Source organism: Symsagittifera roscoffensis, chromosome 9, assembly GCF_963678635.1.
Source record: "Symsagittifera roscoffensis chromosome 9, txSymRosc1.1, whole genome shotgun sequence".
Lineage (NCBI taxonomy): Eukaryota > Metazoa > Xenacoelomorpha > Acoela > Convolutidae > Symsagittifera > Symsagittifera roscoffensis.
In genome coordinates this window covers 35,147,800-35,274,977 of record NC_087070.1, presented here as the reverse complement: position 1 = coordinate 35,274,977, position 127,178 = coordinate 35,147,800, and the positions used below count along the sequence as shown (strand labels likewise).

Genomic DNA, 127,178 nt, shown 5'->3' with positions numbered 1-127,178 from the left:
GTCCATATTAATATCAGGTGATTTAAAAATTTGGCGCTCTAATAATATAACTGTTAATTATTCCCTCGCTTTGCTGCAACTCTGCAACCGACCATCACTGCAGTTCGTCAGGATCCAATAACGAAAACTTGGCCGCATCAAAGCGAGTAGCCGTCAAAAGATGACTAAAGGCCTGAATGAATAAAACATTAATCAATGCATATAATTTGGAAAGTTCTGGAAGCAGATTGAAAGTTTTGGATCTTTCATTTTTGCCTGCTTATTAACGCAAAATTTTTAATTGCTGAACTACTAGAAAAAAAGTTTTGTTACAGACGCTTGTGATAGATCAATTCCGATCAGCCAAGTCCTCAGATCTCGCATCACAAACCAACTGGCATCTCTGACAAAATTCGTTTTCAAGAATGGAGCAGACGCAATTATTGTTTACACAACTCATTAATTTTTTTAAAATCCGATCTTGGAAGAACACCGGAATAAGAACGCCAATAACGGGCAAAGGAATATTTGAAACATAGCCGATGTTTTGATAATAAGTAATATTTTGTGTCTCAAAATATATCTTTAACAACCGTCAAAGCTTATGCGCTATCTGCCAGTGTTTGCCAACCAATGCTCTTTCAATCTCTTTTTCTCGTACAAAATTTCACAGGCAAACCTAATCGTTTCTGATATCCATTGAACAAGCGATTTCAATTCGAGATTCCGATTTTCCTATAAAATTTTTTTTCATATATTGCTCCAAATTGAACCTGAGCAGCAAAATGTTCAAATGGTACCACAAATAGATGATCACAAGTCAAAAACTACTTGTTTATTACCTTCGAGTACTCCAATGAGAAATGATTTTGAAAACTAGACTCATTTCGTCTCTGAAGGTATAATTGAATAATCGAAGAGAATATTCGATATGTCATGACATTGAACAATTATAAGCTCGGCTTAAATCTTTCATGAGTCAATGGAGAGTGAAAAATGTGCAAACATTTTTGAGATATTTTTCTCTTTAACTAACTTGTTTCTAAAAATAAAATAGTGGTCTTTGCTAATCATTTTTGGAAAAAAATGTTGTTGAATATAGGAGGTTAAGAAATTATTGGTTTTTTTCCCTTGTAGTTCTGGTTATCATTGCCGACAGACCCTGTAAGTATAGGTCAATATAGCAAAAAATATATACAACTGACAACCCGAATTGTCTGATAACGGAACCGCATAATTAAACTGCACCTCCTCATTTGGCTGTATTAAAACCGTCAAAGAGCTGTTAGAATGAAAAATTTAACGAGCTTTCAAGTTCTTACCAAATTTAGTACAGTGCGAACAACCTTAGCACAATTGTACTTGGTTGTGGTGCATTCTGGGCCAACAAATATACTGGGCCTCATGAACCATGGTAAGTTGATCTGCATGAGACCGGTGCAAATGGGTGAGAGTGGTCTTCTGCAGGACAATGAGTATTGCTATTTCGTTGTCGATTATGATACAGCCATCCACCACGGCAGCACTGCTCCAGAAAGTCTTCAAATTGGGATCGATCTTACGAAAACTCTTGTAGACTTTGTTGAATACAGCTCGTTTCGTCAGATGTAGTGATAGATCTTCGTCTGCAAGCTCGACTCGTTAGAATTTCGACATTTCCGGAGAGCACTTTCTTGTCGTCAGCCACAAGGGTCTTCATAAGAGTTCCCAGACTGAACATTTCGGCTGTTTGAGAAATGGATTATGCTGCGTTCAAGGCACGTCTTTTGACTCGTTGTAAGCGAAAGTTGGCGAGGAGACGGGAGTATGTGCGCTGCTAGGTCTTCTGGCGGTCCAGAGATTTCAGGCGTTTCGGTCTGACCCCTCCTGCCACGATTTGTCTTCGGGAACGTATACGCTCATGGAACAAAAAGTGGTTGGGAGTACGAGTTGGTACAATAGTTTTTCGAAGCTTTCATCCCTGGTCGAAGATTCCATGATACTCCAAAATTTAAGTCACCTCTAGTCGTACATACCTATAAAAACACTGAATCGGGCATGACAACCAAAAAGCCCAACAAAATTTGTAGCAGCTAAAGCGGAAAGTTTCTTGACAAAACTGGCATCGAAATAGGGAAATATCCTGAGAGAGTGCAAACTTTGCATAATTGTCTCAATTTCGAATCTGATTGGTCAAGCGCATGTACATGAAATTTGTCGCTCTCTGGTGGTGGGGTACCCACTGTAAACTTGCAAAAATTCAGCTCATTCGACGCTGACTGAACCAGAGTGCGTGAAGCTGATTCGACTCCCTCTAGTGGCAGACCGTTTTTGGATTTGCATACTTTATGCATACTCAACTCTGATTAGTCCAAAGAATGAGCTTAGAATTTGCCGCCCTCCAGCGACGGACTGGCAGCTCAACCAAATATGATTAGCTGATCCTGTCAAGCAAGCTTTCGCCGCCCCCAGCAGATTGTTGACAAAACTGATCGACTCTGATTGGATGATTGGGATATCCCGATGCTTTTTCGCCCTCTAGCAATAATTGGACAGCAATTGGAGAACAAAATTCCGTATTGATATTACTAAGCTACGAAAAACAACCCATTTCCGAAATAAATCGACTCAATAAAGAGTTTTGTTGATTGACCGGAATGACTAGGGTAACGGGAAAGATAATCGACAATACCAAGCGTACTTCCAGGGATTTCCTTCAATACTGAAGTCAAAGGGTAGTAAGCGGTCAGCCCAGCTGGTCAAACGTGACTGATGAGTTATACTTCCTCTCCTAGATTTAAGCGCCAAAAAATTATTTTCCTGTCGGTTCGGACCTCGAAAGAGTTCCCAAGAAATTAATTTTGAAAGTTCTCGCATGACCAAACCATTGAGAGAAACTCAAGCTCGTTAGTGCTGTACTTCTACTCTTGTAAACTAAGAAATCGGGACGCAAAAGCTATCGGAAGCCACGCTTCCGGTTCGAAGTCCTGCTCTAGAGTTCCACTAGCAGCACATTTGATCATAGAGGCCCGCGATTGCTCGTAGTGGTACATTTTAGTAATGTCTCCAATTAGAGTGGTAATTGAGGATGCTAATTGATGCACCTCCTCCAATTCAAATTTTTGCTTGTTACTTAATTTCAGCGAAGGGTGGAATGTTTCAGAAAACCCATAAAGGACCGGAGTTGCTCACAGAAGTGGGTGGCTGGAGAGCTAAGACTGTCTCAATTTTTGACCATTTTGGGCGATACCCATTTGCGTCAGTGTCGATAACTTATTTAGCAATAAATCACTTTTGGAGAGTTTTGGAGCAAAGCTTTCGGTAAATAGTCTCTTCAATACTGATTCTACAATTTGATTGCTTTCTTCGACTGATCCTTTCGAAACAATTAATAGGTCAACCAGAAAACATAAGACCACGGATAGTCTTTGAAGAGCGTTGTCCATCGCCTTCTGTAAATTTTTAGGCGTATCAGTGAAGCCGCAAAACTCAGATTTAAATCTATACGTACCAATATATTCTCCACACACGATGGTCAAGTTCAGTGGCTGCTCACATGCTCACTATGTTTGAGTTGGCTGAACGCGTATTTGATGTCGAGAGAGAAAAAAACTTTTACAACAGGGTTCGATTTGATTATTTGGGCGGCCGTATCGAACAATTCCAACAAGTTGAGCATCTGATTTTTAATCCTTGGCTGCGCGTCCATGGCTGATTTTACTGAGCAGTGTTTTTGGCGGTAATAACGATATGAGCAATAAAGTGATCAATAGTACATTTGTTCAGCTTTTTTATGCGACCTGCTCGAATTAGTTTCTCACTTTCTTCTCCCACTTCAAACTGGATATGGATCGGCACTCTTCTGCCCTTCTCTTGTCTTGAATCGGGATCAAAGGGGTCTTAAAAGAGGAATACACTTGCTGATATTCTGAGCTTCCTAATCTCGTGAATATACCTCCGAGAAGATCAATTTTCCTCCTGTTGTACTCCACGTGAATAGTGTAAACCGAACATTTCCTGACGAAAAAAAATTTTCATCAAAAGACTGACTTGACAATGAGATCCGCGGTTCTTCGATTAACAAGGAAAACTGGGCTACCCGTATCAACTTGGTTTTGAAGAAAGTATTCGCACAAAAAGTCGTGATCTGAATACATTTCACCTTTACGATGGCGTCAATATCTACTTCCAACTTTCCCACCACGCTGTCTATCTTGAAAACAACTGCCCGACATCTATGGCGTTTTACGCTGAAAGCACTGCAAACTCTGATTTACTGTCTGACGCGATAAAGTGACAGCTTTTTCTACTGGAGAGTCCGACACTCTGTTTTACATTTTCCAACCCCGTTGAGTTGCAACATTTGTCGAAATGACCGTTCTTGTTACATTAACGGCACACTCCAGGCCGCACAAGACTGTGTGGGTTGGGGCAATTTTGTTGCTGCAGAAATAGCCAGGTTTAATCTCCTTTTTTAAGACTGGTTTTTTGGTTTACGACTCAAATTATGACTTGTATGGGCTCGATTAATGCGTTTTTTCAATTTTTTATTCTGCTCCAAAAACGTCGGTCCTCGCTTGATTCTGAAGTTTGCAGACGATGACTGGGGTTGCAAACCCGATTGGCCTGAAATAGCAGAGCCGATTGGAGTGTATCCTCTGGGATGCTCCCGGCGGAATACACAGCTCCCGCTGATTTTCCTTGAATCTCATCTTTGCAATGAAGATGTCCCTGACCACTTGTTTTTCGATATCCAGAGTCCACCACCGTACAAATGCTTGGCCCTTCAGGCGCAAGAAAACTGATCAAAGGTTTTCTCGGTCGGAAGGGACCGCATTGTTAACTTGTAGTCGTTCGATTATCAAGTTTTTTTTCTTGAAGAGGAGTTCCCAATTATCGTGGGAAATTGATTGAAATTGCACTTAAGTTCGCAAGGGAAAATATTGCAAGAAATTTTTTCTTCACTCAGTACCAAGGAAAAAAACAACCGAGCCATGATGCTGCATCACCAGCCACTCAGTTCGCTGCCTTCGTGGCGTCTTTGCCGGAGCCTATCGCTTCTGGTCGTGGTGTGGTGGGTCTTCATGGACCGTTGTGTGTGCTTTGAGTAACATTTGCGGGTCACAGCGTTCCCGAAGAGTAATTGCCAGACTAAATTGACCAGTTCAATTTTCCCACAAATCTGAACTAAGCATGGGCCAAAAAGGCAAACTCCCAGTAAACCCGTCCGCTCATCAGAAGCCGGAAATGCTGACTGAGCCATGTGGAACCTCCAAATACTCCAATAAGAACAGATTTTATAAACAAGACTCAGTTTGTCTATGAGGTTATAATTGAATGAAGAAAAAATAATAGATATGTCATGACATGGAACAATTATAAACTCGGCTTAAACCTTCCAAAAATCGAGAGAGTGGTGAATAATGGTTTTAGACCAATATGCATGTGCGAAACAGGTCTTCGAGGACGTTGAGTGAAAGTGACACCAGAGTTGGTTTTTGTAGAAGATATATATAAATTATGAGCACTGCCAGACATCTTGATAAAAACAAGGAGCTCACAGATATGGAAAAGTGATCCTTGCGTAATTATCCCAGAAAACTTCGAAATTAGTTTTTGAAGCCTTTTCAGGTAAGTTTTAAATAAAATCTTGATTTCCGCCGTCCTTTAAAAGAGTGTATAATGGCGGCAAAACAATGATAACATGTGATGAAGACCTAATTGGGCAAATCTACGTGGGAAGAGAAGAGTTGAAAGTGAGATCGATCGGACACTGCGCCATGCTTGAAGAAGATGCGATGCACATCGGGACAGAGGCAGATGTGACAGGACACGTGTTAGACCTAAGTGGCAAAAAGACTCAGTTACGTGGGTTACTCGATACGGGAGCAGTCTTGAGTGTCATACCAATCGAAACTTGGGAAAGAATGGGCTTCAACAAAGATGATTTGATAGATTCGAGAATACGGTTGTCAGCTGCGAACAAAGGGGCCCTGCGGGTGTTGGGCAGAACGCCGATAATAGCCCTCAATCTGGGGGAACGTAACCTGTGGATGAGCTTTCTTGTGGTAGAAAACCTAGATGAGTCTGACCAATTTATTTTAGGCAGAGACTTTATCAGGAACTTTGATGTAGCGATTGATCTAAGCAACGCAATGTTCAGGATACGGAACCCAGATAGGAGGTACGCAATCAAACCGGTAAATTTAATAATGGCAAATGAAACCAAAGCACCGGTATTCTTGAGTAGGAGGGTGAGGCTAAAGGCGAACGAGGCGGCGATTGTAAGCTTACGAATGAAAAATTACAATGAACTAAGTGACAACAAGCAGGTATGCGTAGTCCCAAATCCAAATAGTCAAAGTGCTGCTGTTTTAGGAAGATCCTTCTCGATTACGAAGAGCGGCCTCTGCGTGAGTGTCTTGTTGAATACCCTTGACATGCCAATCACGATACAGAGGGGGAGGAAACTGGGATATGCTTTACCTGTTAAAACTCGATATGAAATGGTGGAAAACCATAAACAAAATGAAGTCGTTGATTGTCCCGATCATAGGGACAAAATTTGTATCTTGAGACGATTAAATAAAATAAAAGATTCAACAGGTCTTGTGAAGTCACTTAAGTCAGAGACGGACGATGGACTATCGAGCTGTTCGAATTTCCCGGAACGGCCCACATTAGACGAAATACAGGGTGATAAACCGGTTCTACCGGATATTGAACACTTAAGAGGCAAGTTCACGGACGAACAGCTCGAAGCCATCAAGGACGTACTAGAGCGGAACGAAGAAGTTTTTTCAAGACATAAAGCAGACATCGGGTGTTGTAATTTCGTTGAACATGAAATAGAACTTGAGGAAAACGCAATACCGCACAGGGAGGGGTCGAGGCGCATGACCCCACACAAATCGGATGCGTGTAGGAAGGAGATTGAAACGCTACTAGAGTATGACATGATAGAACCATCCTCCAAATCACCGTGGGCGTGTGGAGTAGTGATGGCCAAAAAGAAAGGCGACCAGTTAAGGTTTTGTTGTGACTTTCGATACCTGAACTCCGTCACGCTGAAGGATGCCTATCCCATACCTAGGATTGATGAGAGCCTCTCGAAGTTAGGTGATGCAAAATTTTTTTACGACTCTTGATTTAGGCTCGGCTTTTTAGCAGGTACCGCTGAGGAAGCAGGACAAGGACAAGACAGGGTTTGCCTGCGAGTTGGGTCTGTTTCAATGGAAACGGATGCCGTTTGGACTTTGCAATGCCACAGCCACGTTTCAGCGGTTGATGGCACACGCGCTGATAGGCGTGACGAAGAAGTACGCCAATCTGGTAATGTGCTATGTGGATGACGTGGTAATAGCGACACCCACACTAGAGGACCACATTGAGAGACTCGACGAAGTATTTGCGTGTATGAGGAGGTCGGGGCTGAAGTGCAAACCATCAAAGTGTGAGATACTCAGGGACTCGATAAAATACTTGGGCAGGATGGTGGACAAACACGGCATCAGACCAGATCCAGACGCGGTAGAGGCAGTCCTAACTTGGAAATCGCCGAAAACGGAACACCAATTGATGAGCTTTCTGGGTTTTGCAAACTACTATAGGGAATTTGTCAAAGGCTACGCAGACAAGGTTTATCCGATGCAACAGTTAATGAGGCACAAGGGCAAGAAGTTCACGTGGAATAACGCAGCAGAAGAGTCATTCCAGAGAATAAAAAAAGAGTTGTGCGAGGCACCAGTACTAGGGATGCCAACAGAGAAGGGGATGTACGTACTGGATACGGACGCGTCGGTAGTAGCGATATCTGGAATTCTCCACCAAGAACAAGAGTGGAACGGGAAGACAGTCTTGAGACCGATAGCGTACGGGAGCAAAGTCCTAAGTGACACGGAAATGAAGTACGGAGCACCGAAAGCAGAGATGTTCGCGGTGGTTACCTTTGTCGAGAAATATAGGGCTTACCTAGGCAGCGAGCCATTCAAGTTGCGAGGCGACAACCGGGCACTAAGCTGGCTGAAAACGTACTCAATGGACCAAAGTTACATTGGGAGGTGGATAGTTCGCCTGGACGGATACAATAGGATAATTGAGCACAGAACACGAGACAAACATCAAAATGCTGACAGCTTGAGCAAGAAGACGGAGTTCTACGAGAGACAAGAACAGAGGGAGGTAGATAGACTTGAAATTAAAGATGGCTTCTCCTTCATGGACAAGGAAACGTATGACAGTCTTCCTCTCACGAGATGGTTGGACAAATCAGGCAAACCGATAGAAGATCACCCCGAGTTACCAAAGGAAACCACAAAAAAAAACAATCTTAAGAAAGAACCGAGGGATGCCTATAGGAATAATGCTTAAGTCAAAGATCGTGAGGGAGACGCTCAAAGCAAAAGGCTACGATCTCAACCAAGTAGAAACGGGGGAAGCACAAATAGACGAGGACTTAAAGGGGATACTCGAGAGACTAACAGATGATAAGCCCGTGATTCAAGAAAACTGTAGAGAGGAACCTGAGGTCACAATACTGCGGAAGAACGGGACAGCTAGTGATAGAAACACCTCGAAGGTAACTAATCTAGATGGGAAGGAAGTGGTGCAGTCACTGGTTGAAAAGATCTCAGCTGAATTACTTGAACAGACTAGAGTCAGGAGAAAGAGAGTGGAATTCAACGAAGAAGCTGAATACCTGGGACCAGGTCAAGAGTCCGGGGAGCGGTCCACGTCCACAGAAGAAGAAAACACTGAAGGAGAAAATTTGTCCGGGGAGTGTGAAATGTGGGATGTGGATTCGGAAGCGAGCAGTGACAATCAAGATAGTCTCTGCATGATATTGGCAGAAGAAAAGATTAGACACCATGACAGGGAACTACAAACAGATCCGTCCTCAGGAACCTTCAACTTGGACATGCAGGAGATACGAGGTGGTGAAGAACTTGAAAGGATTGCAGTTTCGAGGAAGCCATTCAGGGAGATATCATGCAATTCGAATGTGAGAAAAAATCTGGTGCCGGAAGACGACATGAAGGTGGTGAGGAGGATAGTATGCGTGAAGCTGAATGACGACGTCCACAACCCTGGGGAGATGAATGGGCAGATCATGGCGCTGAAGGAACATGTCAGAGCGAGATACAGGGTGTCGGACCTGGTAAGAGCCCAGAAGAATGACAAGATGACAAGCAATCTCTCCAAATGGATCCGAACGGGGTCTAAGGAGAAAGGGGAACTTGAGGAAGACAGCTACAAGATCCTGAGCCAGTTCTACAAAGAGAGGAAAGAGTTACTCTATCACACGGCTGATGGGGTTGTAGCATGCAAGAGAAAAGAAGAAGACAAGATATTACACAAGCACAACCTCATCATACTACCACAATTATATCAGACAGAGGTGCTGTTCAGATCACATGATCAAATGGGGCACCAGGGGATAGACAAAGTGCAACAAAGAATACTTCACAGGTTCGATTGGAAAGGATTGAGGAAAGCCTGTGAGAGGTGGGTGAATGCATGCCTGGCATGTTTGCAAGTGAAAGACCCTAGGAAGATGAAATTCCCACTCAGGTCGGTGGAAAGCTCGGAATTTAATGAAGTGGTGCAAATAGACCATCAGAAGATCTGTATGACGGACTCAGGGTATAACCAGATACTGGTTATAATTGATCACTTCACAAAGCTGGCAGAGGCGGTGCCGTGTCAAACAGCTTCAGCAGAGGAGACTTGTGACCACTTGATAACCCATTGGATATCAAGGTATGGTTGTCCAATGACTTTTCAGTCAGACAACGGCAAAGCCTTTGTGGGGGACTTGACTAAGGAATTAATGAAGAGGTCACACATAGCTCAAGCACACTCAACTACCTACCACCCTCAGACCAACGGACTGGTAGAGAGACAGAATAGAACGTTGGTGAACATGCTGAGGGTATACTGCTCTAGATACATGACGGACTGGGATAAGTATCTGCCTCAAGTCGTAGGGGCATACAACAGTACTCAACACTCAACGACGGGAATCAGCCCATTCTTGATGTTGACAGGCAAAGAGAGAGCGGTGCCCCTGACGTTCTTTTACCCGGAGTATGAAGGAAAGAGGATGTCGCCTCAAGCTTACGTGAAAGAGGCGATCAGGAGACAGCAGGAAATTAACGAGCTGTGCAGGAGGAACACTGCGCAGGCACAAATGAGACAGCGCAAGAAATATGATTAAAAAAATATTACAGGCGAAGCTATATGAAGTGGGCCAGTATGTGTGGGTTTTCCAGAATGTGACACCGCCCAAAGGGACGAAGAAGCTACTCAAGAAATGGAGAGGACCATTCATGATAACTGAAGTACATCAACAAGGACGGTTCTACCGCTTGAGTACTGGGCGAGCAGCACATTATGAGAACCTGAAGCCTCATATCCCATCCCCAGAGGACTGGTGTGTACCAAAAGACATGGAGGGACTAGAGTACCTACTGGTGGAACCAGCATGTGAAGTGAACGAGAAGGGCACCAGAGATAAAAATGATGGCAATGAAAACTTGAGTTTGGATGACAATGAAAAAATAGACGCGGACTCTGAAGCGGAATCTTTTGTGGAAGAAGATTGGAACGATCCGGATCAAGGTGAGGTGCCGAAGTGGACAGAACCAGACTTGTCAATACCAGCGGGGACAAGGAGTGGCAATCGCAAACGCACAGGCATGAGGTACAACAGATACGGGGACGATTTCCTGATCGACAAGATAAAGCCCGATGACCTATGCAGAGAACTAACAAGTGTGGGCGAGCTGGCGGCAGATGGTGAATGGCAGATCATCAATGATAATGAACACTATCCACAGCAAGACTACTCGACGCCGGAGCGGGAGACGGATTTAGAACAGAGCGAGATAGAGAGGAGGGAAAATACGAACTTGAGGATATTAGAATGGATGCGCGATGTCAAGAACGAAAGCGAGGAAGGACAGAGCATACAGCAAGTTGACATATCAGCGGGGAAGTACATGAAAACGGAGGATCCTCTTTTCGGCTGGACGGCAACAGACAGTCGGCTCGACATTCCGCCAGATAATTCAGACCCAGCATCATCGACGGGGACGTCGATAAATATTTTTGTCCGGGGAGTGGGGATAGGACTTACCCACACCGAAAATTTGATGATAAAGAAACTCAGAGAAGTGAGAGAAAAGTGCGGACTGGAGCAGGAAGGGGAGGAGGCCGAGCCTACCATAGGACGGAATTTCAAAACGAAGTTTGAAATACCAAACGAATACTCAGAAAATATCCTGATAACGGATAGTGACTTCATTCTGTCAGACAGGACTAGCGCAATCTGTATCACGGCGGACATGAGTTTCAAATCAAGACTGGAAGCAGACTTCAAGAGAGAATACCAGAACGTGGAGTTTCTGTTTAGACAGAGACCGGGACTGGGAGGAATGGCCGCGCTTCCACCATCAGTAGCACAAGTCCCGGGCAAATATCTGTGCTTCCTAGTGACGAGGGTCAATGACAGAAACACTATCGATCCTGAACACGTGATGTTGGCACTAACGAGACTACGAGACTTCATGATTGAAAGAGGGATAACGGAGGTCTCAATGCCGGTGTATGACCCAAACAGGGGGAAATTGAGCCCAAGGGAATTGTACGCTATCCTACACGTGGTCTTCGCAGAAACTGAGATATTGGTGCATCTTCACAAGAAATACTACTTGAGCATCGCCTGAGTCGGGTACGCGGGGGTCTTGAGTTGGGCATGAGGGAAGAATCTCGAGCTAGGTGTGGGGGTACAAAACAGGTAGAGAATTTTAGAGGTGATTGGCATGACAATTAACATTTTAAATGATTGATGGTGCTAAAACATAAAATGAATCTGCATGTTTTTAGAAAATTTCCAATTGAACTATTTTAAATAGGACGGAAAGGAAAGGGTTTTAACTATAATAGTAAAGGGGGTTTTTAGGTTAGGAACACCACCTGCTAGTCTAAAAATGGAGCGTTATTTTCAGATTGATTTGGTAAAGTCAATTTGACTACTAAACTGTATTCAATTGAAGAAAGAGAACACAAGTTGAACGACACCTCAAGAAGTAATACTCAAGTTGCTCAGGTAATACTCAAGTTGCTCAGGTAGAACTCAATACTCAAGATCATTTGGAAATTACGGAAATGGCAGATCGATTCTGGAAGTCCATGCCAACGGCTTTGAAAAAACCCACACTTGACGAATTATACAGACGTCTGAGGGACCTGGATTATACTCAAGTGGATGAGAGAATGGCAGTGATGTTGAACGCCATCCTCCAGTTGGAGGATGAGGGCGAGTGTCGGGAGTCTGCGACAGAAACAGTTTTGATGGTGGGCTACACCACCGATGGGATATCTAATCAAGAGCAAACCAGGTGGTTGCCTTGGAACGTGGATGGAGCAATAAGGGGGTTCGATTTGGCAAGGAACCCTGGCTTGAGTAATAACACTGAGTATGGAGCAGGGGAATTCCCACTACCGGCCAGACCATCAGCCAGATACACGGGCCAGAGCACGAGCAAGACACCATTGATGTCTCGAGCACAGCAGACGGGGGAAGCATATCCGGACGTCAGCATCATGAAGAGAGAGCTTGAGAGGACTCAGCGGGTGAGAAACAAGGCGAACCTCGACCGGGATCAAGCGGTGCTCGAGAGAGACCCGGCAAAAGTTGAGAGGGATCAAGCGCGGAGGGAACTGGACATGATGAGAGCTGAACAGCTACAGGCAGAAAGGGTGCGGGAGAATGCCGCCAATTGCGAGCAGCTGAAGTCAGAGCTTGAAAGGATCCAACAACGACAGCGCGAGCTCGACATGCAGAAGGGAGCTAGGCCCAAAGAGCGGGTGGTGACCGGCTCAAGGCCAGAGTCACGCATGGAGGTGGATGAGGCTCATAGGTCGAAGGGACGATTCAACCTCGATCGTGCTGCTCAAGAACATATGAACGAAGGGCTGGAGGTGTGGATACCGTCTGAATCAGCGTCCTCCCTGCGTGGTCTAGAGACACAAGCAATACGCCCGTTGATGGACGTCGCGCTGCCTGGATATACGCCAAGTTCGACCCCGGGTAGTAGTCAGGTGAGTGGTAGCTCGTCACGACTGAAAGAATTGCACGAGCGGCTACAACTAAGGAATCGCGAGAGTCCAGCAAGAGTGGACCTGCCATCGACGTGGGGGGAACAACCTGTCAGGAGTGTGGTAATCTCGAGTTACAAAAAGAATACGGAAGGTAGATACCACAGGCACAATCGGATGGACTGGAGCACGGCGCAGATGGACAGGAGGGATTGCTTCCATAACGCGGCTTGGGTGGAATACTTCACGCAGCCACGTGTGCCCGAAGGAGCGGTCCACTTGATCATAGGGGACAGCTTGCTGCGGGTGTTGACCCGGATCCAGTCCCATTGGAAAACGGGAATCTTGAGCTTCGCTGGAGCCGCGACGCCGCAGATGTTAGCGACACTTGAGATGCTAGGTATGGCAAGAGTATATACGGTTACACTGATGATCGGGACGAATGACGTGTCTAGGGGGGAAGCAAGGAAGGTGATGAGGCTGCACGACAAGATGAGCTGCATTCTCGAGGAATTGCGAATTCAAATGGATCCGGCCATTCTTACGGTGTGCACCGTCCCTTACAACATGAAAGCAGATCAACATGCAATGGAGATGAACACAAAGGTGCGAAACCTGAATGAAATAATCAGGCTGATACACAAAAAAAGCGTCCTCCCCGTTGGGCTGTTGGACGTGGCCGAGCAAATGGAGCTATCTGCTTTCCCTGACGACGCATCTGCGGATGGGATTCATTTTGATAGGCCCAGAGGGGTGGAGTGGTTGAATGATGTCTTCCAAAGGCACATAAACTCGTTGGAGACAGAGTTACTAGAGACGGCACAGGTCACGTTCGGACCACCCCCAAATCCACCTTTCTTCAACTCGAGAGCTTTGTCCAGCCGCTTGGGGGCGATGGCTGATTCTAGAGACAGTTCGAGGGATAGCCGAACCAAGTTGCCGGGCGCTGCGCCCATGGAGGCTGATGAGGCAACGTCATCAACGCCCCAGGGATCGATAATATGCTCGGTGGTGGTGGCGGAGAAGAAGAAGCCGGAGAAACCATTGGAGACCAACAGGTTGAAATATGAAGAGAAGGTCAAGGAGCTGGACCTGGAGGACCTCGAGTGCAGGCTAGAGTTAGCGAAAGCTTTGGGTCTTGAGCAGGTGTCGCACGAAGACTTGGGCAGACTCCAGTGTGTGGACTGGCTGAAGGCTCACGAGACACCTTTCTCGAGAGCAAAAATAGCAGAGACGGCGGATCTGACTGGGATTCCCACAAAATCGGTGATGGGACCCATTAACTATAGACCTCTCAAGTCATTAGGGAGTCCGGGATTCGTAGTGGAGCCTCCCAAACACCGAACTAGCATTGCCAGGATTAGGGTGGCCACTCCAGCACAGTTGAGGGTGGTGGACAAGCTGATGGATCCGAGGGAGATGGAATTACCAGACGCCGCGTATGAAGGCACGAAACTGGCCAACGATCCTAGATACCGTATGTGACCGAAGTTGGCGACTGTTACAGCATGCCAGGCTCAATTCGAAATTTTGAAAAATTACTTTTCTCACCAAAATCAGGATTAAACGTTCAGCTCAAGGTCAAACTTCCAAATATGACCGACACGCACGTAAACCTTCCCAATTCGTTCATTTTGGTAAATAAGACCGATAATTATCAAAATTAACTTATCGTACACTAAAACTGTTTGAACTGAAGTTCGTTGGTGTCATGCGTTTTCAGGTCATTCTGGTCGAATGCCAACTTAATTTTCCAAAATTTTTTTGAACTTCCTTTTTTTAATGTCTCTATCTTGTTGCGCAATGCGTTTTTTACATCGCAACTTTTCTTCCTAATCAAGTAATTGTTTCATTAAAATTTTGTAGATTATTTTTTTCATAATTGCCTTTTTTCGTTTCACTCACTCGTAACAAAATGCGTTTTCTGCATTGCTAGTTTTGCGAAGCTCCACATCGCCGCTCTGTAATTAATGTGATAATATTTTTTCTTTAATTTTTACACAATACTGTATTGAGACTCCGGCTACTATGTACAGCAGTTCAAGTGTTATTTTATCTTCTTATAGTCGCAATTGTATAGCAATCTGATGCCCTATCCAATCTGTGCACTGGCCGTCTTAAGCATGGGGCGATCTTTTACTTGATTTTTTTTCAGAAAGCTTAATGTAATCAAAACTGCACTTTGTTTTCAAATTGCACCTAAATTTCAATGCCAAAGCAACCCGTAAGCTACTGTTTAATTTAAAACTAATTTCGTTGTTCTAATTGACTCAAGTTGCCTTGATGGGGTGCGAGGGCCATTGTTAGTGAAACTTATGTTTATAGAGCACACCCTACGACACCTGGCATGCGGCAAAGAAGCACGAGAAGTCTCGGACATATCCTTTTCATAATTCCAAAGATGACATCAGAAGTAATACGTTAATAACTGATTATCAACCTGAAGATGTAGCGAGACAGATCACATTGCGTGATGCCGAAGCTTTTCGTCAGATTACGGAATCGGTAACTCATATTAAAGCTCTACATAATTAGGGGCTAATTTGTAATCATGTAATTTGTTTGTTCAAGGAACTTCGGGATTATGGCAAAAGCAAGAAGAACTCAGTGGGAATCAAAGCGTGTTCGAGCAGATTTAATCAGGTCAGTTGATGACGAGTTATTTTTGCAAAAAATAAGAAATTTCAGCGTATAAGAAAGTTTATTTGTCTTACGATCAGCGAGCATAATGCAGCTGGGTGCAAGGCGTTTGTGTCCGATCAAGTTATCTCGCTGCTTCTTAAGAAAAACGTATTCCAGTTTTCGGGTAAGCTAGCGTGGTATCCCATTTTTAGCAACCTTTTTAATCAATTCCGGAGTCAGAGATATAGAGTTTCTTTTCCCCAACCCGTGTAGAACCAAACGAGGTTAAGTCTGAAAACAAAATCAAAATGTTGATCAATTCGATGCCGACGGAATCTCTTTTCTAATTTGTTTTTATTGAACGACAAGGACGATAGAAAATGACCCTCATAATGTAAAGAAAATCTTAGAACACATGCAAAATGTTCCCGATGGGTCGACGCCATAAAGGTAGAAATATGGTAGAAACGGTTGCTTTCATCATCTGCTTCATAGACCGAAGCCACGCTGGGAAAAGAAGGCGAGAAATTATATAGGAAGGCACCAATAAACAAAATATACTTACAAGTGACCGGAAACTTTTCAGAAAATTACAAATAGATAAGCAACATTTAAATTGATAATTTGGACACGATGGCTCTAAGTGACTAGAATTTTTCCCCTGCATAATATTTCGCAACGCCAGAAGCATACTTGATTACAATCGATGATCAAAATTTGCTAATGCAATACACATGAGCAACCATTATCCAATGACTTAATTAATAAGTCCTGCCTTGATCCGATCAGAAGGCTGACTGCAAACAGTCTTTTCAAACGTTTTCTATGTATTAGTTTGCATTTTTGTGTGCATTTTTGTTTTTTTTCCACACTAAATCAGGAACCGCAAATAATTATGGGAATGCATTGAGTGATATAACATTTAGAAGCCCTTCATTCGTGATTCGAATGACATTAAAAACTTTTGAAAAAATTTGTCCCATTGTCAAGAAAAACCGAGGTTTAGTCTATTTTCGAGCTAGTAAAGCGATCGAGTAGCCTTCTTTATATGCAAATTGCTCGTTTAGGTGAAAAAAAAACTTTCAGTAAGAATACTAGTTTGTAAAAAAAGGCATTCAAAAAACCAAAAAAAAAATCAAAAAAGTTTTTGCACTATATTTTTTGCGAAGGAAAGGCTAAGTAAGTTCCTAAAACTAGTATTCCTTTTATTTAAAGATTTCTTCGCCGAAACGAGCAATTTTCATATTTTTTTAAAAAATTTTTCAAGTTTGCTTTATAAAGTTTTGTTTGCTATTAGCTTTTTGAACACTATTGTTGTCAATTATGCCTAAATTTTTAAACTTTCTACGCGTGTCTATAGTTCTCTCTTCATATCACGCTCAAAAAAGACACTAATTTTAGAGAACTTTTTTTAAAAATCACGTGGTCGGAACATTCTGTGCTACTGGTCCAGCAACCGGCTATCCTTTTTAATAAGAAGACTTGTTTGTCATTCCCAATTATCATTTACTGTAAATACTGCGCCCCTACAAACAAACACAATCGTCGGTCGCTAGATCAACTGAACTCATTACTAAACCTACTAAAATCCATACTACGTCAGTAATACACATAAAACACAACATTACAGATATAACCCATAACTTTACAGTGGGGTGCATCATTTTCACATCAAAAAACTGAAACTCACTGGAAGAATATTTCTGATAATTTCCACGAGCAAAATTTGAACAGTTCATGACTCTTTTTCCTTTTCTCCCACCTCACACGACCATCATTTTTATGGCGTATCGAGTGGTTTTACAAGGTTGATAATGAAGACCAAATATGTCAGGCACAGCCTAATTAGTCCGCATGTCAATTTTCATATTGATCGGCCTATGTGAGCAGTAACTTAGTAGTAAAAATTGCAGGTGGGGGTATGGAAAAAGAGCCCAGTTCATCAAGATCACCGGAAAATCTCTAGATAGTGTTTGCGAAGCGAAGCTTCGGCTCTGTATTAAACAAGCAAACGCGTCTGTTATACTAGAAAAAGTTTTTTCTAATCCAAATCGCATAAATTAGTGCCACTTTCCTAAAGGGGCTAAATTAGTGTGTAGATGGTATATGGCCTACCCACGGTCACCTGACCCAAGGTTTATGTTTGCAGACAATGTTTTGGACGAGAGCTGAAGTGTTGTCGAGCAACGACTGTAAGCGTAGAGGATATCTGCTGTCGTTTTTCATCAAAGTTTCCAAGGTGTGCCTCTTTTTTTCATTTCCGAATCATTAGGGTTTTTCACATTTGATTAGTATTTATTTATTTTAGTATCTTTACGCACATGCTAACTTCCAAGGCTTCTCAGCAGTCGTCACAGCTCTCAGCAGCTCACCTATCAGTAGGCTGAAACGATCTTGGGAGGTTTGTGTATAATAAGTAGCAAAAAGTTGGAACAGACAAAAATAAGAACAGACAAAATTTGACAATCTGCCCTTTTTTAAGCAATTTTCGCATGCAAATTTGATTTTTAGGTGACCTTGAGTCATACTTTCTGTCTGAAAAGTTAGCTGTTGCATGCAAAAGTTTTCTTCAATAGGTCCTTTGCTCTTTTTGATCAAGTCTGTCTGTTCCAACTTTTCGCAACTTTCTTTAGTAATTTAGAAATTATGAGGAAACGGAGTAAGTACAGTTGTAGCTTCATTTAAGTTTAATTTTTAGCATGTAGACAAAAAAGATCGAGTCAAATTTGAAAAGTTCGCACAATGTGTCAACCCTGAATCGAACTACTCCAATTTACGGAATCTACTCCCCCCTGCAGCTCATGGAAACAACACTTCGCAGCCTGTCGTACCTTTTCTAGGTAAAATCAATCATGTTCTGTTATCAAATTAGCAAATTAGTAGCTAAAAATTCGGAGACAAAGTTCATAAACAATTGATGAGCAATTGACCCAGTTTGGAAAAATTTTGCTTGCAAAGCCTAATTTATTAGAACAAAGTTGTCAAAAAACGAAATTGCATGCAGAAATCTGTCAAAATGGAATGATTGCTCTGATCAAATTGTTGACCCGACTTATACATTCTTTTGGTACCATTAACACAGTTTGCTACCATTCGAAAGTTTCATCCTATTTAAACGTTTTCAGCGTAATTATGACATTCTTTTTAGAATGTCCAGTCCGAAAAATTTAGGTTAAATTGGGTTAAGACAAAGTTCTAAACCAAGTTCGACCGTATAATATTAAAAGTCGATGAACCTAGTGAAGACTCTTATATGTCGCGATGATTTTTTTTAATCTGGAAAAGTCTCAAAATTTGATCAGGCTCAAATGTAATTTTTCACGGTTTGACTTTTGATTTCTTTTTCAGTTCAGTTATGATCATCATTTTATTTTCAAGCCAAAATTTATCACCATACATTCTATGAAAATGTACGTTTACAATTAAGTTCGGCGTGGAAGAATACCAAAAAGGCATCAGCCTGTCGGGTGGCACTCCATGAGCAAAAAAATACTAGTTCTTTTTTTTGTTAAGAGGAAGGCAAACTGCGCCTATCGAACAGCAAAAGTGTAAAGGTCACAAAAAGTCTGATAGACTAGTTTCGAATTTAATTTTCAGGTTTCCCAGCGAAGTAAAAAATTCCTTTATTGATGCAGTTTTCTCAAATTGGGTTCATTTTATCAATAAAGTGCCGATAATAAATTGTTCTAAAGAACTTAAAAGCCATCTATTTTCTTTTAGTTTCGCAACTTGAGCTTTTTCAAAAGACGAGTCAGTATTCTAATCTGTTTAATTGCGGTCACTGACTGTTTTCCAACTGTATGTTGGCTATGTTTGCTTTACAAATGGATAGTAGCTTTGTTTTTTTCGTTGAGGCTTTTGTCTTTTGCAGGCATGTTTCTTCTGGAGTTGGACTATCTGCAGTCTGTCGACCAGATGAAATCAAGAGACCATCGCAATGGAAGGACTCCATCTTCTGGAACAAAATCTGATGGAAGAGTTCCAAATTCAGACAATCAGTCTTCGTCTACTCCGAATGGAGATGAAAAATTGTGCAATATTGTCAATATCCTCATGAATTATCACCGCCACGCACTCTATGGTATGTTGCGACATGCAAAATTTCAAAAATTTTTTAAAAATAAGATCCATGTATAAGATAAGATACCTTGACGGTGATGTTACGCCCCCATTTTTCTTTTAAAAAAATTATACCACGACCAAATTTGGCCAATAGTAGCACAAAAGAAACTTTCTTGACGCAATGAAAACGTCATTGAAATGAGCAAAAGAGGCTCGCTCAGCAAAATAACTGTCTAAAGAGTGGGAAAAAGTCCTAAACGGGACTAATAGCCTTTGGCTGATCCTCAGCGATTGGCAAAACAAAACTTTATGTAATTTGCCCAATGTTTCATTTCAATTTATTAAGACTCATTGAGTTTGTTCACGCTCAAATATGATTTTTCGCGGTTTGACTTTCGGTTTCTTTTTAAGTTTAGTTGATTTCCTTTGTTAAATGAAGGCAGACTAGACTCTACACTCTAAGAGCTAAAGTGAAAAGGTCACGAAAAACTTGAATGAATTCTTATATCAGTACTGTGTTTGCAAACTAAAAAATATGCGAGTTGAAAAAATTGCCGGACTATTGTTAGTTTGCTCAATTATATTCGCTTAGTTGCCGCAGCACGGATTATACATATTACACCTGCAACTAGACTTTCCCCCGTAAACAATTTTTTTTACAACTCTGTAAGAAATTGAACTTGCTTTATTAAGAGTAATGAACGTAGTGAGTACTCTTATGTAGGTCTTGCTGATTTTCATTTTGGTTTTTTTTTCAGGAAAGTCTCGAAAGGCCATCTATTGTTTTCTTCGAAATTCAAAAGTTGAAAAATTTTGACAGAACAAGTCGTTTTTTTTTCAGTTTCCTTGCGTTCATTACTCTTTTTCAACTGTCAGCTGGCTATGTTTTCGAAAATTACCCTTGCCATAAACAAGGGTGTTGCATACAGGTAGTAGCCTTTTCCGACCATAAATAACTTTCTTCACAGCATTGTCAAATTAATAGGAATGGTAAATAAATGTCACTTCTAACATGCTCGATTCCTTGCTCAAAATTCAAAAAAAAACTACCCTTATTTAAATAGTGTTCGTAAGTGATGACATCATTGGTTGGTAAAAGATTTCAGTTAAGTTGATAGAAAGAGATAAATATCTTTTAAAATTATTTCAGAGTTCTAAGAAAGGACATATGGAGGTATCAGAGTACCTTTTATGTAAAGATCAATGAGATGAGAGAACTATCGGATCTGAAATCGACAATAAATTTATGGAATTGAATCGAATTTCGAGCAAACATTCCGAAGTGATGATATCATTGGCTGGGTACAGGCTCAAATAAAACGATGAAATGAGATCTGAATCTATGAAATATTTCAGAGTTTAGGAAGGAGATCATTCAAGCTATTTTCAAATGAGGTTATTTAGAGCCATCAAAACACCTTCTATATAAGTTTCATTGTGTTGAGAAAACTATCGGATCTGAAATCAATAATAGTTTGAATGAATTGAATCGATTTTTGCCAACTCCAGCTCTGTCTTCAAGTGATGTGGTCGAAGTATCCTGTTGAGCATCTGGATTCACTGTCACTGCCTCTGGGTCTCTAACTTCTCTCTAACTTCAAGTGGTGCGCTCGAAGAAGCGTGTTGTGCCAACATCTTTGAGAAACACAAAAACAATTCTATGAAAACACTAAGTTGAATTAAATTACAAAAATTTTAGACAACTTGATTATCTTCACGTAATTTAAATAAACAAAGATTAACGACTCAATGATTAATGACTAATCTGATATTTGTCCCTCCTCTATCATCTTTCATGGACTTTTTGGATTTCTTGGACTTAGATCTTGTTGATATGGTGACCGTGTGCTTTTTGGCCCTTTCTTGTTAAAAAATTGACACTTCGACGACTGATGGTTTTGTCTCTGCGTCCATCCCTCTGTCTTGAAGGGGTGTGCTCAAAACGCCTTTTGTGCCTCTGGATTCTTATTCACTGCCTTTTGTTCTGCCTCCAGCTCTGTATCTTTAAGTGGTGCGCTCGAAGAAGCGTGTTGTGCCAACATCTTTGAGAAACAAAAACAGTTCTATGAAAACACTAAGTTGAATTGAATTACAAAAATTTTAGACAACTTGATTATCTTCACTTAGATTGAATAAACAGAAAGATTAACTACTCAATGATTAATGACTAATCTGATATTTGTCCCTCCTCTCTATCATCTTTCGTGGACTTTTTGGCCTTTTTGGATTTCTTGGACTTAGATCTTGTTGATATGGTGACCTTGTGCTTTTTAGCTCTTTCTTGTTGAAAAATGGACACTTCGACGACTGATGGTTTCGTCTCTGCGTCCATCCCTCTATCTTGAAGGGGTGTGCTCAAAAATGCCTTTTGTGCCTCTGGATTCATATTCACTGCCTTTTGGTCTGCCTCCAGCTCTGTCTTCAAGTAGTGTGCTCGAAGTGTCCTGTTGTAGATCTGGATTCACTGCCTCTGGGTCTGAGTCTAGCTCTTTGTCTTCAAGTGGTGCGCTCGAAGAAGAATGTTATGCCTCTGGATTTACAGACACTGCCTCTGGGTCTGCTTACAGCTCTCTGTCTTCAATTGGTGCGCTCGAAGAAGCGTGTTGTGCCAACGTCTTTGAGAAACACAAAAACAATTCTATGAAAACACTAAGTTGAATTAAATTGCGAACATTTTAGACAACTTGATTATCTTCACTTAAATTAAATAAACAGAGAGATTAACGACTCAATGATTAATGACTAATCTGATATTTGTCCCTCCTCTCAATCATCTTTCGTGGACTTTTTGGCCGTTTTGGATTTCTTGGACTTAGATTTTGTTGATATGGTGACCTTGTGCTTTTTAGCTCTTTCTTGCTGAAAAATGGTCACTTCGACGACTGATGGTTTCGTCTCTGCGTCCATCCCTCTATCTTGAAGGGGTGTGCTCAAAAACGCCTTTTGTGCCTCTGGATTCATATTCACTGCCTTTTGGTCTGCCTCCAGCTCTGTCTTCAAGTGGTGTGCTCGAAGTATCCTGTTGTAGATCTGGATTCACTGTCACTGCCTTTGGGTCTGAGTCTAGCTCTTTGTCTTCAAGTGGTGCGCTTGAAGAAGAATGTTATGCCTCTGGATTTACAGACACTGCCTCTGGGTCTGCTTACAGTTCTCTGTCTTCAATTGGTGCGCTCGAAGAAGCGTGTTGTGCCAACGTCTTTGAGAAACACAAAAACAGTTCTATGAAAACACTAAGTTGAATTAAATTGCAAACATTTTAGACAACTTGATTATCTTCACTTAAATTAAATAAACAGAGAGATTAACGACTCAATGATTAATGACTAATCTGATATTTGTCCCTCCTCTCAATCATCTTTCGTGGACTTCTTGGCCGTTTTGGATTTCTTGGACTTAGATCTTGTTGATATGGTGACCTTGTGCTTTTTAGCTCTTTCTTGCTGAAAAATGGACACTTCGACGACTGATGGTTTCGTCTCTGCGTCCATCCCTCTATATTGAAGGGGTGTGCTCAAAAACGCCTTTTGTGCCTCTGGATTCATATTCACTGCCTTTTGGTCTGCCTCCAGCTCTGTCTTCAAGTGGTGTGCTCGAAGTATCCTGTTGTAAATCTGGATTCACTGTCACTGGGTCTGAGTCTAGCTCTTTGTCTTCAAGTGGTGCGCTCGAAGGAGAATGTTATGCCTCTGGATTTACAGACACTGCCTCTGGGTCTGCTTACAGCTCTCTGTCTTCAATTGGTGCGCTCGAAGAAGCGTGTTGTGCCAACGTCTTTGAGAAACACAAAAACAATTCTATGAAAACACTAAGTTGAATTAAATTACAAACATTTGAGACAACTTGATTATCTTCACTTAATTTTAAAAAACAGAAAGATTAACGACTCAATGATTAATGACTAATTTGATATTTGTCCCTCCTCTCTATCATCTTTCGTGGACTATTTGGATTTCTTGGACTTAGATCTTGTTGATATGGTGACCTTGTGCTTTTTAGCCCTTGTGTTGAAAAATGGACACTTCGACGACTGATGGTTTCGTCTCTGCGTCCATCCCTCTGTCTTGATGGGGTGCGCTCAAAAACGCCTTTTGTGCCTCTGGATTCATATTCACGGCCTTTTGGTCTACCTCCAGCTCTCTATCTTCAAGTGGTGCGCTCGAAGAAGCGTGTTGTGCCAACATCTCTAAGAAACAATAAAACAATTCTATGAAAACACTAATCTGAATTAAATTACAAAAATTTTAGACAACTTGATTATCTCCACTTAAATTAAATAAACAGAAAGATTAACGACTCAATGATTAATGACTAATCTGATATTTGTCCCTCCTGTCTATCATCTTTTGTGGACTGTTTGGTCTTTTTGGATTTCTTGGACTTAGATCTTGTTGATATGGTGACCTTGTGCTTTTTAGCCATTTCTTGTTGAAAAATGGACACTTCGACGACTGATGGTTTCGTCTCTGCGTCCATCCCTCTATCTTGAAGGGGTGTGCTCAAAAACGCCTTTTGTGCCTCTGGATTCATTTCACTGCCTTTTGATCTGCCTCCAGTTCTCTGTCTTCAAGTGGTGTGCTCGAAGTATCTTGTTGTAGATCTGTATTCACTGCCTCTGGGTCTGAGTCGAGCTCTTTGTCTTCAAGTGGTGCGCTCGAAGAAGAATGTTATGCCTATGGATTTACAGACACTGCCTCTGGGCCTGCTTACAGCTCTCTGTCTTCAAGTGGTGCGCTCGAAGAAGCGTGTTGTGCCAACATAAATGAGAAAGACAAAAACAATTCTCTCAAAACACCAAGTTGAATTTAAATACAAAAATTTTAGACAGCTTGATTATCTTAACTTAAATTAAATAAACAGAAGGATTAATGAATCAATGAATAATGACTAATCTGATATCTGTCGGTCCTCTCTATCCTCTTTCGTGTACTTTTTGGCCTTCTTGGACTTAGATCTTGTTGATATGGTGACCTTGTGCTTTTTAGCTCTTTCTTGCTGAAAAATGGACACTTCGACGACTGATGGTTTCGTCTCTGCGTCCATCCCTCTATATTGAAGGGGTGTGCTCAAAAACGCCTCTTGTGCCTCTGGATTCATATTCACTGCCTTTTGGTCTGCCTCCAGCTCTGTCTTCAAGTGGTGGGCTCGAATTATCCTGTTGTAAATCTGGATTCACTGTCACTGCCTCTGGGTCTGAGTCTAGCTCTTTGTCTTCAAGTGGTGCGCTCGAAGGAGAATGTTATGCCTCTGGATTTACAGACACTGCCTCTGGGTCTGCTTACAGCTCTCTGTCTTCAATTGGTGCGCTCGAAGAAGCGTGTTGTGCCAACGTCTTTGAGAAACACAAAAACAATTCTATGAAAACACTAAGTTGAATTAAATTACAAACATTGTGGACAACTTGATTATCTTCACTTAAATTAAAAAAACAGAAAGATTAACGACTCAATGATTAATGACTAATCTGATATTTGTCCCTCCTCTCTATCATCTTTCGTGGACTATTTGGATTTCTTGGACTTAGATCTTGTTGATATGGTGACCTTGTGCTTTTTAGCCCTTGTGTTGAAAAATGGACACTTCGACTACTGATGGTTTCGTCTCTGCGTCCATCCCTCTGTCTTGATGGGGTGCGCTCAAAAACGCCTTTTGTGCCTCTGGATTCATATTCACTGCCTTTTGGTCTACCTCCAGCTCTCTATCTTCAAGTATTGCGCTCAAAGAAGCGTGTTGTGCCAACATCTCTAAGAAACAATAAAACAATTCTATGAAAACACTAAGTTGAATTAAATTACAAAAATTTGAGACAACTTGATTATCTCCACTTAAATTAAATAAACAGAAAGATTAACGACTCAATGATTAATGACTAATCTGATATTTGTCCCTCCTGTCTATCATCTTTCGTGGACTGTTTGGTCTTTTTGGATTTCTTGGACTTAGATCTTGTTGATATGGTGACCTTGTGCTTTTTAGCCTTTTCTTGTTGAAAAATGGACACTTCGACGACTGATGGTTTCGTCTCTGCGTCCATCCCTCTATCTTGAAGGGGTGTGCTCAAAAACGCCTTTTGTGCCTCTGGATTCATTTCACTGCCTTTTGATCTGCCTCCAGTTCTCTGTCTTCAAGTGGTGTGCTCGAAGTATCTTGTTGTAGATCTGTATTCACTGCCTCTGGGTCTGAGTCGAGCTCTTTGTCTTCAAGTGGTGCGCTCGAAGAAGAATGTTATGCCTATGGATTTACAGACACTGCCTCTGGGTCTGCTTACAGCTCTCTGTCTTCAAGTGGTGCGCTCGAAGAAGCGTGTTGTGCCAACATATTTGAGAAAAACAAAAACAATTCTCTGAAAACACCAAGTTGAATTTAAATACAAAAATTTTAGACAACTTGATTATCTTCACATAAATTAAATAAACAGAAGGCTTAATGAATCAATGAATAATGACTAATCTGATATCTGTCGGTCCTCTCTATCCTCTTTCGTGTACTTTTTGGCCTTCTTGGACTTAGATCTTGTTGATATGGTGAACTTGTGCTTTTTAGCCCTTTCTTGTTGAAAAATGGACGCTTCGAAGGTTGATGGTTTCGTCTCTGCGTCCATCCCTCTGTCTTGAAGGGGTGTGCTCTAAAAAGCAGTTTTGTGCCTCTGGATTCATATTCACTGCCTTTTGGTCTGCCTCCAGCTCTGTCTTCAAGTGGTGTGCTCGAAGTATCTTGTTGTAGATCTGGATTCACTGTCACTGCCTCTGGGTCTGAGTCTAGCTCTTTGTCTTCAAGTGGTGCGCTCGAAGAAGATTGTTATGCCTCTGGATTTACAGACACTGCCTCTGGGTCGGCTGACAGCTCTCTGTCTTCAAGTGGTGCGCTCGAAGAAGCGTGTTGTGCCAACATCTTTGAGAAACACAAAAACAATTCTCTGAAAACACTAAGTTGAATTAAAATACAAAAATTTCAGAGAACTTGATTATCTTCACATAAATTAAATAAACAGAAGGATTAACGACTCAATGATTAATGACTAATCTGATATTTGTCCCTCCTCTCTATCATCTTTCGTGGACTATTTGGATTTCTTGGACTTAGATCTTGTTGATATGGTGACCTTGTGCTTTTTAGCCCTTTCTGGTTGAAAAATGGACACTTCGACGACTGATGGTTTCGTCTCTGCGTCCATCCCTCTGTCTTGAAGGGGTGTGCTCAAAAACGCCTTTTGTGCCTCTGGATTCATATTCACTGCCTTTTGGTCTACCTCCAGCTCTCTATCTTCAAGTGGTGCACTCGAAGAAGCGTGTTGTGCCAACATCTTTAAGAGACAATAAAACAATTCTATGAAAACACTAAGTTGAATTAAATTACAAAAATTTTAGACAGCTTGATTATCTCCACTTAAATTAAATAAACAGAAAGATTAACGACTCAATGATTAATGACTAATCTGAGATTTGTCCCTCCTGTCTATCATCTTTCGTGGACTTTTTGGTCTTTTTGAATTTCTTGGACTTAGATCTTGTTGATATGGTGACCTTGTGCTTTTTAGCCCTTTCTGGTTGAAAAATGGACACTTCGACGACTGATGGTTTCGTCTCTCCGTCCATCCCTCTGTCTTGAAGGGGTGTGCTCAAAAACGCCTTTTGTGCCTCTGGATTCATTTCACTGCCTTTTGATCTGCCTCCAGTTCTCTGTCTTCAAGTAGTGTGCTCGAAGTATCTTGTTGTAGATCTGTATTCACTGCCTCTGGGTCTGAGTCGAGCTCTTTGTCTTCAAGTGGTGCGCTCGAAGAAGAATGTTATGCCTATGGATTTACAGACACTGCCTCTGGGCCTGCTTACAGCAGTCTGTCTTCAAGTGGTGCGCTCGAAGAAGCGTGTTGTGCCAACATAAATGAGAAAGACAAAAACAATTCTCTCAAAACACCAAGTTGAATTTAAATACAAAAATTTTAGACAGCTTGATTATCTTAACTTAAATTAAATAAACAGAAGGATTAATGAATAATGACTAATCTGATATCTGTCGGTCCTCTCTATCCTCTTTCGTGTACTTTTTGGCCTTCTTGGACTTAGATCTTGTTGATATGGTGACCTTGTGCTTTTTAGCTCTTTCTTGCTGAAAAATGGACACTTCGACGACTGATGGTTTCGTCTCTGCGTCCATCCCTCTATATTGAAGGGGTGTGCTCAAAAACGCCTCTTGTGCCTCTGGATTCATATTCACTGCCTTTTGGTCTGCCTCCAGCTCTGTCTTCAAGTGGTGGGCTCGAAGTATCCTGTTGTAAATCTGGATTCACTGTCACTGCCTCTGGGTCTGAGTCTAGCTCTTTGTCTTCAAGTGGTGCGCTCGAAGGAGAATGTTATGCCTCTGGATTTACAGACACTGCCTCTGGGTCTGCTTACAGCTCTCTGTCTTCAATTGGTGCGCTCGAAGAAGCGTGTTGTGCCAACGTCTTTGAGAAACACAAAAACAATTCTATGAAAACACTAAGTTGAATTAAATTACAAAAATTTTAGACAGCTTGATTATCTCCACTTAAATTAAATAAACAGAAAGATTAACGACTCAATGATTAATGACTAATCTGAGATTTGTCCCTCCTGTCTATCATCTTTCATGGACTTTTTGGTCTTTTTGAATTTCTTGGACTTAGATCTTGTTGATATGGTGACCTTGTGCTTTTTAGCCCTTTCTGGTTGAAAAATGGACACTTCGACGACTGATGGTTTCGTCTCTCCGTCCATCCCTCTGTCTTGAAGGGGTGTGCTCAAAAACGCCTTTTGTGCCTCTGGATTCATTTCACTGCCTTTTGATCTGCCTCCAGTTCTCTGTCTTCAAGTGGTGTGCTCGAAGTATCTTGTTGTAGATCTGTATTCACTGCCTCTGGGTCTGAGTCGAGCTCTTTGTCTTCAAGTGGTGCGCTCGAAGAAGAATGTTATGCCTATGGATTTACAGACACTGCCTCTGGGCCTGCTTACAGCAGTCTGTCTTCAAGTGGTGCGCTCGAAGAAGCGTGTTGTGCCAACATAAATGAGAAAGACAAAAACAATTCTCTCAAAACACCAAGTTGAATTTAAATACAAAAATTTTAGACAGCTTGATTATCTTAACTTAAATTAAATAAACAGAAGGATTAATGAATAATGACTAATCTGATATCTGTCGGTCCTCTCTATCCTCTTTCGTGTACTTTTTGGCCTTCTTGGACTTAGATCTTGTTGATATGGTGACCTTGTGCTTTTTAGCTCTTTCTTGCTGAAAAATGGACACTTCGACGACTGATGGTTTCGTCTCTGCGTCCATCCCTCTATATTGAAGGGGTGTGCTCAAAAACGCCTCTTGTGCCTCTGGATTCATATTCACTGCCTTTTGGTCTGCCTCCAGCTCTGTCTTCAAGTGGTGGGCTCGAAGTATCCTGTTGTAAATCTGGATTCACTGTCACTGCCTCTGGGTCTGAGTCTAGCTCTTTGTCTTCAAGTGGTGCGCTCGAAGGAGAATGTTATGCCTCTGGATTTACAGACACTGCCTCTGGGTCTGCTTACAGCTCTCTGTCTTCAATTGGTGCGCTCGAAGAAGCGTGTTGTGCCAACGTCTTTGAGAAACACAAAAACAATTCTATGAAAACACTAAGTTGAATTAAATTACAAACATTTTAGACAACTTGATTATCTTCACTTAAATTAAAAAAACAGAAAGATTAACGACTCAATGATTAATGACTAATCTGATATTTGTCCCTCCTCTCTATCATCTTTCGTGGACTATTTGGATTTCTTGGACTTAGATCTTGTTGATATGGTGACCTTGTGCTTTTTAGCCCTTGTGTTGAAAAATGGACACTTCGACGACTGATGGTTTCGTCTCTGCGTCCATCCCTCTGTCTTGATGGGGTGCGCTCAAAAACGCCTTTTGTGCCTCTGGATTCATATTCACTGCCTTTTGGTCTACCTCCAGCTCTCTATCTTCAAGTATTGCGCTCAAAGAAGCGTGTTGTGCCAACATCTCTAAGAAACAATAAAACAATTCTATGAAAACACTAAGTTGAATTAAATTACAAAAATTTGAGACAACTTGATTATCTCCACTTAAATTAAATAAACAGAAAGATTAACGACTCAATGATTAATGACTAATCTGATATTTGTGCCTCCTGTCTATCATCTTTCGTGGACTGTTTGGTCTTTTTGGATTTCTTGGACTTAGATCTTGTTGATATGGTGACCTTGTGCTTTTTAGCCTTTTCTTGTTGAAAAATGGACACTTCGACGACTGATGGTTTCGTCTCTGCGTCCATCCCTCTATCTTGAAGGGGTGTGCTCAAAAACGCCTTTTGTGCCTCTGGATTCATTTCACTGCCTTTTGATCTGCCTCCAGTTCTCTGTCTTCAAGTGGTGTGCTCGAAGTATCTTGTTGTAGATCTGTATTCACTGCCTCTGGGTCTGAGTCGAGCTCTTTGTCTTCAAGTGGTGCGCTCGAAGAAGAATGTTATGCCTATGGATTTACAGACACTGCCTCTGGGTCTGCTTACAGCTCTCTGTCTTCAAGTGGTGCGCTCGAAGAAGCGTGTTGTGCCAACATATTTGAGAAAAACAAAAACAATTCTCTGAAAACAACAAGTTGAATTTAAATACAAAAATTTTAGACAACTTGATTATCTTCACATAAATTAAATAAACAGAAGGCTTAATGAATCAATGAATAATGACTAATCTGATATCTGTCGGTCCTCTCTATCCTCTTTCGTGTACTTTTTGGCCTTCTTGGACTTAGATCTTGTTGATATGATGAACTTGTGCTTTTTAGCCCTTTCTTGTTGAAAAATGGACGCTTCGAAGGTTGATGGTTTCGTCTCTGCGTCCATCCCTCTGTCTTGAAGGGGTGTGCTCTAAAAAGCAGTTTTGTGCCTCTGGATTCATATTCACTGCCTTTTGGTCTGCCTCCAGCTCTGTCTTCAAGTGGTGTGCTCGAAGTATCTTGTTGTAGATCTGGATTCACTGTCACTGCCTCTGGGTCTGAGTCTAGCTCTTTGTCTTCAAGTGGTGCGCTCGAAGAAGATTGTTATGCCTCTGGATTTACAGACACTGCCTCTGGGTCGGCTGACAGCTCTCTGTCTTCAAGTGGTGCGCTCGAAGAAGCGTGTTGTGCCAACATCTTTGAGAAACACAAAAACAATTCTCTGAAAACACTAAGTTGAATTAAAATACAAAAATTTTAGAGAACTTGATTATCTTCACATAAATTAAATAAACAGAAGGATTAACGACTCAATGATTAATGACTAATCTGATATTTGTCCCTCCTCTCTATCATCTTTCGTGGACTATTTGGATTTCTTGGACTTAGATCTTGTTGATATGGTGACCTTGTGCTTTTTAGCCCTTTCTGGTTGAAAAATGGACACTTCGACGACTGATGGTTTCGTCTCTGCGTCCATCCCTCTGTCTTGAAGGGGTGTGCTCAAAAACGCCTTTTGTGCCTCTGGATTCATATTCACTGCCTTTTGGTCTACCTCCAGCTCTCTATCTTCAAGTGGTGCACTCGAAGAAGCGTGTTGTGCCAACATCTTTAAGAGACAATAAAACAATTCTATGAAAACACTAAGTTGAATTAAATTACAAAAATTTTAGACAGCTTGATTATCTCCACTTAAATTAAATAAACAGAAAGATTAACGACTCAATGATTAATGACTAATCTGAGATTTGTCCCTCCTGTCTATCATCTTTCGTGGACTTTTTGGTCTTTTTGAATTTCTTGGACTTAGATCTTGTTGATATGGTGACCTTGTGCTTTTTAGCCCTTTCTGGTTGAAAAATGGACACTTCGACGACTGATGGTTTCGTCTCTCCGTCCATCCCTCTGTCTTGAAGGGGTGTGCTCAAAAACGCCTTTTGTGCCTCTGGATTCATATTCACTGCCTTTTGGTCTACCTCCAGCTCTATATCTTCAAGTGGTGCACTCGAAGTATCTTGTTGTAGATCTGGATTCACTGTCACTGCCTCTGGGTCTGAGTCTAGCTCTTTGTCTTCAAGTGGTGCGCTCGAAGAAGATTGTTATGCCTCTGGATTTACAGACACTGCCTCTGGGTCGGCTGACAGCTCTCTGTCTTCAAGTGGTGCGCTCGAAGAAGCGTGTTGTGCCAACATCTTTGAGAAACACAAAAACAATTCTCTGAAAACACTAAGTTGAATTAAAATACAAAAATTTTAGAGAACTTGATTATCTTCACATAAATTAAATAAACAGAAGGATTAACGACTCAATGATTAATGACTAATCTGATATTTGTCCCTCCTCTCTATCATCTTTCGTGGACTATTTGGATTTCTTGGACTTAGATCTTGTTGATATGGTGACCTTGTGCTTTTTAGCCCTTTCTGGTTGAAAAATGGACACTTCGACGACTGATGGTTTCGTCTCTGCGTCCATCCCTGTCTTGAAGGGGTGTGCTCAAAAACGCCTTTTGTGCCTCTGGATTCATATTCACTGCCTTTTGGTCTACCTCCAGCTCTCTAGCTTCAAGTGGTGCACTCGAAGAAGCGTGTTGTGCCAACATCTTTAAGAGACAATAAAACAATTCTATGAAAACACTAAGTTGAATTAAATTACAAAAATTTTAGACAGCTTGATTATCTCCACTTAAATTAAATAAACAGAAAGATTAACGACTCAATGATTAATGACTAATCTGAGATTTGTCCCTCCTGTCTATCATCTTTCGTGGACTTTTTGGTCTTTTTGAATTTCTTGGACTTAGATCTTGTTGATATGGTGACCTTGTGCTTTTTAGCCCTTTCTGGTTGAAAAATGGACACTTCGACGACTGATGGTTTCGTCTCTCCGTCCATCCCTCTGTCTTGAAGGGGTGTGCTCAAATACGCCTTTTGTGCCTCTGGATTCATATTCACTGCCTTTTGGTCTACCTCCAGCTCTATATCTTCAAGTGGTGCACTCGAAGAAGCGTGTTGTGCCAACATCTTTAAGAGACAATAAAACAATTCTATGAAAACACTAAGTTGAATTAAATTTAAAAAAATTTAGACAACTTGATTATCTCCACTTAAATTAAATAAACAGAAAGATTAACGACTCAATGATTAATGACTAATCTGAGATTTGTCCCTCCTGTCTATCATCTTTCGTGGACTTTTTGGTCTTTTTGAATTTCTTGGACTTAGATCTTGTTGATATAGTGACCTTGTGCTTTTTAGCCCTTTCTTGTTGAAAAATGGACACTTCGACGACTGTTGGTTTCGTCTCTGCGTCCATCCCTCTATCTTGAAGGGGTGTGCTCAAAAACGCCTTTTGTGCCTCTGGATTCATTTCACTGCCTTTTGGTCTGCCTCCACCTCTCTGTCTTCAAGTGGTGTGCTCGAAGTATCTTGTTTTAGATTTGTATTCACTGTCACTGCCTCTGGGTCTGAGTCGAGCTCTTTGTCTTCAAGTGGTGCGCTCGAAGAAGAATGTTATGCCTCTGGATTTACAGACACTGCCTCTGGGTCTGCTTACAGTTCTCTGTCTTCAAGTGGTGCGCTCGAAGAAGCGCGTGTTATGCCAACATATTTGAGAAAGACAAAAACAATTCTCTGAAAACACTAAGTTGAAATAAAATACAAAATTTTTAGACAACTTGATTATCTTCACATAAATTAAATAAACAGAAGGATTAACGACTCAATGAATAATTACTAATGTAATATCTGTCGCTCCTCTCTATCCTGTTTCGTGTATCTTTTGGCCTTCTTGGACTTAGATCTTGTTGATATGGCGTCCTTGTGCTTTTTTAGCACTTTCTTGTTGAAAAATGGACGCTTCGACGACTGATGGTTTCGTCTCTGCGTCCATCCCTCTGTCTTGAAGGGGTGTGCTCTAAAACGCCTTTTTGTGCCTCTGGATTCATTTCACTGCCTTTTGGTCTGCCTCCACCTCTCTGTCTTCAAGTGGTGTGCTCGAAGTATCTTGTTGTAGATTTGTATTCACTGTCACTGCCTCTGGGTCTGAGTCTAGCTCTTTGTCTTCAAGTGGTGCGCTCGAAGAAGATTGTTATGCCTCTGGATTTACAGACACTGCCTCTGGGTCGGCTGACAGCTCTCTGTCTTCAAGTGGTGCGCTCGAAGAAGCGTGTTGTGCCAACATCTTTGAGAAACACAAAAACAATTCTCTGAAAACACTAAGTTGAATTAAAATACAAAAATTTTAGAGAACTTGATTATCTTCACATAAATTAAATAAACAGAAGGATTAACGACTCAATGATTAATGACTAATCTGAGATTTGTCCCTCCTGTCTATCATCTTTCGTGGACTTTTTGGTCTTTTTGAATTTCTTGGACTTAGATCTTGTTGATATGGTGACCTTGTGCTTTTTAGCCCTTTCTGGTTGAAAAATGGACACTTCGACGACTGATGGTTTCGTCTCTCCTTCCATCCCTCTGTCTTGAAGGGGTGTGCTCAAAAACGCCTTTTGTGCCTCTGGATTCATATTCACTGCCTTTTGGTCTACCTCCAGCTCTATATCTTCAAGTGGTGCACTCGAAGTATCTTGTTGTAGATCTGGATTCACTGTCACTGCCTCTGGGTCTGAGTCTAGCTCTTTGTCTTCAAGTGGTGCGCTCGAAGAAGATTGTTATGCCTCTGGATTTACAGACACTGCCTCTGGGTCGGCTGACAGCTCTCTGTCTTCAAGTGGTGCGCTCGAAGAAGCGTGTTGTGCCAACATCTTTGAGAAACACAAAAACAATTCTCTGAAAACACTAAATTGAATTAAAATACAAAAATTTTAGAGAACTTGATTATCTTCACATAAATTAAATAAACAGAAGGATTAACGACTCAATGATTAATGACTAATCTGATATTTGTCCCTCCTCTCTATCATCTTTCGTGGACTATTTGGATTTCTTGGACTTAGATCTTGTTGATATGGTGACCTTGTGCTTTTTAGCCCTTTCTGGTTGAAAAATGGACACTTCGACGACTGATGGTTTCGTCTCTGCGTCCATCCCTGTCTTGAAGGGGTGTGCTCAAAAACGCCTTTTGTGCCTCTGGATTCATATTCACTGCCTTTTGGTCTACCTCCAGCTCTCTAGCTTCAAGTGGTGCACTCGAAGAAGCGTGTTGTGCCAACATCTTTAAGAGACAATAAAACAATTCTATGAAAACACTAAGTTGAATTAAATTACAAAAATTTTAGACAGCTTGATTATCTCCACTTAAATTAAATAAACAGAAAGATTAACGACTCAATGATTAATGACTAATCTGAGATTTGTCCCTCCTGTCTATCATCTTTCGTGGACTTTTTGGTCTTTTTGAATTTCTTGGACTTAGATCTTGTTGATATGGTGACCTTGTGCTTTTTAGCCCTTTCTGGTTGAAAAATGGACACTTCGACGACTGATGGTTTCGTCTCTCCGTCCATCCCTCTGTCTTGAAGGGGTGTGCTCAAATACGCCTTTTGTGCCTCTGGATTCATATTCACTGCCTTTTGGTCTACCTCCAGCTCTATATCTTCAAGTGGTGCACTCGAAGAAGCGTGTTGTGCCAACATCTTTAAGAGACAATAAAACAATTCTATGAAAACACTAAGTTGAATTAAATTTAAAAAAATTTAGACAACTTGATTATCTCCACTTAAATTAAATAAACAGAAAGATTAACGACTCAATGATTAATGACTAATCTGAGATTTGTCCCTCCTGTCTATCATCTTTCGTGGACTTTTTGGTCTTTTTGAATTTCTTGGACTTAGATCTTGTTGATATAGTGACCTTGTGCTTTTTAGCCCTTTCTTGTTGAAAAATGGACACTTCGACGACTGTTGGTTTCGTCTCTGCGTCCATCCCTCTATCTTGAAGGGGTGTGCTCAAAAACGCCTTTTGTGCCTCTGGATTCATTTCACTGCCTTTTGGTCTGCCTCCACCTCTCTGTCTTCAAGTGGTGTGCTCGAAGTATCTTGTTTTAGATTTGTATTCACTGTCACTGCCTCTGGGTCTGAGTCGAGCTCTTTGTCTTCAAGTGGTGCGCTCGAAGAAGAATGTTATGCCTCTGGATTTACAGACACTGCCTCTGGGTCTGCTTACAGTTCTCTGTCTTCAAGTGGTGCGCTCGAAGAAGCGCGTGTTATGCCAACATATTTGAGAAAGACAAAAACAATTCTCTGAAAACACTAAGTTGAAATAAAATACAAAATTTTTAGACAACTTGATTATCTTCACATAAATTAAATAAACAGAAGGATTAATGACTCAATGAATGATGACTAATCTGATATCTGTCGCTCCTCTCTATCCTCTTTCGTGTACTTTTTGGCCTTCTTGAACTTAGATCTTGTTGATATGGTGAACTTGTGCTTTTTAGCCCTTTCTTGTTGAAAAATGGACGCTTCGAAGGTTGATGGTTTCGTCTCTGCGTCCATCCCTCTGTCTTGAAGGGGTGTGCTCTAAAACGCCTTTTTGTGCCTCTAGATTCATATTCACTGCCTTTTGGTCTGCCTCCAGCTCTGTGTTCAAGTGGTGTGCTCGAACTATCTTGTTGTAGATCTGGATTCACTGCCTCTGGGTCTGAGTCTAGCTCTTTGTCTTCAAGTGGTGCGCTCGAAGAAGAATGTTATGCCTCTGGATTTACAGACACTGCCTCTGGGTCTGCTGACAGCTCTCTATCTTCAAGTGGTGCGCTCGAAGAAGCGTGTTGTGCCAACATCTTTGAGAAACACAAAAACAATTCTCTGAAAACACTAAGTTGAATTAAAATACAATTTTTTTAGAGAACTTGATTATCTTCACATAAATTAAATAAACAGAAGGATTAACGACTCAATGAATAATTACTAATGTAATATCTGTCGCTCCTCTCTATCCTGTTTCGTGTATCTTTTGGCCTTCTTGGACTTAGATCTTGTTGATATGGCGTCCTTGTGCTTTTTTAGCACTTTCTTGTTGAAAAATGGACGCTTCGACGACTGATGGTTTCGTCTCTGCGTCCATCCCTCTGTCTTGAAGGGGTGTGCTCTAAAACGCCTTTTTGTGCCTCTGGATTCATTTCACTGCCTTTTGGTCTGCCTCCACCTCTCTGTCTTCAAGTGGTGTGCTCGAAGTATCTTGTTGTAGATTTGTATTCACTGTCACTGCCTCTGGGTCTGAGTCGAGCTCTTTGTCTTCAAGTGGTGCGCTCGAAGAAGAATGTTATGCCTCTGGATTTACAGACACTGCCTCTGGGTCTGCTTACAGCTCTCTGTCTTCAAGTGGTGCGCTCGAAGAAGCGCGTGTTATGCCAACATATTTGAGAAAGACAAAAACAATTCTCTGAAAACACTAAGTTGAAATAAAATACAAAATTTTTAGACAACTTGATTATCTTCACATAAATTAAATAAACAGAAGGATTAATGACTCAATGAATGATGACTAATCTGATATCTGTCGCTCCTCTCTATCCTCTTTCGTGTACTTTTTGGCCTTATTGAACTTAGATCTTGTTGATATGGTGAACTTGTGCTTTTTAGCCCTTTCTTGTTGAAAAATGGACGCTTCGAAGGTTGATGGTTTCGTCTCTGCGTCCATCGCTCTGTCTTGAAGGGGTGTGCTCTCAAACGCCTTTTTGTGCCTCTGGATTCATTTCACTGCCTTTTGGTCTGCCTCCACCTCTCTGTCTTCAAGTGGTGTGCTCGAAGTATCTTGTTGTAGATTTGTATTCACTGTCACTGCCTCTGGGTCTGAGTCGAGCTCTTTGTCTTCAAGTGGTGCGCTCGAAGAAGAATGTTATGCCTCTGGATTTACAGACACTGCCTCTGGGTCTGCTTACAGCTCTCTGTCTTCAAGTGGTGCGCTCGAAGAAGCGCGTGTTATGCCAACATATTTGAGAAAGACAAAAACAATTCTCTGAAAACACTAAGTTGAAATAAAATACAAAATTTTTAGACAACTTGATTATCTTCACATAAATTAAATAAACAGAAGGATTAATGACTCAATGAATGATGACTAATCTGATATCTGTCGCTCCTCTCTATCCTCTTTCGTGTACTTTTTGGCCTTCTTGAACTTAGATCTTGTTGATATGGTGAACTTGTGCTTTTTAGCCCTTTCTTGTTGAAAAATGGACGCTTCGAAGGTTGATGGTTTCGTCTCTGCGTCCATCCCTCTGTCTTGAAGGGGTGTGCTCTAAAACGCCTTTTTGTGCCTCTGGATTCATATTCACTGCCTTTTGGTCTGCCTCCAGCTCTGTCTTCAAGTGGTGTGCTCGAAGTATCTTGTTGTAGATCTGGATTCACTGCCTCTGGGTCTGAGTCTAGCTCTTTGTCTTCAAGTGGTGCGCTCGAAGAAGAATGTTATGCCTCTGGATTTACAGACACTGCCTCTGGGTCTGCTGACAGCTCTCTGTCTTCAAGTGGTGCGCTCGAAGAAGCGTGTTGTGCCAACATCTTTGAGAAACACAAAAACAATTCTCTGAAAACACTAAGTTGAATTAAAATACAAATTTTTTAGAGAACTTGATTATCTTCACATATATTAAATAAACAGAAGGATTAACGACTCAATGAATAATTACTAATGTAATATCTGTCGCTCCTCTCTATCCTGTTTCGTGTACCTTTTGGCCTTCTTGGACTTAGATCTTGTTGATATGGCGTCCTTGTGCTTTTTTAGCACTTTCTTGTTGAAAAATGGACGCTTCGAAGACTGATGGTTTCGTCTCCGCGTCCATGCCTCTGTCTTGAAGGGATGTGCTCAAAAACGCTTTTTGTGCCTCTGGAATCATAATCACTGCCTTTAGGTTTGCCTCCAGCTCTGTCTTCAAGTGGTGTGCTCGAAGTATCCTGTTGTAGATCTGGATTCACTGTCACTGCCTCTGGGTCTGAGTCTAGCTCTGTCTTCAAGTGGTGCGCTCGAAGAAGAATGTTATGCCTCTGGATTTACAGACACTGCCTCTGGTTCTGCTTACAGCTATCTGTCTTCAAGTGGTGCGCTCGAAGAAGACTGTTGTGCCTCTGGATTTACACTCACTGACTCTGGGTCTGCTTCCAGCTCTATATCTTCAAGTGGTGCGCTCGAAAAAGTGTGTTGTGCCAACATCTTTGAGAAACACAAAGACAATTCTCTGAAAACACTAAGTTGAATTAAAATACAAAAATTTTAGACAACTTGATTATCTTCACATAAATTAAACGAACAGAAAGATTAACGACTCAATGAATAATGACTAATCTGATATCTGTCGCTCCTCTCTATCATCTTTCGTGGACTTTTTAGCCTTCTTGGACTTAGATCTTGTTGATATGGTGACCTTGTGCTTTTAGGCCCTTTCTTGTTGAAAAATGGACGCTTCGAAGACTGATGGTTTCGTCTCTGCGTCCATTGCTCTGTCTTGAAGGGATGTGCTCAAAAACGCTTTTTGTGCCTCTGGATTCATATTCACTGCCTTTTGGTCTGCCTCCAGCTCTCTCTTCAAGTGGTGTGCTCGAACTATCCTGTTGTACATCTGGATTCACTGTCACTGCCTCTGGGTCTGCGTCTAGCTCTTTGTATTCAAGTGGTGCGCTCGAAGAAGACTGTTGTGCCTCTGGATTTACAGTCACTGCCTCTGGGTCTGCTTCCAGCTCTATATCTTCAAGTGGTGTGCTCGAAGAAGCGTGTTGTCTCAACATCTTTGAGAAACACGAAAACAATTCTATGAAAACATTAAGATGAAATAAATTGCAAACATTTTGGACAACTTGATTATCTTCACTTAAATTAAATAAACAGAAAGAATAACGACTCAATGATTAATGACTAATCTGATATTTGTCCCATCTTTCTATCATATTTCATGGAATTTTTGGCCTTTGTGGATTTCTTGGACTTAGATCTTGTTGATATGGTGACCTTGTGCTTTTTAGCCCGTTCTTGTTGAAGAATGGACACTTCGACGACTGATCGTTTCGTCTCTGCGTCCATCCCTCTGTCTTGAAGGTGTGTGCTCATAAACGCCTTTTGTGCATCTGGATTCATATTCACTGCCTTTTGGTCTGCCTTCAGCTCTCTGTCTTCAAGTTGTGTGCTCGAAGTATCCTGTTGTACATCTGGATTCACTGCCTCTGGGTCTGCGTCTAGCTCTTTGTCTTCAAGTGGTGCGCTCGAAGAAGACTGTTGTGCCTCTGGATTTACATTCACTGACTCTGGGTCTGCTTCCAGCTCTATATCTTCAAGTGGTGCGCTGGAAGAAGTGTGTTGTGCCAACATCTTTGAGAAACACAAAAACAATTCTCTGAAAACACTAAGTTGAATTAAAATACAAAAATTTTAGACAACTTGATTATCCTCACATAAATTAAATAAACAAAGATTAACGACTTAATGAATAATGACTAATCTGATATCTGTCGCTCCTCTCTATCATCTTTCGTGGACTTTTTGGCCTTCTTGGACTTAGATCTTGTTGATATGGTGACCTTGTGCTTTTTGGCCCTTTCTTGTTGAAAAATGGACGCTTCGACGACTGATGGTTTCGTCTCTGCGTCCATCCCTCTGTCTTGAAGGTGTGTGCTTATAAACGCCTTTTGTGCCTCTGGAATCATATTCACGGCCTTTTGGTCTGCCTTCAGCTCTCTGTCTTCAAGTTGTCTGCTCGAAGTATCCTGTTGTACATCTGGATTCACTGCCTCTGGGTCTGCATCTAGCTCTTTGTCTTCAAGTGGTGCGCTCGAAGAAGACTGTTGTGCCTCTGGATTTACACTCACTGACTCTGGGTCTGCTTCCAGCTCTATATCTTCAAGTGGTGTGCTCGAAGAAGCGTGTTGTCTCAACATCTTTGAGAAACACGAAAACAATTCTATGAAAACATTAAATGAAATAAATTGCAAACATTTTGGACAACTTGATTATCTTCACTTAAATTAAATAAACAGAAAGATTAACGACTCAATGAATAATGACTAATCTGATATCTGTCGCTCCTCTCTATCATCTTTCGTGGACTTTTTAGCCTTCTTGGACTTAGATCTTGTTGATATGGTGACCTTGTGCTTTTAGGCCCTTTCTTGTTGAAAAATGGACGCTTCGAAGACTGATGGTTTCGTCTCTGCGTCCATTGCTCTGTCTTGAAGGGATGTGCTCAAAAACGCTTTTTGTGCCTCTGGATTCATATTCACTGCCTTTTGGTCTGCCTCCAGCTCTGTCTTCAAGTGGTGTGCTCGAACTATCCTGTTGTACATCTGGATTCACTGCCTCTGGGTCTGCGTCTAGCTCTTTGTATTCAAGTGGTGCGCTCGAAGAAGACTGTTGTGCCTCTGGATTTACAGTCACTGCCTCTGGGTCTGCTTCCAGCTCTATATCTTCAAGTGGTGTGCTCGAAGAAGCGTGTTGTCTCAACATCTTTGAGAAACACGAAAACAATTATATGAAAACATTAAGATGAAATAAATTGCAAACATTTTGGACAACTTGATTATCTTCACTTAAATTAAATAAACAGAAAGAATAACGACTCAATGATTAATGACTAATCTGATATTTGTCCCATCTTTCTATCATATTTCGTGGAATTTTTGGCCTTTGTGGATTTCTTGGACTTAGATCTTGTTGATATGGTGACCTTGTGCTTTTTAGCCCGTTCTTGTTGAAGAATGGACACTTCGACGACTGATCGTTTCGTCTCTGCGTACATCCCTCTGTCTTGAAGGTGTGTGCTCATAAACGCCTTTTGTGCATCTGGATTCATATTCACTGCCTTTTGGTCTGCCTTCAGCTCTCTGTCTTCAAGTGGTGCGCTCGAAGAAGACTGTTGTGCCTCTGGATTTACATTCACTGACTCTGGGTCTGCTTCCAGCTCTATATCTTCAAGTGGTGCGCTGGAAGAAGTGTGTTGTGCCAACATCTTTGAGAAACACAAAAACAATTCTCTGAAAACACTAAGTTGAATTAAAATACAAAATTTTTAGACAACTTGATTATCCTCACATAAATTAAATAAACAAAGATTAACGACTTAATGAATAATGACTAATCTGATATCTGTCGCTCCTCTCTATCATCTTTCGTGGACTTTTTGGCCTTCTTGGACTTAGATCTTGTTGATATGGTGACCTTGTGCTTTTTGGCCCTTTCTTGTTGAAAAATGGACGCTTCGACGACTGATGGTTTCGTCTCTGCGTCCATCCCTCTGTCTTGAAGGTGTGTGCTTATAAACGCCTTTTGTGCCTCTGGATTCATATTCACGGCCTTTTGGTCTGCCTTCAGCTCTCTGTCTTCAAGTTGTCTGCTCGAAGTATCCTGTTGTACATCTGGATTCACTGCCTCTGGGTCTGCATCTAGCTCTTTGTCTTCAAGTGGTGCGCTCGAAGAAGACTGTTGTGCCTCTGGATTTACACTCACTGACTCTGGGTCTGCTTCCAGCTCTATATCTTTAAGTGGTACGCTCGAAAAAGTGTGTTGTGCCAACATCTTTGAGAAACACAAAAACAATTCTCTGAAAACACTAAGTTGAATTAAAATACAAAAATTTTAGACAACTTGATTATCTTCACATAAATTAAATAAACAGAAAGATTAAAGACTCAATGAATAATGACTAATCTGATATCTGTCGCTCCTCTCTATCATCTTTCGTGGACTTTTTGGCCTTCTTGGACTTAGATCTTGTTGGTATGGTGACCTTGTGCTTTTTAGCCCTTTCTTGTTGAAGAATGGACGCTTCGACGACTGATGGTTTCGTCTCTGCGTCCATCCCTCTGTCTTGAAGGTGTGTGCTTATAAACGCCTTTTGTGCCTCTGGATTCATATTCACTGCCTTTTGGTCTGCCTTCAGCTCTCTGTCTTCAAGTTGTGTGCTCGAAGTATCCTGTTACACATCTCGATTCACTGCCTCTGGGTCTGCGTCTAGCTCTTTGTCTTCAAGTGGTGCGCTCGAAGAAGACTGTTGTGCCTCTGGATTTACAGTCACTGACTCTGGGTCTGCTTCCAGCTCTATATCTTCAAGTGGTGCGCTCGAAGAAGTGTGTTGTGCCAACATCTTTGAGAAACACAAAAACAATTCTCTGAAAACACAGTTGAATTAAAATACAAAAATTTTAGACAACTTGATTATCTTCACATAAATTAAATAAACAGAAAGATTAACGACTCAATGAATAATGACTAATCTGATATCTGTCGCTCCTCTCTATCATCTTTCGTGGACTTTTTGGCCTTCTTGGACTTAGATCTTGTTGATATGGTGAACTTGTGCTTTTTGGCCCTTTCTTGTTGAAAAATAGACGCTTCGACGACTGATGGTTTCGTCTCTGCGTCCATCCCTCTGTCTTGAAGGTGTGTGCTCATAAACGTCTTTTGTGCCTCTGGGTTCATATTCTCTGCCTTTTGGTCTGACTTCAGCTCTCTGTCTTCAAGTTGTGTGCTCGAAGTATCCTGTTAAACATCTGAATTCACTGCCTCTGGGTCTGCGTCTAGCTCTTTGTCTTCAAGTGGTGCGCTCGAAGACTGTTGTGCCTCTGGATTTACAGTCACTGACTCTGGGTCTGCTTCCAGCTCTATATCTTCAAGTGGTGCGCTCGAAGAAGTGTGTTGTGCCAACATCTTTGAGAAACACAAAAACAATTCTCTGAAAACACAGTTGAATTAAAATACAAAAATTTTAAACAACTTGATTATCTTCACATAAATTAAATAAACAGAAAGATTAACGACTCAATGAATAATGACTAATCTGATATCTGTCGCTCCTCTCTATCATCTTTCGTGGACTTTTTGGCCTTCTTGGACTTAGATCTTGTTGATATGGTGACCTTGTGCTTTTTGGCCCTTTCTTGTTGAAAAATAGACGCTTCGACGACTGATGGTTTCGTCTCTGCGTCCATCCCTCTGTCTTGAAGGTGTGTGCTCATAAACGTCTTTTGTGCCTCTCGGTTCATATTCACTGCCTTTTGGTCTGCCTTCAGCTCTCTGTCTTCAAGTTGTGTGCTCGAAGTATCCTGTTAAACATCTGGATTCACTGCCTCTGGGTCTGCGTCTAGCTCTTTGTCTTCAAGTGGTGCGCTCGAAGAAGACTGTTGTGCCTCTGGATTTACAGTCACTGACTCTGGGTCTGCTTCCAGCCCTATATCTTCAAGTGGTGCGCTCGAAGAAGTGTGTTGTGCCAACATCTTTGAGAAACACAAAAACAATTCTCTGAAAACACTAAGTTGAATTAAAATACAAAATTTTTAGACAACTTGATTATCTTCACATAAATTAAATAAACAGAAAGATTAACGACTCAATGAATAATGACTAATCTGATATCTGTCGCTCCTCTCGATCATCTTTCGTGGACTTTTTGGCCTTCTTGGACTTAGATCTTGTTGATATGGTGACCTTGTGCTTTTTAGCCCTTTCTTGTTGAAGAATGGATGCTTCGACGACTTATGGTTTAGTCTCTGCGTCCATCCCTCTATCTTGAAGGGGTGTGCTCAAAAACGCCTTTTGTGCCTCTGGATTCATTTCACTGCCTTTTGATCTGCCTCCAGTTCTCTGTCTTCAAGTTGTGTGCTCGAAGTATCCTGTTGTACATCTGGATTCACTGCCTCTGGGTCTGCGTCTAGCTCTTTGTCTTCAAGTGGTGCGCTCGAAGAAGACTGTTGTGCCTCTGGATTTACAGTCACTGACTCTGGGTCTGCTTCCAGCTCTATATCTTCAAGTGGTGCGCTCGAAAAAGTGTGTTGTGCCAACATCTTTGAGAATCACAAAAACAATTCTCTGAAAACACTAAGTTGAATTAAAATGCAAAAATTTTAGACAACTTGATTATCTTCACATAAATTAAATAAACAGAAAGATTAACGACTCAATGAATAATGACTAATCTGATATCTGTCGCTCCTCTCTATCATCTTTCGTGGACTTTTTGGCCTTCTTGGACTTAGATCTTGTTGATATGGTGACCTTGTGCTTTTTGGCCCTTTCTTGTTGAAAAATAGACGCTTCGACGACTGATGGTTTCGTCTCTGCGTCCATCCCTCTGTCTTGAAGGTGTGTGCTCATAAACGTCTTTTGTGCCTCTGGGTTCATATTCTCTGCCTTTTGGTCTGACTTCAGCTCTCTGTCTTCAAGTTGTGTGCTCGAAGTATCCTGCTAAACATCTGGATTCACTGCCTCTGGGTCTGCGTCTAGCTCTTTGTCTTCAAGTGGTGCGCTCGAAGACTGTTGTGCCTCTGGATTTACAGTCACTGACTCTGGGTCTGCTTCCAGCTCTATATCTTCAAGTGGTGCGCTCGAAGAAGTGTGTTGTGCCAACATCTTTGAGAAACACAAAAACAATTCTCTGAAAACACAGTTGAATTAAAATACAAAAATTTTAAACAACTTGATTATCTTCACATAAATTAAATAAACAGAAAGATTAACGACTCAATGATTAATGACTAATCTGATATTTGTCCCTCCTCTCTATCATCTTTCGTGGACTATTTGGATTTCTTGGACTTAGATCTTGTTGATATGGTGACCTTGTGCTTTTTAGCCCTTTCTGGTTGAAAAATGGACACTTCGACGACTGATGGTTTCGTCTCTGCGTCCATCCCTCTGTCTTGAAGGGGTGTGCTCAAAAACGCCTTTTGTGCCTCTGGATTCATATTCACTGCCTTTTGGTCTACCTCCAGCTCTCTATCTTCAAGTGGTGCACTCGAAGAAGCGTGTTGTGCCAACATCTTTAAGAGACAATAAAACAATTCTATGAAAACACTAAGTTGAATTAAATTACAAAAATTTTAGACAGCTTGATTATCTCCACTTAAATTAAATAAACAGAAAGATTAACGACTCAATGATTAATGACTAATCTGAGATTTGTCCCTCCTGTCTATCATCTTTCGTGGACTTTTTGGTCTTTTTGAATTTCTTGGACTTAGATCTTGTTGATATGGTGACCTTGTGCTTTTTAGCCCTTTCTGGTTGAAAAATGGACACTTCGACGACTGATGGTTTCGTCTCTCCGTCCATCCCTCTGTCTTGAAGGGGTGTGCTCAAAAACGCCTTTTGTGCCTCTGGATTCATTTCACTGCCTTTTGATCTGCCTCCAGTTCTCTGTCTTCAAGTAGTGTGCTCGAAGTATCTTGTTGTAGATCTGTATTCACTGCCTCTGGGTCTGAGTCGAGCTCTTTGTCTTCAAGTGGTGCGCTCGAAGAAGAATGTTATGCCTATGGATTTACAGACACTGCCTCTGGGCCTGCTTACAGCAGTCTGTCTTCAAGTGGTGCGCTCGAAGAAGCGTGTTGTGCCAACATAAATGAGAAAGACAAAAACAATTCTCTCAAAACACCAAGTTGAATTTAAATACAAAAATTTTAGACAGCTTGATTATCTTAACTTAAATTAAATAAACAGAAGGATTAATGAATAATGACTAATCTGATATCTGTCGGTCCTCTCTATCCTCTTTCGTGTACTTTTTGGCCTTCTTGGACTTAGATCTTGTTGATATGGTGACCTTGTGCTTTTTAGCTCTTTCTTGCTGAAAAATGGACACTTCGACGACTGATGGTTTCGTCTCTGCGTCCATCCCTCTATATTGAAGGGGTGTGCTCAAAAACGCCTCTTGTGCCTCTGGATTCATATTCACTGCCTTTTGGTCTGCCTCCAGCTCTGTCTTCAAGTGGTGGGCTCGAAGTATCCTGTTGTAAATCTGGATTCACTGCCTCTGGGTCTGAGTCTAGCTCTTTGTCTTCAAGTGGTGCGCTCGAAGGAGAATGTTATGCCTCTGGATTTACAGACACTGCCTCTGGGTCTGCTTACAGCTCTCTGTCTTCAATTGGTGCGCTCGAAGAAGCGTGTTGTGCCAACGTCTTTGAGAAACACAAAAACAATTCTATGAAAACACTAAGTTGAATTAAATTACAAAAATTTTAGACAGCTTGATTATCTCCACTTAAATTAAATAAACAGAAAGATTAACGACTCAATGATTAATGACTAATCTGAGATTTGTCCCTCCTGTCTATCATCTTTCGTGGACTTTTTGGTCTTTTTGAATTTCTTGGACTTAGATCTTGTTGATATGGTGACCTTGTGCTTTTTAGCCCTTTCTGGTTGAAAAATGGACACTTCGACGACTGATGGTTTCGTCTCTCCGTCCATCCCTCTGTCTTGAAGGGGTGTGCTCAAAAACGCCTTTTGTGCCTCTGGATTCATTTCACTGCCTTTTGATCTGCCTCCAGTTCTCTGTCTTCAAGTGGTGTGCTCGAAGTATCTTGTTGTAGATCTGTATTCACTGCCTCTGGGTCTGAGTCGAGCTCTTTGTCTTCAAGTGGTGCGCTCGAAGAAGAATGTTATGCCTATGGATTTACAGACACTGCCTCTGGGCCTGCTTACAGCAGTCTGTCTTCAAGTGGTGCGCTCGAAGAAGCGTGTTGTGCCAACATAAATGAGAAAGACAAAAACAATTCTCTCAAAACACCAAGTTGAATTTAAATACAAAAATTTTAGACAGCTTGATTATCTTAACTTAAATTAAATAAACAGAAGGATTAATGAATAATGACTAATCTGATATCTGTCGGTCCTCTCTATCCTCTTTCGTGTACTTTTTGGCCTTCTTGGACTTAGATCTTGTTGATATGGTGACCTTGTGCTTTTTAGCTCTTTCTTGCTGAAAAATGGACACTTCGACGACTGATGGTTTCGTCTCTGCGTCCATCCCTCTATATTGAAGGGGTGTGCTCAAAAACGCCTCTTGTGCCTCTGGATTCATATTCACTGCCTTTTGGTCTGCCTCCAGCTCTGTCTTCAAGTGGTGGGCTCGAAGTATCCTGTTGTAAATCTGGATTCACTGTCACTGCCTCTGGGTCTGAGTCTAGCTCTTTGTCTTCAAGTGGTGCGCTCGAAGGAGAATGTTATGCCTCTGGATTTACAGACACTGCCTCTGGGTCTGCTTACAGCTCTCTGTCTTCAATTGGTGCGCTCGAAGAAGCGTGTTGTGCCAACGTCTTTGAGAAACACAAAAACAATTCTATGAAAACACTAAGTTGAATTAAATTACAAACATTTTAGACAACTTGATTATCTTCACTTAAATTAAAAAAACAGAAAGATTAACGACTCAATGATTAATGACTAATCTGATATTTGTCCCTCCTCTCTATCATCTTTCGTGGACTATTTGGATTTCTTGGACTTAGATCTTGTTGATATGGTGACCTTGTGCTTTTTAGCCCTTGTGTTGAAAAATGGACACTTCGACGACTGATGGTTTCGTCTCTGCGTCCATCCCTCTGTCTTGATGGGGTGCGCTCAAAAACGCCTTTTGTGCCTCTGGATTCATATTCACTGCCTCTTGGTCTACCTCCAGCTCTCTATCTTCAAGTATTGCGCTCAAAGAAGCGTGTTGTGCCAACATCTCTAAGAAACAATAAAACAATTCTATGAAAACACTAAGTTGAATTAAATTACAAAAATTTGAGACAACTTGATTATCTCCACTTAAATTAAATAAACAGAAAGATTAACGACTCAATGATTAATGACTAATCTGATATTTGTGCCTCCTGTCTATCATCTTTCGTGGACTGTTTGGTCTTTTTGGATTTCTTGGACTTAGATCTTGTTGATATGGTGACCTTGTGCTTTTTAGCCTTTTCTTGTTGAAAAATGGACACTTCGACGACTGATGGTTTCGTCTCTGCGTCCATCCCTCTATCTTGAAGGGGTGTGCTCAAAAACGCCTTTTGTGCCTCTGGATTCATTTCACTGCCTTTTGATCTGCCTCCAGTTCTCTGTCTTCAAGTGGTGTGCTCGAAGTATCTTGTTGTAGATCTGTATTCACTGCCTCTGGGTCTGAGTCGAGCTCTTTGTCTTCAAGTGGTGCGCTCGAAGAAGAATGTTATGCCTATGGATTTACAGACAGTGCCTCTGGGTCTGCTTACAGCTCTCTGTCTTCAAGTGGTGCGCTCGAAGAAGCGCGTTGTGCCAACATATTTGAGAAAAACAAAAACAATTCTCTGAAAACACCAAGTTGAATTTAAATACAAAAATTTTAGACAACTTGATTATCTTCACATAAATTAAATAAACAGAAGGCTTAATGAATCAATGAATAATGACTAATCTGATATCTGTCGGTCCTCTCTATCCTCTTTCGTGTACTTTTTGGCCTTCTTGGACTTAGATCTTGTTGATATGGTGAACTTGTGCTTTTTAGCCCTTTCTTGTTGAAAAATGGACGCTTCGAAGGTTGATGGTTTCGTCTCTGCGTCCATCCCTCTGTCTTGAAGGGGTGTGCTCTAAAAAGCAGTTTTGTGCCTCTGGATTCATATTCACTGCCTTTTGGTCTGCCTCCAGCTCTGTCTTCAAGTGGTGTGCTCGAAGTATCTTGTTGTAGATCTGGATTCACTGTCACTGCCTCTGGGTCTGAGTCTAGCTCTTTGTCTTCAAGTGGTGCGCTCGAAGAAGATTGTTATGCCTCTGGATTTACAGACACTGCCTCTGGGTCGGCTGACAGCTCTCTGTCTTCAAGTGGTGCGCTCGAAGAAGCGTGTTGTGCCAACATCTTTGAGAAACACAAAAACAATTCTCTGAAAACACTAAGTTGAATTAAAATACAAAAATTTTAGAGAACTTGATTATCTTCACATAAATTAAATAAACAGAAGGATTAACGACTCAATGATTAATGACTAATCTGATATTTGTCCCTCCTCTCTATCATCTTTCGTGGACTATTTGGATTTCTTGGACTTAGATCTTGTTGATATGGTGACCTTGTGCTTTTTAGCCCTTTCTGGTTGAAAAATGGACACTTCGACGACTGATGGTTTCGTCTCTGCGTCCATCCCTCTGTCTTGAAGGGGTGTGCTCAAAAACGCCTTTTGTGCCTCTGGATTCATATTCACTGCCTTTTGGTCTACCTCCAGCTCTCTATCTTCAAGTGGTGCACTCGAAGAAGCGTGTTGTGCCAACATCTTTAAGAGACAATAAAACAATTCTATGAAAACACTAAGTTGAATTAAATTACAAAAATTTTAGACAGCTTGATTATCTCCACTTAAATTAAATAAACAGAAAGATTAACGACTCAATGATTAATGACTAATCTGAGATTTGTCCCTCCTGTCTATCATCTTTCGTGGACTTTTTGGTCTTTTTGAATTTCTTGGACTTAGATCTTGTTGATATGGTGACCTTGTGCTTTTTAGCCCTTTCTGGTTGAAAAATGGACACTTCGACGACTGATGGTTTCGTCTCTCCGTCCATCCCTCTGTCTTGAAGGGGTGTGCTCAAAAACGCCTTTTGTGCCTCTGGATTCATATTCACTGCCTTTTGGTCTACCTCCAGCTCTATATCTTCAAGTGGTGCACTCGAAGTATCTTGTTGTAGATCTGGATTCACTGTCACTGCCTCTGGGTCTGAGTCTAGCTCTTTGTCTTCAAGTGGTGCGCTCGAAGAAGATTGTTATGCCTCTGGATTTACAGACACTGCCTCTGGGTCGGCTGACAGCTCTCTGTCTTCAAGTGGTGCGCTCGAAGAAGCGTGTTGTGCCAACATCTTTGAGAAACACAAAAACAATTCTCTGAAAACACTAAGTTGAATTAAAATACAAAAATTTTAGAGAACTTGATTATCTTCACATAAATTAAATAAACAGAAGGATTAACGACTCAATGATTAATGACTAATCTGATATTTGTCCCTCCTCTCTATCATCTTTCGTGGACTATTTGGATTTCTTGGACTTAGATCTTGTTGATATGGTGACCTTGTGCTTTTTAGCCCTTTCTGGTTGAAAAATGGACACTTCGACGACTGATGGTTTCGTCTCTGCGTCCATCCCTGTCTTGAAGGGGTGTGCTCAAAAACGCCTTTTGTGCCTCTGGATTCATATTCACTGCCTTTTGGTCTACCTCCAGCTCTCTAGCTTCAAGTGGTGCACTCGAAGAAGCGTGTTGTGCCAACATCTTTAAGAGACAATAAAACAATTCTATGAAAACACTAAGTTGAATTAAATTACAAAAATTTTAGACAGCTTGATTATCTCCACTTAAATTAAATAAACAGAAAGATTAACGACTCAATGATTAATGACTAATCTGAGATTTGTCCCTCCTGTCTATCATCTTTCGTGGACTTTTTGGTCTTTTTGAATTTCTTGGACTTAGATCTTGTTGATATGGTGACCTTGTGCTTTTTAGCCCTTTCTGGTTGAAAAATGGACACTTCGACGACTGATGGTTTCGTCTCTCCGTCCATCCCTCTGTCTTGAAGGGGTGTGCTCAAATACGCCTTTTGTGCCTCTGGATTCATATTCACTGCCTTTTGGTCTACCTCCAGCTCTATATCTTCAAGTGGTGCACTCGAAGAAGCGTGTTGTGCCAACATCTTTAAGAGACAATAAAACAATTCTATGAAAACACTAAGTTGAATTAAATTAAAAAAAATTTAGACAACTTGATTATCTCCACTTAAATTAAATAAACAGAAAGATTAACGACTCAATGATTAATGACTAATCTGAGATTTGTCCCTCCTGTCTATCATCTTTCGTGGACTTTTTGGTCTTTTTGAATTTCTTGGACATAGATCTTGTTGATATAGTGACCTTGTGCTTTTTAGCCCTTTCTTGTTGAAAAATGGACACTTCGACGACTGTTGGTTTCGTCTCTGCGTCCATCCCTCTATCTTGAAGGGGTGTGCTCAAAAACGCCTTTTGTGCCTCTGGATTCATTTCACTGCCTTTTGGTCTGCCTCCACCTCTCTGTCTTCAAGTGGTGTGCTCGAAGTATCTTGTTTTAGATTTGTATTCACTGTCACTGCCTCTGGGTCTGAGTCGAGCTCTTTGTCTTCAAGTGGTGCGCTCGAAGAAGAATGTTATGCCTCTGGATTTACAGACACTGCCTCTGGGTCTGCTTACAGTTCTCTGTCTTCAAGTGGTGCGCTCGAAGAAGCGTGTTGTGCCAACATCTTTGAGAAAGACAAAAACAATTCTCTGAAAACACTAAGTTGAAATAAAATACAAAATTTTTAGACAACTTGATTATCTTCACATAAATTAAATAAACAGAAGGATTAATGACTCAATGAATGATGACTAATCTGATATCTGTCGCTCCTCTCTATCCTCTTTCGTGTACTTTTTGGCCTTCTTGAACTTAGATCTTGTTGATATGGTGAACTTGTGCTTTTTAGCCCTTTCTTGTTGAAAAATGGACGCTTCGAAGGTTGATGGTTTCGTCTCTGCGTCCATCCCTCTGTCTTGAAGGGGTGTGCTCTAAAACGCCTTTTTGTGCCTCTAGATTCATATTCACTGCCTTTTGGTCTGCCTCCAGCTCTGTGTTCAAGTGGTGTGCTCGAACTATCTTGTTGTAGATCTGGATTCACTGCCTCTGGGTCTGAGTCTAGCTCTTTGTCTTCAAGTGGTGCGCTCGAAGAAGAATGTTATGCCTCTGGATTTACAGACACTGCCTCTGGGTCTGCTGACAGCTCTCTATCTTCAAGTGGTGCGCTCGAAGAAGCGTGTTGTGCCAACATCTTTGAGAAACACAAAAACAATTCTCTGAAAACACTAAGTTGAATTAAAATACAAATTTTTGAGAGAACTTGATTATCTTCACATAAATTAAATAAACAGAAGGATTAACGACTCAATGAATAATTACTAATGTAATATCTGTCGCTCCTCTCTATCCTGTTTCGTGTATCTTTTGGCCTTCTTGGACTTAGATCTTGTTGATATGGCGTCCTTGTGCTTTTTTAGCACTTTCTTGTTGAAAAATGGACGCTTCGACGACTGATGGTTTCGTCTCTGCGTCCATCCCTCTGTCTTGAAGGGGTGTGCTCTAAAACGCCTTTTTGTGCCTCTGGATTCATTTCACTGCCTTTTGGTCTGCCTCCACCTCTCTGTCTTCAAGTGGTGTGCTCGAAGTATCTTGTTGTAGATTTGTATTCACTGTCACTGCCTCTGGGTCTGAGTCGAGCTCTTTGTCTTCAAGTGGTGCGCTCGAAGAAGAATGTTATGCCTCTGGATTTACAGACACTGCCTCTGGGTCTGCTTACAGCTCTCTGTCTTCAAGTGGTGCGCTCGAAGAAGCGCGTGTTATGCCAACATATTTGAGAAAGACAAAAACAATTCTCTGAAAACACTAAGTTGAAATAAAATACAAAATTTTTAGACAACTTGATTATCTTCACATAAATTAAATAAACAGAAGGATTAATGAATCAATGAATGATGACTAATCTGATATCTGTCGCTCCTCTCTATCCTCTTTCGTGTACTTTTTGGCCTTATTGAACTTAGATCTTGTTGATATGGTGAACTTGTGCTTTTTAGCCCTTTCTTGTTGAAAAATGGACGCTTCGAAGGTTGATGGTTTCGTCTCTGCGTCCATCCCTCTGTCTTGAAGGGGTGTGCTCTCAAACGCCTTTTTGTGCCTCTGGATTCATTTCACTGCCTTTTGGTCTGCCTCCACCTCTCTGTCTTCAAGTGGTGTGCTCGAAGTATCTTGTTGTAGATTTGTATTCACTGTCACTGCCTCTGGGTCTGAGTCGAGCTCTTTGTCTTCAAGTGGTGCGCTCGAAGAAGAATGTTATGCCTCTGGATTTACAGACACTGCCTCTGGGTCTGCTTACAGCTCTCTGTCTTCAAGTGGTGCGCTCGAAGAAGCGCGTGTTATGCCAACATATTTGAGAAAGACAAAAACAATTCTCTGAAAACACTAAGTTGAAATAAAATACAAAATTTTTAGACAACTTGATTATCTTCACATAAATTAAATAAACAGAAGGATTAATGACTCAATGAATGATGACTAATCTGATATCTGTCGCTCCTCTCTATCCTCTTTCGTGTACTTTTTGGCCTTCTTGAACTTAGATCTTGTTGATATGGTGAACTTGTGCTTTTTAGCCCTTTCTTGTTGAAAAATGGACGCTTCGAAGGTTGATGGTTTCGTCTCTGCGTCCATCCCTCTGTCTTGAAGGGGTGTGCTCTAAAACGCCTTTTTGTGCCTCTGGATTCATATTCACTGCCTTTTGGTCTGCCTCCAGCTCTGTCTTCAAGTGGTGTGCTCGAAGTATCTTGTTGTAGATCTGGATTCACTGCCTCTGGGTCTGAGTCTAGCTCTTTGTCTTCAAGTGGTGCGCTCGAAGAAGAATGTTATGCCTCTGGATTTACAGACACTGCCTCTGGGTCTGCTGACAGCTCTCTGTCTTCAAGTGGTGCGCTCGAAGAAGCGTGTTGTGCCAACATCTTTGAGAAACACAAAAACAATTCTCTGAAAACACTAAGTTGAATTAAAATACAAATTTTTTAGAGAACTTGATTATCTTCACATATATTAAATAAACAGAAGGATTAACGACTCAATGAATAATTACTAATGTAATATCTGTCGCTCCTCTCTATCCTGTTTCGTGTACCTTTTGGCCTTCTTGGACTTAGATCTTGTTGATATGGCGTCCTTGTGCTTTTTTAGCACTTTCTTGTTGAAAAATGGACGCTTCGAAGACTGATGGTTTCGTCTCCGCGTCCATGCCTCTGTCTTGAAGGGGTGTGCTCTAAAACGCCTTTTTGTGCCTCTGGAATCATAATCACTGCCTTTAGGTTTGCCTCCAGCTCTGTCTTCAAGTGGTGTGCTCGAAGTATCCTGTTGTAGATCTGGATTCACTGTCACTGCCTCTGGGTCTGAGTCTAGCTCTGTCTTCAAGTGGTGCGCTCGAAGAAGAATGTTATGCCTCTGGATTTACAGACACTGCCTCTGGTTCTGCTTACAGCTATCTGTCTTCAAGTGGTGCGCTCGAAGAAGACTGTTGTGCCTCTGGATTTACACTCACTGACTCTGGGTCTGCTTCCAGCTCTATATCTTCAAGTGGTGCGCTCGAAAAAGTGTGTTGTGCCAACATCTTTGAGAAACACAAAGACAATTCTCTGAAAACACTAAGTTGAATTAAAATACAAAAATTTTAGACAACTTGATTATCTTCACATAAATTAAACGAACAGAAAGATTAACGACTCAATGAATAATGACTAATCTGATATCTGTCGCTCCTCTCTATCATCTTTCGTGGACTTTTTAGCCTTCTTGGACTTAGATCTTGTTGATATGGTGACCTTGTGCTTTTAGGCCCTTTCTTGTTGAAAAATGGACGCTTCGAAGACTGATGGTTTCGTCTCTGCGTCCATTGCTCTGTCTTGAAGGGATGTGCTCAAAAACGCTTTTTGTGCCTCTGGATTCATATTCACTGCCTTTTGGTCTGCCTCCAGCTCTCTCTTCAAGTGGTGTGCTCGAACTATCCTGTTGTACATCTGGATTCACTGTCACTGCCTCTGGGTCTGCGTCTAGCTCTTTGTATTCAAGTGGTGCGCTCGAAGAAGACTGTTGTGCCTCTGGATTTACAGTCACTGCCTCTGGGTCTGCTTCCAGCTCTATATCTTCAAGTGGTGTGCTCGAAGAAGCGTGTTGTCTCAACATCTTTGAGAAACACGAAAATAATTCTATGAAAACATTAAGATGAAATAAATTGCAAACATTTTGGACAACTTGATTATCTTCACTTAAATTAAATAAACAGAAAGAATAACGACTCAATGATTAATGACTAATCTGATATTTGTCCCATCTTTCTATCATATTTCATGGAATTTTTGGCCTTTGTGGATTTCTTGGACTTAGATCTTGTTGATATGGTGACCTTGTGCTTTTTAGCCCGTTCTTGTTGAAGAATGGACACTTCGACGACTGATCGTTTCGTCTCTGCGTCCATCCCTCTGTCTTGAAGGTGTGTGCTCATAAACGCCTTTTGTGCATCTGGATTCATATTCACTGCCTTTTGGTCTGCCTTCAGCTCTCTGTCTTCAAGTTGTGTGCTCGAAGTATCCTGTTGTACATCTGGATTCACTGCCTCTGGGTCTGCGTCTAGCTCTTTGTCTTCAAGTGGTGCGCTCGAAGAAGACTGTTGTGCCTCTGGATTTACATTCACTGACTCTGGGTCTGCTTCCAGCTCTATATCTTCAAGTGGTGCGCTGGAAGAAGTGTGTTGTGCCAACATCTTTGAGAAACACAAAAACAATTCTCTGAAAACACTAAGTTGAATTAAAATACAAAAATTTTAGACAACTTGATTATCCTCACATAAATTAAATAAACAAAGATTAACGACTTAATGAATAATGACTAATCTGATATCTGTCGCTCCTCTCTATCATCTTTCGTGGACTTTTTGGCCTTCTTGGACTTAGATCTTGTTGATATGGTGACCTTGTGCTTTTTGGCCCTTTCTTGTTGAAAAATGGACGCTTCGACGACTGATGGTTTCGTCTCTGCGTCCATCCCTCTGTCTTGAAGGTGTGTGCTTATAAACGCCTTTTGTGCCTCTGGAATCATATTCACGGCCTTTTGGTCTGCCTTCAGCTCTCTGTCTTCAAGTTGTCTGCTCGAAGTATCCTGTTGTACATCTGGATTCACTGCCTCTGGGTCTGCATCTAGCTCTTTGTCTTCAAGTGGTGCGCTCGAAGAAGACTGTTGTGCCTCTGGATTTACACTCACTGACTCTGGGTCTGCTTCCAGCTCTATATCTTCAAGTGGTGTGCTCGAAGAAGCGTGTTGTCTCAACATCTTTGAGAAACACGAAAACAATTCTATGAAAACATTAAATGAAATAAATTGCAAACATTTTGGACAACTTGATTATCTTCACTTAAATTAAATAAACAGAAAGATTAACGACTCAATGAATAATGACTAATCTGATATCTGTCGCTCCTCTCTATCATCTTTCGTGGACTTTTTAGCCTTCTTGGACTTAGATCTTGTTGATATGGTGACCTTGTGCTTTTAGGCCCTTTCTTGTTGAAAAATGGACGCTTCGAAGACTGATGGTTTCGTCTCTGCGTCCATTGCTCTGTCTTGAAGGGATGTGCTCAAAAACGCTTTTTGTGCCTCTGGATTCATATTCACTGCCTTTTGGTCTGCCTCCAGCTCTGTCTTCAAGTGGTGTGCTCGAACTATCCTGTTGTACATCTGGATTCACTGCCTCTGGGTCTGCGTCTAGCTCTTTGTATTCAAGTGGTGCGCTCGAAGAAGACTGTTGTGCCTCTGGATTTACAGTCACTGCCTCTGGGTCTGCTTCCAGCTCTATATCTTCAAGTGGTGTGCTCGAAGAAGCGTGTTGTCTCAACATCTTTGAGAAACACGAAAACAATTATATGAAAACATTAAGATGAAATAAATTGCAAACATTTTGGACAACTTGATTATCTTCACTTAAATTAAATAAACAGAAAGAATAACGACTCAATGATTAATGACTAATCTGATATTTGTCCCATCTTTCTATCATATTTCGTGGAATTTTTGGCCTTTGTGGATTTCTTGGACTTAGATCTTGTTGATATGGTGACCTTGTGCTTTTTAGCCCGTTCTTGTTGAAGAATGGACACTTCGACGACTGATCGTTTCGTCTCTGCGTACATCCCTCTGTCTTGAAGGTGTGTGCTCATAAACGCCTTTTGTGCATCTGGATTCATATTCACTGCCTTTTGGTCTGCCTTCAGCTCTCTGTCTTCAAGTGGTGCGCTCGAAGAAGACTGTTGTGCCTCTGGATTTACATTCACTGACTCTGGGTCTGCTTCCAGCTCTATATCTTCAAGTGGTGCGCTGGAAGAAGTGTGTTGTGCCAACATCTTTGAGAAACACAAAAACAATTCTCTGAAAACACTAAGTTGAATTAAAATACAAAATTTTTAGACAACTTGATTATCCTCACATAAATTAAATAAACAAAGATTAACGACTTAATGAATAATGACTAATCTGATATCTGTCGCTCCTCTCTATCATCTTTCGTGGACTTTTTGGCCTTCTTGGACTTAGATCTTGTTGATATGGTGACCTTGTGCTTTTTGGCCCTTTCTTGTTGAAAAATGGACGCTTCGACGACTGATGGTTTCGTCTCTGCGTCCATCCCTCTGTCTTGAAGGTGTGTGCTTATAAACGCCTTTTGTGCCTCTGGATTCATATTCACGGCCTTTTGGTCTGCCTTCAGCTCTCTGTCTTCAAGTTGTCTGCTCGAAGTATCCTGTTGTACATCTGGATTCACTGCCTCTGGGTCTGCATCTAGCTCTTTGTCTTCAAGTGGTGCGCTCGAAGAAGACTGTTGTGCCTCTGGATTTACACTCACTGACTCTGGGTCTGCTTCCAGCTCTATATCTTTAAGTGGTACGCTCGAAAAAGTGTGTTGTGCCAACATCTTTGAGAAACACAAAAACAATTCTCTGAAAACACTAAGTTGAATTAAAATACAAAAATTTTAGACAACTTGATTATCTTCACATAAATTAAATAAACAGAAAGATTAAAGACTCTATGAATAATGACTAATCTGATATCTGTCGCTCCTCTCTATCATCTTTCGTGGACTTTTTGGCCTTCTTGGACTTAGATCTTGTTGGTATGGTGACCTTGTGCTTTTTAGCCCTTTCTTGTTGAAGAATGGACGCTTCGACGACTGATGGTTTCGTCTCTGCGTCCATCCCTCTGTCTTGAAGGTGTGTGCTTATAAACGCCTTTTGTGCCTCTGGATTCATATTCACTGCCTTTTGGTCTGCCTTCAGCTCTCTGTCTTCAAGTTGTGTGCTCGAAGTATCCTGTTACACATCTCGATTCACTGCCTCTGGGTCTGCGTCTAGCTCTTTGTCTTCAAGTGGTGCGCTCGAAGAAGACTGTTGTGCCTCTGGATTTACAGTCACTGACTCTGGGTCTGCTTCCAGCTCTATATCTTCAAGTGGTGCGCTCGAAGAAGTGTGTTGTGCCAACATCTTTGAGAAACACAAAAACAATTCTCTGAAAACACAGTTGAATTAAAATACAAAAATTTTAGACAACTTGATTATCTTCACATAAATTAAATAAACAGAAAGATTAACGACTCAATGAATAATGACTAATCTGATATCTGTCGCTCCTCTCTATCATCTTTCGTGGACTTTTTGGCCTTCTTGGACTTAGATCTTGTTGATATGGTGAACTTGTGCTTTTTGGCCCTTTCTTGTTGAAAAATAGACGCTTCGACGACTGATGGTTTCGTCTCTGCGTCCATCCCTCTGTCTTGAAGGTGTGTGCTCATAAACGTCTTTTGTGCCTCTGGGTTCATATTCTCTGCCTTTTGGTCTGACTTCAGCTCTCTGTCTTCAAGTTGTGTGCTCGAAGTATCCTGTTAAACATCTGGATTCACTGCCTCTGGGTCTGCGTCTAGCTCTTTGTCTTCAAGTGGCGCGCTCGAAGACTGTTGTGCCTCTGGATTTACAGTCACTGACTCTGGGTCTGCTTCCAGCTCTATATCTTCAAGTGGTGCGCTCGAAGAAGTGTGTTGTGCCAACATCTTTGAGAAACACAAAAACAATTCTCTGAAAACACAGTTGAATTAAAATACAAAAATTTTAAACAACTTGATTATCTTCACATAAATTAAATAAACAGAAAGATTAACGACTCAATGAATAATGACTAATCTGATATCTGTCGCTCCTCTCTATCATCTTTCGTGGACTTTTTGGCCTTCTTGGACTTAGATCTTGTTGATATGGTGACCTTGTGCTTTTTGGCCCTTTCTTGTTGAAAAATAGACGCTTCGACGACTGATGGTTTCGTCTCTGCGTCCATCCCTCTGTCTTGAAGGTGTGTGCTCATAAACGTCTTTTGTGCCTCTCGGTTCATATTCACTGCCTTTTGGTCTGCCTTCAGCTCTCTGTCTTCAAGTTGTGTGCTCGAAGTATCCTGTTAAACATCTGGATTCACTGCCTCTGGGTCTGCGTCTAGCTCTTTGTCTTCAAGTGGTGCGCTCGAAGAAGACTGTTGTGCCTCTGGATTTACAGTCACTGACTCTGGGTCTGCTTCCAGCCCTATATCTTCAAGTGGTGCGCTCGAAGAAGTGTGTTGTGCCAACATCTTTGAGAAACACAAAAACAATTCTCTGAAAACACTAAGTTGAATTAAAATACAAAATTTTTAGACAACTTGATTATCTTCACATAAATTAAATAAACAGAAAGATTAACGACTCAATGAATAATGACTAATCTGATATCTGTGGCTCCTCTCGATCATCTTTCGTGGACTTTTTGGCCTTCTTGGACTTAGATCTTGTTGATATGGTGACCTTGTGCTTTTTAGCCCTTTCTTGTTGAAGAATGGATGCTTCGACGACTTATGGTTTAGTCTCTGCGTCCTTCCCTCTATCTTGAAGGGGTGTGCTCAAAAACGCCTTTTGTGCCTCTGGATTCATTTCACTGCCTTTTGATCTGCCTCCAGTTCTCTGTCTTCAAGTTGTGTGCTCGAAGTATCCTGTTGTACATCTGGATTCACTGCCTCTGGGTCTGCGTCTAGCTCTTTGTCTTCAAGTGGTGCGCTCGAAGAAGACTGTTGTGCCTCTGGATTTACAGTCACTGACTCTGGGTCTGCTTCCAGCTCTATATCTTCAAGTGGTGCGCTCGAAAAAGTGTGTTGTGCCAACATCTTTGAGAATCACAAAAACAATTCTCTGAAAACACTAAGTTGAATTAAAATGCAAAAATTTTAGACAACTTGATTATCTTCACATAAATTAAATAAACAGAAAGATTAACGACTCAATGAATAATGACTAATCTGATATCTGTCGCTCCTCTCTATCATCTTTCGTGGACTTTTTGGCCTTCTTGGACTTAGATCTTGTTGATATGGTGACCTTGTGCTTTTTGGCCCTTTCTTGTTGAAAAATAGACGCTTCGACGACTGATGGTTTCGTCTCTGCGTCCATCCCTCTGTCTTGAAGGTGTGTGCTCATAAACGTCTTTTGTGCCTCTGGGTTCATATTCTCTGCCTTTTGGTCTGACTTCAGCTCTCTGTCTTCAAGTTGTGTGCTCGAAGTATCCTGTTAAACATCTGGATTCACTGCCTCTGGGTCTGCGTCTAGCTCTTTGTCTTCAAGTGGTGCGCTCGAAGACTGTTGTGCCTCTGGATTTACAGTCACTGACTCTGGGTCTGCTTCCAGCTCTATATCTTCAAGTGGTGCGCTCGAAGAAGTGTGTTGTGCCAACATCTTTGAGAAACACAAAAACAATTCTCTGAAAACACAGTTGAATTAAAATACAAAAATTTTAAACAACTTGATTATCTTCACATAAATTAAATAAACAGAAAGATTAACGACTCAATGAATAATGACTAATCTGATATCTGTCGCTCCTCTCTATCATCTTTCGTGGACTTTTTGGCCTTCTTGGACTTAGATCTTGTTGATATGGTGACCTTGTGCTTTTTGGCCCTTTCTTGTTGAAAAATAGACGCTTCGACGACTGATGGTTTCGTCTCTGCGTCCATCCCTCTGTCTTGAAGGTGTGTGCTCATAAACGTCTTTTGTGCCTCTGGGTTCATATTCACTGCCTTTTGGTCTGCCTTCAGCTCTCTGTCTTCAAGTTGTGTGCTCGAAGTATCCTGTTAAACATCTGGATTCACTGCCTCTGGGTCTGCGTCTAGCTCTTTGTCTTCAAGTGGTGCGCTCGAAGACTGTTGTGCCTCTGGATTTACAGTCACTGACTCTGGGTCTGCTTCCAGCTCTATATCTTCAAGTGGTGCGCTCGAAGAAGTGTGTTGTGCCAACATCTTTGAGAAACACAAAAACAATTCTCTGAAAACACTAAGTTGAATTAAAATACAAAATTTTTAGACAACTTGATTATCTTCACATAAATTAAATAAACAGAAAGATTAACGACTCAATGAATAATGACTAATCTGATATCTGTCACTCCTCTCTATCATCTTTCGTGGACTTTTTGGCCTTCTTGGACTTAGATCTTGTTGATATGGTGACCTTGTGCTTTTTAGCCCTTTCTTGTTGAAGAATGGATGCTTCGACGACTTATGGTTTAGTCTCTGCGTCCATCCCTCTATCTTGAAGGGGTGTGCTCAAAAACGCCTTTTGTGCCTCTGGATTCATTTCACTGCCTTATGATCTGCCTCCAGTTCTCTGTCTTCAAGTTGTGTGCTCGAAGTATCCTGTTGTACATCTGGATTCACTGCCTCTGGGTCTGCGTCTAGCTCTTTGTCTTCAAGTGGTGCGCTCGAAGAAGACTGTTGTGCCTCTGGATTTACAATCACTGACTCTGGGTCTGCTTCCAGCTCTATATCTTCAAGTAGTGCGCTCGAAGAAGTGTGTTGTGCCAACATCTTTGAGAAACACAAAAACAATTCTCTGAAAACACAGTTGAGTTAAAATACAACAATTTTAGACAACTTGATTATCTTCACATAAATTAAATAAACAGAAAGATTAACGACTCAATGAATAATGACTAATCTGATATCTGTCGCTCCTCTCTATCATCTTTCGTGGAATTTTTGGCCTTCTTGGACTTAGATCTTGTTGATATGGTGACCTTGTGCTTTTTGGCCCTTTCTTGTTGAAAAATGGACGCTTCGACGACTGATGGTTTTGTCTCTGCGTCCATTCCTCTATCTTGAAGGTGTGTGTTCATAAACGCCTTTTGTGCCTCTGGATTCATATTCACTGCCTTTTGGTCTGCCTTCAGCTCTCTGTCTTCAAGTTGTGTGCTCGAAGTATCCTGTTGTACATCTGGGTTCACTGCCTCTGGGTCTGCGTCTAGCTCTTTGTCTTCAAGTGGTGCGCTCGAAGAAGACTGTTGTGCCTCTGGATTTACAGTCACTGACTCTGGGTCTGCTTCCAGCTCTATATCTTCAAGTGGTGCGCTCGAAGAAGTGTGTTGTGCCAACATCTTTGAGAATCACAAAAACAATTCTCTGAAAACACTAAGTTGAATTAAAATACAAAAATTTTAGACAACTTGATTATCTTCACATAAATTAAATAAACAGAAAGATTAACGACTCAATGAATAATGACTAATCTGATATCTGTCGCTCCTCTCTATCATCTTTCGTGGACTTTTTGGCCTTCTTGGACTTAGATCTTGTTGATATGGTGACCTTGTGCTTTTTGGCCCTTTCTTGTTGAAAAATGGACGCTTCGACGACTGATGGTTTCGTCTCTGCGTCCATCCCTCTGACTTGAAGGTGTGTTCTCATAAACGTCTTTTGTGCCTCTGGGTTCATATTCACTGCCTTTTGGTCTGCCTTCAGCTCTCTGTCTTCAAGTTGTGTGCTCGAAGTATCCTGTTGCACATCTCGATTCACTGCCTCTGGGTGTGCGTCTAGCTCTTTGTCTTCAAGTGGTGCGCTCGAAGAAGACTGTTGTGCCTCTGGATTTACAGTCACTGACTCTGGGTCTGCTTCCAGCTCTATATCTTCAAGTGGTGCGCTCGAAGAAGTGTGTTGTGCCAACATCTTTGAGAAACACAAAAACAATTCTCTGAAAACACAGTTGAATTAAAATACAAAAATTTTAGACAACTTGATTATCTTCACATAAATTAAATAAACAGAAAGATTAACGACTCAACGAATAATGACTAATCTGATATCTGTCGCTCCTCTCTATCATCTTTCGTGGACTTTTTGGCCTTCTTGGACTTAGATCTTGTTGATATGGTGACCTTGTGCTTTTTGGCCCTTTCTTGTTGAAAAATAGACGCTTCGACGACTGATGGTTTCGTCTCTGCGTCCATCCCTCTGTCTTGAAGGTGTGTGCTCATAAACGTCTTTTGTGCCTCTGGGTTCATATTCACTGCCTTTTGGTCTGCCTTCAGCTCTCTGTCTTCAAGTTGTGTGCTCGAAGTATCCTGTTAAACATCTGGATTCACTGCCTCTGGGTCTGCGTCTAGCTCTTTGTCTTCAAGTGGTGCGCTCGAAGAAGACTGTTGTGCCTCTGGATTTACAGTCACTGACTCTGGGTCTGCTTCCAGCTCTATATCTTCAAGTGGTGCGCTCGAAGAAGTGTGTTGTGCCAACATCTTTGAGAAACACAAAAACAATTCTCTGAAAACACTAAGTTGAATTAAAATACAAAATTTTTAGACAACTTGATTATCTTCACATAAATTAAATAAACAGAAAGATTAACGACTCAATGAATAATGACTAATCTGATATCTGTCGCTCCTCTCTATCATCTTTCGTGGACTTTTTGGCCTTCTTGGACTTAGATCTTGTTGATATGGTGACCTTGTGCTTTTTAGCCCTTTCTTGTTGAAGAATGGACGCTTCGACGACTGATGGTTTTGTCTCTGCGTCCATCCCTCTGTCTTGAAGGTGTGTGCTTATAAACGCCTTTTGTGCCTCTGGATTCATATTCACTGCCTTTTGGTCTGCTTTCAGCTCTCTGTCTTCAAATTGTGTGCTCGAAGTATCCTGTTGTACATCTGGATTCACTGCCTCTGGGTCTGCGTCTAGCTCTTTGTCTTCAAGTGGTGCGCTCGAAGAAGACTTTTGTGCCTCTGGATTTACAGTCACTGACTCTGGGTCTGCTTCCAGCTCTATATCTTCAAGTGGTGCGCTCGAAGAAGTGTGTTGTGCCAACATCTTTGAGAAACACAAAAACAATTCTCTGAAAACACAGTTGAATTAAAATACAAAAATTTTAGACAACTTGATTATCTTCACATAAATTAAATAAACAGAAAGATTAACGACTCAATGAATAATGACTAATCTGATATCTGTCGCTCCTCTCTATCATCTTTCGTGGACTTTTTGGCCTTCTTGGACTTAGAACTTGTTGATATGGTGACCTTGTGCTTTTTGGCCCTTTCTTGTTGAAAAATGGACGCTTCGACGACTGATGGTTTTGTCTCTGCGTCCATCGCTCTGTCTTGAAGGTGTGTGTTCATAAACGCCTTTTGTGCCTCTGGATTCATATTCACTGCCTTTTGGTCTGCCTTCAGCTCTCTGTCTTCAAGTTGTGTGCTCGAAGTATCCTGTTGTACATCTGGGTTCACTGCCTCTGGGTCTGCGTCTAGCTCTTTGTCTTCAAGTGGTGCGCTCGAAGAAGACTGTTGTGCCTCTGGATTTACAGTCACTGACTCTGGGTCTGCTTCCAGCTCTATATCTTCAAGTGGTGCGCTCGAAGAAGTGTGTTGTGCCAACATCTTTGAGAATCACAAAAGCAATTCTCTGAAAACACTAAATTGAATTAAAATACAAAAATTTTAGACAACTTGATTATCTTCACATAAATTAAATAAACAGAAAGATTAACGACTCAATGAATAATGACTAATCTGATATCTGTCGCTCCTCTCTATCATCTTTCGTGGACTTTTTGGCCTTCTTGGACTTAGATCTTGTTGATATGGTGACCTTGTGCTTTTTAGCCCTTTCTTGTTGAAGAATGGACACTTCGACGACTGATGGTTTCGTCTCTGCGTCCATCCCTCTGTGTTGAAGGTGTGTGCTCATAAACGCCTTTTGTGCCTCTGGATTCATATTACTGCCTTTTGGTCTGCCTTCAGCTCTCTGTCTTCAAGTTGTGTGCTCGAAGTATCCTGTTGTACATCTGGATTCACTGCCTCTGGGTCTGCGTCTAGCTCTTTGTCTTCAAGTGGTGCGCTCGAAGAAGACTGTTGTGCCTCTGGATTTACAGTCACTGACTCTGGGTCTGCTTGCAGCTCTATATCTTCAAGTGGAGCGCTCGATGAAGTGTGTTGTGCCAACATCGTTGAGAAACACAAAAACAATTCTCTGAAAACACTAAGTTGAATTAAAATACAAAAATTTTGAACAACTTGATTATCTTCACATAAATTAAATAAACAGAAAGATTAACGACTCAATGAATAATGACTAATCTGATATTTATCCCATCTCTCTATCATCTTTCGTGGACTTTTTGGCTTTTTTGGATTTCTTGGACTTAGATTTTGTTGATATGGTGACCTCGTGCTTTTTAGCCACTTCTTGTTGAAAAATGGACACTTCAACGACCGATGGTTTTGTCTCTGCGTCCATCCCTCTGTCTTGAAGGGGTGTGCTCAAAAACGCTTTTTGTGCCTCTGGATTCATATTCACTGCCTTTTGGTCTGCCTCCAGCTCTGTCTTCAATTGATGTGCTCGAAGTATCCTGTTGTACATCTGGATTCACTGTCACTGCCTCTGGGTCTGCGTCTAGCTCTTTGTCTTCAAGTGGTGCGCTCGAAGAAGAACGTTATGCCTCTGGATTTACAGTCACTGTCTCTGGGTCTGCTTCCAGCTCTATATCTTCAAGTGGTGCGCTCGAAGAAGTGTGTTGTGCCAACATCTTTGAGAAACACAAAAACAATTCTCTGAAAACACTAAGTTGAATTAAAATACAAAAATTTTAGACAACTTGATTATCTTCACATAAATTAAATAAACAGAAAGATTAACGACTCAATGAATAATGACTAATCTGATATCTGTCGCTCCTCTCTATCATCTTTCGTGGACTTTTTGGCCTTCTTGGACTTAGAACTTGTTGATATGGTGACCTTGTGCTTTTTGGCCCTTTCTTGTTGAAAAATGGACGCTTCGACGACTGATGGTTTTGTCTCTGCGTCCATCGCTCTGTCTTGAAGGTGTGTTCATAAACGCCTTTTGTGCCTCTGGATTCATATTCACTGCCTTTTGGTCTGCCTTCAGCTCTCTGTCTTCAAGTTGTGTGCTCGAAGTATCCTGTTGTACATCTGGGTTCACTGCCTCTGGGTCTGCGTCTAGCTCTTTGTCTTCAAGTGGTGCGCTCGAAGAAGACTGTTGTGCCTCTGGATTTACAGTCACTGACTCTGGGTCTGCTTCCAGTTCTATATCTTCAAGTGGTGCGCTCGAAGAAGTGTGTTGTGCCAACATCTTTGAGAATCACAAAAGCAATTCTCTGAAAACACTAAATTGAATTAAAATACAAAAATTTTAGACAACTTGATTATCTTCACATAAATTAAATAAACAGAAAGATTAACGACTCAATGAATAATGACTAATCTGATATCTGTCGCTCCTCTCTATCATCTTTCGTGGACTTTTTGGCCTTCTTGGACTTAGATCTTGTTGATATGGTGACCTTGTGCTTTTTAGCCCTTTCTTGTTGAAGAATGGACACTTCGACGACTGATGGTTTCGTCTCTGCGTCCATCCCTCTGTGTTGAAGGTGTGTGCTCATAAACGCCTTTTGTGCCTCTGGATTCATATTCACTGCCTTTTGGTCTGCCTTCAGCTCTCTGTCTTCAAGTTGTATGCTCGAAGTATCCTGTTGTACATCTGGATTCACTGCCTCTGGGTCTGCGTCTAGCTCTTTGTCTTCAAGTGGTGCGCTCGAAGAAGACTGTTGTGCCTCTGGATTTACAGTCACTGACTCTGGGTCTGCTTGCAGCTCTATATCTTCAAGTGGAGCGCTCGATGAAGTGTGTTGTGCCAACATCGTTGAGAAACACAAAAACAATTCTCTGAAAACACTAAGTTGAATTAAAATACAAAAATTTTAAACAACTTGATTATCTTCACATAAATTAAATAAACAGAAAGATTAACGACTCAATGAATAATGACTAATCTGATATTTATCCCATCTCTCTATCATCTTTCGTGGACTTTTTGGCTTTTTTGGATTTCTTGGACTTAGATTTTGTTGATATGGTGACCTCGTGCTTTTTAGCCACTTCTTGTTGAAAAATGGACACTTCAACGATCGATGGTTTTGTCTCTGCGTCCATCCCTCTGTCTTGAAGGGGTGTGCTCAAAAACGCTTTTTGTGCCTCTGGATTCATATTCACTGCCTTTTGGTCTGCCTCCAGCTCTGTCTTCAATTGATGTGCTCGAAGTATCCTGTTGTACATCTGGATTCACTGTCACTGCCTCTGGGTCTGCGTCTAGCTCTTTGTCTTCAAGTGGTGCGCTCGAAGAAGAACGTTATGCCTCTGGATTTACAGTCACTGTCTCTGGGTCTGCTTCCAGCTCTATATCTTCAAGTGGTGCGCTCGAAGAAGTGTGTTGTGCCAACATCTTTGAGAAACACAAAAACAATTCTCTGAAAACACTAAGTTGAATTAAAATACAAAAATTTTAGACAACTTGATTATCTTCACATAAATTAAATAAACAGAAAGATTAACGACTCAATGAATAATGACTAATCTGATATCTGTCGCCCCTCTCTATCATCTTTCGTGGACTTTTTGGCCTTCTTGGACTTAGATCTTGTTGATATGGTGACCTTGTGCTTTTTGGCCCTTTTTTGTTGAAAAATGGACTCTTCGAAGACTGATGGTTTCGTCTTTGCGTCCATCCCCCTGTCTTGAAGGGGTGTGCTCTAGAACGCCTTTTGTGCCTCTGGATTCATATTCACTGCCTTTTGGTCTGCCTCCAGCTCTGTCTTCAAGTGGTGTGCTCGAAGTATCCTGTTGTACATCTAGATTCACTGTCACTGGGTCTGCGTCTAGCTCTTTGTCTTCAAGTGGTGCTCTCGAAGAAGACTGTTGTGCCTCTGGATTTACAGTCACTGACTCTGGGTCTGCTTCCAGCTCTATATCTTCAAATGGTGCGCTCGAAGAAACGTGTTGTGCCAACATCTTTGAGAAGCACAAAAACAATTCTATGAAAACACTGAGTTGAATTAAATTACAAAAATGTTAGACAACTTGATAATCTTCACTTATATTAAATAAACAGAAAGATTAACGACTCCATGATTGATGACTAATCTGATATTTGTCCCATCTCTCTATCATCTTTCGTGGACTTTTTGGCCTTTTTGGTCTTAGATCTTGTTGATATGGTGACCTTGTGCTTTTTGGCCTTTTCTTGTTGAAAAATGAACGCTTCGAAGACTGATGGTTTCGTCTCTGCGTCCATCGCTCTGTCTTGAAGGGATGTGCTCAAAAACGCTTTTTGTGCCTCTGGATTCTTATTCACTCCCTTTTGGTCTGCCTCCAGCTCTGTCTTCAAGTGGTGTGCTCGAAGTATCCTGTTGTACATCTGGATTCACTGTCACTGCCTCTGGGTATGCGTCTAGCTCTTTGTATTCAAGTGGTGCGCTCGAAGAAGACGGTTTTGCCTCTGGATTTACAGTCACTGCCTCTGGGTCTGCTTCCAGCTCTATATCTCCAAGTGGTGTGCTCGAAGAAGCGTGTTGTGTCAACATCTTTGAGAAACACGAAAACAATTCTATGAGAACATTAAGTTGAATTAAATTGCAAACATTTTGGACAACTTGATTATCTTCACTTAAATTAAATAAACAGAAAGAATAACGACTCAATGATTAATGACTAGTCTGATGTTTGTCCCATCTTTCTGTCATATTTCGTGGACTTTTTGGCCTTTGTGGATTTCATGGACTTAGATCTTGTTGATATGGTGACCTTGTGCTTTTTAGCCCTTTCTTGTTGAAGAATGGACACTTCGACGACTGATGGTTTCGTCTCTGCGTCCATCCCTCTGTCTTGAAGGTGTGTGCTCATAAACGCCTTTTGTGCCTCTGGATTCATATTCACTGCCTTTTGGTCTGCCTGCAGCTCTCTGTCTTCAAGTTGTGTGCTCGAAGTTTCCTGTTGTACATCTGGATTCACTGCCTCTGGGTCTGTGTCTAGCTCTTTGCCTTCAAGTGGTGCGCTCGAAGAAGACTGTTGTGCCTCTGGATTTACAGTCACTGACTCTGGGTCTGCTTCCAGCTCTATATCTTCAAATGGTGCGCTCGAAGAAGCGTGTTGTGCCAACATCTTTGAGAAGCACAAAAACAATTCTATGAAAATACTAACTTGAAATAAATTACAAAAATTTTAGACAACTTGATAATCTTCACTTAAATTAAATATACAGAAAGATTAACGACTCCATGATTGATGACTAATCTGATATTTGTCCCATCTCTCTATCATCTTTCATGGACTTTTTGGATTTCTTGGACTTAGATCTTGTTGATATTGTGACTTTGTGCTTTTTGGCCCTTTCTTGTTGAAAAATAGACACTGCGACGACTGAAGGGGTGTGCTCAAAAACGCCTTTTGTGCCTCTCGATTCATTTCACTGCCTTTTGGTCTGCCTCCAGCTCTCTGTCTTCAAGTGGTGTGCTCGAAGTATTATTTTGTACATCTGGATTCACTGTCACTGCATCTGGGTCTGCGTCTAGCTCTTTGTCTTCAAGTGGTGAGCTCGAAGAAGACTGTTGTGCCTCTGGATTTACAGTCACTGCCTCTGGGTCTGCTTCCAGCTCTATATCTTCAAGTGGTGTGCTCGAAGAAGCGTGTTGTGTCAACATCTATGAGAAACACGAAAACAATTCTATGAAAACACTAAGCTGAATTAATTTACAAAAATTTTAGACAACTTGATTATCTTCGCGTAATTTAAATGAACAGAAAGATTAACGACTCAATGATTAATGACTAATCTAATATTTGTCCCTCCTGTCTATCATCTTTCGTGGACTTTTTGGTCTTTTTGGATTTCTTGGACTTAGATCTTGTTGATATGGTGACCTTGTGCTTTTTAGCCCTTTCTTGTTGAAAAATGGACACTTCGACGACTGATGGTTTCGTCTCTGCGTCCATCCCTCTATCTTGAAGGGGTGTGCTCAAAAACGCCTTTTGTGCCTCTGGATTCATTTCACTGCCTTTTGGTCTGCCTCCAGCTCTCTGTCTTCAAGTGGTGTGCTCGAAGTATCCTGTTGTACATCTGGATTCACTGTCACTACCTCTGGGTCTGAGTCTAGCTCTTTGTCTTCAAGTGGTGCGCTCGAAGAAGAATGTTATGCCTCTCGTTTTACAGACCTGGCCTCTGGGTCTGCTTACAGCTCTCTGTCTTCAAGTGGTGCGCTAGAAGAAGTGTGTTGTGCCAACATCTTTGAGAAACACAAAAACAATTCTCTGAAAACAGTAAGTTGAATTAAAATACAAAAATTTTAAACAACTTGATTATCTTCACATAAATTAAATAAACAGAAAGATTAACGACTCAATGAATAATGACTAATCTGATATTTGTCCCATCTCTCTATCATCTTTCGTGGACTTTTTGGCTTTTTTGGATTTCTTGGACTTAGATCTTGTTGATATTGTGACTTTGTGCTTTTTGGCCCTTTCTTGTTGAAAAATAGACACTGCGACGACTGATGGTTTCGTCTCTGCGTCCATCCCTCTATCTTGAAGGGGTGTGCTCAAAAACGCCTTTTGTGCCTCTCGATTCATTTCACTGCCTTTTGGTCTGCCTCCAGCTCTGTCTTCAAGTAGTGTGCTCGAAGTATTATTTTGTACATCTGGATTCACTGTCACTGCATCTGGGTCTGCGTCTAGCTCTTTGTCTTCAAGTGGTGAGCTCGAAGAAGACTGTTGTGCCTCTGGATTTACAGTCACTGCCTCTGGGTCTGCTTCCAGCTCTATATCTTCAAGTGGTGTGCTCGAAGAAGCGTGTTGTGTCAACATCTATGAGAAACACGAAAACAATTCTATGAAAACACTAAGCTGAATTAATTTACAAAAATTTTAGACAACTTGATTATCTTCGCGTAATTTAAATGAACAGAAAGATTAACGACTCAATGATTAATGACTAATCTAATATTTGTCCCTCCTGTCTATCATCTTTCGTGGACTTTTTGGTCTTTTTGGATTTCTTGGACTTAGATCTTGTTGATATGGTGACCTTGTGCTTTTTAGCCCTTTCTTGTTGAAAAATGGACACTTCGACGACTGATGGTTTCGTCTCTGCGTCCATCCCTCTATCTTGAAGGGGTGTGCTCAAAAACGCCTTTTGTGCCTCTGGATTCATTTCACTGCCTTTTGGTCTGCCTCCAGCTCTCTGTCTTCAAGTGGTGTGCTCGAAGTATTATTTTGTACATCTGGATTCACTGTCACTGCATCTGGGTCTGCGTCTAGCTCTTTGTCTTCAAGTGGTGAGCTCGAAGAAGACTGTTGTGCCTCTGGATTTACAGTCACTGCCTCTGGGTCTGCTTCCAGCTCTATATCTTCAAGTGGTGTGCTCGAAGAAGCGTGTTGTGTCAACATCTATGAGAAACACGAAAACAATTCTATGAAAACACTAAGCTGAATTAATTTACAAAAATTTTAGACAACTTGATTATCTTCGCGTAATTTAAATGAACAGAAAGATTAACGACTCAATGATTAATGACTAATCTAATATTTGTCCCTCCTGTCTATCATCTTTCGTGGACTTTTTGGTCTTTTTGGATTTCTTGGACTTAGATCTTGTTGATATGGTGACCTTGTGCTTTTTAGCCCTTTCTTGTTGAAAAATGGACACTTCGACGACTGATGGTTTCGTCTCTGCGTCCATCCCTCTATCTTGAAGGGGTGTGCTCAAAAACGCCTTTTGTGCCTCTGGATTCATTTCACTGCCTTTTGGTCTGCCTCCAGCTCTCTGTCTTCAAGTGGTGTGCTCGAAGTATCCTGTTGTACATCTGGATTCACTGCCTCTGGGTCTGCGTCTAGCTCTTTGTCTTCAAGTGGTGCGCTCGAAGAAGACTGTTGTGCCTCTGGATTTACAGTCACTGACTCTGGGTCTGAGTCTAGCTCTTTGTCTTCAAGTGGTGCGCTCGAAGAAGAATGTTATGCCTCTCGTTTTACAGACCTGGCCTCTGGGTCTGCCTTCAGCTCTCTGTCTTCAAGTTGTGTGCTCGAAGTATCCTGTTGTACATCTGGATTCACTGCCTCTGGGTCTGCGTCTAGCTCTTTGTCTTCAAGTGGTGCGCTCGAAGAAGACTGTTGTGCCTCTGGATTCACTGTCACTACCTCTGGGTCTGAGTCTAGCTCTTTGTCTTCAAGTGGTGCGCTCGAAGAAGAATGTTATGCCTCTCGTTTTACAGACCTGGCCTCTGGGTCTGCCTTCAGCTCTCTGTCTTCAAGTTGTGTGCTCGAAGTATCCTGTTGTACATCTGGATTCACTGCCTCTGGGTCTGCGTCTAGCTCTTTGTCTTCAAGTGGTGCGCTCGAAGAAGACTGTTGTGCCTCTGGATTTACAGTCACTGACTCTGGGTCTGCTTGCAGCTCTATATCTTCAAGTGGTGCGCTAGAAGAAGTGTGTTGTGCCAACATCTTTGAGAAACACAAAAACAATTCTCTGAAAACAGTAAGTTGAATTAAAATACAAAAATTTTAAACAACTTGATTATCTTCACATAAATTAAATAAACAGAAAGATTAACGACTCAATGAATAATGACTAATCTGATATTTGTCCCATCTCTCTATCATCTTTCGTGGACTTTTTGGCTTTTTTGGATTTCTTGGACTTAGATCTTGTTGATATGGTGACCTTGTGCTTTTTAGCCACTTCTTGTTGAAAAATGGACACTTCGACGACCGATGGTTTCGGCTTTTTGTGCCTCTGGATTCATGTTCACTGCCTTTTGTCGTGCCTCCAGCTCTGTCTTCAATTGGTAATCTCGAAGTATCCTGTTGTACATCTGGATTCACTGCCTCTGGGTCTGCGTCTAGCTCTTTGTCTTCAAGTGGTGCGCTCGAAGAAGAATGTTATGCCTCTGGATTTACAGTCACTGTCTCTGGGTCTGCTTCCAGCACTATATCTTCAAGTGGTGCGCTCGAAGAAGCCTGTTGTGCCAACATCTTTGAGAAACACAAAAACAATTCTATGAAAACACTAAGTTGAATTAAATTACAAAAATTTTAGACAACTTGATTATATTCCTTTAAATTAAATAAACAGAAAGATTAACGGCTCATTGAATAATGACTAATCTGATATCTGTCGCTCCTCTCTATTCTCTTTCGTGGACTTTTTGGCCTTCTTGGACTTAGATCTTGTTGATATGGTGACCTTGTGCTTTTTGGCTCTTTCTTGTTGAAAAATGGACGCTTCGAAGACTGATGGTTTCGTCTCTGCGTCCATCCCCCTGCCTTGAAGGAGTGTGCTCTAAAACGCCTTTTGTGCCTCTGGATTCATATTCACTGCCTTTTGGTCTGCCTCCAGCTCTGTCTTCAAGTGGTGTGCTCGAAGTATCCTGTTGTACATCTGGATTCACTGCCTCTGGGTCTGAGTCTAGCTCTTTGTCTTCAAGTGGTGCGCTCGAAGAAGAATGTTATGCCTCTGGATTTATAGACACTGCCTCTGGGTCTGCTTACAGCTCTCTGTCTTCAATTGTTGCGCTCGAAGTGTGTTGTGCCAACATCTTTGAGAAACACAAAAACAATTCTCTGAAAACACTAAGTTAAATTAAAATACAAAAATTTTAGACAACTTGATTATCTTCACATAAATTAAATAAACAGAAAGATTAACGACTCAATGAATAATGACTAATCTGATATTTGTCCCATCTCTCTATCATCTTTCCTGGACTTTTTGGCTCTTATGGATTTCTTGGACTTAGATCTTGTTGAAATGGTGACCTTGTGCTTTTTAGCCACTTCTTGTTGAAAAATGGACACTTCGACGACTGATGGTTTCGTCTCTGCGTCCATCACTCTATCTTGAAGGGGTGTGCTCAAAAACGCCTTTTGTGCCTCTGGATTCATTTCACTGCCTTTTGATCTGCCTCCAGTTCTCTGTCTTCAAGTTGTGTGCTCGAAGTATCATGTTGTACATCTGGATTCACTGCCTCTGGGTCTGCGTCTAGCTCTTTGTCTTCAAGTGGTGCGCTCGAAGAAGACCGTTGCCCCTCTGGATTTACAGTCACTGTCTCTGGGTCTGCTTCCAGCTCTATATCTTCAAGTGGTGCGCTCGAAGAAGCGTGTTGTGCCAACATCTTCGAGAAACACAAAAACGATTCTATGAAAACACTAAATTGAATTAAATAACAAAAATTTTAGACAACTTGATTACCTTCACTTAAATAAAATGAACAGAAAGATTAACGACTCAATGATTAATGACTAATCTGATATTTGTCCCATCTCTCTATCATCTTTCGTGGACTTTTTGGCTTTTCTGGATTTCTTGGACTAAGATCTTGTTGTTATGGTGACCTTGTGCTTTTTGGCCCTTTCTTGTTGAAAAATGGACACTGCGACGACTGATGGTTTCGTCTCTGCGTCCATCCCTCTGCCTTGAAGGGGTGTTCTCAGAAACGCCTTTCGTGCCTCTGGATTCATATTCGTTGCCTTTTGGTCTGCCTCCAGCTCTGTCTTCAAGGGGGTGCTCGAAGTATCCTGTTGTACATCTGGATTCACTGTCACTGCCTCTGGGTCTGCGTCTAGCTCTTTGTCTTCAAGTGGTGCGCTCGAAGAAGACTGTTGTGCCTCTGGATTTACAGTCACTGCCTCTGGGTCTGCTTCCAGCTCTTTATCTTCAAGTGGTGCGCTCGAAGAAGCGTGTTGTGCCAACATCTTTGAGAAACAAAAACAATTCTATGAAAACACTTAGTTGAATTAAATTATAAAAATTATCGACAACTTGATTATCTTCACTTAAATTAAATAAACAGAAAGATTAACGACTCAATTATTAATGACTAATCTGATATCTGTCGCTTCTCTCTATCCTCTTTCGTGGACTTTTTGGATTTCTTGGACTTAGATCTTGTTGATATGGTGACCTTGTGCTTTTTTGCCTTTTCTTGTTGAAAAATGGACACTGCGACGACTGATGGTTTCGTCTCTGCGTCCATCCCTCTGTCTTGAAGGGGTGTGCTCATAACGCCTTTTGTGCCTCTGGATTCATATTCGTTGCCTTTTGGTCTGCCTCCAGCCCTCTGTTTTCAAGTGGTGTGCTCGAAGTATCCTGTTGTACATCTGGATTCAATGCCTCTGGGTCTGAGTCTAGCTCTTTGTCTTCAAGTGGTGCGCTCGAAGAAGACTGTTGTGCCTTTGGATTTACAGTCACTGCCTCTGGGTCTGCTTCCAGCTCTTTATCTTCAAGTGGTGCGCTCGAAGAAGCATGTTGTGCCAACATCTTTGAGAAACACAAAAACAATTCTTTGAAAACAATAAGTTGAATTAAACTACAAAAATTTTAGACAACTTGGTTATCTTCACTTAAATTAAATAAACAGAAAGATTAACGACTCAATTATTAATGACTAATCTGATATCTGTCGCTTCTCTCTATCCTCTTTCGTGGACTTTTTGGACTTCTTGGACTCAGATCTTGTTGATATGGTGACCTTGTGCTTTTTGGCCCTTTCTTGTTGTAAAATGGACACTGCGACGACTGATGGTTTCGTCTCTGCGTCCATCCCTCTGTCTTGAAGGGGTGTGCACAAAAACGCCTTTTGTGCCTCTGGATTCATATTCGTTGCCTTTTGGTCTGCCTCCAGCTCTGTCTTCAAGTGGTGTGCTCGAAGTATCCTGTTGTACATCTGGTCTTACTGTCACCGCCTCTGGATCTGCTTCTAGCTCTTTGTCTTCAAGTGGTGCGCTCGAAGAAGACTGTTGTGCCTTTGGATTTACAGTCACTGCCTCTGGGTCTGCTTCCAGCTCTTTATCTTCAAGTGGTGCGCTCGAAGAAGCGTGTTGTGTCAACATCTTTGAGAAACACAAAAACAATTCTACGAAAACACTAAGTTGAATGAAATTATAAAAATTTTAGACAACTTGATTATCTTCACTTAAATTAAATAAACAGAAAGATTAACGACTCAATGATTAATGACTAATCTGATATCCGTCGCTCCTATTTATCCTCTTTCGTGGATTTTTTGGACTTCTTGGACTTGGATCTTGTTGATATGGTGACCTTGTGCTTTTTGGCCCTTTCTTGTTGAAAAATGGACACTGCGACTACTGATGGTTTCGTCTCTGCGTCCATCCCTCTGTCTTGAAGAGGTGTGCTCAAAAACTCCTTTTGTGCCGCTGGATTCATATTCGTTGCCTTTTGGTCTGCCTCCAGCTCTGTCTTCAATTGGTGTGCTCAAAGTACCCTGTTGTACATCTGGTTTCACTGTCACCGCCTCTGGATCTGCTTCTAGCTCTTTGTCTTCAAGTGGTGCGCTCGAAGAAGACTGTTGTGCCTTTGGATTTACAGTCACTGCCTCTGGGTCTGCTTCCAGCTCTTTATCTTCAAGTGGTGCGCTCGAAGAAGCGTGTTGTGCCAACATCTTTGAGAAACACAAAAACAATTCTACGAAAACACTAAGTTGAATAAAATTATAAAAATTTTAGACAACTTGATTATCTTCACTTAAATTAAATAAACAGAAAGATTAACGACTCAATGATTAATGACTAATCTGATATCCGTCGCTCCTATCTATCCTCTTTCGCGGATTTTTTGGACTTCTTGGACTTGGATTTTGTTGATATGGTGACCTTGTGCTTTTTGGCTCTTTCTTGTTGAAAAATGGACACTGCGACTACTGATGGTTTCGTCTCTGCGTCCATCCCTCTGTCTTGAAGAGTAGTGCTCAAAAACTCCTTTTGTGCCGCTGGATTCATATTCGTTGCCTTTTGGTCTGCCTCCAGCTCTGTCTTCAAGGGGGTGCTCGAAGTATCCTGTTGTACATCTGGATTCACTGTCACTGCCTCTGGGTCTGCGTCTAGCTCTTTGTCTTCAAGTGGTGCGCTCGAAGAAGACTGTTGTGCCTCTGGATTTACAGTCACTGCCTCTGGATCTGCTTCCAGCTCTTTATCTTCAAGTGGTGCGCTCGAAGAAGCGTGTTGTGCCAACATCTTTGAGAAACACAAACAATTCTATGAAAACAATAAGTTGAATTAAATTATAAAAATTTTAGACAACTTGGTTATCTTCACCTAAATTAAATAAACAGAAAGATTAACGACTCAATGATTAATGACTAATCTGTTTTGGCCTTTTTGGACTTCTTGGACTTAGATCTTGTTGATATGGTGACCTTGTGCTTTTTGGCCCTTTCTTGTTGAAAAATGGACACTGCGACGACTGATGGTTTCGTCTCTGCGTCCATCCCTGTCTTGAAGGGGTGTGCTCAAAAACGCCTTTTGTGCCTCTGGATTAATATTCGTTGCCTTTTGGTCTGCCTCCAGCTCTCTGTCTTCAAGTGGTGTGCTCGAAGTATCCTGATGTACATCTGGTTTCACTGTCACTGCCTCTGGATCTGCTTCTAGCTCTTTGTCTTTAATTGGTGCGCTCGAAGAAGACTGATGTGTTTTTGGATTTACAGTCACTGCCTCTGGGTCTGCTTTCAGCTCTTTATCTTCAAGTGGTGCGCTCGAAGAAGCTTGTTGTGCCAATATCTTTGAGAAACACAAAAACATTTCTATGAAAACAATAAGTTGAATTAAATTACAAAAATTTTAGACAAGTTTATCTTCACTTAAATTAAATAAACAGAAAGAGTAACGACTCAAAGGTTAATGACTAATCTGATATTTGTACCTCCTCTTTATCATCTTTCGTGGACTTTTTGGCCTTATTGGATTTTTTGGACTTAGATCTTGTTGATATGGTGACCTTGTGCTTTTTAGCCCTTTCTTGTTGAAAAATGGACACTTCGACGACTGATGGTTTCGTCTCTGCGTCCATCCCTCGTCTTGAAGGGGTGTGCTCAAAAACGCCTTTTGTGCCTCTGGATTCTTGTTCACTGCCTTTTGGTCTGCCTCCAGCTCTCTGTCTTCAAGTGGTGTGCTCGAAGTATCCTATTTTACATCTGGATTCACTGGGTCTGCGTCTAGCTCTTTGTCTTCAAGTGGTGCACTCGGAGAAGAATGTAATGCCTCTGGATTTACAGACACTGCCTCTGGGTCTGCTTACAGCTCTCTATCTTCAAGTGGTGCGCTCGAAGAAGCGTGTTGTGCCAACATCTTTGAGAAACACAAAAACAATTCTATGAAAACACTAAGTTGAGTTTAAATACAAAAATTTTAGACAACTTGATTATCTTCAAATAATTTAAATAAACAGAACGATTAACGACTCAATGAAAAATGACTAATCTGATATCTGTCCCTCCTCTCTATCCTCTTTCGTGGACTTTTTGGATTTCTTGGACTTAGATCTTGTTGATATTGTGACTTTGTGCTTTTTGGCCCTTTCTTGTTGAAAAATGGACACTGCGACGACTGATGATTTCGTCTCTGCGTCCATTCCTCTGTCTTGAAGGGGTGTGCTCAAAAACGCCTTTTGTGCCTCTGGATTCATATTCGTTGCCTTTTGGTCTGCCTCCAGCTCTCTGTCTTCAAGTGGTGTGCTCGAAGTATCCTGTTGTACATCTGGTTTCACTGTCACTGCCTCTGGATCTGCTTCTAGCTCTTTGTCTTCAAGTGGTGCGCTCGAAGAAGACTGTTGTGCCTTTGGATTTACAGTCACTGCCTCTAGGTCTGCTTCCAGATTTTTATCTTCAAGTGGTGCGCTCGAAGAAGCGTGTTGTGCCAACATCTTTGAGAAACACAAAATTAATTCTATGAAAACAATAAGTTGAATTTAAATACAAAAATTTTATTCAACTTGATTATCTTCATATAAATTAAATAAACAGATCGATTAACGACTCAATGAATTTTGACTAATCTGAAATCTGTCCCTCCTCTCTATCCTCTTTCGTGGACTTTTTGGATTTCTTGGACTTAGATCTTGTTGATATTGTGACTTTGTGCTTTTTGGCCCTTTCTTGTTGAAAAATGGACACTGCGACGACTGGTGGTTTCGTCTCTGCGTCCATCCCTCTGTCTTGAAGTTGTGTGCTCAAAAACGCCTTTCGTGCCTCTGGATTCATATTCACTGTCTTTTGGTCTGCCTCCAGCTCTCTGTCTTCAAGTGGTGTGCTCGAAGTATCCTGTTGTACATCTGGATTCACTGGGTCTGCGTCTAGCTCTTTGTCTTCAAGTGGTGCGCTCGGAGAAGAATGTTATGCCTCTGGATTTACAGACACTGCCTCTGGGTCTGCTTACAGCTCTCTATCTTCAAGTGGTGCGGTCGAAGAAGCGTGTTGTGCCAACATCTTTGAGAAACACAAAAACAATTCTATGAAAAAACTTAGTTGAATTTAAATACAAAAATTTTAAAGAACTTGATTATCTTCAAATAAATTAATTAAACAGAACGATTAACGACTCAATGAATAATGAATAATTTGATATCTGTCATCTGTCCCTCCTCTCTATCCCCTTTCGTGGACTTTTTGGATTTCTTGGACTTAGATCTTGTTGATATTGTGACTTTGTGCTTTTTGGCCCTTTCTTGTTGAAAAATGGACACTGCGACGACTGGTGGTTTCGTCTCTGCGTCCATCCCTCTGTCTTGAAGTTGTGTGCTCAAAAACGCCTTTCGTGCCTCTGGATTCATATTCACTGTCTTTTTGTCTGCCTCCAGCTCTCTGTCTTCAAGTGGTGTGCTCGAAGTATCCTGTTGTACATCTGGATTCACTGTCACTGGGTCGCCTTTTGGTCTGCCTCCAGCTCTTTGTCTTCAAGTGGTGCGCTCGAGGAAGACTGTTGTGCCTCTGGATTTATAGTCACCGCCTCTGGGTCTGCTTCCAGCTCTATATCTTTAAGTGGTTCGCTGGATTAAGCGTGTTGTGCCACTGTCACTGCCTCATGCCTCGAAGTTACTTGCAGCATTCTTGGTGCAATGGACCCCTCCTCAGAGGAATCCGCTTCTTTCAACACCAGCTTCACCGATTTAACAGCTTTCTTCTTGCTTTTACGATTGTTCTCTAGAAAAAGATTTGCACCATTCGAACCCGTAATGTTGAAAAATCCAAGCAGGGAAATATTAGTTGATGAAACTTACTCGATGTCACAGCAAAAGATCCACTTGATGAGGCACGGGATGACTTCTATTGTGTCTCCGTGGTATGAGACGTCCGTGGCATGAGATTCATTGCGTAATTTAAGTCATTTTTTTCGAGCCGACAAAAAATGGTTTTACAACTATCTTGGAGGCCACTTTTGGTGCTTACTACTGATGAAATTTTCTAGAGAATCACAAATTAGAGACTTATGTTGGACAAAAGCTTGAGACGAATGATCAGGATATAATATCAGGGACAGTCTATATTTTGAACTAAAATTGTAATGACCTTGCTTGAATTGGCAGTCTGGTTTTTTTCGAATTTGCGTTATTATTAGCAGTAACTGCAGACAGCAGTTCATACTCAGGGTCAACAACAGAAATCTCCAATTGAAAATCTCAGATATTTACCAATGAGCTCGTTTCAATTGATTTGCTCAACCATCCTTCCCTCCCTTGGTCTACCCCTTGATCAATATTGAATGCCGCAGAATCAACGCGCTCAAAACTATTTACATTGAAAAAGCATTCTGGGTCAAAAACAGAAACAGTTGACCTTCACTTAATGAAGAAGCTGTCTGCACTCAAAAACAGAAATGACCAGTGATCTCGCTCCATTAAAAAAAGAGCTGTATGACCTAAATTAAGCCTAGCTTAGTCTACACTACCCTACCCACACTTCCCCTTTGTGCGAAGTTAGGTAGGGGAGGTTAGGTTAGATTAGTATAGGGTACGGTGGTACCCTGCCCGAAACGGTTTTCAATTAACTAATCGACTGACAGACCGACTAGATTGAACCAAAAAAACAATAGCCATCAATATCTTAGGGGTATGACCTCGGTCATTAAGGTGCAAGAATTGAGGTTCAAGGGTAGGGTAGGCTAGGCGAGGTTAGTTTAGGGTAGGGTAGGACAGGGTACGTTAAGGTGGGTAGGTCAGGGTTGGGTGCGCTAGGATAGGGTAGAGTGCGTACAGTAGTCATCCAATTAACCAGTTTTCAATTAATTAATAGGCAGTCTGACAGACAAACCGATTAAAATTGAGCCCAAAAATCATCAGTCTCCGATAACCTTGAGGGCATGGCCTCGGAAATAATTCAATTCAAAAAGTATGAAACAATAAAAAAAATTATGCCTAGGCTACCTTGCCCTCCCCTCCTCCAAAGCAGGGCAGGGTTGGGTAGGGTGCGTTAAGGCAGAGTAGTACACTTCCCCTACAGTAGTCACCCACCCAACAATTTTTAATTAATTAATTAATAGACAGACAGACAAACCAACCAAAATCATTAACCTTCGATGTTTTTTGGCCACGGTTATATTGAATAATAACCAATCAATTAATTACAAATGAATTAAAACAGAAAGCTAAAAAGGGCGACAAATAGAAGGGTAAAATGGCGCGAGGATAAAATAAAATAAAAGGGGAAGGCTGGGGGGATATGGCTCTGAACAAGAAATCTGGGGGGGGGGGGTAATATAATGTGTGGGGGCTGGAGAGATAATATTGTGTGTTTTGTGTGTGTGTCTGTGTGTGTGGGGGGGGGGGGGGGGAGGGGGGTGCGGGGTTAATAGTTAAGAAGAATTGCACCCTTGGCCCCCTAACTGCAATTCACAAATAACAAAGCGATTATTCAAGTGTAGATATAATGCGCTGCACATAAATAAGAGAATCAAAATGCAACAGCGCTGTGAAACTACGCACACAAAGCCACAAAACAATACGTTGAATATTTATCAGCGAGAATTGGAATGATGTTAAGAATGAGTTCATTTGGCCTAAATTTGAATTTGTTCATTTTGCTTAATTTAACTTTATAATAGATTAGGTACAGCCCTTTTCAGATAGTAATTTTCAAAAAAATTTTCTCGATTTTTTTTGAAATTTGTGGCTTTCGTTTTAGTTTCTGTCGTCCATGTTCAGCGTTTTTGAAACGAATTTTTTATTCACCTGGTATGGTTTTATACCTACTTTCTAAATTTTGGTTTTCCCATTTAATAAATTTTTCTACTACAACTGAATCTTCGGTAATTTGTAAATTTACGAATTCTGATTTTGGGTAACTTTTTTGTTCGTTTCTTTTTTAATTATTTAAACAGTTTCAGTTTATGTGATATCAGCATAGTCAATTTATATTGCGTGATTTGAGGGCAATTATAATTGCATGTGATTGTGTTTCAGAATGGATATTTCGTAAAAACTTAAAACTTAATGAATTTTTTTGTGACTACAGTTTTGTTTTCGGCTCAACAGGTGACGACCCAAAATTTTTTGACACTCAGTAAATGTTTTCCAATTGTTTTTAAGGCTGTTTATGAAATTCATACTATGCTACCATGAAGTTTTAGTTGCTGCATTTTGTCAACTTTCCAAATTTTATTTTTCAAGTAATTTTTTTTTTAATTTTTCAGAAGTTTTTTTGGCTGTCTTTTTTGTTCACTATCATGTATTTATTGTGTTTTCTCCTCTGTGTTGAACCTTTGCAATATCCAGGATACTTCTATTTTGGCCCAGAGGCAACGCGATTGCTTCCTAATGTTTGGGATGAGTCCCGGCCGGGCCTTATTTTTTTTTCATCACGTACGAAACTGAATTGTTCCCTGGAATTGAATTATCGGTTTTAGTTTGTCTGCTTATCTTTTGGCGGCTAACATGTCGTATCACTGATTGATTTGCTTTTTAAAGCAATTTTCATTGTAGTTGAAAATTTTTGTTGATTTACTCCTCTAATTTGTGATACCTGGCTTGGTATTTTTTTGCCTAAATGCTTCTGATTATGTTTTATCGGCTTTGTCAATGTTTCGAAAAACTAGTTTTGTTTTCCAGGTCGTTGGTGGTGTAAAACTTAAAAACCTTAATTGCTGAAAAAAAATGCTATGACTATATTAATGCATTTCTATGTTTTCGGGTCAATGGGCGTCTACTCACGTATTGTCGGCCTAGTGGCTGCTCGATAAAAAATGATAGCTTATTCACTGCTGGTAGTTGGGTTTCTCGTCTGTTTTTCGGAGATTGAATTTTCAATTTTCTCACCCCATAAAATTCTGATTTTTTTCAACCATTTATTGTTTGACCTAGTTATATCCGTCTTATTTTATATTATCTATCTTTTAATGCTTAGCTTAAATTATATTGCAAGTAATGCGCTTCGCCTCTTTGTCAAAAATTTCTTTTGGCTGCAACCGGCTATTTTGTTTCATAAGTAGTTGATTGCACGGCTTGTTTTGTTTAGATTTTGAGCAAAACCCGCAGATTCTGAACTCAATCAAATCCAACACCTGTCTGGAGGAACTGGTCAAGATATGCGAAGCAGACCAGTATAAGAGATCCCTGGAACTAGAACCTACATGTTGGTAATGTTTGTGCAAAAAATTTGTCCAATCCTTTTTAAATAAAAGTACAAGCGTGGCTGTAATTCCTTTTTTAAGAAAGTATTTTTGGTATTTAACTATCAAGATACATGGGCACGTCCTTGCCCCCAAGTCTATCTTCTTTAACTGAGTCACTGAGAAACGACAATTATATTGCAGTGTACACATAGATTGGTCATGAAGACTAACTGATATTTACTGAATGTGTCAGAGAATGTCGATTGAATTTGAACAGTTCTCTCAGCTGATTAACAAAATTGAGACTAAGAGTCTTTCATGAAACAACTTCGTTCTAAATTGGCGTGCTTGTTGGTATGGTTTGTCATTTTGGCTGACCTCTAACCAAGTCATGCTATTTTAATAGTTGTCATTTTCTGTGGCGTCTGCTTGTTTTATGTAAAATCTCTAAATTGTCATGCGATTTGATGTCATATCATTGCAATTGTTTACAGATTTTAGAAGTTAAATCAAAATGTCTTTTTTGCTGCCCCAGTTTTGAGAGCTACATTTGTTTCCTTTGCGAAAACAAAAAGATTTAAGATGGGTCAGATTTCTTCTAGTTGTTAACTATGTGCCAAAATGAACGATGCAGTTGTTAGCTATGCTTTTTTAAGAGTAATGAACGTAGTGAAGACTCTTAAGGTCTGGGTAATTTCATTTTTTCAAGAAAACCTTCAAATTTGTTCACGCTCAGTTTTGATTTTAAGTGGTTTGGCTTTTGATTTATCTTGAATATCACTTCATTTCCTTTTTGATAAAATGAAGGCAAACTCCGCAATCGAGCAGCAAAGATCGACTCCTAGTTTCGAAAGTGGAATTCAATGTTCAGATTTCCCAGTCAACAAAATAATTTACCTATTGATCCAGTTTTCTCAAATTGGGTCGATTTTATCGAAAAAGTGCTAATCATAAATTGTTCTAGAAATTCAAAGAGCTTAAAGTCCAATTTTTTCTTTGAAACTCGAAAGTTGAAAGTTTTTCAAAAAAAGAAACAATTTTTTTCTTCGCAAATTTTTCCAACTCTGTCGGCAAGCTTTTTAAGTAGAACATCTCAAAAGTTATTAATGCTCAAATTTGATTTTCTAAGCTCATCTGATTTCTTAAGTTCGATCGTTTCAGTTTCTGTCGGCTAGTTTTTATGGTACATTTGTACTGTATCGCAAGTGGTGCGAAGCTCTGATTCACCTCGTTTACAGATTACCCAGCGGAATGAAAAATTTGTCTCATTGATTCAGAGTACTGAAACTGGTTCAGATTTATCAGAAAAAGGTCAATCATAAAAGATTTTGAAATTTAAAGAGCCTCAAGGTGGTAGGTTTTTTCTTCAAAGCTCGAAAACTACGAATTTTTACGAAGTTCGTCATTTTTCTGGCCTCCTTGAATGTTGACACTTTTCCAGCTGTCCGTTGGCCATGTTTATTGGTTGATGCAAAGAATTTGTGCTCATTTTTTAAATGGTAAAAAAAATCTAATTTTCCGGTTAAATGATGTTTTTAAGATATCATTTTGTTGTATTTATTCGAAACTGCAGTCGGATTTTTTTTCACTATCTGTAGTTTTCCCCGCAAATGTATATTTAAAATGTAAAATTGAAGAGGCTAGGAGGAGACAGGAATTTAGATCATTGCTTTACAGACCCAGCCCTGCTTATGCAAAAACAGTGATAAAATCTTTTCCTTTACATCATAACTGAATCGAAAATCAAATTTTATGGGACTCTTTGTAATATTGTACTATTAAATTATTTTTTTTGTCTCAAATTTTGTTCATGTCTACAATTTTTTGTTCAACGGGCTTTTCCGTAAGTTTACTCGGTTTAGTTACTGCTTCTTAATTTTTTGCATCAATGCTGGCTGTTTTATTTCTTGACAGGTTTTCCTTAAAAGGAACTTAGTCAAGACATTTAGCAAAACGTATGAAAAGTTTGGTAAATTTAGTTTTTGTTCGTAATTTTTTACTTAATGGTTTTCGTCTCATTGTTTGTCGAATAGCTTGCCACGCTATGTTTGTGATGTATCGCAAGTTGCGCGAATCTCCGTTTCGCCTCTGTGTTATACATGTTGTTTCAAAAACGTTTTTTTTTTAATTATCTCTCATTTCATCGATACTTAATATATTGAATCCATTCTTTTTGCAATTTGCCAAAGAAGTTTGCCGAATTCAGGTGATATTTTTCGTTAAATTCGGTTTATTTTCACCCATTTGCGGGTTTACTGAGTTTTCATTACATTGTATGCTGGGCAAGATTTTTCAGTTCTAATTTTAAATAGCCTTTATCTCTCTTATTCGAAATACTATTTTCTCTCTCTTATAGAAGTTCTAATTTTAAATAGAAGTTATCTCTCTGATTCGAAACAATATTTTCACCTTGGTTGCAATTTTACCTACTCGATTTGTTAAATTTTCATGTTTGTTTCTTTTCCTTTTTTCGGCTAGATAGGTTTCGGCCTATATTATATCGACTTTGTGTCCTCATATTGCGTCATATCTTTCGACGAGCAATAAAGTTTTTTTTGCATGTGTTTTGAAGGCGAGAGGGGCTGAATAACCTTTGGGTAGTCTTCAATTTTTTGAATTTTTTCGGCTTTTTTTATTTTTCGGGCTTACAGGTTTTGGCCTGTGTTATATCAGTCTAGTGGCCTCTCTTTGCAGCTTTCGACAAGCGAAAAAGTTTTTTTGTGGGATTTTTTGTATTTTTAGGGTGAGAGGGATTTAATAACTTTTTATTAGTCTTAAATTTGGTTGATTTTTTTGTCTTTTGTTTTTTTTTCTTTTTTTTCGACTAAATAGGTTTCAGTCTATATTATATTGGCTTAGTGGCCTCATTTTGCGTCATTCGACGATCTCTGTGTTTTTAGGGTGGGGGGGGGGGACTTGATAATTTTTTATTAGTCCCAATTTTTTTGGCTTTTTTATTTTCCTTTTTTTTGGCTGACTCGGCTAAGGCTTAGTGGCCTCATATTGTTCCATTTGACGCGCGATAAAAATTTGTGTATGTGTGTCTGAGGGTAAGGGGGACTTAATTCATTATTTTGATTTTTTTCCGCTTAAAGGGTTTCTGCTAAGGTATTTTCGGCTTTGTTGCCGCTTGATAATGTTTCTTTCGATGCTTATTTTACATTTTATTCTCTTGGCGTGTTTTGTTTTCAAAACTAGCTTTATTCATTTGGATAGACGTTGTTTTTTTTGACATTTGCGAATTTTTTCTGCGTATTGCCAAATGAATGGATTCAATAATTGAAGTATCGTTAAAATTAGAGATGTTTCATATAAAACGTGTTTTTGAAAGATCCTATTTACTGAAGGAATTATGTTTTCGTAAAGGGTTTTGTAAAACTGTATTGCTTTCAGCATTATTCACTTCATCGCCGTCTGGGAAAACTTCGTGCAATCAACCCCCTCGTCCCCAGACTCCAAACGGTACATCAAACTCATACTGTTCTATGCACCCCCCGCCTACCTCTACAAATTCAGCCCACACGAGCAACTCAAATTATCATTCGCGAAATGGCGTGTCAGGTTCAATTCAGTTTGGACTGGTGGGCAGTTCGAACGGGGGCAAAGAAAAGGTGGTTGGACTGCCGCCCTCAGGCAGAGGTCACAGGAAGAGCAAAAGTGTGGGAGGGTAAGTTGCCAATAACACCTGATACAGTTGTCAGCTTCCGTCATTCACTATCGACCAAGTTGGCTGCAAACTAATCTTTTTTGAAATAAGTTTGTGAAAAAATTATGTATGCAAGAGCGGATATCAGTAATAAGCTGTGCAGTTGGTATGTTAAGCCTCTCATTTGTTGACAATTAACCTCTATTACCAATATTGTCTCTAGTGGAACTTTGAAAGTTGTGCAAGTAATGAAAATTAGACATGAAAAAGTGAGAAGTCAGCTCGATAACAGAACAGGAGGTGATTGATGCATGTGATTTTGCTGAAAGATTTTTTCCAACAAAAAATTCGAGTTGTTTTTCTCATACTGGTGTACAATTACCCAATTGTTGGTTTAAAAAATGGGATTAGTGATAATTTGTGGTATTCAAAATACAGATGAAACTGTATTTGACCCCCCGTATTTGTAACTGTAGTAATTGTTTCTACCCTTTTTAGGGCCTTGCCAGTTTCATGCATGTCTTTTTATTCCTGTGTGAACAAGACATCTAAGTAAGTAATTTATGCGGACCAAATTACAGTCCTGCTCAGTGCTGATATTGCAATTGTAATCACGCTTAAAAAGATTGCTTGATTCAATAAGAAATAACGACAGCGATAAAAATAACTCAATTCAATGACTTAAGCAGCTCAAAATAACATGTATTATGTTGAGGTGTGCTTTAAACAAAATATGGTTGAATTTTCATTTTGTTTGGTGTATGTAATCAAATTCATCATGCTTAGCGCTTCTTTATGTGTCCATAATGAATGAAGTGCCTGAAACTTTTTGGACCATAATAAAAAGAACCCTTTTGAACCATTTGCGTGTTTTAGTTACAACAGCACTGCTTACGGTCTTTCGTCTTCCAATCCATTCGACGATGAACCTTCACATCGAGTTGGTTTTGACAACCCTCTGCCAGTCGAAACCCCCCCAGGTGTCGCGTCGGGGGGTTTCTCCGGCGGTCGGGGCTCATTAGGAAGTGCTGGCGGCATGAACAAACTGACATCTGTAGTGAAAACACTTACACCTCTTTTTGCATCACCAATACCACCTTCCAGTGCGAATCCGAACACTTCGGCTAGAAGTCATCACAGAAAGAAGCGATCTGGATCTTTATCGGACGATCATTTGCTTCTCAACTCCACAGATATCAACGACAATGAAGTTACTCGGACTAGCACAACACGAAAGGTGATACATTCATTTTTTACGTAAAGACTTGTATTAGATGTCTGAATATAAATTTGTTTCGCCTGAAATGTTGGACTGTACAAAGCAGATTATATATTTTGCTAGAGTGCTTCTTGTGCGTACATTTTGAGCAAATTTGAATATTGGAGGAAAAAATTCGTTTTCGATCATTTTGTGTCGATGAACCCAGTGAACACATTTAAATAGGTCGGGATGATTTTTTAAAGTTTTTTAAGAGCAATGAACGTACTGAGTTTTGTTATATAGGTCTTGGTGATTTTTTGGTCTTAAAATTTGTTCACGTTTAGTTTTGATTTTTCGCAGTTTGACTTTTGATTTTTTCTAAGTTCAGTTCATTTACTTTTTAAAAGAAATGGAAATTCCGTTATCGAACAGCGAAAGTGTAAAGGTCACGAAAATAGTGATCGACATGTAGTTTCAAAAGTGGAATTTAATTTTCATCTATTTACCTATTGATCCAGTTTTCTCAATTAAGTGCCAGTCATAACTTGTTCTAGAAATTCAAAGAGCTTAAAGGTCATCTAATTTTTTTTGCGTTCATTTGGCTGTTTTCCAACTGTGTTGGCTATGTTTTTTGAAAATCGAAAGTAGATATTTTTCGAAAAACAGCTCAGTATTTTTCTCTGTATAATTGCGTTCAGTTGGCTAAGTTTGAGCAATTGTGTTGTAATTTAAAAGAAGTTCACTTCACATCCTTTTAGAGTGGACCGAAATGTTTTAATTATTTAATAAAAGCCTTTAATTTAACTCACAGGAACACGAAAGTGACGCAGAAGATACACGCGAGAGCATTGAAGACCTGTTTTATGATGCAAGAAGACGGAAGATGGCGGGAGTTGTAGCGGGCAACCCGGCCGAGACTCTAGACTTCTCTTCCACCTACTTCTCATCCGACTCAAAAGAAGCCGAATTGTCTCTCAACAGTAATATGTGAGTCACATATGCCACATTTTGTCCCCCATTTATCACGCCACTTCCTGTGTAAAACGTTAGGGGAGAAATGTGTGTAGATTCAGAAATTTTATTTACTTTTCAGCTTTAGTATCATATGATCTCAGGTTTTAGAATAAATTGGCTTTCAGATTTGAGTTTTTGGCATTTTAATTAGTTTTCGTTTTTTATATTATCAATGTGTTTTGTATGTTTTAGAGAACTTCTGAGATTGCGTCCGTCCTCTTTGTTCTCAGATGAAGACGTGAAGGAAGGGGAGAAGTTTTCGGGATCCCTGAAGAAAAAACTAATTCTGAACAAGGGCAAACGCAACCGGGTAAGTCTATCCGTTATGCAAGAAAGCTTACATCTCACAAAAACTATGATACTATTCAACGGCATCCATTTTTAGTCAATTAACTTCAAAGATTTTCTAAAGCCGCTTTTGGTGCCGATGAATATTCGAAGGGAACGTGCGTGCTGAAGAACATTTTTTGTGGGCAAAATCTACAAAGGTGTTTTTGGCTCGTTTTCTCAAAAAGTTCTTGTTTAAAAAATAGGTATATAAAAATGTTTGGGATTGGGTTCTTTTGAGACACTTTAAAAAACTTAACTCGAAAAGGACCATTCGAAATGTCAATCGAAAAAACAGGTTGCTGTGTTCTATCTTGAATATGCGGTTTATAGCAGGAGTATGCCTAATTTTGATAGTTTTAACATGAACATGCCTAATTTTCATAGGTGTCAGTATCGACTTTGGAAATGTCAATTTTTTGACATTTTAATCGTATTTGAGCCATAAATGTCTTGAAACGTAAAAAAAATTGAAATCTTCAGTTCTGGCCAAATCTCCTGGGGTAAACAAAGTCAATTTCCTGCCGGAACAATAATAATTAGTTGTTTACTTTTCACTCATTCGTCGATTTTAGGGTGCCTCATTTAGCGTAGAAAAACTAAAATCTCGAGTTGTTGTGAAAGTTTGTTTATTTTTCAGTTGGGCTACTGGAAGAAGTGTTGGGTTAGCCTAAATGACGAAGGAGTGTTGTCCTTCTATTCGCACAAGACCATCCATGTGCCAGGGGGTAAAGAGTCGGACCGCTATCACAAACACCCCACTAAGAGGATAGATCTGTCCACAGATGGATGGTATGTACTTAGACATGGCGCCAAGAGCTTCATCCTCACGTCAGACTCTCTTGGTAAGTTTTTCACGCCTTCATTGCAAAAAGATTGATTTCGAAATTTTTGAGTACAGAAAGTAACAAACAGACATTTTTGACTTTTGGTTTCTTTTTAAGTTCAGTTGTTGTTCTTAGTTCGTATGCTGCACAAACGGGCTACTGACACGGTTTGATTGCTTGATTGTCCGTGTTCTTGATTTTTTTGACGGTGCTTGGTAGGTTGTCAATCGTTTATTTTCAGTACTCTCGTTCATTTGAATGAGGGAAGTTCAGTTCAGTTCCATTGTTGAAAGGAAGGCAAACTCCGGTATCGAACAGCAAAAGTTTAGAGGTGTAAATGTACGAAAAACGTTATCGAATTCTAGTTTCGAAAATGGAGTTTAATTCCCCAGCGAATAAAAATTTAGAATTTCCAGAGAAATAAAAAATTTATCTATTGATCCAGTTTTCTCAAATTGGGTTGTTTTATCAAAAAAATGCTTGTCATAACTTGGTTTCGAAAGTTCATCATAACGTTGTTTATTTTGAAAGTAAAATAGTTCCATTTGAATTATGTCAATTATACTTATTGTTTTTTATGAGATATATTAAGCGTGTTTTGATCGTGCGCAACCAAAAATTTCGCAGACAAGTCTTTCCAGATAATTTAGTCCAATTAATTATCTCAGCGAACCGAACGAGGCAAAGTAAGCCTAAGGCTACTTATACATAACTGCCAAGGACTTGGTAACATTCAAGGTTATCATGGTACTGTCTCTTTATAGTGTCTCCTCAAGTAAAAATGACTAAAATTGATTGTAACAAAGTTGAACCAGAAAGATAGAGCCACTAAACATCGAGTATATTGATCTCAATTGTCATTCACCTAATGCGATCTGAACTTAAAAATGTTTTTTTTTTTGAAGTATCATTTCCTGATATTGTTCTTTACTTCATTAACTAGAGTTAATTTCATTAACTGAAATTAAAAGTTCAATTATGAAGTGTAATTATAAAGTTTTTTTTTAAATTTAACATTTATGTTACGATTTTTTATGAAGAGAAGAGTCGACGATTGTACTTGTGATGTTTTTTTTTCAGGAAATTGTCTTTAAACTTGTTCAGGCTAGAATTACTTTTTCATGGCTTAACTCTTGTTAAGCTCACTTTTGATTTTTGGTTTTCGATGACTTTTCATTTCCTTGTTGAAGCAATTCGTTTTCCACTGTCGAACAGCAAAATTGTGAAGGAAATGGAAAACCTGATCGACTTCTATTTTCGAAAATGAAATTGTTTCCCAGCGAAATAAAAATTTAGATTTCCCAGCGAAATAAAAAATTTATCTGGGATCCAGTTTTCTCAAATTAGGTTTTTTTAATCAAAACAGTGCTCATCATAATTTGGTTTCGAAAGTTGATCATAAGCTTGTTAATGTTGAAAGTAAATTAGTTCCGTTTGAATTAAGTCAATAAAATTTCTTGTTTTTAATAAGATATATTAAGCGTGTTTTGATCGTGCCCAGTCAAAATTTTTGCAGACAATTCATTCCAGATATTTTCGTCCACAAATCAAACTCAGCAAAAGTTTTATCCCAAACGAAGCAAAGTAATCCTAAGGCTACTGCTACATAACTGCGAAGGACTTGCTAATATTTGAGGCTATCATAAAATTGTCTCGTAATGGTGCCTCGTCACAGTGTGTCATCAAGTAAAAAGATTAAAATTGAGTTTCATCAAGTTGAACCAGAAAGATAAATCTATTTACTTCGAGTATGGAGATCAAAATTGTCAATTACTCAACGCGATCTAAACTGAAAAAATGTTTTTTGAAGTATCATTTCCCAATCATGTCCTTTATTTCCTTAACTAGAGTTTATTTCATTAGCTGAAAATACAAGTATATTTATTAAGTGGAACTATAAATCAATTTTAAAAGTAAACAACTATGTTCCGATTTTTCATGGAGATGCCTCTCTCGGCATGTTTTAACCGATTTAATGATGATTTATTGATGATGAGTCGACGAACGTTGTGAAGACTTAACTGATATAGGTCGTGATGATCTTTTTCAGGAAATTTTTTTAGAATTTTTTCAGGCTGGAATTACTTTTTCGTGGTTTAACTCTTTTTAAGCTCACTTTTGGTTTTCGGTGACTTTTAATTTCCTTGTTCTCCACTGTCAAAAAGCAAGGCGTTTTCCACTGTCAAAAGGCAAAATTTTTGTTCGAGCTATTTAGAGGGCTATTTGAGTTAAATTATCCACAAATTAAATCATCTAGCTGGTTGAGCAACCAAGTTTGCACAAATTTAATTGGTTGAAAACAAAGAAATCTGCTTAATTTTGATTGGTTGAAAAACCAGAATTGTGAGTCACTGTTAATTGCAGGCAAGACTTATCGATTTGAAGCCGGCGAGCACGTGGACAAATGGACGGTAGAGTTAGACGCTTGTACGGATCTGATCAAACTCCATGACTCATCAAACTCTTCATTCACGCTTCCGCTCTTCTCGTCACACGCGTCAGAATCCGACAGACGAAATACACTGCCGCCCCAGAGAAAGATCACGACTAGTAGTAGTAGCAGCTACACCTCGACACTGGAGCGACGTATTGGCTCCCAGGAAACAACTGCCGATGACAAGTCTCAAAATTTGCTATTTATTTAATTAGATCTCTTATAGTTAATAACAAATTTTGAGAATTTGGACAGACATCAAATGCTTCTTTGCGTTTTTGGTTCGATGAAAAACCAAAGATTTTGGTCGACGCGCTTTGCCTAAAAGGCTTGGTTAAATTTAACTTAGTATGCATTGAACGGTGAGTTAATTTATTCAGCCCTGAAAGATAACAAAAAATGGATGTACGGCTGGCTAAATTAGGCTCAACAGTGGTAAGTGGTTTTCATTAAAGAGGTGAACACCTCTATTTTGGTCTCTCCTTTGTAGATGAATGATTAAGTTTCATGAACGTAGTGAATGCTCTTATACAGTTCTTGGCGAATTTTTTGCTTGTTTTTTTCAGGAAAAAGTCTTTGTTCAGGCTCAAAATTATTTTTTGCGGTTTGATTTATGATTTTTTTAAGTTCAGTTCTTTTGCTTTGTTAAAAGGAAGGCAAAATCCACTATCGATCAGCAAAAGTGTAAAAACGTGATCGACTTTTAGTTTCGAATGTGGATTTTAATTTTAAGATTCCTAAAAAAGTGTCAGCCATAATTTAATCTAGAATTTCAAAGAGCTTCCATCTATTTTTTCGTTGAAATTCGGAAGTTGAGGTTTTTTCAAACAATTAAGTCCGTATTTTTTGTTAACTTGCGATCATTGACTCTTACAACTGTCTTTTACAGGTTGTTGTCGTTGTTCTTGGATCCGAGAGAGGACGAGAATCGAGGATCGGACTCAAGCGGTGCAAGCATCTCGGCTTTAAAAACTTGTCAGAGGCGAAATACCACTGACACATGTTTACTCAAGGGATAATATCAACAATGGGCTCTTTTTCCTCGGCCCTCCTTTTTTATTTAAGAAAAAAAACATTTTGATGCTGTAACTAGTGTTTTTTTTCAAGGTTGTATGTAGAGACCAAGTCTGTTCAGATATTCAAAGTTTTTTTCACTTTTCAAACGTGATCAGAATTTCTATAGTAGCTTTTAACATGGAGGGGGTGTAAAAAGAGCACAAAAGTTAACTGCAAGAGAGTCTCTTGAAAGTAAAATAGATTTAAATAAAGCTACTTTTGTGGGCATTTGCATAAAAATTGTTTGGATGATTATATGTTTACGGTCTTCTTGCTGTTATTCTATTTTGTGATTAGTATAAATACTGAATGTTTTTTATTCATTCGAGAAGATCGAATATATAGAAAATATACCGTAGATTAAATAAACATTTGAATACTGACTACTTAGTTTAGAATCTAACTGTTCTTTCATAAATATTCTCATTTCTTTTTGACGGCTGGATATTTTGGATTATTGTGTGAACAACTTTTACAGGTTATTTAGTTACTTTGTTGATTTATATATAGTTAATTTAGCATATATTTTTGTTTTGATAGAGCTCAATAGAGCTTTGATAGAGTCAATAGAGCTATATTCATATTTGATGATTTGGAAAGTTTTTCTATTTTCGTATTATAATGATCTGAATTAATGTATTTCTGGCAATTGAATTTCGATCAGAGATTTGAAACAGCTTAACAACGAAATAGCAAAGGAAGTGTTGCAATACTTATTTGGGTCTTGTTTGTTTTTTGGATAATCTGACCCTTAAACACATCGGCTGTTTCCAGAACTTCCAATTTTCATTGTTCTAAAGTAGCAATCGAAGGCTTGGCAACAACAGATTTGTGGGTTTGGAAATTTGTTCGCACTCAATGTTATACTTTGGCGAGTTAATTTTTTGAGAAGTGAAGGAAGCTCCGCCTCTGTGGTAAATAATTCAGGCACTTTGAAGAGGTAACTTTCGGAACCTCACTCTGATACGAGCAGTTTTGCTGAAAAGGGCAAGGAAGATAGATTGGAAACAGAAAAGTTCAGAACAGTTTTTTCCTTGACTTGGAAAACTTTTTCTGAAATTTTACAATAGCCATTCATTCTCAACCGAGTGACTTGCAGCTTACTGCAGATGTGGCATGCTTAGCTTATTGGAAAATTCTATCAAGTGGAATCGCACCGACTTCAGATGCCTGTTTTCTTCATCCCAGTAAAATAAGCTAAATGAAATTAAATTCAGATAAAGGTAAGGTAGTGTCATTTGATCGTTGTTTAGTCTATAGCCAGTTAGTTTGAATTGAACTGATTTTTTTTTATCACATTCAATCAAAAAGTTTTTCTCGAAAAAATTATCAAAGCCAAGTTCATATAAAAATTTTAGACAATCGGAGCCTAGTGAGTTACTTCAAGTATGAGATTACTTTTTTCCAACCTAAGTCGAAAACATAACTGCTACTGCCATTTGGTGGCACTATTGCAGCAGGCAGCAATGACAGTGTAGTAGCCTTTGCTTCGATATTCAATTAATATTAATTTAACTCAATTGAAACGAAAATAATTTTCAACAGTTCAATGATTTAAAACATTCAGATCTTTTCAGCTTAAATAATTTCGCGAGAATTTCGAACTGCCTAATATTTACACTAATCGATTTTAGGATTTCAATTGGTCACAAAATTTTCCCAGTGTATTACAACAAACATTGTTTTGGTTGCCTGAATTTTTTAAATTTGGATGCTTTTTTGCTTGAGAGAATTTGCAATTTGTTAGCATCTTTCGCCGCTGTATGGATAGCTATTGCTATCAAAATTTTTAATGACCTGTGGCGAAGATGCAACAGCGTGAGACTCCAAAACTCTCGAGTTCGCAGGTTTGAATGCAATACGTAGCAAAAGTTTTATTATTTAGAGTCGGTTAACACAGTTCAGACTTTTATATATGGCATGAGGCTTTTTTTTGTAAAAAGTCGTGAAGTTTGTTCACGCTCAAGTTTCTAGCGGTTTAATTTCTTTTCAATTTCAATTTTTTTGTCCTAAGTGCAGGCAAACTCCACTATCGAAGAGCAAAAGTGTAAAGTCAGAAAAAACGAGATTAACTTCTATTTTCGGTTGTGGAATTTGAATTTTATAATTTCCAGCGGAATAAAAGCTATACTTGCCGAGACAGTTTTCTCATATTAAGTAAATTTGTACAAAAAGTGCCAATCATAAATTCCTCTTAAAACTTGAAGAGTTTTTGAGGTCATTTATTTTTCACTCTGAAGTCCAAAAAATTGCCTTTTTTTTCTCAAAACAACTTTTGAGTTTACGTTCGTTATACTACTGGTTGATTGAAAGCAAAGCCCTTTTTCTCAATTTTATACTTCGTTTCTTAAAAATAACAACATGTGTTGATTGTTGAAAACCATTGTAATAAAAAATGTTCGAATGTTTTCCTGAAAACTAAAAGACGAAGTAGTTATAGCAAAACTTATTTGTGTTAATGTGACAAATGAAATTTGAAATTTTGGAAGCTCACAATAAGTTCCTTTTTTGCAGTCAGAACTTAAAACTGAATGAAACCAAAATCAGCTTTGAACCAAAATTAGCATTGAAAATGACATATTAAAGTATATGAATACAATGAGGGGAGCTCAGTGTTTTTGCCAAGTATTAGTGAAGCTAGTTTTAGTTTCGGTTGAATTAATTTGTTTAAGGTTGTTTTTATCACCCATAAAGTTTGGTAAGAAAAATTTGACAATGTCATTTGAATTGAGTTGCTCCAGTTTTGATACAATGTTTTGATCTTAAATAGAAAAGAGAGGGAAGAATTTAGAAACAAACCGAATGATTGTCGCCTTTTTGTGAAGAATTTATTCAGCTGCTCACTTACGTTTGGGAATCTAGCTCACGTTAAGGCGGGTACGATACTGTTTTGGCAATAACTCTTCATTTTCCAAGCTGCCTTTTTACACAATCAACGCTTGTGTTTCAGTATTAACTCTCTTTTTTATCCAGCCTAAATTGCAAATATTGCTGTGACTCAAACATATTTGCGACAAAATGTGTTCATTTTGAAAGTATTCTTTTTGATTAATAGCAAGCTATTAAGTACAGTCAATGCTAAGGATATTAAGACAGATTATTATAATACAAATAGCACTTTAGCTTCAAGTATCATGGATATGTAGCGTTGAGTTAGGGAAGGAGACCCGCAATAAAATAAGCGAGTTCGGCCTGGGCAGGGTCGAATTTTTTCTAATTAACTTTTTTTGTATACTAAATAAAATGCGTCCGCTCTATAGATTGTGGCATGTTGTTTAGTAATTTTCTTTTTTTTTTCAAATTGACTGGTAGTGTTAAAGCGTCATAATTGGCGGCTTTTTTCCTTTTCCCTCCCACCTCAAACAAGCATCAATTTTATGGTCTAACAAGTGTGGTTTTACAAGGTTAATTATGAAGACCAAATATGTTTGACTTAGCCTAATTAGTCTGCATGTCAATTTTGATGACAATCGAACACTGTGAACAATAATTTTAACTAAAAAAATTTGCAGGTGGGGGAAAAGGAAAAATAGCCTAAATGGCTTGCGACACTTAGCAAATAGGTAGACTCATAATTCGCGCGGGTCACTTAAGAAATTTTGCGGACTCAAAGTTTAGTTTGGCTCATTCAGTTTTCCCCAGTAGCGTTATCGGTCATACTTTGCTCGTGTATGCGAAGTGCAACTTCGCCGCTGTGTAACAATTTGCAGCCTTTAGTATAGTCAAAATGCGTCGAATAGTCCAGTTTTTTGGTGATGGTTTTGTCACTTTTATTGAAAACTGCCCCAAAAACACTGAAAAAAGAGCGAATGAGGTTTTTCACCAAGGTTTATTGAGAAAACCGAGGCTGAAAACCAGAAACGTGTGATTATGTTGATGGAATTGTGTCGTGAAAAAGGCTACGTTGCAGTATTTAGACAACCGCCGTGTATTCATACGCGTCAGTAAGCAGACAAATAGCATTTAACCAGAATCGAGTGAAGAAAGAAATTATTAATAAATAATTCTTCATTTCGTAATTGTGCTCTCTTATCTCGATTCTGATTGGTTTATATAGTATTTTTATGCTTACTGGCGAGTATGAATACGCGGTTGTCTAAATACACCCGTGAAAAATTATTAAGTACAAGTGGCGAATAGAAGAAAGGACTAGAAGAGTCAAATGATTGATTTGAGAAAAATTTGTACCACAAAATTATCCCGAGCATTACCAGAAAACCATTGACTACTGAACAATTTGAAGAAATTTTGTTGCCTATCACATGAAATCAGGTACTAGTGGCAATCAGCACAGAACCAATTAGTGTCGGAAAATAGAGAAAGTAATTCCTGAAGCACACAAGAAGAAGTTTTATTAGCGACTGTTCTGTCGTGGAAGCTGCAAAAACAAGAACTGTTGACGACTTCAATTTAGGCAGCTCGAGTACCACGACGATAAAATCATTAGAAACTGGTTCAGCGTAAGGAACTAATTTGTGGAAGGCTCGGAAATAAGTACTAAAGACCATTAGCAAGGAGAAAACTAAGTTTACGTGACTGCTTCAACAAGTGAACAAGTGGTGACTTCAAGTGGTGAAGGTGCATTCTGCTGCCAAAGACAGCACAGAATTATCATAAGTGATTATACGAAGCGAACCGCCCCAAAATTCACGACAAAAAATAGTGTAGTTTTTTTTGCTTAAAATAGGTCATCGGAGACACTCCGAGAAATTTTAGTTGTGAATAGCACAAAAAGGTCTCAGAAAACCAGCGTTGAAAACCAGTGACCGCTGGAATAGCTGTCTAAAGTGTTTCGCCGTAGGAATGGAAAAAATGCTAGCTGCAATTAGTACAGAAACAACTTGATGTAAACGAGGAGGAAAACCAGTAAATTTTATTAACCAGTAATTTTTGATAACAAAAGTCGATTTTGCTTAGATTCGTTACTACTGATGAACGCACTGAGGGGGTGGATCCAGGGTTTTCTCAGGAGGGAGGAGCGGATTTTTTGGTTGATCAAATTGATTTTCTGAGCTTTTTCAAATCGCTAAAAAAAACCATTTTGACACAATGTTTTACGTCACAGGCAAATTTTTGAAAAGTTTTTGGAAGTTTGGGAACATTTTTGCTAAAAAATTGCGTTTTTTCAGCACGCGGCGCTCTCGCGCTCTCCTTTGAAATTAGTATATATTGGCGCCAAAGGCTCCCTTACAAAATTGTGGTGTCGGTCTGCCAAAATAGGATGCTCTTAAATAGTACCAAAGGCGGACACTTTGGGTCGGCAGTGGGTCGAATGGAAGGAGCGTCCCCCCCCTAAATCCACACCTGAGTGTAGTAACAAATCTGAACAGAAACGACCCAATGAGTTTATGCCTGGACTAGCTTACTCATAGATTAATTTCAGATAAAGTACACCGTCTGTTCGTCACGCTATCCTATTTTCGGTCGGATAGATTCGGTCAACTTCTTAGTCTAATACCAATCTTAATCTTAGACCTATATCTCATCAAAAGACCTATATCGTCTCAAAAGATCTAGCGTATACTGGTATTTGCGCGTTAGATATCTGGAAAATGTTCCAAAGGAGAACAACTGTCTTCTAAGTTATATTCAAATTGTTCTGGTGCTCAAACTACGAGTAGTTTCAGCGCTACCAATAATTGTCAGTGTTAGTTAGGGATAAAGATTGGTTAGTATGAAATCTTTTATAGATAATTATATCAAGAAAAAAAATGGTTACAAATACTAGTTCTAAACTGGTTCCAATCATCCGGGGTTTAGAGAATTTTAAGTTTTAGAAGATTTAGAATAATAAAATTTAGGAAGAATTGGTTTTAAGGTTAGTAACTAAAATGATACTACTTTTTGAACACTCTTAGTTATGTTTCAGATGAGGAAACAAGGTTGAAGAGATCGGGTAAAATGAAACGGGAGTGGATCAGGTTCCTGGAAAAGCAAGGAAATTTTATAAATTAAAAAAAAAAACTAACTTTTATTTTTTAACTGATTTTTTTTTATAAATAATTTTTTTTTACAAAGTTTTTGAAAGTTATTGCAGATTTCGATAGTAGGAACGACTTGTGTATCTTTTTATCAGCCGTTATTAGGTTATATAGTTTTGAAAAACAACATCAAGAAGTATATTGCTTCGAAATGAATCTTATTGCTCCAAGTAAATTTATTTTTATGTCAGAGAATGAAAATCTACTGCATAGAGATTTCTGAAAACGTATACTCTTCGTTGTTTACGTCGTGTCACAATGTAGAAGTTTCATCCGCTGTTCAATTTTTGACCCTGCATTTTCCGTATTGTTTGAAATATGGGAGTAGATGTATTGAGACTTCTTAAGTTGTCCATGCTTTCTTACATTTTGCAATGTTGCGATACTTCTTAAGTTGACATAGTTCTTAAGTTGTCTATGCTTTCTTACATTTTGCAATGTTGCGATTTAATTTGATCTTATTTCGATTTCTATTTTGCTAAATCTTAGATCTTAGTAGGTCTTGTTCGAGACTTCTGGTGGCACCAAATGAGTTTATGCCTGGAGTAGCTTACTCATATTGTAATTTCAGATAAGGTACAGCGTCTTTTCGTTATGCTATCTTATTTTCGATCGGATAGATTCGTGCAACTTCTTAGTCTAATACCAATCTTAATATTACTCTTTTATCTCCTAGTCTCAATAAAACTAGCTTATACTGATATTTGCGGGTTAGATATCTGGAACTTGTTCCAAAGTAGAACAACTGTCTTCTAAATTATATTCAAATTGTTTTGGTGCTGAAACTGAAAATTAATAGTAAGTTCGAAACTTTGAATTATTCATGATTACAATATTAAGATAATGATTGCATTTAAAATTGAATGAAAATGGATAGAATGGACATAGAATGCATGGATTATTTAGTAGTTTACAATCATTCTCTGGTTTTCTGGATTCAGAAGCATCGAGTGTGTTGGAATAAATTGCTTTCTACGGATTTATGTCCTTGCAAACACCCTTCTCTATTTCTGGCGGAGTCGTGATGGTCGGTGATATTGCTCCAGCATCCCTGTAATCTCCATTCTCTCCCAAGTTTTTCCAGCATTCTGTTGCATGAGAGAGTCTAAAGAAGTCTTGGCTCGCAGACTTGGAGGTAGCAACTGGATAGTTTTCTTCTGTTGGGAATTGAGAGTTATTCTTTAAGATGGTGTCAAAGAGTAATAGAAAAGACTTGAACATTACGTCAGATTCGGCGAAAGAAAAGAGTGGTAGTATAAATTCTGCAGCTTTCCTATATTTAAGCTTTTCTTAAGGACCTTAAGGATGCCATCTTCTGAATATGTTTATCCCAATTGCGCGTTTTTGATATTTGATATCGAAGCAATTTCAATTCATGAACTTCTTGAATGTTAACACTATTGATTATCAGACCGTGGCTCTTCAATTTTTTCCTCTTACTGAAATTCAGCCATTTTTTTTTCCAATGTTAATAACCAAGCATTTTTCTTCAATCTGTTGAGTTACCTCCTTTGCTGTGGCGTCAGGACATTTTTAGTTTTCCGCCTTTATCGTAAAGTCATCTGCAAACTTCACTAGAAGGCGTTTCGTGCACGAGATAATTTGAATAAACCCAGCAAATAAAATGGGCCTCAGAGCACTTCCTTGAGGTACTCCAGCTGTCATTGTATATACCTGTTCGCTATTAGGAATCACAAACTCACGAGCTATTAACAGCTGATTAGTAATTCCAATAACACTTGTATCACCCAATCTCAACAGAAATTCTATTAGTTTTCGGTGCAGTATAGATTCAAACGCGGCCGACATATCAAGTAAAAGAATCATTGGGTCTGCCGTTTCATCAATATGCTTCGTTACCAGATCCGTTATTTGGATAAGTGCAGTCTCTGTGTTGCGTTTCGCCGTATACGAATTTGGTTTCTTGTCGGCAAGCAGTTTCTGCAGTTCTGTTGCGACCATTGTCTCAAATATAGCAGGAATAGCAGATATTATGATTATTGGTCTGTAATCTATAATGTTATGGTTATTGGTCTGGTTATTGGCCTGTGCATTGTCAGTGTTAGTTATGGATTATGATTGGTTAGTAAAAAAATATTTTATAGAGACAGTTTTATCAAGAAAATGATTGGTTATAATTTCTAGTTCTAAACTGGTTCCACCACGTTCACAGGGAGGAAAACCAGTATTTTAAACTATGCCGATGAAAGTTTTTTCCAGAAGACATGGGAAGAAGTACTAATGACCACTAGCACCTTGTGCTAAGAGACTTTTTAATAGAAACCAGTGGCTGCTGGTTCATCTATTTTTTTTTGCATTGGAAGACAAGGAAGAGCGACTTCGGCAGATAAGCCCCAAAGTCCCGGGTTGACCTCCATAAACCGAAAATGCTTATCTTACATTTCCCCACACCGACAATGCTTATCTTACAATTGCCTACATCAAATGTATGGAAAGTTGCTAATCATAAAATTTTCATACAATTTCAAGATTCGATATAGTTTCTCCGGCTATTTGAACCAAACAAAACAGTCTGGTGATGAAAAATAACTACGTTTATTTTTTTTGGAAAAAACTGGTTATCATACAATTTCCATATATGAAAATTGTATGATAACAATTTTTTCATATATGGAAATTGTAGGATAAACAGTTTTGGTCAACCCGGGGTGCTTCAACGACACTTGGAAGAAATCAGTCAGGGATGATTGTGGTCAAGAGATTGCATGACAAATTGCCGTGGCAGAGTCAGAAAAAAAGGGACTTTTCTCATGCGCAAAGGACCGAATGGGCAAAAAAACTTGTGGGCCAAGGACCGAAGACAAAATTAGCCGAAAGTCAATTTTAAAAAAGAAACAATTGCCATTCAGTTAAAATGAATCAAATGAAGCAATATTTTGCTTTTTTTTCATTACGAAACCCTTGAAATGTAAAATTTGTCTCAATTTTGCGGCGGTCAATGACATTTGAAAAATTTGCAAATATCTCCAGTTTTTATATTCGGCCAATATCAATATTCAGTCCTGGAAATGTTTACTTTCTTTCCAAATTTTAGATTACTGAAATCTGATTAGCTGATTTTTATTTTCGCGCATTCGGTCCTCGCGCATGACTATTTATGGCATCAGAAATAAATAGTGGAACTAGTGACTTCTGTGATTTGTGAGTGTCTCGCGTAAGAAGCCGTAAAAAGAAACAAATTAGCCGCAACATTGTCCGAAAAAGCTGATGACAAAATCAAATGGCGACTGGTTCATTAAAAGTGAACTGTCTTGTGGAAGACACGGGAGAAGTATCATTGGTGAGTGTTGGAGAAATTGCTGTGAAACAGGGGACCGAAAACGAGTGAGAGTAGGTAATAGTTAATAAAGTGTCGGATAGGCGAAGAAATAATAATGGGGACCAGTACGGAGGTGTAGCGATAGACATGAGTACAAAAATCAGTAACGGCTGGTCGTGCTGAACAAAAATTGTCGTGGAATACAAGGGAAGAAGTAAAAGTGGCGACTAGTAGAGAAGTGGCACGAGAGAAACGAGGATAAAATCGAGTAACGGATAGTTATGCTGAAAAGTATGTGTCGTGGAAGACCTGGGAAGATAGTTTAGAGGGCGATTAAAAGATATGAAGAGAAAAACCAGTAACGCATGAAGGAGTGCTCTGAATGGCATGAAAAGAAGTGCTTTTACAAAGGTGTACCAAAAAGTCGAGGAGTAAAATTAGTAGCGTGTGATTGTTCTTCTGGAATTGTGCATATGAAAGATGTACATATGTACGATGAAACCAGCGAGGACTAGCACCGAGATATTAGTTTGTTTGCAATGTTTTTACTTTACGGTCAACGAATATGAGCGAAGTTAGCCTAAAATTTCTCATTTTGACGTCGAATTTTTTTTGTTACTGATTTCCACAAAAAAAACGAATTCCGAAACTTTTATTCGCCTAAAATGCTGTAGTTTTTGACCATTAAAACTGCCCAAGGTCACCGATAATGCCAAAAATCGGCCTTGACTATCAAAATGCCCAAGGACACGAGATAACATACTAGTGACGCGTGGTTATGCGGGCAGTGTATAGTAGCAGCTACATTAAGAAAAGCTGTCTGTGCTAAAAACAGAAGAGTTTCGAGAGATACGAGCATGTAAACTGACAGATAGTTATGTTGATGAAAGTGCGTTATGGAAAAAAAAACAAGAAATAATTTTGAGGCCTAGTCTCAAGATTATGAAAATGAAAGTCTAAGATGACTGGTTTATACTGAAAAAAAGTGCCCGACCATTACGAGGCCAAACTGTACATTTTGTGTATTGTAAGCTGATTCCGCAACAAGGACGCTCGCTCCCTTTGTTCTTCTTTTGTTCTTTAATTTCCTTTGATCGTTCCGACAAAATTTTCACATGTTTAAAGACTTGTCTCTGGAATCCAGGAACATACAGACACAAAATTGTGCTCCTATGCAGTGCACAGTTTGGCCTCGTAATGACGCTAGTTTCATTTTCAGTTTCGAAAAATTTCAAATAAACTTTGGAACAATAGATTGTTCAGTGAAAATGTTCCAAAGTATAAAAAATTGAACAAAAAAATTACTAAGTCGATGTATTATGCTTCAAAACTAAGTTTTACAGAGAACAACCGTTGAAAACAAGCAGAGAAAGCAATGAATTTTCTGCAACTGATCCTGGTATGAATTAATCAAACAAACTACTCTCCTGAATAGGCGTCATGCTTTTTCTGGGTGAACAGTTGTTGAAAGCAAAATTTTTTTTCAGAAATTTTTTCTGGAAACGGTTTAATTCTGGCAGTGAAACCAAATTTTTTTCGGTTCTCTTCTACTTCGGCACGCTAGAGCGACCCATAATCTGCTGCTGGAACAGTTTTACAATGGTTTTCTTTGTTTTCAATCTTCGCACTAAGTATTTTGTGAGTTGTGAGCAGATTCCGCAAAAATACGCTTCTTGTTGTTCTTTTGTTTTTCACTTCTTTTTGATTGTTCCCACAAAATTTAATCTGTTCCAAAGATCTACAAACAGAGACCTACAAACACCAAAGTTTGTGCCTAGCCAGTGCACAGTTTGGCCTCGTAATGCAACTTATGTTATCTTTTCTTTTCTTACAGGGTCGTTTTACCCCATATTGTCACTATCATTTCATTGTATTCCCAAAAAGAATTCACTGTTTTAAAACCAAATATAACGAATCAACTTAAAAATGATTTCGAATTGATTCCATTTTTTCTGTAAAATCGTATAGCTACATAAAACAAAACACATGAGTCTTGAACCAAAATGACTTTGTGGAACAATTTATCCTTGAAACTACTAAAAACATCATAATGAGAAACATGTGATTTTGATAAAATGACCGGTTAACGAATCATCAGGACGGTATAAAAATTGAGATGAATATTTCGACAAAACTTGAAACTTAAAGATGCATTTATTTGCAAAAATGTTTTGCCCCCTTCCCAAAAACTGATCGACTTGCGTGCTGTTTGATTTTCGCAATGAGGAGCAACATTTTTTGGCACTGCTGTACTGCTCTTAGAGGGGCGTTCAACAGTGCCGAAAATCAGCAGTGCAAAAATTCGTCAACTCTTGGAACTGTTGAGGGGAAATTTTTCAGTTTCGGTACTGTTCTGCTTTGGCACAGTTGACTACCCTCTTCCATAGTCCCAATCTAGCTTTCCGAGAATTCCTCATGTGCAAAAGAGCAATTGCGCAAAAACTTTGTCAACCAATCAAAATTTATTTTTACGCTTGCGATTAGCAAGCGTTATCAAACTGGAAAATAGAATTTTTTCCAGGTTAATAACTGGTTTAACAGAAACATTTGAATCATTTGTTTCATAATGCAGGTAATTATTATGCGTTGAACGGCAAAGGTCCTGATTTCGAATTGGTGTAGGACTTTTTTTTCAAATGGGAAATATTCTGTATCAAATAAAAATGTCGGCCAATTATTTGTCTGCTGATTTGATGTTGGCCTTGTTGTCATATTTTGGAATCGTTTTTTTTTTGCTGCGCGCATTTTTTTAAAATTGTTTTCAGTGTTTGATTTACTCCTCCAATATATAATTTTACTGGCCTTGATTTCCTTCTTTGATTTTTTTTTGTTTTGCTAAAAAAAATTCTTCGGCCCAAAATAATTTGGCCAATTTTTCATCGGCTTAAGGACTTAAATTTGGGTCGTTTCAAGGGAAACACAATTTTAACATTCCCCTCGGCACTTTTCAAGCTGGTTGTATAATAAACAATCAGTTTGTTGAAATTTAAGTTTTTGTTTCAAAAAATGTTTTCACAATTTGCAAAATTTTTTATTTTTCTCAGACACTTCTGCTGAGTTTGATAAAAAAAAGGTATCAATTAAAACGCCGCTCACTTCCTTGTGTGCCTGAATACTCCCCTAGAGTTTTTTCTATTTGACCCCTATGTGCACCGCCTTCGAAAAAGTGTGGTGGATTGTTTCACCCATGTTTTTTGATTTTTTCTCGATAAGTGACCCTCTCAAATATGAGTTTTTGGTTTAAGTGATTAGAATTCTTTATAAAAGCTCCCCTGCATAAGCGGCTACGCCCAATTTTTTTTACTACACTAAAAGTGTCTGCTCTGGGAAAAGTCCATTTTTTGATTTTTGACCGTTTTGTTGTTCTTTTTGGTTTTTCTTGAAAACTAACATCTCAAATCTGATATTGTGGGTTCATGGGAGTTAATGGGCACTGGTCTATATTCTATATTTTTTAAATATTTTTCTTGTTTTAAATCGCAAGTGGTGCGAAACTCAGCTTCGCCTCTGTGTTGATGAAAAATTCAAACGAAAACGCTGCAAATGCAGTCCGTTTTGGACAGTTGAAATGGCGTTAATTGCTCTAATATTAGATTTTTCTCACTTTTGGTAAGACTGCTACTAAAATTTATTTAATCGATTATTAACGCTTGAAAATAATCTGATGTCATTTTAGACAAATGGATGGAGATTGTCAGGTTTTATTTCTAATCCTCTTAAAGAGCAAAAATTATTTGTAGAAAAATGAATCAATTATAAAAGACACTCGAGAGACTCGCTCAAACACTGTTGGCAGGTAAAACCAATTAAAGAGGTTTTTAAAAGACAGCTGTTTCCAAAAGTAAAGACGGTTCTTAAATATGAGTTGCGGTATTACGTTTAATAAGATTTAGGGATGGTTGAAAAGAAGCATCGGAGAAAATATGTTTTGAGTACCTGAAACCTTGGAAAAGGGAATTTTGGTCATCGGTTCTTTTGGATGGAGCTCTATATGGTTAGATGCATTGAAACACTAACTTTGAACAAAAAATCGTTTTGCAGAATCTCGATCATTCTAATATTTTTAGGACAGGTTAGAGGGGGGGGGAGTTTAGAGCAGCTTAGAGGGGAACTTTAGAGCAGCTTAGGGGGAACATCAAATCTTTGTTTATGACTGAGCTTTCGATGTTTGAGGAACCAAGCTATAGCGACACGGCTGGTCAATGTTTGAAAGGGGGAACTTCAGGGCAGCTTGGGGGGGGGGGTTAGGGCAGCTTAACAACTAGATATAGTTTATTTAGTTAGGCAAAAATCGATGTTTCTCATTTTGAACAATTGTATTTAAAATTTTTACAATGAATGACCTACAAAAAGCACATTTGCTCTTGATGTAATGCACTAGGAAAAGTAGAGCAAAATAGAAGAAAAAAACCACAAACAGAACGTGCAAGTTTTAGATGAAAAGTTGCATTACGTTTTCGTCATCTTTCAAGAAATTCTCTTTTGAGCGCTCTTAGCTTAGATCGCGTTTTCAAACATTTATCAGACAGTAGCTCATTCAAACCAGGAAATTATAAGCTTTAATGAGCAAAACACGTAGAGATTTCCTTCTAGTTTCAGTCCATGCTGCTGGCATATTCACAAATCTTTTGATCGAGTTTCTCGCCTTTTTCCGGTAGAGCCAAAAGCAAGTGATTTACAAACAGTTATTCCGAAATTTTGTTAAACCACTTTTTTGAAAATTTGCGTTGTTGAACTTTGCCATTTTTTGCATACATGGCCAATAAGATTCACAAAAGTCAATTTTTATCATTAAAAACTGCAAGATCTTTGAAATAACTGCCTTCTTGAATTTTTTGCGATGCAATGTCAGCTCTATTGGCGAACCCGATTTGCCAACTCATATATGGATGTACTTGGAAGTTTGAATGGATATCTTATTGGGTTTGCACCAGCCATGTGTTCACTTTACATCGAATCCGAAATTTGAACGCCCTGCATTTTGCTTTGTAGTTGCTGCTATAATCGTACACTAGTAGCTCAAGGGGAAAAAAGTTTTTGTTTTAACTATACTTTTGATATTTGAGGAACCAAGCTATAGAGACGCAGCTGATCAATTTTTGAAATTTCACGAAATTTATCAGTTTTCTAATCAAGTAAGCAGCATCTTCTTGGTACTCAATAAATTTTACTTGCATTAGTTTTTGTTTGTAAATCTATGACAAGTTTCTAATGGGTTTAAATTCTTCGATTTATGGTTTGAAATCTATATATTTATCGTTCTGCTTATTCCATCCACTACAAGGTGAAAATGTGTAAAATTTCTACGTTAAAAAAACAAAGGTTTAAAAAATAAGGATTCAAATTACCCAGTTTGGAAATTTAGGACCATGTTATTAAATTTTTGGCCTATTTTTTGAACAAATTTGATAGAATATACATTTGACCTATGATTTTATTATCTCGAACATGATTTATGCATGATTTTGTTTCATGCATGCTTCGAAATTTTTTTTCGATAAAAATTTTTCAGTCGCACAATGAAGTTTTCCGACCATTGTTGAAATTAATGTAGTACATGAATATACTCGATCAATCGAGATGGCGTTATCTAGTTTTCATGACGTTTAGAGTGCAATTTCGACCTGTATTGTAAAGCATTTCAATTGCTCTGCCCTATAAAATCATCTCTGCTGTAATGCAAAATTTTGTACCAGAACCAGTCATTCTTACTCCCATGAAATTGTCCCTCTCTTAGATTTCATTTTCATTTTTAGTATTGCTTAAATTTATTCGTCTTTCTATCTGTCTTGAAGGCAACTTCAGCAGAGAAAATCAGCACTTGACTGGGATCTGTAATCCAATTACGCAGCCTGCTCTGATTTTACTAAAGAGTGCGCCTATCCAAATATTCTCCGAAAGCCGAACTCCGAAGGATTAATTGTCACATTTCCATCTTTCGCCTAAAAATTCCCAAGAACTTTCTGATTGATTAAATAAAGTTCGCGTGTATCAGCTCGGAATTTTAATGTTTATCAAAGAAGAGTTTTTGGTGATAAAAAAGTCACCGCTTATTTCATCCAACAATACCGCCCCCCTCCCCTCTTTCGCCCGGAAGAAAGTACTCATGTACTGCATTTCAATTTTCTGCTCTTCGACCGGTCTGTTCAGTTTCATATGTCAACTTTTTTTTCAGTTTCTTTTTTTAAGCATGCAAGGGTATTCATGCCTGCCACTTGCTGCTTTTGAGATAAAATTAAGGAGGTTGTGCAGAGGAGCGAGTTTGAACTGTGAAATGGTGATTTTGGCTTAGTGTTGTTGGTAAGTGGTCTTGATTTTATTATTTCACCAGGGCTGACATGTGTGTCAATCGTGCAACTGTGAACTGTCTTGTCTGCCTCCACTAATGGAACTTATTCTGATTGGTGAGTGCTGGCTTATAATAAGAAAGGCTAAAATCCACAGGAAAATTCACGCGGAAAATCCCTCATACACGAACTTATGCTCTCTAAACCGAAAAAAAAATCATTTTTGTATGTAAATTTTCACAAATTTGATATCAAAAATTAATAAAACAATGACATTTTTGAAAAAACTGTAATTTGGTGAATTAATAAGAAAAATTAGAATGATTTTAGATAATTGTTCATACTTTTAGTTAAACTATTGCCGTATTATGATTCAAAATGTAATTTATTTGGGCGTTTATTCTAGTTTCGTGTGGGTAAGCCTGAAGGTTAGTGGTATTTATAAAAAACAGAAGAATAATCAGTGCAAGAAGGGCTTTCAGGCGCAGTTGATATATCAGGCCCTTTCTGCGTGAACAAAATGACCGCATGATTTAACCCTACCTGCTTTGCCCTCTTTTATGTGGCGAATTTTTCATGGCCGAAGGACCTATGGGCAGAAAAAAACTAGCCAATCAGAATCCAGGTTTAGAAATCTGAAAGGACGCGTGACAACTGAATCAAAAATTTAAGAGAAATTAAAAATTTTTAGGCAAAATTCTCAACCGACCTACCCGTACTAATTGTTAAATTACTTCCTTGGATAACTTGTTTTTATATATCATTCAAGCCAAAATTTTGTAAATCTACATTTTCAATCGGCTTATATTTTCATCGGTTTTGAGGCACAGACAGCTAGCTAGCTGTGGTCTTTTCCTATTATTCGGTTGAGCTTTTGGGTAAATTTTTGGTGATCATTCGTTCATGCGTGAAACAGTATCTGTGTTATTTTTACAACCCAGCTCTCCATAAACCCAACCTGCGCCCAGAGCAATTATTTCTGTTTTAATCTGGAAACACATTAATTTTTAATGTACACGTTCGTATTGGCTAATTCGCCCAAATTGTACGCAATTAAATCAATTCGGGCATTGAATTTGGATAAAAGATATCGAGAAATTTACCTCTCATTTCGTTTATTTCGTTTCCCGTCTTTATTTCGGGCGTCGCTTTCTTAGCGAATTCACCGGCGAATTGCATCTAATAAAAATTCAAATGAATGGATTATGGATCATTAAACTCTGCTAACTTTGGTAAGACATTTTGTTTCCACTCCCGGAAAAAAAATCAATTACAATAATTTGTAAAATTTAGTGAAGTACCCCAAAATTTATTGTTTAAAAAATGTTGACCCTAATTTTGGTCGACCAAATTGTTTTTCCGATTAGTATATTTTAGCGTCGAGGGGCGCCTTTAGAAAAAATTTTAGGTTCAGCCAGCCAAAAATGGATATCTCAAAATAGTACAAAGGGAGGACCCTTTGGGTCGGCAGGGGGTCGAATCCCCGAGAGAAGGAGGACGTCGGTCCCCTCCCCCTAAATCCGCCCCTGATTATACAAATACCCAAGTTTTTGTCGACCAGTTTTTGTTTAAATTTTGAAAAATAAGAAAGACAGATGAGTGGACATTTTTCAGAACTTTTTAGTGATCAAATCGAACGTTTATTTGACGGTTTTTTAATAAACTGACGCTTTAGTTCGAAAATTTACGCGTTGCTCATTTCAACTGAATTTTTGTGCCCACAGGGTAGGCGGCGAGTTTACCCGCGCTCAAAATTGTTTGAAGTTGGTTGAAATCTATAATCGTTTCTGCAAAAAATTCTAGCGCGTTTTACAAACGCTTAAATTATTTACAGAGCAATACAGTAACTCAGAGGGACATATCTAAAATGTTATCGATGGGGGATATATGAGCTCTCCGTTAGCCCTATGAAGACCCTATTCAGCCCAAAAAATGCAATTTGGCGCAAACTCTCACCTTTGAAAGCTTGTTGAATGTGTCAATTTTTTGCCTACAAAATTGTGCTTGTATATTTTCTTACCAATTAATGTATTCAATTAACTGATTTTTTAATGTCAACTCAAAGTGTTTTACCATATAGATTGATCTTTTACAGCATGTTAAAACGCTACCACCAATCTCGTAGTAATTAAGTTCATGATCATATGGCATAAAAGTTATGTCTTTCTCTGTTTTAGAGGAAAAACGAAAAGATTCTTTGGTCTAAAACTGTTTCTTTAGGCAGGCTAAAAAAGCTCGTGCTAAAACAACTCTTTGAATGTTCCGACTTTTCAAACAGTTTTTTTTTAATTTTTTTACTAAAAAAAGCGTTATCACATGCTTTTCCAAGTGATTTTGTCTTTTTTTGAATCATTTGACACAAATTTTTGCCACAAACTGAAAGTTTCATAGAGATCCCTTCAAATTAGTTGAAAAATTCTCGCTGAGAATGAAAAATAGCTGCCAATTTAATCAACAAACAAAAACTGTTTGCTGAAAAATATATGAAAATTAGCAATTTTGTAACGAGCCCAAATGAAGAAGAAACAGTTTTTACTTGAACTGATTTGAAATCTGCTGAAATTGTTTCCAAAATTGTTTGCCAGCCAAAATATGAAAAATATCATTCTAATTACTTCAGATGCAGTTTTATATTTCTTAAAAAATGAAATCAAGTTACAGTCAAGTTTCAAGTGGTTTTAATTACATCGAAAATCAAACGGAGTAATAATCAACTCTATAAGTATCTAAAATATTCAATAACTTGAATTAAACTGATTTTATAAGTGATTAATAACACTTAAAACTGGAAGAGGGCAGCTCTCTGATGGTTGCGTCTATGGCTTCTATTTAATCTAGGTGATTTTTGTTTATTCTACGGTACGTTTTGGTGTTTAAAATATCATTTAAGTAATTCTAATTGAATACTCTTTTGATTTTGATGTCAAAACGAACACAAAAACACGCAGCTATTATAATTGGGAACTTAGACTTTTTTCTTTCCAAAAATTTTTCATCACAGGAAATTGAAGTTGCTTTCTTATTGAACCTTGACAACTTCCAGGTTCCTTTCTACTTGGCCTGGAGGAAAGTTGATCGCTTATTCGTCCTAAGGTTTGAGCTTGGAGTCCGGCCGGATGCTTTTTAGAGCTTGATTGTGGATCAAAAGGGTTAAAGGAAGCTCCCATACGTAACCGGCTACGTTTTTTACACAAAAAATTATGGTCTTAATTTTTCAAGAAAAATGTTATAGCCATCAAAATGTCAAATATATAAGACTCTGACTACTTTTCGTAAATTTTTTGATTTTTCTCGAAGACTAAATTGCCAATTTTTCAAAGTATTTTTTCGAGAAACTCGTTCTTACGATTTTTCTCTGCTGAAGTGGCTACAAACTACTTATCGCAGAAAAAATTATGGGAGTTGAAAATTCAAATTTTTGAAGTTCTGACCATTTTCTAGAAATTTTTTGACTTTTCTTAAAAACTACCCCATCAAACTTGAGATGAAAGGTTGAATAAAAAAAAACATATTTTGGAGAATTTGTTTTGTGAAAGCGATGACTCTTTAATTTGTTATGAGAAAAACTTTGTCATTGGGAAAATTCCAATGTCTCAAAAACTTTTATTCTTCTCACTTAATTTAGTAGAGAAACAACTAAGGTTTCGGCAAATTCCATTTTTTGAAATTTCAAAGTTACCAAATTTCAAATCAAACTCAAATTGTAAAAAATTCCTATTGTTAAAATTTATATCAAAAATTTTATTATAGTAATGACTATAATTTTTTTGAAATGATGATTCTATTCACTGTAAAATTCACTACATTTACTAACCAATGAAATTTTAACATTCCTTTTAAATTATTATCATTTATTTTTGTATTAGGTTTCTTACCAAACAAAAAAGTTTTTGTTTCTGATGAAGGTGTTTTTAAGATAAAAGACTGTTAAATTAGGTTATTACTGTTGAATTAGATGAGAAAAATTGCAACAAAAATGTAAATTTTGCACTCTCTGAATCAGAACTTTTGTCTGCAATACTGAAATTCAGACTGAGACTTTTTTTGGGAATCCTAATCGCGGCAAATGGGGATCTAAAATTGCACCAAACTTTACCACAAACGAGTTTTCTGTGCGAAGAGCAGTCTGTATTTAGACAACCGCATCTTCATACTCGTATGTAAGCAGACACATACTAAACTAGAAAACCAGAAATGAGATGAGAAGGCAATTTACGGAAAAAACAATTAATTATTAATTTTGCTCTAACAAAACTTGAGCGGTTGACTTGATCTTAAGATCAGACTTATTTTTGACACTGAAATTATATAATAATTAAAAAAAAATAGTTAAATTAAAAAAATCCGATTATCTTGAATTTTGCGTAAACACTTTCAAATGTTTTGCTGTACAATTTGCGTTTTCTGTTCTTGCAAATGTTTATTCAGTTGAGCAAAATGTCAAAAATAGACAAGGACCTTCAACTGAAATTTACATTCAGCAGCCAGCAGCTTTAAAAATATGAGCATTTTTTCCAACGTCATTTTTAATTTGACCATCGTAGGCTTCTTTTTAATAATTTTTCCAAGCATACAAATGTTCAATGAGTTTATCCTACTTTTTGAAGTCTAAATGGTTTTATTTTCATACCACGCTTCTCTGCAATTTTTTTGGTTGAAGGTAAGCATACAAGCATGCAGTTTCTTGAAACAATGTCGCAATAGTGTTATGTATAATTTTGAAACAGTTTTAGAATCATACAAATTATCTGAATTATAAGAATAGAAAGTATACTTTTTCTATTTATCTGAAAAGTTAATTTCAACATGTGACTAGCGTCCAGCAACATTTTAATAAGTCCAAATAACTTGCCTCAAATCAAATTGGAGCAATTTCTTAGCCGGATTAAATAGCCACTTGCGCGTTAGTTCTCTAAATTAGGCCAAATTGGTATTTTTCAGAACAGTATGAGACTTTTTTGACAGTCTGATCATTATCTCATTTAAATGGCAGGGTTGTTTAGTTGACACGGAAATGTTTCTAGCAAGTCTCTTTGACGCAAAAGATGTTGAGCTGAGTTTTGTGTTCCACCGAGGTGCTGAATATATGCCTGATGTGTCGAATAATATTTATGTTTCTATTCGAGCCATTTTCTGAAAAAATTAGAGGATGAACGATTGTGCTCGCACTATCCGAAAAAGTTTTGAGTGTACAAAGAACGCTGAAAGCGCGGTTAAACATGCCGCGACCAATCAAAAATGAGCAAAGAATTCTGTACATGACTGTGTGATTTAAAAATTGCGGCGCCTTATGATTTAATTTTGATCGAAAAAGGGAAGTCCGATAATCGTCCATCACCACTATATTTGAAAGGTTAAGATAAATGTCAGCATAAATTTCTGGCTCATATTAGTTTTTGAAGGTCAATCATTTTGAAGCACTGAAGAGCTAAAAATATTTTTTCTAACACCGATTTCACTCTTTGACTCATGCGCTGGTTTTCATTAATCTCCAAAAATAACCTCATGTTATACCAGGGGCGGATTTGGGGGGACGCCTTTCCCTCAGGGATTCGGCCCCCTGCCGACCCAAAGGGCCCCCTTTAAACTATTTTGAAATATCTTCTATTTTTGGCTGACGGACCCTGAAATTTTTCTAAAGGCAACTTGGGCGCCAATATATACTAGTTTTGAGGGGAGAGCGCCTATTTTTTTTTTTCAAAATTTTGCCTGCCGCGCAGAAAATTTGGCCAAAACAGCGTCTTTTAAGTGCTTTGGGAGAGCTCGGAAAATCAAAAATTTAAGTGCTTTGGGAGAGCTCGGAAAGGTCGTCAAAGTTTTCAAAATTTTTTTTCTGAAAATCCCCACCCCCTCGAAAAAATCCTAGATCCGTTCATGTTATTATATAACTGAATGATGCAATAGTGCTGCATTGTTTGTTTATAGATAGATCGGGCTACTAACCTCACCGTTAGAAACGCTCTCAATGCGGTTTCCCGTATTCAAAAAAGTTCCGGTTGTCTTGAAAAATGTTAATTAGGTTTGCATGCGAATTCTCGGAATAGGATAGCATGGTTTAGTTCTGAGACAATGTTTTTACACAAAAAAACTTAATTTTTGCAGAACCGTTAAATTTTTTGTAGACCATATTAGTTGCAACTGATTTAGCTCTAAAATCCTCAAAAACTGTCTGTAGTATCCGCTAAAACCCTAAGCGATTTTGATTTATACATATTAAATTTTATGAGAAGTGACTGCTTAGTTGAATTCGTGAGACGGTTTCTGTCCAATTTCACGCTCTTCGCAGGATAATTTGACAGTTGGATTCCCGCCTTCCGATACTGCCAATTTCCTTGTATGACTAGGATTAAGTTTTCGCTAGGATTAATTTGCTCGGATTAAGTTATCGACTATCATACTTTTCCTGAAAGCAAAAATTCATTTATTTAACATTATAACGAGCGGTTTTCCTTTTTGCATTTATTTCAATTGACTGTAGCAGCTGTTTGAAAAATTGGGATTTTAAAATTTAATTTTGAAAACTAAATAATTGGAGAAAAATGATATGTGATATGTCGATGAAGTAGACTTGTCGACGCCTTAATTTGAATTCTGTTTTAGGTATAGATAGTTAGAATCACCCGTCGCTATTCACCCTTCGGGAATGAAATTTATCGCCTGTTTAGTTGGCACTTTTATACCGCAGCAACCCCCCATCATATCCCAGAGACTTTAAATTTATCCTTTGAATTCTTTCCGTTCCCGCAAAAATTTCCACAATATCTATCAACGTTCACAACAGCGCAATATAGCTGCATTGGCTTTTCAATCCCGTTACTTTTTCTCTCTTTTTTTACAACAACTACTTTCCTTAATAGCCGTTATCTGAAGTACTCGCAACTTATAACCTGGTAACGACGCCAACTAATTTAGGATATAACTTCTTGTACCAGAAACCAACAGTGCAATCTAATACCATTATGCATTGAACTACTTAAAGTAAGTCTCTCATACTAAGTCACTTATGCAAAAAATGTTCAAGATATTTTTAGAGTGAAGAGAAAAAATGGAATGTCTTTCGTTGTAAATCACTAAGGAAAAAAGGGTTGCTGGTCCAGACATTTCTACAATTAAGCCAAGTCTTTTTATTAACTTTACATGTGTCTTGATTCTGAATTGAAGGGATCTTACTAAATCCCTATGACATTGTTATTAGTCGCATTTTCTGACCATACTTCGAGTGAAGTTGTATATCTATTCCTTGGGGCTTTTATTCTCTCTTTTCTGCTGTTTAAATTTCCCTTTGAGCTCTTTTCAAAATAGAGCTGAGCTGAGCTTTATTTACATAACCCGTTTGATTATTAAGGATGCGACGAGGCGAGGCGAGGCTTTCTTTTCCTCTTTTACCTGGGCGCTGGGTCAAAAATAAAAGAACTGAATTTAATTAGTTTTATAATGCGAGGAGACGCTTCTCATTATGATTTAATCATAATGCCCGAACTCTGATTTTGCGCTCCTTTTACATTCATTGATTTACTTTCTGTTCTCACTTTTTTTCAATTTTTCATCCAGAAAGGCGTTGGTCTCAGCGAAAACCTAAGTATTGGTTACACTATGAACTGATTTGTCAGTCGAAACAAACATAATGAGTTTTGATTCACATGGATTCGGATCGTCTCAGAAAAACGAACGAGTCGACTTCGGAGTGTCCGAGAAATCAGCAATTTCGCTACATTCCACGGGAGAACTGTCGTCGGAAATGTCGTCGGGTTTCCCACCCCCACCACCCCCACAACTCGTAATCAGCCGAGAAAGTTCCGACAAAGTTACTGCAAACCCTGCTACGACAGCGGGACCGAAACCAAGACGAAAATTACCCGAAGTTCCGCCGAGACAAATTTCAGGCAGCTCTGGAAATGCGAGTTCCAAAACAGATCATCTACACGAACAGCAAAAACATAAACAAAAACAAGATTTTACGTCAAATGAGACGTCGCTTGATTTAGATGAAATTGTTTCGAACGGCGTTGACCTTTCAGTAGGGGGTCAACGCGGTGATTTAGAAGATAAGTTTGAAATCTTTTCACGCTTTCTTCAATCTCATCGCGCTGCAACCGATTATACGAACAAAGGTAACACGAATGAAGGTTTTAGAATTAATTGTTGAGACAAGTGAACAATCTCCCCCACAATCAATTGATGGGGAGATTTTTCACTTGGCTAAAAGTAATATTTTTCCTCCCCGACCCCTCCCCCCTCAATTAGATTTAAGCACCCGACTGCACCCGCTTCTCAATTCTGGTTGCCAAATTTTGCTAAGAGTCAGCCCATCGGTATAATATACGCATCCATTTTTTGCAGGCTAAACTCAAAAGCTTTCTAAAAGCACCTTTGGCGCCAATATAAATAAATTCACGTGGGAAAGCCTGCGCCAAAAAAACTTTTTTGGTCCAATTTTCCTTAAAAGTCCTCAAAACGTCAATTCTTGCCTCTTTTTTTCAACTATGCCTTCGGAAAATCAAAATGTTTGAAATTAAAAATAAAAAGAAAGGTTGACAAATTCTTCGCTCGCATACCCCCCCCCCCCCCCCCCCTCCCCCCGAAAAAATTCTGCGCTCGCCAGATTCGATTTGTTTCTTATTTCTGAAGTTTTCATTGAAGTTGTTGTGACTTATCGATCGGCCAATTTGAAAAGAAACTACGGTAGCCGGTTGCTGTGCAAGTAGCAATTTAAAAAGAAACTACGCTAGCCGGTTGCTGTGCAAGTAGAACTGAATGACTCGACCACATTCATAAAAAACACAAAAAAAGTGTTTTTTTTTCTTCACATAGTGCCATTTATTTTGTTCGTGGTCTGACGAGAGAACTATAAAAATATGTAAAAAGTTAGTAAAATAGGCAGAATAAACAGCAGCTTTTCTGAAAAACAAAAAGAAAGGAGATTTTTTTAAAAAACTTGTTTCTTTTTTTTTTTCATTATAATTTTTTGAATTTTCAAATTAAGCTTCTAAAACTAGTTTCCTTATTATTAATCTCAAGTTTTTTGGCCTAGATGGCCAGTTTCAAGTTACCCAATTTTACTCAATCAGAATTTAGGGGGAAGAAGGTTGGAAATATTTTCTAAAGGAACCTTCGGTGCCAAATATACTAATTTTAAGGTGGGAGCGCGCGCCGAAAAAATGCAAATTTTTGGTCAAAATTTTCCAAAAAAAGCTTAAAAATGCCTTTTTGGACTGTTTTTTCACAAAATTTGCCTCAGAAAATCAATTTGGTCGACCTAAAAAAAAGGGAAAATCAATTTTTAGGTCGACCAAATCTCATACTACAAAAAACTACCATACTTGTAAACTACTTTGACTTTAGAAAGTTCAATTGTCAATTACGACTCTTCCATTCCAAAACAATCAAAAATGCCACCGGCTGTTCCAGTTAGACGAACGGCCACTATTTCGAGTTCAAACTTCAACAGCACTCTGCCTGCAGTGCCATTCGTCCAAATGCCCCCTCCACTCCAGGTTCAAATCGCAACTCAACAGTCACTAAACATTCAAAATACGCGTTCACTGAGTCGATGCGTATTTCGGCCGAACTTACCAACCGTCGTAGACGAGAGCCCCTATCATAAGTCGTGTGCTGACGACGAGGCGTCTAACCAAAATTTGCTTGCCGATAGCTTCCGTCGAAGGTCGAATTCGGACGCCAGCTGCTCTGATCTTGCCCTTGACCCCCAAAGGTCATTGACCTCTTCGGGTCATATTGACGTGTACACTTTCGACGAGCAGGGGTCAATTTATAGCTTAGAACGGGAGGAAGATCTGGAGATTGAAACTCTGCGAGAAGATATTGAGCGGTTACATGAGAAGTTCGAGACCCTCTCGACAAAAACGAATACCGCCAAAATTTCAGGTAATTACTTTTTCTTAGTCTTTTTTAGAATTGAGTGCTACAGTGTTTTCTGATGAACGGATGTATCTGCTTGAGCAAAGTGTTCCTACCATTATGCGTTGGTTTAAATTATATGGAAAAAAAAGATTAAATCCGAAAACATAACCGGCGTTTTTGAAAAAAAAAAATCAGTTAACTGAAGACAAAAAGTCGTAGACCGAAAGTTACTGAGCAAACAGAATTGATATATCAGAATTTGTTATAGAAAGTTTGAACGCAAAATTTCTATAAAAAATTTTTGGTTAGTTTTGGCTCCATTTGATTGAAGAAAAATTCCGTGTGTCGAGCCATTTTACTGTTTTTGTCAAGCCAATTTACCGAACTTTTCTTGTCTGCGCAAAATTGCACAAGTGTCTCGGTATTAACTCGATTTTTCATACAAAATTCTACCTTCTCGGTATTTTCGGCTGATACCTTTATCTGCTTGAAATTTTGATTGGAAAGCTTGATCGTGTTGCTTGAAATTGATTGACTAGAATTAGCCAATCAGGTTCGATTGCATAAATTTTAGCTTAAAGTTAAGAAAAAATGTTTAAGGGCCGCTTAGTGTGTAAGACTGTAGTTATGTTCAGGCCGCGGATATTGTTGAATAAAAAAAAATCATTTTAGTTAACTTACTAGTTCCTCAAAACCATCAATTTGCTTGAAAAAAATTAATAAAAACCAAGTTTTACAAAACTCTGCTGCAGTAACAGCAAAACAAAATTCATTTTAACGAATATTCTGTAGAAAAAAATGTAGCGAGTTTGAGAGAAAACCCGAGTATTTCATTTGTGAGAAAATTCACCAAAAAATTTTCAAATTTTCAATTTGATAATTTACAGTCTCTAAGCAATTCCCCCCCCCCCCCTCCCCCCAGCATGATCACAAGCCTTGGTGAAGATGTCAATGGTAGCCTATAATTTTTGAAAAACTCGGTTTTCTGGAGACTTTCGACAGAAACAGTTAAAATGGGTAGCTTTTCTCTGGTTAGTTTAGTTCCTCCATTATCTCAGGAACTGTTAATTAGTTCGCAAAAAAAACTATTATTTAAAATTAATCCTAGGCCTGGTTATGTTATATAGTAAGCCTGCTTATTTTTCGAAGATTTTTTGCCCTCTTGAATTTTGTTGGGTCGCTTAAGACGCTCATTTTTCTATAAAAAATTGTGCCAACTATTTTAAACGAGGTTATATGTGACTACAAAAACTATCCTTAAATGACCACAATTACAAATTTCGCAAGCAAAAATACGCCTTCCAATTCGAGAAAAACCTGTCGAAAAAGTTTCATGGTTGTTTTTTTTTCTAGTTTTGTCCGTGCAGGTTAAATCAGCAATAATTGTTGAACGCGTCCTTTTTCTAGTTTAAGTCGTTACTCAAAAATTTGGAAACAGCATATTTAGGATCTCCATAATTGACCTTGTAGAACTTGGCTTCATTAAAAAAAAACAGTTTTTTTTTTGGCAATTTTTCGTTTTTGACTTATAGATTGTTAGCTTAGTTTTTGCAACTTTTAGACCTCATCTCATGTTGTGAAAAACGGCTTGTCCTTTTTTAGATTCCGTTGATTTGTGTTAAAGTGTCGACTTTTTTAACCCTGTCGGAACCTTGAAATGACCCTTAATTGACTCAAAAACTCATGACATCGATACTAATGAAATTAAAAGATTAAATTATGTAGAGGTCTTGTAAAAATTACAACTACAATCACTTTTGATAATTTCCATGCTATAATATATATATATATATATATATATTTGACCAATCAGAACGCAGCAATATTCGAATATTCAAAACAGCGCTCTAGTGCTATGTTACTGCTTATATTTATAGGGGTGGCGACTCTTTAGTAGATACCATAGGGGGTGGGGGAATTGTTAAGTGGATCCAAAATGATATCCAATTTTTGGTGCTGTGTTTATTTTAATTTAGAGCCAGAGTGGATAAGCTGAAAATCAGTTTGTATTAGTATAATTGTTGATTTTTTTTCTGACTTTCGCAGAAAAAGAGAGAATTTTTATGGGTGGGATAGTTTCAATTCAGTCACTTTTAGATTTTTATCTAAGAATTTTTGACGGACATTTGTTAGCCATCTAACAGATATTACTGTCTGGAGCTCGAAGAAAAAAAATTGCCTGTAATTGTTTTTTTTTGTAAAATAAAAGGAGTTTGAAGTTTGTCAATTTAACTAATTTGGGATAATCAAAGCGCGATATATTGAGTTCTTAAAACCCGGTAAGCGGTGAATTGAAGCGTTCCAAATTGAAAAGTTACAAATCATACAAGGAATAAAAAAAGAAAAAAGGTTTCTCCTTTTTCAATCACATAAAATTTTTAAATTGATTTTATAGTGCAGTTGGAAAGTTGGAGGCTTCGTTTTGATATCCGATTGGTTCTTTTTGCGTAAGTTTTTGTATGATTAAATTGTGAACTTTGAGAGATTTGTTAAAATCCATGATAAGTAGTAGTATTTTATCTACGCAGGTTAATTACACAATGTTGAACTGATTCTCAGACAAAAGCAATTGGAGTTTCTCACTTAACCAGGTTATTATCCTCCTAGTAAGCCTGTTTGATGGGAAAAACTAACCTTCTAGTAATGAGACAAATGCGACTGAATCTTGCAATTATTAGAACGAGTTACCTATCAACCGGGCTTTTTCCAATAACCTGTTTTTTCAAACACTAATCAGCTGCAGAAATGTTATCCCAAAAAATTTTGCAGCAATAATATATTGTTACCATTCCATTTCTAATGCCTAGAATGCGGTAGTTTTTGTTTTTTTGTCACTATTTTGGGATAATTAACGCGCATTATATTGGGTTTTTATAACACGAGTAAGCGACAGATTAAATTGAATTAAACGAACTTGGCTTGAAGCAACTCATTTGGTTTTATTCTTAGAATAAGAGACGCTAAAACGTTCCTTAAAATCTTAAAAACCCTCTGGGATATAATATGAATATAAGAAACACAAAAATTGTTTTCTTCGGTTTTTTAATTTTTAAAACAAAAACACTGTTTAATTCACTAATTATTGGTTTTGACCTGATATTTTAGCTGTCCTGTATAAAATCTAAGCTCACGCGCCTACATTTTTTTTGGAATGCGACAGAAATCATACGACAAAAATTTCAAATCAAGTTTTTAAATCATAACATTTTGTTTTAAGGTTGAAGAAAAAGCATTTTCCAGAAAAAAATACTAATTTTGACAACCAAAAAAGATTAACCATTTTTTCATTTTTTGTTTGTTTTTGGTCAAAATTATTGGGATAGTTTTTTGATAGTTTTTTGACATTCCAACTAGCTCCTTTAATTTTTTAATGGGTCTCAAAGTGCGGTAGGAACATTTAGGGTTTTGCTCTGATTTACTTGCACTCTTGTTTTGAAGTCTAAGCTCACATTTTATGTAATACAACAGAAACTATGCGACTTGATTTGATATGTCACTCAACCATGGTCTAATTTTCGTCATGATTTTGAGCTTTTGTGTGAATCAAAGCTAACAAAACCGCATTTTTACCCTTACGAGCAAAGAAAAATTTAACTAAAAGTAATTGATCACCGGTTCAACCAATGAGTCTAGCAAAATTTGATATCTGTAAAACGGAAAAAGTTCCTCCGGATGGTTCTTTAAATTTCCTAAAATGTGGAGTTATCTTTGTATAACTTGTTCAAAGTATGCATTAATTCCATTTTGTCTGGTGTCATCGATATTTGATTAGCGCCTCTAAATTTTGAATCAGTTTTCTGGTTTGAAAATTCTTATTTTTCAAAATTCTCTTGTTTTGTTCTTTAAAAAAATTTAAAGAGCGTCCAGTTTTTTTTTCGAATATCAAAAAAATTGATATTGATTAAAAAATGTATGCAGTTTTTCAATTTGTTCGAAACAATTTTCAAATATTCTCTAATCAAGCTAACTTAGCAATGAAACTTTTAATTTGTTTCATAGCTTGAATCAGTCCGCAAACGTTAAAATTGCCCCCGGTAAGTTTGTCAAGACGTGTAACCTTGATTTACTTCATGTTGATTCATGGCGTGAGTCGGCTTGTAACCAATGTACGTTTTATTAAGGAAGCTCATCAAAAGATGTAACTTTGAAATTTTCATGTTATTTTAGCGCTTGAATTAGTTTGCAAAAGTTCATTTTTAATAGCGAGGTCGACAAACAATCAGTTAAAAACTTTCAAGTCGTTACAAAATTTGAATTGAAACCAAGTTTAAGTTTGTCCAAACAAGCGACGAAACCTTGAAATACTTCAAGCTTTTTTAGAACATGAACTCGTGCAAAATCGTTTGGAGCATGAATCGTCTCGCAAAAAGCTAGTTTTTCCGAAAAATCCCGCAATGGTATTAGACAAGCAAAGCGTAGTGCAATACAATGAAGAATTGTTTTCTAACCTAAGTCGTGGCACTTTTAATAATTTACAATTTCACCGTTTTTGAATCTATTTAAGCATGGCAATTTAATGTCATATGTTCTTGCTTTACTTTTGGTTGGGGTTAGATCCTGTGGGATTTGTTTTTTTTTCGAGGCTTTGGAAACTTTTACAATTTTCGCAAAAATTTCATCAGAACTGCTATACCATTTCTCAAAAAATGATATCAATGGAGAAACTTGCTGCAAGTTTGAAATGCTCAAATATTGTACGCTCAAATTTCAATCAAAAGAAAAATTTATAGGGATTTACCGTTTTTTGACATGTTTATTAGTTTTTAAGTTTTTTTCTCAAGATTACCCTGCCAAATCGGAGTTGAAAAGTTTATCTGAAATAAACCGTTATAGGAATCTTCTCTGATAAGTCCTGCGTTCTGAAAAAAAATATATAGCCTCAGAAAATGTCCAATTTTTGAAGTTTTGCCCGTTATGTTGGGAACTCTTTTCTTTTCAAAAACTAACTAGCTGAATGCGAGGTTGATAATTCAAAAAACTAACATGGTGCTTACGTTTTCCCTGCGTTATTTTTTATCCTACTTTTTTTAAATAGAAAAGCCGATATAATCTCTGGGAAATTACTTTTTTTTTGAATTTTTTACCGTTTTTTTTTTAAATTTCATTGCTTTTCTCAAAAAAGTTTTTGCTAAATCTGATATTAAATATTCAACCTAAAAATAGGACGGAAAAACTTCCCTTTCATTCATATGGAAGATTTATTTCCTTTAGAAGAGAAAATTTGATGGATTTAGGAAAAGTCAAGTTTTGGATTTTTTGATAGTTTTTTGGAATCTTTTTCATTTTTTTTTCAAAATTTGAGATAAAGAATTCAATTGAAAAAGCGAGTAGTAGTTTTCTGTTTTTAAATAAGTAGGTAATCTGCTACTTAAGTAAAAAAAATTTCTAGGGTTGTGCGTAAATGTCATTTTTTGAAACTTTGAAATTTACGCATTTCCATATCAGCCTAATAAATGATTTAAAATATTAAAACAGATATATCCAGCCTTATCTGAGCTACTAATTTACTTCCAAGTGACCGTGGCGCAAATACAAGTGACCGTGGCGCATTCGAAACACTGAAACACTTTTATTTTTTGATCGAATTTTTGGTTGCTTTTTTGGTTGCTAGTATTAGTAAAGGTACAAGCAGTCGTGGAGCAGATGTGAGAACGTTATATTCAAAACGTTTTTCTCAAGATATACTTTTCATCTTTTATTTTTAATATTTGACTTTGTTTTTCTGCTCTAAGCTCCTGTTTGCATTTTCTCGCTTGTGTGTGCGAAGTGCAGTTTCGATTTGATTTCAATCAATTTTTTGATTTCAATCAATTTACATCGTAGCACAAATCTGTTTGCAGAATTGAAACGTTTCTAAGCAAGCTCTTCAAGCGATGAAACATTCAATCACATCAATTTTTTTTATAGCTTGAATTGGTTTGCAAACAGATAATTTGTTTCTAAGGAAATTTATCAAGAGATTTGAGTTTGGAATACTTAATAATCATTTCCATGATAAATTGTTTCCAAGGGAATATGTTACTCAAAAAAGTTACCATTTACTTTTTTTGAACTAAAATAATTACTAGAGAGAGCTTATTGTACAGCATGAATTGGTTGAAAAAGTGCAATTTTTCAAGGAGAAGCGATGAGACTCGAATCGATTCTGAGCTTAGATTTTTCTGAGCAAGCGATGAAACTTTAGAAAGTAAATCGGTTAAGTGTAGAACGTAAAAAATTATTTTAGATGGTAAATTGGCTTGCAAAAAAATGTTTTAACAAGTTTTGAAGCAAAAAAAAACTCGAAATCAAGTTCACTTATGTTATTAGAGAAACAACTGAGGATTTGGGCAAAGTTCAATTTTCGAAATTACGAATTTCGTCTTGTATCAATATAACAAACTCAAAAATTATCAAACACCTACCTCAAGCTCTAGCTGGGCCCTAGGTGTCCTTCATCGAGACATGCAAAAGTTTGGTTCACCAATTTTTCAGCTTTTTTTCGACTTATGGCCTCTGTGTGACTTATGGTCCGCTTCGTCTCTATGTGAATAGATAGAATGTTGATAGAGTGTGCGTTATGTTGATGTTTCAGCCTGATCGAATAGGGATGATTTTCTTTGTTGTATCCTGCGCCAAGATTTTTTAAGAGAAAGTGAATCTTAACCATTTTCTAGCCGTTATCGAGAAGCGTATTTGAATTTTGTCCGCCAGAACCATCTTAAGCCGAGCTTGAAAACTTTTATGATTTAATTAAAAATATGTTGTGTATTTGAACTGTTTCCTGTTTTTCAGACTTCGCCCACAATGTTGGCGGGAACTATGTACAGACAGAGACACAAGGGGGCGACTTCTGGTTCGCAGTCTCGTCCTCCTCGTCAACGGCATCTTCAGCAGCTCAAAACGACAACCAACTACACTTCAAAAACAACAAAAACAACAACAACAACAATAATAATAATAAAAACAACATTCATCATCTCCAAGGAGTACACGGGGGACATCCGGCATCCCTGTCGCCCTCCTCCTCCCAGTCCCCAAGCGGGGATTCTGGAACAGGAGTGGGTGGGGACGGCGGGGGAGTTACGAGTGGCAAGGGGGGACATCAAGAAAACTCACCGCGGATTAATCAGGTAAAATGATTTATTTTTTAGTTTTAGTAATTAGAAACCCTTTTTTTAGACAAAAAAGTTATAAATAGAAACAGATTTTTCAATGGGAACAGATTAAGGCAATAGTTTATAGCTAGTGTTAAATTGCTGGCAATATCTTTTGCGGTGAATGTTTTAACGAACTTAATCCTTCTAAAACTACTCATTTTAACATCAATCATCAACATACCATTCATAGCAACAAATAGAATTTCGTCCAAAAACCTAATTGACCGAAAATTACAATTAAAAATTAAAAATTACTAAAAATTACATTTTTTCACTATTTTAAAAACGATCAAGATCACCAATATTGTCAAAAATTTGGCATAGCTATAAAATAACCACAAGACAAAAACTTGTAGCAATTAAACTTGTTGCTTTAAAATATTTATTTGTTTGAACTTATTTTATCGCATTTCGCCACGCCCATTGTTCGATCGCCATTTTAGCATTTTTTTCAGGCGAGCAGATTGGCTGCAGCAGTAATGGGGGGCAACAACAGTCAAAGTGGGGACTCGTCAGACATGAACGAAGAACTAGCTCAAGGTCAAGGTCAAAACCAAGGCCAACTGCACGAGTGTGACCACGAGGGGTCCCACTCGGACAGTCTAAAG

General features: G+C 39.0%; 2 protein-coding genes across 4 annotated transcripts in view; both read left to right on the top strand.

The window, feature by feature from the left end:
• Window positions 1–15,211: 15,211 nt before the first annotated feature.
• On the top strand, window positions 15,212–94,087 carry LOC134854252 (uncharacterized). Of its 2 annotated transcripts, XM_063870435.1 has the most exons (16): window positions 15,212–15,283; window positions 15,385–15,564; window positions 15,631–15,702; window positions 17,831–17,920; window positions 17,990–18,082; window positions 18,380–18,521; window positions 19,553–19,762; window positions 83,421–83,537; window positions 86,911–87,184; window positions 87,662–87,715; window positions 88,040–88,400; window positions 89,176–89,351; window positions 89,571–89,688; window positions 90,346–90,550; window positions 92,897–93,152; window positions 93,856–94,087. In XM_063870435.1, the coding sequence occupies exons 1-16, from the start codon at window positions 15,269–15,271 to the stop codon at window positions 93,983–93,985; spliced, it is 2,493 nt and encodes an 830-aa protein (XP_063726505.1). In that variant the 5' UTR covers window positions 15,212–15,268; the 3' UTR covers window positions 93,986–94,087. The 2 variants fall into 2 exon arrangements, with proteins under 2 accessions (XP_063726505.1, XP_063726506.1); XM_063870436.1 differs by lacking the exon at window positions 87,662–87,715.
• Window positions 94,088–110,425: 16,338 nt separating this feature from the next.
• Window positions 110,426–127,178, top strand: part of LOC134854193 (uncharacterized) — a 72,727-nt gene continuing 55,974 nt past the window's right edge. The window contains exons 1-6 of one of the 2 annotated variants that reach the window (XM_063870348.1): window positions 110,426–110,802; window positions 116,171–116,460; window positions 116,602–117,681; window positions 118,913–119,455; window positions 126,206–126,543; window positions 127,026–127,178. The exon at window positions 127,026–127,178 is cut by the window's right edge and continues 73 nt beyond it. In XM_063870348.1, the coding sequence (XP_063726418.1) occupies window positions 117,195–117,681; window positions 118,913–119,455; window positions 126,206–126,543; window positions 127,026–127,178 (1,521 nt within the window). In that variant the 5' untranslated portion in view covers window positions 110,426–110,802; window positions 116,171–116,460; window positions 116,602–117,194. Of the gene's footprint in view, window positions 110,803–116,170; window positions 117,682–118,912; window positions 119,456–126,205; window positions 126,544–127,025 lie in introns of both variants that reach the window. The other variant, XM_063870349.1, reaches the window with a different exon arrangement.

Coding starts and splice junctions, on each gene's coding strand:
- LOC134854252 (XM_063870435.1), top strand. Junction 18,522..19,552: donor GCCTGTCGTACCTTTTCTAG/GTAAAATCAATC, acceptor TGTCTTTTGCAG/GCATGTTTCTTCTGGAGTTG. Junction 83,538..86,910: donor CCTGGAACTAGAACCTACAT/GTTGGTAATGTT, acceptor TATTGCTTTCAG/CATTATTCACTTCATCGCCG.